General features: G+C 50.1%; 2 protein-coding genes and 1 long non-coding RNA gene across 3 annotated transcripts; 2 read left to right on the forward strand and 1 right to left on the reverse strand.

Moving 5' to 3' along the window:
• The first annotated feature begins 5618 nt into the window (after nucleotides 1–5618).
• LOC119979132 lies at nucleotides 5619–49849 on the forward strand. The gene is made up of 3 exons (XR_005463647.1): nucleotides 5619–5834; nucleotides 48449–48549; nucleotides 49697–49849. It is a non-coding gene; the product is annotated as an uncharacterized LOC119979132 (long non-coding RNA).
• A 5009-nt stretch (nucleotides 49850–54858) lies between these two features.
• On the reverse strand, nucleotides 54859–55356 carry LOC119978571 (40S ribosomal protein S26-like). Its single transcript, XM_038820319.1, has one exon. The coding sequence runs from the start codon at nucleotides 55269–55271 to the stop codon at nucleotides 54921–54923; it is 351 nt and encodes a 116-aa protein (XP_038676247.1). The 5' UTR covers nucleotides 55272–55356; the 3' UTR covers nucleotides 54859–54920.
• Nucleotides 55357–89554: 34198 nt separating this feature from the next.
• Nucleotides 89555–93761, forward strand: actb2 (actin, beta 2). The gene is made up of 6 exons (XM_038821108.1): nucleotides 89555–89663; nucleotides 91257–91392; nucleotides 91484–91723; nucleotides 92225–92663; nucleotides 92780–92961; nucleotides 93130–93761. The coding sequence occupies exons 2-6, from the start codon at nucleotides 91270–91272 to the stop codon at nucleotides 93271–93273; spliced, it is 1128 nt and encodes a 375-aa protein (XP_038677036.1). The 5' UTR covers nucleotides 89555–89663; nucleotides 91257–91269; the 3' UTR covers nucleotides 93274–93761.
• The last annotated feature ends 28426 nt before the right edge of the window (nucleotides 93762–122187 follow it).

Consider the following 122187-nt stretch of genomic DNA (forward strand, 5'->3'; position numbering starts at 1 on the left):
CCCCATGTTTGCGTAGGTTTCACCCCCACAACCCAAAGATGTACAGGGTAGGTGGATTGGTCATGCTAAATTGTCCCTTAATTGGAAAAAAAGTGATTAAAAAAATATGAGGTGATCTAATTGAGACATATAGGGTGGGATTTTCCCACTGCACCGCGCCCGCCCCAAATCGGGCTCCGCACTCCCTTTAGGCTCATTTAAATATTCAGATGCCGCATTCATGCGGTGCCCGTGGTTGGAGTCACACATAGCACAAGGGGCCTCACGGTAGCATGGTGGTTAGCATCAATGCTTCACAGCTCCAGGGTCCCAGGTTCGATTCCCGGCTGGGTCACTGTCTGTGCGGAGTCTGCACGTCCTCCCCGTGTGTGCGTGGGTTTCCTCCGGGTGCTCCGGTTTCCTCCCACAGTCCAAAGATGTGCGGGTTAGGTGGATTGGCCATGCTAAATTGCCCGTAGTGTAAGGTTAATGGGGGGATTGTTGGGTTACGGGTTACGTGGGTTTGAGTAGGGTGATCGTTGCTCGGCACAACATCGAGGGCCGAGGGGCCTGTTCTGTGCTGTACTGTTCTATGTTCTATAGCACAAAGGAAAATGGTTGTGGTGGTTAGAGGACAATCATCTCAGATCCAGGACATCACTCAGGGTCGTGTCCTAGGCCCAACCATCTTCAGCTGCTTGACCAATGACCATCCTTCCATCATAAGTTCAAAAGTGGGGATGTTTGCAGATGACTGCACAGTATTCAGCTCCATTCTCGACTCCTCAGATAATGAAGCAGTCCATGTCCAAATGCAGTAAGAACTGGACAATATCCAGGCTCGGGCTGACAAGTGGCAAGTTACATTCGCACCACACAAGTGCCAGGCAATGTCCATCTCCACAAGAGAGGATCTAACCATTGTCCCTTGACATTCAATGGCATTACCATCACTACATCCCCCACAATCAACAACCAGCGACACCCACATCCCCTAAATTAATTTTAAAATTCAATGGCCGCACCTGCGAGGCCGCAACTAGGTGTCGTTTGGTGCTGGTTTCCAAAATCATGGACCAGTTGTGATTGCACCTCGGAGGTCTTGCAGGCCAATCGGGCCCCCCAGGTGGTCATGGACAGGGCAGGGTAGTACTCTGGCACACCCCTGGCCTCGGAGCACCTTGGCACTGCCAGTCTGGCAATGCCAACCTCGATATCATAGAACATAGAACATAGAACATAGAACAGTACAGCACAGAACAGGCCCTTCGGCCCTCGATGTTGTGCCGAGCAATGATCACCCTACTTAAACCCACGTAACCCGTATACCCGTAACCCAACAATCCCCCCATTAACCTTACACTACGGGCAATTTAGCATGGCCAATCCACCTAACCCGCACATCTTTGGACTGTGGGAGGAAACCGGAGCACCCGGAGGAAACCCACGCACACACGGGGAGAACGTGCAGACTCCACACAGACAGTGACCCAGCTGGGAATCGAACCTGGGACCCTGGAGCTGTGAAGCATTGATGCTAACCACCATGCTACCGTGAGGCCCCATCATGACAGTATGAACCTGGGCACCGCCACAGTGCCAGTGTCAAGTTGCCCAAGTGCCAGGGGCCGAGACCCGGGGGCCATGCCCATGAAAGGGAGGGTGAGGGGAGGTTTGAGGGGGCGAAAGAAAGGTTGTGAGGGGGCAAGGGGCATGTCCTGAAAGTGGCGGGTCTTGAAAGGGGGGATGTAGAGATCAGGCAGCCGCTCAAAATGGCGCCCTGATCTCTGAAGAGCCGGTCCTGCTGATGGGTTCGGCTCCACAGTGCAAGATATCTTCCTAAGTGCGGCCTCGATGAAGAGAAACTCCCTGAAACCCAAGAAAATGCCGTTGAATTGCGGTTTCAATCTCTGCACTGCAGCCACTAAGAAACACCCCGCCAAACGCGCCCAGAACCAGACTTGGACATTTTACGCGTGAATCACGCCCATAGAATTCTCAGGGGGCTTGACAGGGTAGATGCTGAGAGGTTGTTTCCCCTTGTGGGAGAGTATAGGACCAGAGGGAATAATTTCAAAGTAAGGGGCCGTCCATTTGAGACAGAGATGAAGGAGGATTTCTTCTCTCAGAGTAGAGGCGGGGTCGTTAAGTATGTTGAAGGCTGAGATAGGCAGATATTTAATCAGTAAGGGAATCAAGGGTTATGGAGATAAGAACATAAGAACATAAGGACATAAGAACTAGGAGCAGGAGTAGGCCATATGGCCCCTCAAACCTGCTCCGCCATTCAATGAGATCATGGCTGATCTTTTGTGGACTCAGCTCCACTTTCCGGCCTGAACACCATAACCCTTAATCCCTTTATTCTTCAAAAAACTATCTATCTTTACCTTAAAAACATTTAATGAAGGTGCCGCAACTGCTTCACTGGGCAAGGAATTCCATAGATTCACAGCCCTTTGTGTGAAGAAGTTCCTCCTAAACTCAGTCCTAAATCTACTTCCCCTTATTTTGAGGCTATGCCCCCTAGTTCTGCTTTCACCCGCTAGTGGAAACAACCTGCCCGCTTCTATCCTATCTATTCCCTTCATAATTTTATATGTTTCTATACGTCCCCACCTCATCCTTCTAAATCCAACGAGTAAAGTCCCAGTCTACTCAACCTCTCCTCGTAATCCAACCCCTTCAGGTCTGGGATTAACCTAGTGAATCTCCCCTGCACACCCTCCAGCGTCAGTATGTCCTTTCTCAGGTAAGGGGACCAAAACTGAACACAATACTCCAGGTGTGGCCTCACTAACACCGTATACAATTGCAGCATAACCTCCCTAGTCTTAAACTCCATCCCTCTAGCAATGAAGGACAAAATTCCATTCGTTTTCTTAATCTCCCGTTGCACCTGTAAACCAACTTTTTGCGACTCGTGCACGAGCACACCCAGGTCTCTTTGCACAGCAGCATGTTTTAATATTTTATCATTTAAATAAAATAGTGGTGTTGAAGATTATATCAGATCAGCCATGATCTCATTGAATGGCAGAGCAGACACGATGGGCTGAATGGCCTACTTCTGCTCTTATATCTTATTACCAATATTTGAATAAGCCTCTGGCTTTGGATGTTGCTAACACTAACATCCCTGTAAGGTCAGTATAAAAGCAAAATAAATTCTGCGGATGGCATCACTTGTGGAATTCTTTCTTTATTCAAATGTTTATTTGTAATATCTTTCTTCCGAGAAATGTGCTAATTGTGTGCTGTGGAAGTTGGAATACTGCGAACCGCAGATTTGTAGCCAAGAGTAGACAGGAAGATGGCAAACGCTGAAATACTGGGCCATTTGGATGTGATGGAGTTAATTTACACAAGAATGATCAGATTATTCTCATTTCAAAAATAAACAGATTTTTGAAAACTTTCAAAACTATCTGCTAATTATAATACAGTAAACAGGCTGGAGTTCTATGTTCTGGAGCCAAAGTGCTCCCACCAGCAGTGATTCGCTACTGGTCTCCGCTGGCGCTAGGTGGGGCCCGGAATGTGAGTCTCTCTCCTTTATCATGCTAATTTATGTATGGAGAAGATCTCGTCGGATCCAATCGGAAACCTCTTATCAGGCTGTCATTTTGAGCAGGCGGCCTGATACTGAGGTTTGGCAGCAGGCTCCCCTCCCTCCCAAAACAAATCCTGTCCACACGCCCCCCCCCTCCCCCACCCCGTGACAAGTAGGGGCATTCACCCCCACTCCCCGACCACAGAAATAACAGGTCACCCCCCACAGCATGCACGCTTGAGGGTGACCTGACACCCCCCACCACCAACCCGCCCCCCCCCCCATCTCTCCCATCAGAACCCCCAAAAGAGACCAACAACAGAGAGCCCCATCAGAGACCCCTATTAGTCACCCATGCCTGAAAGCTGAAGAGCAGTCCAGGCAGTACAGTGAAAAATAAATACATTTTCACCTACCCTTCCCTAACATCTGCTGCCTCAGATAAAAGAGTTTAAAGCAGCAACTGTTACAATGGTCAGAGGCTTCAAATCGAATCACCCTCATGCGTGCATGCTGTGGGAAGGTGACCCGCTATTCCTGTGGTTGGGGGTGGGAGGTTACCCCTACTTGTCAGCAGGGGGTCAGGATTTGCGTTGTGGGGGGAATGGGGATCTTCAGATGAACTTTGGGGCGCACCTCAATTATGTTCTGACCCCCTTGACCTACCTCCCTCTGGGTCCATCATGTCAGGGACACACTTGGGCTGATTTGCACGAAAGCCTGCACGGTGGGTTTCCCGCTCTGGGTGCTGGATCATAACATGGAGGGGGGTGGGAGTCGATACTCAGGCTTCAAGCCCGTTAATGACATTAACATTTATTTAAATGCCTGCTTTGCATCATCCCGCTGGCACGGAGCGGGTAGCACGCTAAGGCTGCCCGGCGGGGGATCAAAGCACCACAATGGGTTATCTGGGCCGGGATTCTCCGAGCCTCCACGCCGAATTGGCGCTCAGCGTGGGGGTGGAGAATGGGGCCTCAGACCCGCGATCAGGTCCGACAGTGGGACGCGATTCTCTGGCGACCGGAGCATAGGCACCAGTTGCGTGTGCGCGGCCAACACGGCGCCGGTCGGGGGCCGTTGAAAGAGGCCCCCACGCCGATTCTCCGCAGTTGACCGGCCGTTCCTGCCGGCGAGGTTAACGGATGGTTCCACCTGGTGGGAGCTGCGGTGGTCGTCCTGGTGGGGTGGCGGGGGGATCAGTCTCCGGGGGGGTCTCCACGATGGTCAGGCCCGCGATCGGGGGCCACCAATCGGCGGGCACGCGCGATCTAGGGGGGGCCCACCTTCTTCCGCGCCGGCCCACTGTGTGGCTCCGCCATGTTGCGCGGACCCACGGCCGACTGCCGCGCGCATGCGCGGTCCCGCGGCGAGCAGTGCAGAGCCACGTATGGCAGCTGGAGCAATGCAGAGCACTTTGGCGCCGTGCTGGCCCCCCTGTGGGCTACAGAACTGCTGGGCCAAGAAGCCCGTTGACGCAGACATGAAATACTCCTGCGTTTACACCGGCGTCAACACTTAGCCACATTTTTAGAGAATCCCTGCCCTGTTTTCCCTTTGACACTCCATTCTCTGCCCGATCAGGAATCTCCATAGGAGTGGCATTGAATGGAGAATCCCCCCCAGAATGTTTTGCTCATTGTATTCATCCCAAAACATGCAGGACAAGAATAGATAGCGATGTAGCACTGAATGGGTTAAGTTCCTAGAATTGCTCTCTTGCAGCCATCTGCAGGCCATCAGCTGCTATTGCAAAAGGACAGAAACAGGAACAAAGAACTCAGCCAAGGAGCTGTGATTTGAATAGGCATGTATCGTGCAACACTCCACTTGAGCTGAGCGACAGGTATAAGCAAAATCCGGCCCACATTACTTCACACGGGTGATTCAAAAATAAATTATACAAATCACCCAAATATATAATTTTTATTGATGATGTTGTGAAGTCTGTTTTGCCCCATCCTATTCCTGGCTCTCCAATGCTTATTTCACTCAGCACAGTTGATTTTCTTTTCTCTAGCCACACAGACAGACAACTTAGACCGCAGCTGCAGTACTGTGTGCAGTCCTGGTCGGCGGACTATAGGAAGGATGTGATTGCACTGGGGAGAGTGCAGAGGAGATTGACCAGGATGTTGTCTGGGCTGGAATGTTTCAAGAGAGACTGGACAGGCGGGGGTTGTTTTCTTTGGAGCAGAGAAGGCTGAGGGGGGAACCTGACTGAGGTGTACAAAATTATCGGGGCATTGATAGCATGGATCGGAAGATACTTTCCCCCTTAGCGGACGGCCAAAGATTTAAGGTAAGGGGCAGGAGGTTTAGAGGGGATGTCAGGCAAAACCTTTTCACCAAAAGGGTGGTTGGAATCTGAAACTCACTGTCTGAAAGGATGGTAGAGGCGGGAACCCTGACACATTTTAAGAAGTATGTAGATAAGTATTTGGAAATGCCATAGCGTACAAGGCTATGGGCCAAGTGCTGGAAAATAGGATTAGAATAGATAAGTGCTTGATAGCCAGTGAGGATACAATGGGCTGAAGGGCCTCTTTCCATGCTGTAAAGCCTTTATGACTCTGTGGGCGTAATTCAACCAAAATATTTCTCAGGGTTTGATTCAACTAATTAGGAACAAAGTCCGCGAGCGTGTTTGGCCGTGTGTTTCCCGACGCTCACAGCTCGCGTTGTATAAGTGTCCTCAGGGAGAATATGCAGCCGAGGCCGCATATAGCCCCGTTTTGTACACTGGGGATCTCTGCTCGCCGGAACTCCCCAGTGTAGTGAGAGGCCCCGAAGCAGCCCCCGCACCCCTAGCCCGAACACACTGTAGGAGAGTCCCCGGCCTCTCCCACACTCCCCCCCAATACCCACGGAGGGTACCCCAAGGTGCTCAGGTGGCACCGTTCAGCACTGGTCCCCACAAACAGGGACCAGATGGAACAGCACTCATGGGGGCTCCCAGGGGATTGGACGTGGCACCAACAGTGCTAAGGCACCACCGTGCCCAAAGGGCACGCAGCTGGGGGCCTCCAATCCCCTGGGAGACCCCCAACGAGAGCCGCCCCGTCAGGTCCACGTTTGTGGGGATCAATGCTCAACAGCGCCCACCCAAGGGGATAGATCCCAAAGCCTCAGGTACCTCTGGAATCTGCACATTAGAGAGAGACAACCTGTCTCGCTCTAATATGCAGATACGCCAAAAAGTGACCCAGCACACAATGGGCGGGATTTACATCGCAATGTCTCGCGAGATCACATTGCTTCTCACGAGGCGTTGTGAGCCGGGTAGATCCAGGGAGCGGGTTCTCCCGGATTTTATCGGCCACACTACGCCGGAGTGAGCTGCTTTTCGGGCACAGAGGGGCCATTGGATTGCGCCCAAAATGTCATTTTGGGCAAATTTGGCAGGGTTTTCTCGCCCGCTATTTGGGTGAGATCCACATGGTTCTTCAACAACTCTCAGGGCTGGATTCTTCCGCCACGCCCACTGTATGATCGCCACAGGCAAGACGCAGACAATGGAGAAGTCCATTGACCTCTGGTGCGATTCTCCAGTCGCTGGGATGCGAGGCCGGAAAATCCTGCCCTTAGACATTCTTTTGTGCCTTGGGGAGGTTTTCCCCAGTCAAGCCCATTGTTTGAAATTTTGTCAGAGATCGGGCCGCCATTTGGAAAGGGAGACCTGGGGTGTGATTCTCCGACCCCCCGCCGGGTCGGAGAATCGCCGGGGGACGGTGTGAATCCCGCCCCCGCCGTGTCCACCTACCCTGCATATCTTTGGGTTGGAGGCTGGATCTCAGGGAAAGGATCAGTCCCACTCAAGTGAGGTTACAGTGTGCTGGGCCACACTCTTGAAATGGGTTTTGATTTATTAGATTTTATACTATATTTGCGAATACTAAGGAGAATACATTAAGAGTTATATACATAGATTACTGTAGCTGTAGTGTGTTTTTTCTTGTTTGTAATTAGAACATAGAACATAGAACAGTACAGCACAGAACAGGCCCTTCGGCCCTCGATGTTGTGCCGAGCAATGATCACCCTACTTAAACCCACGTAACCCGTATACCCGTAACCCAACAATCCCCCCATTAACCTTACACTACGGGCAATTTAGCATGGCCAATCCACCTAACCCGCACATCTTTTGGACTGTGGGAGGAAACCGGAGCACCCGGAGGAAACCCACGCACACACGGGGAGGACGTGCAGACTCCACACAGACAGTGACCCAGCCGGGAATCGAACCTGGGGCCCTGGAGCTGTGAAGCATTGATGCTAACCACCATGCTACCGTAAGGACAGCAAATTGCCTTCTCTGAAGGACATTAGTGAGCCATTGTTGTTTTTACAACAATTGGCAATGATGCCACGGTCATGATCAGACTTTATATTCCATGATCAGATTTTACATTCACTTTTCATTGAATTCAAATGTCATCATCTGCCATGATGGGATTCAAAAGCAGATCCCAGAGCATTACCCTGGGTCTCTGGATTGCTAGTCCAGTGGCAATACCACTATGCCACCACCTCCCCATGATGGCTTGAGGTTATCCAAAATCCTGTGGGCATATCTTAACTCGCACCAACACCTGTTCATCTATTATTCCTGTGCTCGCTGGCCTACATTGGCTCCCGCGATCAAACAACATCTTCATGGCAGCACGGTGGCGCAGTGGGTTAACCCTGCTGCCTCATGGCGCCGAAGTCCCAGGTTTGATCCCAGCTCTGGGTCACTGTCTGTGTGGAGTTTGCACATTCTCCCTGTGTTTACATGGGTTTCACCCCCACAACCCAAAGATGTGCAGGCTAGGTGGATTGGCAACAGTAAATTGCCCTTTAATTGGGCACTCTAAATTTTTTTAAAAATAACATCTTTATTTTAAAATTCTCATCCTTATTTATAAATCCCTTCAAGGCCTTGTTCCTCCCTTTCGCTGTAATCTTCTCCAGCCTAACAATCCTCCAAGATATCTGCTTTGGTTCCTTGAGCATCGCAATTTGAATTACTCCACCATCGGTGTCGGGCATTTAGTTGATCCTAAGTTCTGGAATATCCTCTCTAAACCTCTCCAGCTCTCTGTCTCGCTTTCCCCATTTAGTTCGCTCCTTAAAGCCTATCTCTTTGATCATGTGTTACTATATCATGTTAAAAGCGTTTTATAAATATTAGCTGTTGCTATTGTTGAGACTGAGACCAATTCCAACAACCCAAGTGCTGTCCTGCACTGATAACAAACATTAGCCCAAGGGGGAGCAAAAGAGGAAACCAGAGGAGTAAAAATCCCATTTCCCTGCCAAGTCTTCCTCAGAGGTGCATTAGATACCCAATTTACAGAGTTCCCCAATCTTTTAAAAATAAATTTAGAGTACCCAATTCCTTTTTTTCCAATTAAGGGGCAATTTAGTGTGGCCAATCCACCTACACTGCACATCTTTGGGTTGTGGGGGTGAAACCCCCAGGAGATGTGCAAACTCCACACGGACAGTGACCTGGGGCCAGGTTCGAACCCGAGTCCTCGGCATCGTGAGGCAGCAGTGCTAACCACTGCGCCACCTTGCCGCCCTCGGGGTTTCCAGTTTACATTAACATTTTTTTTCAGGATAGCTTGGCCAATCTTGTCAGCTTCTTTGGGAGCAAATGAAACTGGGAAGTGGTGGTCACCCACTGTTTCAGCATACATCCAGCTTGCACAAGCTGGCATTTCGACTACCTGTTCATTGACTGTAAGGAAGGTTACGGAAGACACCATTTAAATGAAAATTCTGTCTTATTTCTGGTGGGGCAACTACACAGAAAATGCGATCATAACCAAACACGAAATGGCCCTAACTCTCCAACCTTGGAACAATATGGCGGTTGGGAGAGGACCATTTGTCCAAATAATGATTTTAGAAAATGTACAACAGACATCTCCTCAGTGCCACTCTAAATAAATATTCTTAAAAAAAAATTATTGATGATTCTATTGAAATATAAATAGTGCTTATGAACCCTCAGCATTTTAAAATGAAAGAAAATCTTTCAGGAATTGCGAATGTTGTCAAAACAGGGAGAAATGGAATCCTGCCACCTAATGGTGTCACTTGGCAATTATAAAAATGTTCTAACAAGCTTCATGAATGTTATTTATATTCTGCTTCTTTCCCTGCATCATTGTTTCCCTCCCCTCTTGTACAGCTGGTGGCTCATGCTAAGCTATATATAGTGCTGGGAGCTTTTAGCCACCCAGTTTCTCCACACTGAGGCAATGTGTACCTGTGGGTCTGGTCCCATCTGATATCATTACATGTTTGAAAAACAATGGATGTTTAAGGTTAATTGAAATGGGAGGAATAAGCCTGTGGTGGCTCGAGAAAAACTCTGGAGGCTCCCAGTAATAACAAAGGAGTTTATTAACAAAAGGCAAAGGCTGTTAATTATACAGGTACAGAACACATTAGGATGGGTCCACACTTCCTGGGCCCCTGCTTCCAGAGCCCCACACAAACCCGCCATTGGATTGGCCGGGGTTCGCGATTGTCCCTGAGGTGGTCATGCGATTCACCAGGCCTGCCTCCTTAAAGGGGGCATGCTATCACATTCCCCGCCCACCCCCCTTGCAAATCCCTTATTACATTTCACACAATTACTATGTACAAGTTCCATTTACATGGCAAAAGTCACCCGGGGGAAAAGAGTTCATCAAAGAGTGAATCGGTCCAGGAACCTCCAAGTGCCTCCAGATCTCCGGAGTCTGCCTGCACATTTGACATTGTTCAAAGTAGTCAAATTGCCAATAGCCAATGATAGTACAGGAGGTACCGTATAAAGCTCAGGATCCCTGAAAAGGTAAGTTAAACAGTATTTAATAAACCAACACACAGTAAAGCAGCTTGCAGTCCAAAGGTCCTGACTGGGACTACCGATCACGCCAGTCCCAGTCCGAGTCAACTTTCATAAGGTAAATTTATGAGCCCCAGCTGGATGGGCCTCCACCCACTAGTGGGAGAGCTCATATTCCACAAGTTCACAGAGGGATCAATTGCAATGTTCCCGTGGATCTCATGAGGGTATTACACACCACCTCAATGGTGGAACTACCCACTAGTGGGGGAACTCATATTCCGCATCTCACGGCGAGATCAATTGAGTGGGCCCCATGGGTCTTGTGAGGGTTATTACACACCGCCTTGGTGATAGGAGAACTGACTTCACCACCCTCCAAAGGTATAACTGGCTGGGTTAATTTGGGAGTTGGCCCGCTGCTCAGGAACATTCATTAGAGTGTTGACAATACCAGTGGGACTTGTTTGCTCTGAATTGGGGGGGGTCATCATCGCCCCTCCAACCCCCCCCCCCCCCCCCCCACCCCACTTCTTCAAATGTCAACGTGCTTTTTATAAAATAAATTTAGAGTACCCAATTCTTTTTTTCCAATTAAGGGGCAATTTAGTGTGGCCAATCCACCTACCCTGCACATCTTTTGGGTTGTGGAGGCAAGACCCACACAAGCACTTTTTAAAAATAAATTTAGTGTATCCAATTCAGTTTTTCCAATTAAGGGGCAATTTGTGTGACCAATCTACCTAGCCTGGGTTGTGGGGGTGAAACCCGCATAAACATGGGGAGAATGTGCAAACTCCACACGGACAGTGACCCAGAGCCGGGATCGAATCTGGGACCTCAGCGCCATGAGACAGCAGGGCTAACCCACTGCGCCACCGTGCTGCCATCAATGTGCTTTTTGACAGTCCTTCCATTTACATTCACCACATATGACACAGGCTCTGACTGGGACACAATCCGTCCGGCTATCTATAGCGTCCCCGAAGCGAAGTTACGAACCAAGACTGGGTCCCCCACCCAGAACGATCTATCGCCCCTGTGTAGCCTGTTGACGTCTCTAGGAGGCCTGACATGTCTCGACCCTCCCCGCCAAATTAGGAAAAAGTATATCCAAGTGAATTCTGAAGTGACGGCCCATCAGCATTTCGGCAGGCATGGCCCCCTTGATGGCGTGGTGGGGATTGAATTGTATGACAACAAAAAGAAATCGGCAAACCAGTGGCATGGCAGTTCTTTCCACATGGTGTTCTTAAAGGTCCGAATGGCCCTCTCTGCCAAACCGTTGGACGCAAATGATATGCCATTCTTGGGTGGCATATGCCTTTGGCTTGAACAAAGGCTTGGAACCCATCCCGTGTAAAAGGAGTGCCATTGTTTGATATAATGGACTCCAGCAGCCCATGAATAGTGAACACTGGACTCCGACAGTCCAAGAATAGTGAACACTCTTGGCACAGTAGTTAACATTGCTGCCTCACAGGCAGCACAGTGGCGCAGTGGTAGCACTGCAGTCTCACGGCGCCGAGGTCCCAGGTTCGATCCCGGCTCTGGGTCATTGTCCGTGTGGAGTTTGCACATTCTCCCCATATTTGTGTGGGTTTCGCTCCCACAACCCAAAGATGTGCAAGGTAGGCGAATTGAACATGCAAAATTGCCCCTTAATTAGAAAAAATTATTGGGTACTCTTAATTCATGAGAAAAAAACATTGCTGCCTCACGGCGCTGAGGTCCTGAATTCGATTCTAGGCGCAGGTCACTGTCCGGTGGAGTTTGCAGATTCTCCCCATGTTTGCGTGGGTCTCACCCCCACAACCGAAATGTACGCAGGAAAGGTGGGTTGGCCACACCAAATTGCCCCTTAATTGGAAGAAAAGAATTGGGCATTTTAAACTTTTTAAAAATGAATAGGGAATACTCAGCGCAAGGCGCCCACTGTCACGGCCGAGGTCGTGGTCCCCAGCGTCTGTTTTGGCAACCACTTGGAGTCGGTGTCCACCAAAACTAAAAATATCGCCCAGGATAGGGCCCATGTAGTTAATGTGGATTCGGATCAATGGGCAACCTGGCCAAGGGTAGAGAGAGGAGGCGGGGACTGTTGAATCTGACAGGGTTGACACTTCTGTACCATTTCTTCCATGGCTATGTCAATGCCTGGCCACCATCTATAGCTGCGAGCCAGCATCTTCATCTATGTTTGGCCTAGGTGGGCATTATGCAGCTCCTCTAAGAGAAACCTCCTGGCTGGTGGCAGAACAACTTGCGAGCCCCACAAGATCACACTATCCTCCCAGGTTAATTCACCTTGGTGGGGTAAATAGGGCCTCAAGTGCTCGGATATATTATAGTGCCACCCTGATAGTGCCACCCAGTCTGAATTACCCTCTTTACTTTTGGTAATACGGGATCCCTTTGGGTCCAGTTATGAATGTGGCCAGCCAACACTGGCAAGGTGTCTAAGAAATTCAAGGCCAACACGATCTCTTGGCGTACTGGGAGAGGTGGTGCCCTTTACGGAAGGGGTATTCAGCTCAATGCATCTGCATGAGCAGTCTGCATGCCTGGCGATGCTGGTCGAAGCAATTGTAGGGCACCAGCAATAAGGTCCAACGCTGCCTCCTAGCTGAGGCTATTGGTGGTGTTGGTTTGCCCCCCCTCAAAAGGCCCAGTAGCGGATTATGGTCGGTGACTAGATCAAATTACCATCCATATGCATATTGGTGGAATCTCTTCACACCATGTAAAGACTGCTAAACCCTATTTCTCAATTTGAGCATAGTTCCACTTGGCTTCTAAAAGGATCCTCGAGGAAAAAGTGACGGGGTACGCCAAACCATTTCCCATCTTGTGGAATTTATTTTTTAATTTTAGAGTACCCAATTCTTTTTTCCAATTAAGGGGCAATTTAACGTAGCCAATTCCCCTACGCTGCACATTTTTTTGGGTTGTGGGGTGAGACCCACGCAGACACGGGGAGAATGTGCAAACTCCACACGGACCGTGACCAAGGCCCAGGATGGAACCCGAGTCCTCGGTGCCGTCAGGTAGCAGTGCTAACCACTGTGCCACCGTGCTTCCCCTCCCCATCTTGTGGATTAATACTGCCCTATACCATAAGGGGATGCAACATATGTGAGCACAATCAGTTTTCCAGGGTCGAAGTGAACTCACAGGTTTGAAAATTCCTCCTGAAGCTCCCTCCATTGATGCTTCTTTAGTATCTGGTGTAATGGTTCCAATGTTGTGGCCAAACCTGAAATGAATTTCCCATAATACTTTACCACAGCAAGGAACGATTTGATCTCACTTATATTCTTGGGTACTGGGACTTCATGGATAGCCTTGACCTTCTCTGAGGAGATATTGCATCTACTCAAAAACCCAAATATATCACGTCTGATGCCTAAAATGTACATTTTTCACATTTGAGATGGGCTCCCGCGTTCCTAAACCTTCTTTACACTTTTTTCAGGCTAGACATGTGGGGCGCGATTCTCCCGACTTACGAAAAATCGGAGAATAGCGGGCGGCGTAAATTTTTACGGACACGCTGGTCCGACGCCCTCCCGCTATTCTCCCCCCCCCCCCCCCCCCACGTCCACCTCCCGACACGAATCGCTGCCCGCCGTTTTTTTACGGCGAGCAGCGATTCTCTCCTGGCCGATGGGCCGATTTCCAAGGCCTTTACGGCCGTTTTTACAAGCGTAAAACACACCTGCTCTGACCGTTCGTAAAAACGACTGTAAGGTCCCGTTCTCGGGAACCATGGCACCGATTGGCATGGCCGTACCACGGCCGTGCCAAGGGTGCCATGGGCCCGCGATCGGTGGGCACCGATCGCAGGCAGCGGGTACTTACCCCGCACACTCTTTCTCCCTCCGCCGCCCCGATGGATCCATCCGCGGGGCTTCTGTGGGGCATAACGGCCCGCGCATGCGCGGGTTTCACGCATATGCGTGATGACGTCATCCGCGCATACGCGGGTTGGAGTCGTCCAACCCGCGCATGTGCGGCTGACGTCATCTGACGCGTCAGCCGTCGCTAACTTTGGCTAGCGGGCTTAACAAAATTCGTTAAGCCCGCGATGCCGGAGTTCACGGCCGCGCGATGCTAGCCCCGACCGGGGAGATGAATCGGTTCCCGGTCGGGGGGGCGGAGGCTGGCGTCAAACGCGCCCGTTTTTGACACCAGCTTCCCGCTTTTTCGTAACTCGGGAGAATCGCGCCCGTGCTCTTCAAGGGTGCTGCCGGTGGCTAACACATTGTTGAGATAAACCATCACCTTGGAATTTCCTTGAAGGAGGTTTTCCAACAAACGCTGGGAAATGGCGCAGGCTGGTGCAATACTAAATCGCAACCTCGTGTGCTGAAAGAGGCCTTTGTGCATATTTATTATGGGTATTTATTGTGGCAAACTTCTGGGACTCCTCATCCAACTCTAATTGAAGATTATGATGGTTGAGATCTAATTTAGGTGAGGCCTCTCACTAGCTTGATGTAGAGATCCTCGATCCAGGGGATTGGGGACTGATCCATGTGGGAAGTTTGATTTATGGTTAATTTGTTGTCCACAAGGTTTCCTTTGGGACAATCCAGATTGAGAATTGTGACTGTGCTGGCTGCCCATTTGAGAGAACTGGGACTGGATTCTCTGCCCCGTCGCTCCACTTTTCTTTTTTTAATATAAATTTAGTGAACCCAATTCATTTTTTTCCAATTAAGGGGCAATTTAGTGTGGCCAATCCACCTACCCTGCACATCTTTGGGTTATGGGGACGAAACCCACGCGAACACTGGGAGAATGTGCAAACTCCACACGAACAGTGACCCAGAGCCGGGATTGAACCTGGGACCTCGGCACCATGAGGCAACAGGGCTAACCTACTGCGCCACCCTGCTACCCTTCTCCACTTTTCTGCTTCGACCTGCCGGCGGGATTCACCATTACACCAGACGGTCAATGGGGTTTCCCATTGTGGGGCAGCCCCATGCCGTCAGGAAACCCCCGGGCGCCGGCAAAATGGAGAATCCCGCTGGCGGAGAATCCCACACATGAACCGATCTGATTATGTCCAGTTCTTCTAATCTCTTAAACTCTGCTTCAACCTTTTGATGAAGGGCATAGGGAACTGATCTGGCTGTAAAGAACTTGGTTGTCAAATAGGATTGAGGCAGATTTTGGCTTTGGTACCTTTCATTTGAAAAATGTCCTCAAACCTTCTCAAGATGTCTTAAAGGACACCAGTGACATTTAAAAAAATTTCCAATTCTATTCTTTTTCCAATTAAGGGGCAATTTAGCGTGGCCGATCCACCTACCCTGCACATCTTTGGGTTGTGTGTTGAGACCCACACAAACGTGGGGAGAATGTGAAAACTCCACATGGACAGTGACCCGGAGCCAGGACCGAACCCAGGTCCTAGCCATTGCGTCACCATGCCGCCTTGGCATAACTCAAATTAGTAGTAAAGTGGGAACAATTACCACCATAAGCACCATATAATGATTGAGTCACATATTTTCTAAGTTCTATTTTATTCATTTACAGAATGTGAGTATCGCTGGCTAGACCATCCTTAGTTGCCCTTGGGAAGGTGGTGGTGAGCTGTCTTCTTGATCAGCTGTAGTCCTATCAGGTGTAGATGCACTCACAGTGCTGCTAATGAAGGAATTCCAGGATTTCGACCCACTGACAGTGAAGGAACGACGATATATTTCCAAGTCTGGTAGCCACAGTACTATGGACTATGGCTATTCTAATTCAGCTTCTGGTCAATGGGAACCACCAGGATGTTGATAGTGAAGGATTCGGTCAGTGATGATAATGCCATTGAAGGTCAAGGTGCGATCCTCTCTTGTTGGAATGGTCAATGCCGGGCACTTGTCTGGCGCAAATGTTACTTGCCATTTGTCTGCCCAAGCCTGGGTATTGTCGAGGTTTTGCTGCATTTGGACATGGACTACTTCAGTATCTGAGGAGTCGCCAATGGGGCTGAACATTGTGCAGTCATCAGCGAACAACGTTACCTCAGATCTTATCATGGAAGGAAGGTAATTGATGAAGCAGCTGATGATGGTTGGGCCTATGACACTAATGAGGAACTCCTACAGTGAGATGCTGTAGCTGAAATAATTGGCCTCCAACCACCACAACCATCTTTCTTTGTCTGAGGCATGACTCCAACCATCGGAAGGTTTTCCCCTTTATTCTCATTGACTCCAGTTTTGCTGGGGCTCCTTGATGCTATACTCAGTCAAATGCTCCCTTGATGCCAAGGGCAGTCACTCTTACCTCACTCCTGGAGTTCAGAGGCTGGATTCTCCCAAAATGGGACTATGTCCCCATGCCGACGTAAGAACGCTGGTGTTTTACTCTATTCCTGGGACAAAGTGGAACTGATTCAATGACCTGCAGGGGGCTAGAAGGGACCCAGAGTAATTCACGCAGCTTTAGCTCGGATACAGGCCCCCCGCACTTCCGGTTTTGAGTCCGTGCATGCGCACGACAGCAGCCTCCAGCGGCCGAGCCAACGCCATGACGGACTTGGACAGCGGAGCCACACCGAGAAAAGAGACCCCCCGATCAGCCGCGCGTCCGAAAATCTGACCGCGTGGATCTGTCCCCCGGCTGCCAATAATGTCCACCCCCCCCCCCTTCAGGTGTCCGATCCCCCCCGCCCCCCACCAGGGCGGCCACGGACTGAGTCTGCAGCCGCCACGCGATCATCCCAACCGGCAATAGCAGGTTAGTTCCACACCGTCGGGAACTTGGCCGATCGGGAGCGGAGGATCGCTGGCCTGGCCTCTGATAATGGGCCCTCAGCCGTGTGGCGTATTCCGCGCTCACGCCGATTCTTGGGTCCTGGAGAACCGCTGGACCGGCGCTGGACCCGATTTCGGCGTGAAGTTTGTTCCTGGTTTGAACCAAGGCTGTAATGAGGCCAGGGCTAAGTGACCCTGGCGGTACCCAAACTGAACTTCAGTGAGCAGGTTATTGCTGAGGAAGTTAGAAGTAACTCATCAGTTATCCTCACATAGTAAAGAATGGTAGATTTTCAACATTGCGCAACTTTATCTACAACTTGCTTCTTAATAGTACTTTATGTAGCATATCCACCTGATCTCCCAAAGAACTTCACAGCCAATAAATTACTTTGAAATGAAGTCACTATTGTTTTGTTAGCAAATGTGACTACCAGGAAAGATACAGAGGCATTCCACAATCAGCAGTGAGATGAATGACCAGTTAATCTATCTGTAGTAATGTTGAGGGATCATTGTTACCAAGACCATTATCTGTTCTTCTTTGGAAAAAGAACAATGCGATCTCATACTTCCAGGCAGGCAATTTATCTGCGACAAAGGCATCCCTGGACCTGATCCATTTTCATCTATTCCTTTTCTCCGCCAATGTACAAGTAACATGGTGGTGCTTTTCTGCACTGCTGTATATAGTGTTATCACCCTAGTTGATGTTATAACGGGACAGGAAGATCCCAGAATGGGATTCTGGTTCAAAAGACTCCAACTTTTAGTTTTTCTTATAAAACACAGTGGAACAGCATCAGAGAACTTATAATTGTTTTTTTTAATATAAATTTAGAGCACCCAATTATTTTTTTTCCAATGAAAGGGTAATTTAGCGTGGCCAAACTACCTAGCTTGCACATCTTTTGCGTTGTGGTGGTGAGACCCACGCAAACACAGGGAGAATGTACAAACTCCATATTGGCAGTGACCCAGGACCGGGACCGACCTTGGGTCCCTGGTGCCATGAGGTAGCAGTGCTAACCACTGTGCCCTGCTCCACCGTGCTGCCCTAATAATTAGTTTTAACAACAAGAAAAAAACATTTATTAAACATGAAAGAATTGGATTACAATACAATACTCCTTTACTCCCCCCTTTAGCTTAACAAATACACACAAGGGGCAGCACGGTGGCGCAGTGGGTTAGCCCTGCAGCCTCACGGCGCTGAGGTCCCAGGTTCAATCCCGGCTCTGGGTCACTGTCCGTGTGGAGTTTGCACATTCTCCCCGTGTTTGCATGGGTTTCGCCCCCACAGCCCAAAGATGTGCAGACTAGGTGGATTGGCCACGCTAAATTGCCCCCCAATTGGAAAAAATGAATTGGGTACTCTAAATTTATTTAAAAAAAAAAACAAATACACACAAATTTAAAGGTTTAACATGGTATGGTGGCTCGAGATAATACATTGGAGACTTCCAGTAACAACAAAGGGGGGTTATTAACAGCAGGCAGAGGCAACTATATACAGGCACACAGCAATGATGGGTTAGGTCTTGACTCTCTGGCTCTGAGGTCCACACTGCCTGGGCCCCGGCTCCCAGGGCCCCACGCTTTCTCCCTATTGGTCAGAGTTTGCAGGCTCCTGCGCGATTGGTTCAGAGCCGGTCACCTGGACCACAAGACTCGCTCCTTAAAGAGGCCACGCTACCACATCCTTCCCCCCCCCCTCTAGTGCCTTATTTAATTTTACAAAATAAGCTATATACAATTGTTATGTATGAGTGACAAGGTAAAAAGACATAAGGGAGTCACACACTTAGTCATACCTTTGCGCCCTCGCAGACCTCCCCAGCTGGCTCCGCCGTCCCTATGGTAGTCTTGTTGCCTGCAGAAGACGATAGCTCAGGAGGCTCCACTTTTTCTGTGGGGCTGCTCACCTCACCAGCTTCCACCTGGACTCCAGGTAGGGCTGACTCTGAAATTCCCAGCTCTCTCCACTCTGGAACAGCCACAAGAGCACTAATGGCACTGATTGGAGCCATCTGTTCTGGAATGGGGTTACTTTTCCCTGTCTCCTCATGTGGTCAACATGCTTCTGCACAGTCCTGCCATTGACATTTACCACATACGTTACGGGTCCAGATTGGGACATGATCCGCCCAGCTAACCAGAGTGGGGCCGAGGTGAAATTCCGACCTAGAACCAGGTCACCCACCTGAAATGATCTGTCATCCTTTTGTGAAGTATGTTGACTTCTGTGGGAGGCCTGACGTGCCTCCACCCTCCCTGCCAAATTTGGAAGTACCAAGTCCAAATGAGTACTGAGGTAATGACCCATAAGCAATTTAGCCAGCATGACCCCATGGTGCCATGGGAGTCTTGTTGTAGAACAATAAAAAGTTGGTCAGCCCATTGTGCAATGGCCAGTCTGATTGCTTCCTCATAAGATCTTTTAAAGTCTGTACAGCCCCTTCCGCCAGGGATCCAGGCTGAAATGTGGCCATTCTGGTATGCTAAATTTCATTTGTCAGAACAAAGTGTTGCAAATCGACCCCAGCAAAAGGGGTGCCATTATTGGATACAATGGCTTCTGGAGGGCTGTGTAAGGTGTCCACAGTGGCCACTGATGTCATAGCTCCTATCACTGGGCAGCACGGTAGCATAGTGGTTAGCACACTGCTTCACAACTCTAGGGTCCCAGGTTCGATTCCCGGCTTGGGTCACTGTCTGTGCGGTGTCTGCACGTTCTCCCCGTGTGTGCATGGGTTTCCTCCGGGTGCTCCGATTTCCTCCCACAGTCCAAAGATGTGCAGGTTAGGTGGATTGGCCATGCTAAATTGCCCTTAATGTTCAAAATTGCCCTTAGTGTTGGGTGGGGTTGCTGGGTTGTGGGGTGCGGTGGAGGGGTGGGGTGCTCTTTCCAAGAGCCGGTGCAGAGTCGATGTAAATTCTATGAAACTTGTATGGAAAACCATTTGGAATGAGCATCTAACAGTACGAAAAACATCCTGCTCAAGAAAGGGCCTGCATAGTCAACATGCACTTGGGTCCATGGGCATTCCGACCACTCCCAAGGGAGATTGGCCGAAGGAGGTAACAATTGCTGAGTCTGACAGTGGATGCATTGACATACCACATTTTCGATAGTTTTACTTATACCCGGCCACCAGATTTGTTTTTTAAATTACGGAGCAATTTAGCATGACCAATCCATCTCCCTGCACATCTTTGGGTTGTGGGGGTGAGATCCACGCAAACACGGCCACCAGATATAATTGCGAGCCCGCATCTTAATTTTTGTCTGGCCCAGGTGGGCACTATATAATTCCTGCAAGAGGGGTTCCCTTGCTGGGGCTCGTACGATGGCTTGAGAGCCCCACAGAATTACTCCATCATCGGAGGTGAGTTCATCCCTGCAGGTTCAGCAGAGCCTCAACTGTTCAGGCTTCTCATGATGCCAGCCTGTTTGTATCATCTGTTTCACCTTGGATAATACTGGACCTTACTGGGTCCAATTTTGTATGTGTCCTGATGACACCAAGGAAATTCAATGCCAAGATGATTTCTTGTCAAGGGGAATCAACTCGGCATTCACATTGGAAATTTGAGTGCGTGGCCTGTGTTGGAAAGTATTGCTATCGGCTGCCATCATCAAGAACCCATGTTGCACCCTGGCAGAGGCAATTGGGGGTATCGATTTGTCCTCACTTAAAAGACCCAATAATAGCTTTCCGTCAGTTATTATTATGAAATGCCATCCGTAAACATATTGGTCGAACGTTTTAATATCATAGATGACGGCTAGTCCTTCCTTTTCAATTTGGGCGTAGCTTTGCTGAGCTTGTAAAAAAATGCTTGAGGCCATTCTGATCCGCCTTCCATCTTTTAAAAAAATATATTTTTATTCTCCTTTTTCACATTTTCATCAAATATACACCCCCCCCCCCCCCGATGGGCAGCACGGTGGCGCAGTAGGTTAGCCCTGTTGCCTCACGGCGCCGAGGTCCCAGGTTTGATCCCAGCTCTGGGTCACTGTCCGTGTGGAGTTTGCACATTCTCCCCGTGTCTGCGTGGGTTTCACCCCCACAACCCAAAGATGTGCAAGATAGGTGGATTGGCCACGCTAAATTGCCCCTTAATTGGAAAAAATGAATTTGGTACTCTAAATTTATTTTTAAAAATATACACCCACCGACAGATAATCAACAATAACAAATACAATGGCAATCCCCTGGCTAACAATGCCTTTATCCCATCCACCCACAAACAGCCCCCAACATTTTGAATACAGAACACAAAAGAAAAAGAATTCAAGAATCCACAATCATCCCATACATAATCACCAGTAACCTATATATTCCAACCCCCCCCCCTCACAGCCCACCCCCCCTCACAGCCCACCCCCCCCTAATGTTCGATGTCATCCAATTTTTGAAAATGCATGATAAACGAAGCCCATGAGTTGTACAACCCTTCCATCCATCCCCTCAACTCGAACTTCACTTTCTCGAGCGTGACGTACCAATGCCATGGCCAGATTTAAAATTAACCTGCTAAGGGGCGGCATGGCGGGTAACACTGTTGCCTCACGTCGCCAAGGACCAGGGTCACTCTCTGTGTGGAGTTTGCACATTTTGTTTGTGTGTGTGAGATCTGTGTGTGTGTAAGATATGGATGTGTGTGTGTGTGTGTGTGAGATCTGGGTGTGTGTGTCAGAGATCTGGAGGGTGTGTATGAGTGACATCTTGGGTGTGTGTGTGAAAGATCTGGGTGTGTGTGTGATCTGGGGTGTGTGTGTGTGTGTGAGAGAGAGATCTGTGTGTGTGTGAGAGAGAGATGTGTGTGTGTGTGTGAGAGAGAGATCTGTGTGTGTGTGTGTGAGAGAGATCTGTGTGTGTGTGTGTGTGTGTGAGATCTGGGGTGTGTGTGTGTGGGTGTGTGTGAAAGATATTGGTGTGTGTGTGTGTGAGATCTGGGGTGTGTATGTGTGAGAGAGAGAGATCTGTGTGTGTGTGTGTGAGATCTGTGTGTGTGTGTGAGAGAGAGAGATCTGTGTGCGTGTGTGTGAGAGAGATCTGGGTGTGTGTGTGTATGTGTGTGAGAGATCTGGGGTGCGTGTGTATGTGTGAGAGAGAGATCTGGGTGTGTGCGCGTGTGTGTGTGTTTGACATCTGGTGTGTGTGTGTGTGATCTGGCTCTGTGTGGGTGTGTTTGTGTGCGTGAGAGAGATCTGGGTGTGTTCGCGTGTGTGTGTGTGTGAGATCTGGGGTGTGTGTGTGTGAGATCTGGGGGGGTGTGGGTGTGTGTGTGTGAGAACTGGGTGTGTGTGTGTGAGATCTGGGGGCGTGTGTGTGAGAGAGATCTGGGGGGTGTGGGTGTGTGTGTGTGTGTGAGAGAGATCTGTGTGTGTGTGAAAGAGCTGGGGGTGGGGGTGAGATCTGTGTGTGTGTGTGAGAGAGATCTGTGTGTGTGTTGATGGAACCATCAATTCACCAGACACGTGCTTCCGATGTGAATCTAGGCTTTAATCGATTTACTTCAGAGCCAGCCTGTTACCCGTTGATGAACTCGAAGTGACCCAGGCTGACTCTGGACACGGATACTTATGCAGCTGCACTAGGGGGAGGAGTCGTGGGCGGAACCAAGGGTGGAGCCCACTACAAGTTCCTAAGTGCTCCCAGCGCTACTCCCTCTAGTGGTAGGATGGCGCTACTGCGCTTACAATAACAGTGTGAATTAGTATATATACATTCATATATTACATTCACCACATGTGTGTGTGTGTGTGTGAGATCTAGGGGTGTTTGTGTGAGAGAGATCTGTGTGTGTGTGTGAGATCTGGAGGTGTGGGTGTGGGTGTGTGAGATATGTGTGTGTGTGAGAGTGTGTGCGAGATCTGGGTGTGTATGAGTGTGTGTGCGAGATCTGGTGGTGTGTGTGTGTGTGTTTGTGAGAGAGATCTGGGGGTGTGTGGGTGTGTGAGATCTGGGGGTGTGTGAGAGAGAGATCTGTGTGTGTGTGTGAGATCTGGGTGTGTGTGTTTGTGAGAGAGATCTGGGGGGTGTGGGTGTGTGAGATCTGGGGGTGTGTGTTTGTGAGAGAGATCTGGGGGTGTGTGGGTATGTGAGATATGGGGGTGTGTGAGAGAGAGATCTGTGTGTGCGTGTGTGTGAGATCTGGGTGTGTGTGTGTGTGAGAAAGAGCTGGGGGTGTGTGTGTCTGTGAGATCTGGGTGTGTGTGTGTGTGTGAGAGAGAGCGGGGGTGTGTGTGTCTGTGAGATCTGTGTGTGTGTGTGTGTGAGAGGGAGCGGAGGTGTGTGTGTCTGTGAGATCTGTGTGTGTGTGTGTGATCTGGGGGTGTGGGTGTGAGATCTGGGTGTGTGTGTGTGTGTGTGAGAGAGAGAGCGGGGGGGGGGGTGTGTGTCTGTGAGATCTGGGTGTGTGTGTGTGTGATCTGGGGGTGTGGGTGTGAGATCTGGGTGTGTGTGAGATCTGAGTGTGTGTGTGTTAGATCTGGGTATGGGTGTGTGTGTCTGAGATCTGGGGGTGTGGGTGTGTGTGAGATCTGGGGGTGTGTGAGATCTGTGTGTGTGTATGTGAGATCTGGGTGTGTGTGTGTGTCTGAGATCTGGGGGTGTGGGTGGGTGTGTGTGTGAGATCTGGGGGGGTGCGTGTGTGTGAGAGATCTGGATGTGCGTGTGTGTGAGATCTGGGGGTGTGTGAGAGATCTGTGTGTGTGTGAGAGATCTGGATGTGCGTGTGTGAGATCTGGGTGTGTGTGTGTGCGTGTGTGTGAGAGATCTGGGGGTGGGTGTGTGTCTGAGATCTGGGGGTGTGGGTGTGTGTGTGATCTGGGGGTGTGTGTGTGTGTGTGTGTGTGTGTGACCTGGGGGGGTGTGTGTGTGTGTGTGATCTGGCGGTGTGTGTATACTGTGTGTCTGATCTGGGGGTGTGGGTTTGTGTGTGAGATCTGGGGGTGTGGGTGTGTGTATGTGTATGTGAGATCTGTGTGTGTGTGTGAGAGATCTGGATGTGCGTGTGTGAGATCTGGGTGTTTGTGTGTGCGTGTGCGTGAGAGATCTGGGGGTGGGTGTGTGTCTGAGATCTGGGGCTGTGGGTGTGTGTGTGATCTGGGGGTGTGGGTGTGTGTGTGTGACCTGGGGGTGTGTGTGTGTGTGTGATCTGGGGGTGTGTGTATGTGTGTGTGTCTGATCTGGGGGTGTGGGTGTGTGTGAGAGATCTGGGGGTGTGGGTGTGTGTATGTGTGTGTGAGATCTGGGGGTGTGGGTGTGTGTGAGAGATCTGGGGGTGTGGGGGTGTGTGAGAGATCTGGGGGTGTGGGTGTGTGTGTGTGATCTGGGGGTGTGTGTATGTGTGTGTGTCTGATCTGGGGGTGTGGGTGTGTGTGTGTGATCTGGGGGTGTGGGTGTGTGTGTGTGTGTGTGTGACCTGTGTGTGTGTGTGTGTGTGTGTGAGATCTGGGGGTGTGTGTGTGTGTCTGATCTGGGGGTGTGGGTGTGTGTGAGAGATCTGGGGGTGTGGGTGTGTGTATGTGTGTGTGAGATCTGGGGGTGTGGGTGTGTGTGAGAGATCTGGGGGTGTGGGTGTGTGTATGTGTGTGTGAGATCTGGGGGTGTGGGTGTGTGTGATCTGGGGGTGTGGATGTGTGTGTGAGATCTGGGGGTGTGGGTGCGTGTGTCAGTTTGCACATTCTCCCCCTGTCTGCATGGATGTCACCCCCACACCCTAAAAAGATGTGCAGGGTAGGTGGATTGGCCACGCTAAATTGTCCCTTAATTGGAAATATAAAGAATTGGGTACTCTAAATTATTTTTTTAATGAATGAACCTGCCATTATAGTTCACCATTCCCAGGAGATACTTAAACTCGGCTACATTCCTGGGTGCCGGGAGCTCGCGTATGACTCTGACTTTTTCTTCGAGTGGGTGTTGACCTGTGACATCCACTCGGAGCCCCAAGTACGTCACTCTGTAGTCTGGAAAGTGCATTTCTCACGTTTAAGATGGACTCCCACATCTCTGAATCTCTTCAATACCTCTTCCAAACTTGACATGTGCTCTTCATGTGTGACCCCAGTGACTAAAACATTGTCTAGGTAGACCATCACTTTTGGGATTCCTTGAAGGAGGTTTTACATGGTATGCTGAAAAATAGCGCAGGCCGAGGAAATGCCGAAAGGCCTCGTGTACTGAAATAGGCCCTTATGTGTATTGATTGTGGCGCACCTTTGGGGCTCTTTGCTAATTCCAATTGCAGGTACGCATAGCTAAGGTTCATCTTGAAGCAGGTGAGATGACCCGCCAGCTTAGTGTAGAGGTCCTCGATTTGGGGAATTGGATCCTTATCTACCCTGGACAGCTTGGTTGTCAGCTTGTAAACCCCATATTTTGTTCCTGATTGGCTTTGCTTCAACGTGGGGACTATGGGGGCTGCCTACTCAGAAAATTGCACTTAATTATTCTCAATTCCTCTAATCGTTTTGGCTTAGCTTCTACCTTCTAATGCAGGTTGTGAATGACTGGTCTTTCCCAAAAGAGCTTTGGTGTTAAGTCTGGCTCGATATAAATGTTGGCCCTCACACCCTTGATCCCGCCTCACTCATTGTGAAACACGTCTTCGTATCTCCACAGAAAGTCTTGAAAAATGCTGTTGGAAAGATTTCCAGTCAATTTAGTTCAATTCACTGAAAGCACTGCCTTCCCATCATGCTTAATCTGTGCCCCTCTACGACAATCAAAGACACCTGGGCCTCCTGTTCTTTGCCAGCTACTGGCGTATTGGTGGCCCCAAGAATTCTCAGGTTTCGCCCGTATAGATCAACGACTTGGCCATCATGCTGCACAAATTCAGGGTCTGAGCCCCTTCTCGAGTGTAATCAAACGTCTGCTCCCTCGCATTGGGGTGCTCACACAACGTGCCTAGATATGGCCTCTTCAATCGCACCAAAAACAGACAAACTCCCAACAGTGGCAAACTTCCCGTGGGTGGTCTCCCCCACATCGATAGCAATCCGCATCTGTCTTGGACTGACAACCCATTCTTTTCCCAGTTCTCTGACTTTGATCCAGTCCCAAGGACTGTGTCTGGTTTTCCACTGTGCCTGTTGATCTCACCACACGCCTTGCAGCCATACTGCCCCACAACTGATTCACTTCACCATCTGGCACGCTTTGGAGCTCAGATGTGTTTTTTTTGCCGCACTCTGTCGCCTGAGCTATCTCAATCACTTTGTCTAACGTGATTCTAGTTTCAGCCACGAGTTCTTTCTGGATGCTTATATTGTTGATTATCAAACTAAGCAGTCACACAGCATGTCGCTGAATACAGCACCAAACTCAAAAAGCTTGGCCATTTTAGCATGGCCACTAAAATGGAGATGGGCTCTTCAGGGCCAGCAGACTGCCTGTCTTATCCTGCTATTTCATTCGCTGTGAAGAAACAGCAGAGCCATTTGATGTACTGGCTCCGGTTTTTGGCCCCCTGGTCATAGAAACATAGAAAATAGGAACAGAAGGAGGCCATTCAGCCCTTCGAGCCTGCTCTGTGGTGGTGGTTTGTTTGGAACTGCTTCTTTTATGGACAACCTCGGGCAACTTTTATTTTCCCAGGTGTGGCAACAAATAACAACTTGTATTTATATAGTGCCTGTAAAATAATAAATGCTCCCAAGGGATTTTCCGCTCCCGTTCTTATTGGGCGTGAATGGCGAATGCGGGTAGGGAATCCCGATATTCCCAGTGTTCTATTTTCACTTTTGTGTATTGGGGTAGCCTTTAATATGGCTCCCCGATCTTTAAAATTCTGAGTTGCTGGTGTGGCGGGGGGTGGGGGTGAGGTGTTGGGGGGGGGTGGGGGGGGTGCAGCCTTGAGCACTACTAACCACTGCACCGCGGTGCCGCCCTTGGTTTGTTCTATACGCTAAATTAGCTCACCGTAGCTGAAATGGCAGTTACTAAATTGGCTATAATAACTCTGAATTTGTTAGCCAAAGACTGCTTATGCTCTCTCCTCCTAATTACCGACCAGGAAATCTTTGCTAGAAGTATACTTGTCTGGATGATAACAATATGGAACTCAGCTGTGATGTCCCAGCCTCCCCACTCCTGGCCAAATAGGCTCTGACTGTATAAGGCCCACACATGAATCTCTTTGGTCAGTTACTGGGAAGAAATTAAAGCCACTGGAAGTATATCCTAGCATATTCCTCTTGCTGGAGGAAACAGAATATGGGCAACAAAAAATAATTACTCGATAATAGAATTTCAAGAAATAGAAATTGAATTACGAGCAATCATAAAAGAACTTCAAGAATACAAAATATGGGGCAGCACGGTGGGTTAGCACTGCGGCCTCACGGCGCCAAGGTCCCAGGTTCGATCCCGGCTCTGGGTCACTGTCCGTGTGGAGTTTGCATATTTTCCCCGTCTTTGTGTGTGTTTCGCTCCCACAACCCAAAAATGTGCAGGCTAGGTGGTTTGACCACGCTGAATTGACCCTTAATTGGAAAAAATGAATTGGGTACTCTAAATTTATTTTTTAAAATAAATTAAGAATACAAAATATGCCATTGGACTTCAGGCAAAAGTGTCTCAATGGAGGTACAAGTAGAAACTGTCTAAATGTGTTTGTTTGTAACAATCAGTTGTAAAACTTGATAATATGGATGTGCAGCTTCATTTATTCCAGGGATATTAACGACAAATCTATGCCAATAACTAATAGAAAGCAGTCCTCTGGATTTACAACACGTCTAAAAGCCCTAGAAATGTGACTAATCCTATTTCTCTCATGAAGGCTTATTGACATACTTTTGGCTTCATGTGCACACTGGATGCTGGTTGATTCCAGGAGTTGCCAGTTGAGTAAATCTTATCATCAATTACAAATGGCTTGTTCTCACAATTATTTTTATGTCGACTGGACTGAACCTGACTGACAAACCAATATTCCATCTTCACGTACTTATGGGCGGGATTTTCCGGTCGCCGGACTTCTTCATTGTCTGTGCCTCACCCATGGCGTTCTTGCAGCGGGCATGGCGGAAGAATCCAGCCCTATAGTCTCAACACGTGGAATTGAACATAGGATCCATGGCTATATGAAGTTTGCCATGTGGTTAATTCCACCAGTCGCAGTTGCCTTCTTTCACTCTTACTCACATTTTAAAAAGGACACGGGGAGTCCACAGGAAGTGAAATAAGAAGAAATTTTTATTTTCACAACTATATACACACTACTCAGTAGGCCCCGACCGGGTTTCTCTTCGGTTGGTGCCTTATTGGCTGATCTTATATACACTGGGGTAATTGAGATACCCCACCCCTAGCAGGGGAGCTTGTACTTCACAAGGTGCACGGGGAAAGCAAGCATTCCCAACCTGTAGGTCCCATGCAGGTTATTACATGCATGGTCATTGATGCCTACACCAAAGGGTGGCATGGTGGCACAGTGGTTGGCATTGCTGCCTCACGCCGCAGAGGACCCGGGTTCGACCCTGGCCCAGGGTCACTGTTCGCGTGGAGTTTGCACATTCTCCCCATGTCACCCCCACAACCTAAAAAGATGTGCAGGGTGGGTGGATTGACCATGCTGCACGGTAGCACAGTGGTTAGCACTGTTGCCTCACAACTCTGTGGTCCTGAAAGACGCGCTGTTAGGTAATTTGGACATTCTCCCTCCGTGTATCCGAACAGGTGCCGGAATGTGGTGACTAGGGGCTTTTCACAGTAACTTCATTGCAGTGTTAATGTAAGCCTATTTGTGACAATAAAGATTATTATTATTAAATTGCCCCTTAATTGGGAAAAAATTGGGTACTCTAAATTTAAAAAAAACTTGAAGCCTACACCATTGAAGTGCAACATAACAATGGCACTAATCATTAGTCCTAACTGCCCTGCTTCTTATTCATTTCTTAGGTGCTATTTCCTGAGTTCCAGGAAGAAGAACTACCATAATTCTCATCTACCGCACATTTGAATGATTTCAAACTACTTTAATCCCCTGCTCTTTGAACTTTCCACTCAGTTGATGTAATAAAGTGTCCGTTTTCGAGGTAGCACAATATTTAATAAATATGCTTTACCAGAAAAGCATCAGAATAATATTTGACTACTGTTTTCAATGTAGGCATTCATTCATTTATATCCACGAGCTGACCTTCTAACTGAAGAGGTCATGTGGGAGAGAAAAGAAACCAATCAAACATCACTAATGAACTATTATCCTCGATTAGGGGCCTGGCAGAAATTCAAACTTATGGACAGGAGGACTTTTTGTTTCCTCATTTATTTCAATACCGAGCTGCTCAAAGCCCAGATAAGCAGAGAACTGAAGTTAAACTGTGTGAGCTTTTCGCAATTCTGAGGGATAATTTCCTGGGAGTTCTGCTTTCAACTTCAACAATGACAAACCTTACATTAATAGCACCTTCAATGCTGTCAAACGTCCCATCTGTACGTGTGCAGACTCAGTGTGGTGAATTTAATTCACACTGTATTGTATTGTATAGTATTATGTCCTTGTGGACTCTGTCCGTGAGCCGTTGCGCGGCTCTGCCCATAGGGGGAGATGAGGAGCTTGTACAGGGCTCCACCCTCGGCTCCGCCCATGGCCCCTCCCACTACCAGAAGTATAATGTGCTGCAGCCGTGTGAGCCTGCCCTCAGTTCTTCTGGTCGCAGGCAGGCTCAGTTGTAAGACTATTAAAACCACAGTTTACTTCCAATCGTGTACCGAGTAAATTGATGGTCACATCAATTTAATAGTCTTAGAAAACTTGAAGAAAACTACTATGGAATCAGCCCTCAAACCTGATCGACTAGAACTCGACCCACAGGCTGCAGAGGCGAAGGAAATCATCCTACACTGGCTTCAGTGTTTCAAGGCCTACCTGGCTGAATCGAGCACCTCCGAGACGACAGAGGAGCAGAAACTCAGCCTACTGCACGCAAGGGTGAGCCATCGCATCTCTACGCAACTCAATTGTAGCACCTCCTATACTGAGGCCCTTGCTATGCTCGACCGATTGTACGTGCGGCCGATAAACGAGGTCTACGCACGGCACATTTTCACTACCAGCCGCCAGCGCCCTGCAGTGTCGCTAGAGGACTTCCTGCGCGACTTAAAAGCCCTTGCTCGGGACTGCAACTTTCAGGCTGTAACGGCCTCCCAGCATATGGAACTCGCTGTCCGTGATGTATACGTTGTGGGGCTCCGGTCTAACTATGTGCGCCAGCAACTACTCGAGAAAGGGGCCCAGAACTTGGAGGACACGGTATAGCTAACAACTACTAAGGAGGTCGCGTTCCGCAGTCTAAACTCATTCCCCGCGGACCAAGCGACCCCATCGTGGACCCCCGACCAGCGACTGCCCCAGGCCTGCGCCACGCGGCCACCCACTCACTATGGAGCGCCAGCGTGCTATTCTTGTGGCCAGCCCCAACACCCACGGCAGCACTGCCAGGCCCGCAACGCGACCTGCAGCAGCTGCGGTCGCAAAGGACATTATGCCAGAGTATGCCTGGCAAAATCAAAACCCTCTAACTCCCCCGCAGTCCAGAGCACTCGCCCCCACAACTCACAGGCCCGCAGACCCCGTAATGCTGCCGACTCCGCTTCCGCCCGACATGTGCGACTCATGGGGGCCGCCATCTTGGCAATCCTCCCCCACGCGGCCGGCCATGTGTGAGTCATGGGGTCCGCCATCTTGGACGCCATCTTCCTCGCCGCCCGCCACGTGCGATCAATGGCGGCGGCCATCTTGGGTGCCATCTTCATCACCCGCCACGTGCCATCAACCGAAGTTCACCTCGACGACTACGACCTCCGCGGACAGTCATCACGGGGCCACTCCAGCGCTGCTGATCGAGCCGCCGACTACCCGCAACTCAACGCAGTCACGTTGGACCAGTCGCGTCCGAAGCACCGCCAGAGCTCGATGATGTCCATTCAAATCAACGGGTATAGGACACCGTGCCTCTTCGACTCCGGGAGCACCGAGAGCTTCGTACATGTTGACCTGGTAAGACGCTATTCGCTCCCTATTTTCCCTGCACGGCAAACTATCTCCCTCACCTCGGGCTGACACTCGGTCCACATACAAGGGCGCACCATCGCGACCCTAACGATTCAGGGCGGCAGCTACTCTAATTCCCAGCTGTACGTACTCCCCGACCTCTGCGCCCCACTCTTACTTGGGCTCGATTTCCAATGTAATCTCAAGAGCCTCACACTCAGCTTCGGCGGACCCCTACCTCCACTCACTATCTGCAGTCTAGCGACTCTAAAAATCGACCCCCCTCCACTCTTCGCAAATCTAACGGCTAACTGTAAACCAGTAGCCACTCGCAGCAGGCGGTACAGCCTGCAGGACAGAGTATTCGTCAGAGCCAAAGTCCAGCGGCTCCTACGTGAGGGAGTCATAGAGGCCAGTAACAGCCCCTGGAGAGCTCAGGTGGTGGTCGTCAAGACCGGGGAAAAGTTCCGGATGGTGGTTGATTATAGCCAAACCATTAACCGGTTCACGCACCTTGATGCGTACCCCCTCCCCAGAATTGCAGACATGGTCAACCAGATCGCCCAGTACCGAATATTCTCCACGGTGGATCTGAAGTCTGCTTACCACCAGCTCCCAATCCGCCCGGAGGACCGCCACTACACGGCGTTCGAGGCAGATGCCCGCCTCTTCCATTTTCTCCGGGTCACCTTGAAATGAAAAAATGAAATGAAGTGACAATCGCTTATTGTCACGAGTAGACTTCAACGAAGTTACTGTGAAAATCCCCTAGTCGCCACATTCCGGCGCCTGTCCGGGGAGGCTGGTACGGGAATTGAGCCGTGCTGCTGGCCTGCTTGGTCTGATTTAAAAGCCAGCGATTTAGCCGATTGAGCTAAACCAGCCCCTTTGGCGTCACGAATGGGGTCTCGGTGTTCCAATGAACAATGGACCGAATGGTGGACCAGTACGGGCTACAGGCCACGTTTCCATACTTGGACAATGTCACCATCTGCGGCCATGATCAGCAGGACCACAACGCCAACCTCCACCAATTTCTCCAAACCGCCCAGAAACTCAATCTCACCTACAATAAGAAGAAATGCGTTTTCCCCATACCAGACTAGCCATCCTCGGCTGTCGTGGAAAACGGAGTCCTGGGCCCCAACCCGAACCGTATGCGGTTCTTACAACTCCCTCCCCCTCATTGTCCCAGGGCCCTCAAGAGGTGCCTGGGATTCTTCTCTTATTACGCCCAGTGGGTCCCCCAGTATGCGGACAAAGCCCGCCCACTATTTAAGACCACACTCTTCCCACTGTCAGCTGAGGCCCGCCAGGCCTTCAACTGCATCAAGGAGGACATCGCCAAAGCCGCCATGCGGGCGGTGGATGAATCCATCCCCTTTTAGATGGAGAGCGACGCCTCAGAAGTCGCTCTCGCCGCCACTCTGAATCAGGCAGGGAGTCTAGTAGCCTTCTTCTCCCGAACCCTCTCCGCTTCAGAACTTCGACACTCCTCAGTCGAAAAAGAAGCTCAAGCCATTGTGGAGGCTATCTGTCACTGGAGGCACTACCTCGCAGGTAGGAGGTTCACCCTCATCACCGACCAAAGATCGGTTGCCTTCATGTTCGACAACTCTCAAAGGGGCAAAATAAAAAACGATAAAATCTTGCGGTGGAGGATCGAACTCTCCACCTATAATTATGATATCATATATCGACCGGGGAAGCTCAACGAGCCCCCAGATGCCCTGTCCCGCGGCACATGCACCAGCGCGCAAGACGACCGCCTGAAGGCTATCCACAATGACCTCTGACACCCGGGGGTCACCCGGCTCGCCCACTACGTCAAAGCCCGAAATCTGCCTTTCTCCACCGAGGAGGTAAAAGCCATCACCAGGGATTGTCCGATCTGCGCGGAGTGCAAACCGCACTTCTATAGACCAGACAAGACCCACCTGGTAAAGGCTTCCCGGCCCTTTGAACGCCTGAGCATCGATTTCAAAGGGCCACTCCCCATGACCAATCGAAATATGTACTTCCTCAACGTCATCGACGAATTCTCTCGCTTCCCCTTTGCCATCCCGTGCCCCGATATGACCTCCCACATAGACATCAGAGCCCTGCACAGTGTCTTCACCCTGTTCGGTTTCCCCAGCTACGTACACAGCGACAGGGGTTCATCCTTCATGAGCAACGAGCTGCGTCAGTACCTGCTCGACAAGGGCATCGCCTCGAGCAGGACTACCAGCTACAACCCCAGGAGGAACGGGCAGGTGGAGAGGGAGAACGCGACGGTCTGGAAGACTGTCCTACTGACCTTCCGGTCCTGGAATCTCCCGATCTCCCATTGGCAAGAAGTCCTACCCGACGCACTCCATGCAATTAGGTCCCTCCTATGCACCGCCACCAACCAGACCGGGGGGTGAGATCGGGGGGGGGGGGGGGGGGGGGGGGGGGGGGGGGGCTTCAGAGGCGAGAGGGTTACCAGCAGAGGTACCAATCGCAGAAAGAACTAATGCACTGGGGCTGAAGGGCGCAAGCACCGGGATTGAAGAGGGTCAGGCACAGGGACTGAAGGGGCCAATGGTAAAGGGTGCAGGCACTGGTGTTCAAGAATGCAGGCAGCAGGGTTATAGGGTGCAGGCACTAGTTTTTAAAGATGCAGACACTGGTGTTAAAGGATGTAGGCACCGGGGCTGAAGGGGCCAATTCATTGGGGCTGAAGGGGGAAGACACGGGGGCTGAAGGGGGAAGGCACGGGGGCTGAAGGGGGAAGGTACGGGGGCTGAAGGGGGAAGGCACGGGGGCTGAAGGGGGAAGGCACCGGGACTGAAGGGGGAAGGCACCGGGGCTGGAGGGGGAAGGCACGGGGGCTGAAGGGGGAAGGCATTGGGGCTGAAGGGGGAAGGCACCGGGGGCTGAAGGGGGAAGGCACCGGGGCTGAAGGGGGAAGGCACCGGGGGCTGAAGGGGGAAGACACCGGGGGCTGAAGGGGGAAGGCACGGGGGCTGAAGGGGGAAGGCACCGAGACTGAAGGGGGAAGGCACCGGGGCTGAAGGGGGAAGACACCGGGGGCTGAAGGGGGAAGGCACGGGGGCTGAAGGGGGAAGGCACGGGGGCTGAAGGGGGAAGGCACCGGGGGCTGAAGGGGGAAGGCACCGAGACTGAAGGGGGAAGGCACCGGGGGCTGAAGGGAAAAGGCACCGGGGCTGAAGGGGGAAGGCACGGGGGCTGAAGGGGGAAGGCACGGGGGCTGAAAGGGGGAAGGCACGGGGGCTGAAGGGGGAAGGCACGGGGGCTGAAGGGGGAAGGCACGGGGGCTGAAGGGGGAAGGCACGGGGGCTGAAGGGGGAAGGCACCGGGGCTGAAGGGGGAAGGCACCGGGGCTGAAGGGGGAAGGCACGGGGGCTGAAGGGGGAAGGCACCGGGGGCTGAAGGGGGAAGGCACGGGGGCTGAAGGGGGAAGGCACCGGGGGCTGAAGGGGGAAGGCACCGAGACTGAAGGGGGAAGGCACGGGGGGTTGAAGGGGGAAGGCACCGGGGCTGAAGGGGGAAGGCACCGGGGGCTGAAGGGGGAAGGCACCGAGACTGAAGGGGGAAGGCACGGGGGGTTGAAGGGGGAAGGCACCGGGGCTGAAGGGGGAAGGCACCGAGACTGAAGGGGGAAGGCATGGGGGCTGAAGGGGGAAGGCACCGTGGGCTGAAGGGGGAAGGCACCGGGGCTGAAGGGGGAAGGAATGGGGGCTGAAGCGGGAAGGCACCGGGGGCTGAAGGGGGAAGGCACCAAGACTGAAGGGGGAAGGCACGGGGGCTGAAGGGGGAAGGCACGGGGGCTGAAGGGGGAAGGCACCGAGACTGAAGGGGGAAGGCACGGGGGCTGAAGGGGGAAGGCACGGGGGCTGAAGGGGGAAGGCACGGGGGCTGAAGGGGGAAGGCACCGGGGGCTGAAGGGGGAAGGCACCGTGGGCTGAAGGGGGAAGGCACCGGGGCTGAAGGGGGAAGGCACCGGGGGCTGAAGGGGGATGGCACCGTGGGCTGAAGGGGGAAGGCACCGGGGCTGAAGGGGGATGGCACCGTGGGCTGAAGGGGGGAGGCACCGGGGGCTGAAGGGGGATGGCACCGGGGGCTGAAGGGGGAAGGCACGGGGGCTGAAGGGGGAAGGCACCGGGGGCTGAAGGGGGAAGGCACCGGGGCTGAAGGGGGAAGGCACTGGGGCTGAAGGGGGAAGGCACCGGGGCTGAAGGGGGAAGGCACCGGGGCTGAAGGGGGAAGGCACCGGGGCTGAAGGGGGAAGGCACCGGGGCTGAAGGGGGAAGGCACCGGGGGCTGAAGGGGGAAGACACCGGGGCTGAAGGGGGAAGGCACCGGGGGCTGAAGGGGGAAGACACCGGGGGCTGAAGGGGGAAGGCACCGGGGCTGAAGGGGGAAGGCACCGGGGCTGAAGGGGGAAGGCACCGGGGCTGAAGGGGGAAGGCACGGGGGCTGAAGGGGGAAGACACCGGGGGCTGAAGGGGGAAGGCACGAGGGCTGAAGAGGGAAGGCACGGGGGCTGAAGGGGGAAGGCACCGGGGCTGAAGGGGGAAGGCACCGGGGGCTGAAGGGGGAAGACACCGGGGGCTGAAGGGGGAAGACACCGGGGGCTGAAGGGGGAAGACACCGGGGGCTGAAGGGGGAAGACACCGGGGGCTGAAGGGGGAAGACACCGGGGGCTGAAGGGGGAAGGCACCGGGGCTGAAGGGGGAAGACACCGGGGGCTGAAGGGGGAAGGCACGAGGGCTGAAGAGGGAAGGCACGGGGGCTGAAGGGGGAAGGCACCGGGGGCTGAAAGGGGGAAGGCACCGGGGCTGAAGGGGGAAGGCACCGGGGGCTGAAAGGGGGAAGGCACGGGGGCTGAAGGGGGAAGGCACCGGGGCTGAAGGGGGAAGGCACGGGGGCTGAAGGGGGAAGGCACCGGGGGCTGAAAGGGGGAAGGCACGGGGGCTGAAGGGGGAAGGCACCGGGGCTGAAGGGGGAAGGCACCGGGGCTGAAGGGGGAAGGCACCGGGGCTGAAGGGGGAAGACACCGGGGGCTGAAGGGGGAAGGCACCGGGGCTGAAGGGGGAAGACACCGGGGCTGAAGGGGGAAGGCACCGGGGCTGAAGGGGGAAGGCACCGGGGCTGAAGGGGGAAGGCACCGGGGCTGAAGGGGGAAGGCACCGGGGCTGAAGGGGGAAGACACCGGGGGCTGAAGGGGGAAGGCACCGGGGGCTGAAGGGGGAAGGCACCGAGACTGAAGGGGGAAGGCAACGGGGGCTGAAGGGGGAAGGCACCGGGGCTGAAGGGGGAAGGCACCGGGGCTGAAGGGGGAAGGCACCGGGGCTGAAGGGGGAAGGCACCGAGACTGAAGGGGGAAGGCACCGAGACTGAAGGGGGAAGGCATGGGGGCTGAAGGGGGAAGGCACGGGGGCTGAAAGGGGGAAGGCACCGGGGGCTGAAGGGGGAAGGCACCGAGACTGAAGGGGGAAGGCACGGGGGGTTGAAGGGGGAAGGCACCGGGGCTGAAGGGGGAAGGCACCGGGGGCTGAAGGGGGAAGGCACGGGGGCTGAAGGGGGAAGGCACCGGGGGCTGAAGGGGGAAGGCACCGGGGGCTGAAGGGGGAAGGTACAGGGGCTGAAGGGGGATGGCACAGGGGCTGAAGGGGGAAGGCACCGGGGGCTGGAGGGGGAAGGTACAGGGGCTGAAGGGGGAAGGCACCGGGGGCTGAAGGGGGAAGGTACAGGGGCTGAAGGGGGATGGCACAGGGGCTGAAGGGGGAAGGCACCGGGGGCTGAAGGGGGAAGGCACCGGGGGCTGAAGGGGGAAGGCACCAGGGGCTGAAGGGGGAAGGCACGGGGGCTGAAGGGGGAAGGCACGGGGGCTGAAGGGGGAAGGCACCGGGGCTGAAGGGGGGAAGGCACTGGGGGCTGAAGGGGGAGGGCACCGGGGGCGGAAGGGGGAAGGCACGGGGGCTGAAGGGGGAAGGCACCGGGGGCTGAAGGGGGAAGGCACCGAGACTGAAGGGGGAAGGCACGGGGGCTGAAGGGGGAAGGCACCGAGACTGAAGGGGGAAGGCACGGGGGCTGAAGGGGGAAGGCACCGGGGGCTGAAGGGGGAAGGCACGGGGGCTGAAGGGGGAAGGCACCGGGGCTGAAGGGGGAAGGCACCGGGGGCTGAAGGGGGATGGCATCGGGGGCTGAAGGGGGAAGGCACCGGGGCTGAAGGGGGAAGGCACCGGGGGCTGAAGGGGGAAGGCACCGAGACTGAAGGGGGAAGGCACGGGGGCTGAAGGGGGAAGGCACCGGGGGCTGAAGGGGGAAGGCATTGGGGCTGAAGGGGGAAGGCACCGGGGCTGAAGGGGGAAGGCACCGGGGGCTGAAGGGGAAGGCACGGGGGCTGAAGGGGGAAGGCATCGGGGGCTGAAGGGGGAAGGAATGGGGGCTGAAGGGGGAAGGCACCGGGGGCTGAAGGGGGATGGCACCGGGGGCTGAAGGGGGAAGGCACGGGGGCTGAAGGGGGAAGGCACCGGGGGCTGAAGGGGGAAGGCACCGAGACTGAAGGGGGAAGGCACGGGGGCTGAAGGGGGAAGGCACCGGGGGCTGAAGGGGGAAGGCATTGGGGCTGAAGGGGGAAGGCACCGGGGCTGAAGGGGGAAGGCACCGGGGGCTGACGGGGGAAGGCACGGGGGCTGAAGGGGGAAGGCATCGGGGGCTGAAGGGGGAAGGAATGGGGGCTGAAGGGGGAAGGCACCGGGGGCTGAAGGGGGAAGGCACGGGGGCTGAAGGGGGAAGGCACCGGGGCTGAAGGGGGAAGGCACGGGGGCTGAAGGGGGAAAGCACCGAGACTGAAGGGGGAAGGCACCGGGGGCTGAAGGGGGAAAGCACCGAGACTGAAGGGGGAAGGCACCGGGGGCTGAAGGGGGAAGGCACGGGGGCTGAAGGGGGAAGGCACCGAGACTGAAGGGGGAAGGCACGGGGGCTGAAGGGGGAAAGCACCGAGACTGAAGGGGGAAGGCACCGGGGGCTGAAGGGGGAAGGCACGGGGGCTGAAGGGGGAAGGCACGGGGCTGAAGGGGGAAGGCACCGGGGCTGAAGGGGGAATGCACGGGGGCTGAAGGGGGAAGGCACAGGGGCTGAAGGGGGACGGCACCGGGGGCTGAAGAGGGAAGGCACGGGGGCTGAAGGGGGAAGGCATCGGGGGCTGAAGGGGGAAGGCACCGGGGCTGAAGGGGGAAGGCACCGAGACTGAAGGGGGAAGGCACGGGGGCTGAAAGAGAAGGCACCGGGGGCTGAAGGGGGAATGCATCGGGGGCTGAAGGGGGAAGGCACGGAGGCTGAAGGCGGAAGGCACCGGGGCTGAAGGGGGAAGGAATGGGGGCTGAAGGGGGAAGGCACGGGGGCTGAAGGGGGAAGGCACCGGGGGCTGAAGGGGGAAGGCATGGGGGCTGAAGGGGGAAGGCACGGGGCCTGAAAGGGGGAAGGCACGGGGGCTGAAGGGGGAAGGCATCGGGGGCTGAAGGGGGAAGGCACTGGGGCTGAAGGGGGAAGGCACCGGGGGCTGAAGGGGGAAGGCACCGGGGGATGAAGGGGGAAGGCACCGAGACTGAAGGGGGAAGGCACCGGGGCTGAAGGGGGAAGGCACCGGGGCTGAAGGGAGTCAGAAACCGGGACTGAAGGGAATCTGGCATTGCTACTGAAGATACCAGACACCGGAGCGAAAGGAATGAATGCACCGGGGTAAATGGTGAAGGCACAGGGGTTTGAAGGGGTAGTGGAGCTGGGGAAGAGTTGGTGCGAGAAGGGGGAAGGCTCAACACTAAAGGGGAAGCTTGGAACAATGCCTGTGCCTTAGATTGGAGTTCAGGAAGCAGTAGAATGGTCAAAGCTGTGGCCTCTCAGTCAAGTTGCGTGGGGCAAGGGTGGTGTGGAGTCTTGTCCATTCAGGGAGGAAATGAAGGACTGGCCATCAATATGGTGGCTGTAGCGCATGAGTCACTGGCCATCGAGATGCAGTTACCAACGGGTGACCCTTGCAGACAAAAGTTCACCGTCAACTCTCTCTGTTTGCTTCTGCAGTGATCTGCATGAGGGAGAGATGGAGCCTTTGTAACTAGCAATCATTCTTCTGGCTCATAGAGAGGAAGGAGACGTCAACATAGGGGCCTGGCTCTCCAGAGGGATGGGGAGAACCCTGAGGAGGAAGGGGTGGCAGGACCTTCTCCAATGGAACTAGGGTACCAAGCCTCTGCACATAAGTGCATCCAAGAGGTGACAGATGCACACTGTGCAAGGAGACAAAAATATGTCCATTTCAATTGGGATCAGGCTAGCCAGAATGCAAGCCACACAGGTGTCTGGCTTTCCACAGTTACTGAGTGCCATCAATTGCACTCATATGGCTCTCTGATCCGCATGGCATCAAGGAGTGCAGTTCGTCAATTGCAAGAGCTTCCTCTCCCTAAATATTCAGTTGGTGTCCACATGAAACACATCCTCCAGGGCTGTGCTCTGTTCCCAGTGAGTGTGCATGGCTCATACATTCCGAGCAGCTCTCAGATTCCTGTCATGTTTGAGGGTTCACAACGGCTATGGGCTTGGTTCCTGGGCTCCAAGGGGTACCTACTGAGGACATGGCTGATGATGCCTGTGTGGTGGCCACAGTGTGCAGTAGAGACGAGATACAACGAGGTTCATGCTACTCACAATTTGGTGCTGTAGACCATGGGGATGCTGAAAATGAGGTTCCAGACCTTGGATCGGTCTGGTGGAGCCATGCAAGGTGGGATCCACAGAGAGTGTTGCGGATAGTGGTCACCTGCTGCGTCCTTCACAACCTGCCGCTTCAATGAAGGGGGCAGGAAATGCCCAAGGAGGAGATGGAGGATTGGCAGGTTTCCTCAGATGAGGAGGACATCAAGGCAGACGATGGAGAGGAGGACCTGGAGGGGGAGGATGTTGGCTATGAAGCAGTGGCAATGGCCAGATGATACAGACGGGTTTGGGATACACTCAGATCTGCCCAATTCATGGATGGTGATGAGTCAAACTGCTGAGCATATCCCATCATCCTAACATCCCTTCTATGAGCATTGCTCTCCTGTCTGACTGCTGGCAGTGTACACCCTCGCTGATAAGGCTCCTGTCATGGGGAGGAAACGGTTGCCCAAAGTCCCCATGTTGCAGGAGGATGATGGTGACTTGCAGTGGGAACCGTGTATTAATCCTCAGAGTTACTGCGAATGTCTGACTCCTGTCTGGCTGATGGCAGCTCACTTACTCTCAGTGACCTTGGTCATATCATGGTGCTATCACGCGGAGTCTCACCTCTCTATTTCTAAGGTCTTCCTTAGTGATCTGTGCCCTTGAAGCTCAGTGTCACCATAGGCTGAGGCTAATGGAATATGGGGCAAGAAGCAGGGCACCATGTGCAGAGAGCACATTGATAATGACTGGGATGAGTGACAGCAGCCCTGAATATTGTGGGAGTTGTCCTAATTTCCCACGAGAAACTGACATGACTAATGTGTCTAGTCACTGAGAGGTGTGATTTTCTTTTTTGTAAATTTGGAGTACCCAATTCATTTTTTCCAATTAAGGGACAATTTTGTGTGGCCAATCCACCTACCCATGTCAGGCAGGGAGGAAATGGCCGTGTGAGGGAACCATGGTTCACAAAAGAGGTTCAATGTCTTGTCAAGAGGAAAAAGGAAGTGTATGTAAGGATGAGAAAACAAGGTTCAGTTGGGTCGCTTGAGGGTTACAAGGTAGCAAGGAATGAGCTATAAAAAAAAGGATAGTAGTGGAAACTTGTGCATGGAGTCAGAAGACTCCATGGGGGCTGGTTTAGCACACTGGGCTAAATAGCTGACTTTTATAGCAGACCAAGGCAGGCCAGCAGCACGGTTCAATTCCCGTACCAGCCTCCCGAACAGGCGCCGGAATGTGGCGACTAGGGGCTTTTCACAGTAACTTCATTTGAAGCCTACTTGCGACAATAAGTGATTTTCATTTCATTTCAAAAAATAGGAGAGGCGTTGAATGAATACTTTTCTTCAGTGTTCACCAAGGAGAGGGGCCATGTTTTTGAGGATGAGAGTGTGATACAGGCGGGGAGGTTGGAGGAGGTAAATGTTCTGAGGAAGGATGTATTAGCAACTTTGAAAAACCTTAGGGTCGACAAGTCCCCTGGGCCAGATGGGATATATCCAAGGATTCTTTGGAAGGCAAGGGATGAGATTGCAGAGCCTTTGGCTTTGATCTTTGAGTCCTCACTGTCCACGGGGATAGTGCCAGAGGACTGGAGAGTGGCGAATGTTGTTCCTCTGTTCAAGAAAAGGAATAACCCTGGTAATTATAGGCCGGTTAGCCTTACTTCGGTGGTTGGTAAGTTAATGGAAAAGGTCCTGAAGAATAGGATTTATGACCATTTCGAAAGATGCAGCTTAATCCGGGATGGTCAACACGGATTCGTGAAGGGTAAGTCTTGCCTCACAAATTTGATTGAATTCTTTGAGGAGGTAACTAAGTGTGTAGATGAAGGTAGAGCAGTTGATGCCGTATACATGGATTTTAGTAAGGCGTTTGATAACGTTCCCCATGGTCGGCTTATGAAGAAGGTAGGAGGTGTGGGAAAGAGGGAAATTTGGCCAATTGGATAAGTAACTGGCTATCACATAGAAGACAGAGGGTGGTGGTGGATGGAATATTTTCAGACTGGAGACCAGTTACCAGCGGTGTACCACAGGGATCAGTGCTGGGTCCTCTGCTATTTGTGATTTTTATCAATGACTTGGAGGAGGGGGCTGAAGGGTGGGTCAGTAAATTTGCTGGTGACACCAAGATTGGTGGAGTAGTGGATGAGGTGGAGGGCTGTTGTAGGCTGCAAAGAGATATTGATAGGATGCAGAGCTGGGCCGAAAAATGGCAGATGGAGTTTAACCCTGAAACATGCGAGGTGATTCATTTTGGTTGAAAAAATTTGAATGCGGATTACAGGGTCAACGGCAGGATTCTGAGGAATGTGGAGGAACAGAGAGATCTTGGGGTTCATGTCCACAGATCTCTGAAGGTTTCCACTCAAGTGGATAGAGCCGTGAAGAAGGCCTATAGTGTGTTAGCGTTTATTAAAAGGGGGCTTGAGTTTAAGAGCCGCGGGGTTATGCTGCAACTGTACATGACCCTGGTGAGACCATATTTGGAGTATTGTGTGCGGTTCTGGTCACCTCATTATAGGAAGGATGTGGAAGCATTGGAAAGGGTGCAAAGGAGATTTACCAGGATGCTGCCTGGTTTGCAGGATAGGTCATATGAGGAAAGGAGCAGAGGGGGATCAGAGGTGACTTAATAGAGGTTTATAAGATGATGAGGGGGATAGATAGAGTGGACGTTCAGAGACTATTTCCTCGGGTGGATGTAGCTGTTACAAGGGGGCATAACTATAAGATTCAGGGTGGGAGACATAGGAGGGATGTCCGAGGTAGGTTCTTTACTCAGGGTGTGGAATGGACTGCCTGCTGTGATAGTGGAGTCGGACACGTTAGGAATTTTCAAGCGGTTATTGGATAGGCACATGGAGCACACCAGAAAGACAGGGAGTAAGATAGCTTGATCTTGGTTTCGGACAAGGCTCGGCACAACATCGAGGGCCGAAGGGCCTGTTCTGTGCTGTACTGTTCTATGTTCTATCTTTTGGGTTGTGGGAGCGAAACCCACACAAACACAGGGAGAATGTGCAAACTCCACATGGACAGTGACTCAGAGCCGGGATCGAACCTGGGACCTCGGCGTCGTGAGGCGGCAGTGCAAACAACTGCGCCACCGTGCTGCCTTACTGTGAGGTGTGATTGATTTGACTGTCATGACTGATGCCTAGTAACTGTGAGACGTGACTGATGTGTCTAGTCACTGTGAGGGGACACCACCAATGTGCTGGCAACCATGTACAAAGCACTTGGAGGAAGGTCTGGACTGAGCACCCAGCCTTTCTGTGGATCAGTTTTCTGGCCAGCATCTCAGGAAGACATGTCATCAGAACAAGGAGACATAGAAAGGGTGCAACAAGTGAAGACTTATCTCCAGAGATGAATGCTATCTGCAAGTGCTGAACACCTGTACCCATAATCCTTGACATTCAATGGCATTATCATCGCTAAATCCCCCACTATCAACACCCTGGGGGTTACCATTGATCAGAAACTGAACTGCACTAGCCATATAAATACTGTGGCTACCAGGACAGGTTAAAGGCTAGGTAGCCAGTGGCTAGTAACTCACCCCCTGACCCCCCAAAGTCTGTCCACCACCTACAATGCACAGATCAGGAGTGTAATGGAATACTCTCTACTTGCCTGGATGAGAGCAGCTCCAACAACACTCGAGAAGCTCAGCACCATCCACAACAAAGCAGCCCGCTTGATTACTGCCCCTTCCACAAACATTCAATCCCTCCACTACCAATGAACAATCTCAGCCATGTACCATTCTACACTGCAGAAACTCACCAAGGCTCCTTCGGCGGCACCTTCCAATCCCATGACCCTAACCACCTAGAAGAATAATGGCAGCAGATACCGAGGAACACAACCACCTGGAGGTTCCCCTCCAAATCACTCACCATCCTGACTTGGAAATATATCGCCGTTCCTTCACTGTCGCTGGGTCACAATCCTGGATCCCACCTTAACAGCACTGTGTGTGTATCTACATCACATGGACTGCAGCAGTTCAAGAAGGCAGCTCCCTACCACCTCCTCAAGGACAACTAGCTATGGGCAATAAATGCTGGCCTAGCCAGCGATGCCCACATCCAATAAAATAATTTTTAAAAGCTGTGCAACTAAAGAGCCTTAACCTTTCGGCAGCACAGAGTTAGCACTGCTGCCTCACAGCGCCAGAGACACGGGTTCAATTCCAACCTTGGGTGATTTTTGTGAGTGGAGTTTGCACATTCTACCAGCGTCTATGTGGGTTTCCGCCGGATGCTCCAGTTTCCTCCCACAGTCCAAAAATGTGCAGGTTAGGTGGATTGGCCATGCTAACTTGCCCTTGGTGCCCAGGGATATGTGGGTTAGGTGGAGTTTTGGGATTGCAGGGATAGTGTGGGAGTCTGGCTACGGTGCTCTTTCTTTTTTTTAAATTTAGAGCACCCAATTATAATTTTTTTTCCAATTAAGCGGCAATTTAACATGGTCAATCCACCTAACCTGCACATCTTTGGGTTGTGGGGGTGAAACCCAGGCAGACATGGGGAGAATGTGCAAACTCCACATGGACAGTGGCCCAGGCCCGGGATTCGAACCCTGGTCCTCAGCGCCGTATAGGGTGCTCTTTCAGAGGGTTGGCGCAGACTCAATGGGTAAAATGGCATCCTTCTGCACTGTAGTGGTTCTATGGTCTATGATTCTACTGCTGCTATATTTTGGTGTGTCCCAGCATCCACAGCACAGGTGGTGGGAGTCTGTTCTCTCTCACGCCCCGTTGTCTGTGATTATCCTGGGCGTCGAGACTTGGAGGGCACAGGCTTGCAATTTGGGTCTTGCAGTAGGGCAGTTCCACCCTCCTGCGGAGTTGGAGCTGATGCAGTCACAGGAAGAGGGGAAATGGAATTGTCACCTGGGTGGATGGCTGTGGATCGATTGCTGCGCATCCCGACGGGTACCCGAAGGCCCCTGGCTTCTATTTTGCAATAGAGTGAGCTCGAGAAACCCTCACGTCCTCTGGAGACAGACGTCTTGCACCAAAGTCTCATGGTAGCTGCCAGCTTCGCTGTGTCGACCTGTTTGTGTCGGAGTGCCAGCGCTATCTTGTCGGACAGAAGGCGGTACAACTTCTCAATCCTGCCTTTCAATCCGAGGAGTGTATCCGACATCCCTTGCTGATGTTCCCGACTTTGCCTTTGGAGCTCCAGCAACTGAGGCACAACCCAGTCCAGAGGCATGTCAACTGGTTGGGTCTCAACAGATTCCTGGCATCCAGCAATGCTCTGAGTGCCGGCACTCTTGGATGTCTCTGCCTCCACTAACTGTGGATCAGACAGAGTGATATGCTCACCTGTTTGTGACCCTGAAGGCCTCTCTAAAATTAGGTCCCACAGAGATGTGTGCCTCTCCACTGGCGGAGTGTGTGGGTGAAAGCTATGATGGTTCTTCAATCTCCATATCAGAGAAGTCGGGCATGATTCAGCAGACTTAAAACCAAGTCTGGTTTTGGGCACACTTGGCAGGGTGTTTCTTGGCAGCTGCAGTGCTAGATTCACCCTGCTAGTCACCGGGATTTTGCCATTTTTTTGGGGGACCTCAGGGAGTTCCTTCCCGTTCAGGCCACATTTTAGTCAATTTTCTGCCAGCGAGCTTAGCTCAGCCAGGGTAGTACAGCCAGGGTACCTGAACAGAGGAGTTCATTCATTCTTTTGAAGCACTGGATACCTGTCCTCCTGTGGGGGGGAGGGGGGGGGGGGGGGGGGGTGGAGAGCCTGGGGAGGTAAATATACATTCGGGTGCCGGAGAAACAATTACAGTGGGCAATACCCGAATGGGCTTGGTGTTGTTGTCGCTTGCTTCTCCCAGTTCTCCCAGATGGATCTCGCTGCCGTCTTGCGCTTACCTCCGCTTCTGCCGTTCCTCCCGTCTTTCGTCTTCATTCTCCTCGTTCCCTGCTCCTGGAGATGCCATGTTCGTTATTGTATCCCGTGCCTTCCTTCCGGCTCTCATTTCCCACCCTCCCCCCACCTCCCTGGTTCTCCTCTCTTGTTCCCTGTCTCTTCCCTCTCCCCCCCCACTCCCGTGGTTCGCCTTTCTTTCCTCTTAGGTTTAACTGTCGTCCCCCCCTCCGTCCCGGTCTATCTCTCCCCTTCATGCTTTGGCTACTTTCCCCTGATTCTTGGCTACCTGGCTATTCTTCTTCCTGCTCGTTGGCCACAAACAGGTCCCGGAACAATTGCGTGAATGGCTCCCACATTCTGTGGAAGCCGTCGTCTGACCCTCGGATGGCGAATTTGATTTTCTCCATTTGGAGAGATTCCGAGAGGTCAGACAGCCACCCTGCAGCTTTGGGTGGTGCTGCTGACCGCCAGCCGAATAGGATTCTACGGCGGGCGATCAGGGAGGCAAAGGCAAGGGCATCCGCCCTCCTCCCCAGGAATAGATCTGGCTGGTCCGAAACCCCGAAGACCGCCATTTACGGGCATGGCTCCACCCTCATCCCCACCACTTTGGACATTGCCTCGAAGAAGGCTGTCCAGTACCCTGCAAGTCTGGGGCAAGACCAGAACATGTGGGCATGGTTGTCTGGGCCTCCTTGGCACCGTTCACATCTATCCTCCACCTCCGGGAAGAACCTACTCATACGGTTTCTCGTTAAGTGGGCTCTATGTACCACTTCTAGTTGCGTCAGGCTGAGCCTTGCGCAGGTGGAGGTGGAGTTGACCCTATGCAGTGCTTCGCTCCAGAGTCCCCACCCTATCTCAATCCCCGGGTCCTCCTCCCATTTCTTTCTTGTTGCGTCCAGTACGGTGTCGGCCCTTTCTATCAGTCGGTCAGACATGTCACTACAGTGTCCTTTGTCTAGTATGCTTGCGTCCAGTAGTTCTTCCAGTAGTGAAAGGTTATAGATGGCATTAATGCTTCAAACCTAAGTATAAACAATTTCAGAGCTAGCGTCACCATCACAGTTTGTCATCAATACTCTTACCAGTTTTATAGATGCTGACTAAACCGTTTGCCAATTCAGTTAACAGGGAGAAAATGAATTTAATAAATAGCACCATAGTCAGTTAAGTTTCCTTCTGCAATATCAGGTGGAACTTAATTTGCATTGACAAGATTTATAAACCTATGAACTTAGTTACACAGCACAGGCTTTTTGCCACTACCCGGATTACTGGTGGGTAGGGAGCAAGTTCACAAATTTATGGTTGGCCCAGAACTGCATTACCCTCCATGTTGCAAAGGAAAACAATTGGCGGGATTCTCCAATTGCCGATGCCGAAATCACATTCGCCGATTGGCCGGAGAATCCATTTTTATGATGGAATCAGGGGCAGTGCCGCTTTCCGGATGCTCCACCCCCTCAAAAACGGCATACTCGAGGAGAATGGCGCACGCCGTTGGGACGGCCTCAGGTTGTCACCTGAGACCCTCTCCCCATGCTTCCCCCCCCCCCCCCCCCCCCACCCCCCCCCCCCCCCCCCCCCCCCCCCCCCACATGGACTAACTTCCCGATGGAATCGGTCGCATGTCCTCTCAATTTTTGGGGACCTCGCATGGCAGCTGCGGACTGTGTCTAGTGCCGCCACAGTCGGGGGGGGGGGGGAGCCATTCTGCTGGCAGGGGGGGCTTAGGTGGGGGCTGGGAGGACTGGTTTGGGACGGAGAGGGGGTTACAGGGGGGCACTTTTTGGCAGGCTGGGTCCACACATGGCTGGCGCCATGTTGTATGGCGCGGCCGCAACAGGCCGTCGCCGTACACATGCGCGGCCACGGACCCAGCCATTCTGCATCCGTATCTGCATGGGGCTTTAAGTGGTGCGGCTACTTGCCCCCCACCGGGCGGAGCATGGCCTGATGTTGGTTTAAACCCCCATTACCAAGGCTGTTTTGTCCTGAGGCAGCACGTCCTAGTCTTGGGACCACTTCTTACCAACAAATTTAAAGAATGCAGGCAATTCCTTACCCCAGACTAACTTCTTATAACCCCTTCCAGCCTCCAATCTCCACTTCACCCTCACACCAGTTCCCCGTGACCAGGCTTCTGATCCTTTCCTTTTTGGTTACCACTGCAGGTCCTCAGATCCCTGAGCAGTGGCCCGATTGTTGTTTGATCCTCTTCAATAAATTGTTTGTGTTATACCAGCTCGATGTGAATGAGGCCTACAACCCAATAATGAACACCTTGGGCCTTACCATTCAGGCTCAGGGAATGCAAACACCACCCACCCCCCTGCCCTCAACACCTCCAGGTGCGACTAATTTTTACGCCTGTAAATTAAATCTATCAGGCTGCCATCGTGGTCTACTGAACAAATACATTGGCCAATGTAATTTTAACCATACATACCAAAAAATCCTATCAATTGCTGGTTAGCATTTAGTTAGCTGATCTCATATGAGTTGCAGTTGGACCACTCCATTTGGCCTCAGCAAATGTAGGGTAGAAACACATAACACAGACCACCAATCAATTCATATTGCTCTGCATATTTGGGGATTTCCATAAGTTCCACACTGCCGGTGCTTACAATAGTGGCAGGCTAATTGAGCAGGGGTTTTCCCAACCCTGATGTCATATTTTCCTGTTCCCTTGCTGGCAGAGCACTTGGTTTTGAAGATCAATTGGACAAAGTGGACCTTAGGATTCACCCAGCTCCTCACCTCTAACGAAATGCAGGCAGCAAACATGAAGGCCTCAAAGGTAAGTCTTTCTCCCTTAATATTAGGTGAGACATTGGTGCTGGAGGCCTACTGGCAACTGTGTTTGAACAGACCCCATGCTGCCATTGTTAATATATTTTAGGACTGCACCAATTGCTGATTTTCCTCTCTCCATTTCCCTGTGTGGAGGTATAGACCAGGTCATTTAAGTCACCTGAATCCACAAATCCAGGTGAGTTTATAATTTAAACTGTTGATTGCTTTAAAATATATTGTTCTGATGTCCAATATTTTGGTTTGATAACTGAATTTCTCAGTAGCTAACCAGAGTGAAGAATCTCCATGTCTGTCAGTTGGTGCAATGTCCAAACTAATAAGTTACTTTGATGATTAATTATTCTGTGCAGCACACTTAGGATGCACAGTGTCTAACTCGTACCCAGGAACTGGGATCTCAGTTAAAGTCCCAGTGCATTATTCCTTTTTTTTTAATTTTAGAGTACCCAATTATTTTTTTTTCCAATTAATGGGCAATTTAGTGTGGCCAATCCACCTAACTTGCACATTTTTGGGTTGTGGGGGTGAAACCCACGCAAACACGGGGAGAATGTGCAAACTCCACACGGACAGTGACCCAGAGCCGGGATCGAACCTGGGACCTCGGCGCCGTGAGGCCACAGTGCTAACCCACTGCGCCACCGTGCTGCCCTCCCAGTGCGTCATTCCTTAGATGGCACAGTTAGTCAATGTACTGCCTAATGTTGAACTGAGGCACAAGACTAGAAAGGTCAATTTCAGGCCTGTACTTAGTTAACTCAGCCCTGTACTGGCAGAAATAGTAATACAATAATTAATCAGAGAGCTGCCTGGATGAATTTCTTCAAAGTTTGGTGTGAAAACTCTCAACTATGGTGATGAGTCTCATACTAAACTGGCCAAATAAGTTATTTTGTTTGCAGAATATTCAATTATTTATGCAATGTTCAAAATATAACAACAGGGTATAATTGTGCAGCTTCCTGGCTGATTTGCTTGCATGGTGTCCTCCAGTGCTTCACTCTGTTGCACACATTGTACTCTGGGTTTATTAAAATTAGATTCTCCCCATCCTCAATACCTGATAGGTAGAATGTAGCAATAAAACTAAAGAGCAAAACCTCATTTGATTGCTCATTTTGTTATTGCAGCATCGTCACCACAACAGGAGCTAAGGGACCGAAACAAATGCGTATGACTGTTCTAAGCAGTGGATCTGTGGAAATAGTGACGGTCCCTTGACACCCACAACTGCAACATTGCCTGAAATGAAAACAATAAAAACAAATATAAATTTATTGTAACTTTCCACAGATGTATCTTTGATTTTAAATCAAGCAGTGTTCATCATATTTTCCTGGCCTATTTTCTCCATCACTCGCACAAAAGAAATGGACAGGTTGAATTTTCCGATTCTGCCAGCAGTAGGTTTTGTGGCAGGCAGGAGTGGAAAATTTGGAGTGAGGTCAGATTACCACCAGCGGAAAAATGAGTTGGAGTTTTCCCCTCGCCACTTTCATGGTGGGAGACCGACGGGCCGTCTTTCCCACTGAGCCATGTCGGGAATGTTTTTTGCATGTATTAGCATGTTAATGCGAACTCATTAAAAATGCACTCCATTAGAATCACATTCCCCTCCTAAATTCATGCAACTCCAGTGAGATAAGACTGGTCTAAATTACACCCAGATATAAGTGGCGTGCAGCTGTCCACCCTCACTTCACTTGTGATTTTGAGGTGAATGAAACATTCAAATCCGACCTGCAACAGCGCTGCTCCGGTTCCTCAGCGATACCAATGTTAGCCCATACTGGTGGGGGTGTATGGTAGGGCTGCTCACCATGGCTGCCTTGGGTGTTGTGCTGGACTGCTCAACTTGGCTGTCGGGCTACTCTGGCATTGTGCATTGGTTCTCAGGCAGTACCAAGGGTGAAAGGGGCTAGGTAGGTTTGGCGAAGCGGGAGGATGACAGAGACATTAGGGTGAAGGGGTTTGGTAGGGTTGGAGGGGGTGACAATAGCAAGCACAGGGAAAATTGGGGTGGGAAGCTGGAATTTGACATGCAACAGTGGGCAGAGATGGAGTGATTCCATTTGCGTGAAGAGGACGAGAAACACACAGAGTCTAGAGTACAAAAGGTGTGAGGGGTGTTAATAAAGTACAAGAGTGACAGATTGTACAGAGACCCCTGGAGCAGGGAGCAAAGGGAAACAGCCTTATGTTTACTTAGAAGTTGGAGAGCTGAGTGAGAGATGACCCCTGGGTTGATGCCAAGTGGTCAAGGTGAGAGATTAAAGGCCGTCCGGGGGCTCTGTGGGCCATGCTACAGGGCTATGCATGGCTGGCATGTTGGGTTCCCGTTCCAGGAAGAGCCAAGGCCTGTGTGCTCAATGGGGATCAGGCACAGCTTGGTATGTGGGGTATGGGCTTAGCCTCACTGTTGTTTTAAAACAATTTTAATGAGGTATTTTTGGCATTACAAACAACAACAGTATAAAAACAATGTACAAAGAACAATAAACATAGTGCAAACACCTACTCCCATCCCTCCAAGACCTGCCTATTTAGCCCCCTATTCCACGCTACACTAGACCCCCTCCCGCCCCCCCGCCCCCCCCCTCCCCCTCCACCGCTGACTATTAATTCTCCGCAAAGAAGTCGATAAATGGTTGCTACCTCAGGACGAACCCTAACACTGACCCTCTCAAGGCGAACTTAATCTTCTCTAGGCCGAGAAAGCTAGCCATGTCGGTTAACCAGGTCTCCGACTTCGGGGGCTTTGAGTCCCTCCAAGCTAATAATATCCATCTCCGGGCTACCGGGGAGGCAAAGGCCAGAACATCTGCCACTTTCTCCTCCTGGATACCCTAAAAATCGCCACCTCTGGACTCATTGCCACCCTTGCTTTCAATACTCTGGACATGACGTCTGTAAACTCCTGCCAATATCCTCTAAGTTTTGGAAGCGCACAGAACATGTGGACATGGTTCGCTTGTCCGCCCGCACATTTTACACACCTATCCTCTTCCCCAAAGAATCTACTCATCTAGGGCACTGTCATGTGGGCCGGTGGACCACCTTGAATTGGATCAAGCTGAGCCTTGTGCATGTAGCGGTCAGGTTGACTCTGCTCAATGTGTCCGCCCATAAGCCGTCCTCCATCTCTCCCCCAAGCTCCACCTCCCACTTACGCTTCAGCTCCTCAGTCTGTGTCTCCTCTGCCCCCATTAGTTCTTTGTAGATTTCCAAGTTCTCCCCTCTCCCACCCATCCCATAGACACTATTCTATCCTGGATTCCCCTTCGTGGCAGGAGTGGGAAGGGGGCAGGAAGTCCCGCACCTGTAAATATCTGAATTTGTTCCCTCTTGCCAACCCAAACTTCTCCTCCAGCGCCCTCAAGCTAGGGAAGCGCCCTTCCAGGAACAGGTCCCCCATCCTCTCAATTCCCGCCCTTCGCCATACTTGAAACCCCCCAGGGCAGCACGGTGGCACAGTGGTTAGCATTGCTGCCTCACGGCGCCGAGGTCCCAGGTTCGATCCTGGCTCTGGGTCACTGTCCGTGTGGAGTTTGCACATTCTCACCGTGTCTGCGTGGGTTTCGCCCCCACAACCCAAAGATGTGCAGGTTACGTGAATTGGACATGCTAAATTGCCCCTTAATTGGAAAAAATAATTGGGTACTCTAAATTTATAAAAAAATAAAAGTAAAAAAATACTTGAAACCCCCCCATCCAAGTTCCCTGGGGCAAACCGGCAGTTGTAACATATTGGGGACCACACCGATGCTCCCACTGCTCCAAAGTGCCTCCTCCACTGACCCCAGATCCTCAAGGCCGCCACCACCACGGGGCTGGTGGAATATCTCGCCAGCAGGAACGGCAGAGGTGCCGTTATCAACGCCCCCAAGCTGGTGCCCCTACATGAAGCTGCCTCCATCCGCTCCCAAACCGACCCCTGTCCCCACCACCCACTTCCTTATCATAGCAATGTTGGCTGCCCAGTAATAATTACTGAAATTTAGCAGGGCAAGGCCCCCCTTCCCCCCGATTCCTCTCGAGCATCGCCTTCTCCACCCACGGGGACTTACCCGCCCAGACAAAGCCCAGAATGATTTTGTTAATCCTCTTAAAAAAGGACCGCGGGATGCAAATTGGGAGACATTGGAGTACAAATAAAAATCTCGATAGGACCGTCATCTGGTTAACCATCTGCACCCTCCCAGCCAGCGACAGCGGTCGTGTATCAAATCTCCGAAACTCGCCCCTCATCTGCTCAACCAACCGGGACAAGTTCAACTTGTGTAACTGGCCCCAGTTGCGCGCCACTTGTATCCCTAGATACCTAAAACTGTCCCCCATTAACCTAAACGGTAGCTCCCCCTGCCGACCCTCCTGATCTCTTGCCTAGACTACAAACATCTCGCTCTTTGTCACATTCAGTTTATATCCTGAAAAACGGCCAAATTCCCCCAAAGGCGCCATGATTTCACCCATCCCTGCCCCTTGATCTGCTACATATAAGAGCAGGTCGTCCACGTAGAGCGAGACCCAATATTCCACCCCCCACCCCCGAACCAGCCCCTTGCAGCTCTCAGAGCAATTGCCAGCGGCTCTATAGCTAACGCAAACAGCAGTGGGGAAAGGGGGCATCCAGGTCTTGTCCCCCAGTGCAGTCTAAAATAGTTTGAGGTCATCTTATTCGTCTTTACACTAGCCTCCGGGGTCTGGTACAACAGCCTAACCCAGTCGATAAAGCCCCTACCGAACCCAAATCGCCCCAGCACCTCCCATAGATAGTCCCACTCCACCCGATCGAACTCCCTCTCCGCATCCATGGCCACAATTACCTCAACCTCTCTACTCTCCGGGGGCATCATAATCACATTGAGCAGCCTTCTTATATTGGCCACCAACTCCCTGCCCTTGACAAACCCGTTTTGATCCTCCATAATCACATCTTCAATCCTGGAGGCCAAAGCTTTGGCCAGCAGCTTGGCGTCCACATTAAGCAGTGAAATCGGCCTATATGACCCGCATAGCTCCGGGTTCTTGTACCGCTTCAATATTAACGAAATAGTGGCCTGTGACATTGTTGGGGGCAGCACCCCTCTATCCCTCGCCTCAGTGAAAACCTTGACCAGCAATGGCCCTAATATCCCCGAAAATTTCTTGTAGAATTCCACCGGATACCCATCTAGCCCCGGGGCCTTACCCGACTGCATTGCCTTCAAGCCCTCAGCTATTTCTTCGGCCGTAATTGGGGGCCCCAGCCCATCCACCAGCTCCCTGCCCACCCTTGCGAAGGTCAGTCCGTCCAAAAAGCGTCTCATCCCCTTGGGCCCCGCGGGCGGGTTCCGAGCGATAGATTCTATTGTAAAAGTCCCTGAACGCACTGTTTCGCCCAGCCGAGTCCCCAACCAAGTTCCCATCCCCATCAACCACCTTCTCTATTTCCCCAGCCGCCTTCCTCTTCCAAAGCTGCTGTGCCAGCATTCTGCTGCCTTCTCCCCATGTTCAGAAAAAGCACCCCTCGCCTTTCTAAGCTGCTCCACTGCCTTACCTGTGGACAACACCTCGAACTCAGCCTGCAGCCTCCGACGTTCCCTTAGCAGCTCCATCCCCGGGGTCGCCGCATACCTTCTATCTGTCTGTAGGATCTCCTTAACCAGTCGGTCCGTCTCTGCCCTATCCGTCCTGTCCCTATGAGCCCGGATCGAAATCAGCTCCCCTCTCACCACTGCTTTCAGCGCCTCCCAGACCACCGCTGCTGAGACTTCCTCCGTGTCATTGACCTCCAGGTAGTTCTGCATGCACTTCCTCAGCCTCTTGCACACCGCCTCGTCCGCCAACAAGCCCACGTCCAATCTGCATTGCGGACGCTGGAAGCTCTCCTCACTAACCTGCAGTTCCACCCAGTGTGGGGCATGATCTGAAATAGTGATGGCCGAATACCCCGTGTCCACCAACCCCGCCAGCAAATCCCTGCTCAAAATGAAAAAAATCAATCAGGCTTAGCCTCACTGTTGATGGTGATGGCTCGGTAATGTGCTCTCTGATGGGATTATCATGGTCAGGGAAGGCAAGTACAGCCTGCAAATGGTAAAAATGTAATTGGAGGGGTACTAAAAACTCTTTGGGGCGGGGTGGAAGAGTCATCTCTTAATGTGACTGTGCATACAGCTGGGTGGGTGGGGTGAGGTCAACATAGGTACATCCACAGTGATGGGTTCAGGAAGAGGGCAGAGGTGTCCACTACAATGACAATGGGATCCAGGGTTATTGCGGGAGGCTGGAGAACCACTGTAGGAAATTCTTTTTTTTTAATGGTCTAACATTTTTATTATATTTCAAACCAAATTATTGGATTCCCAATGTTTACATAGGCTTTGGAGGGTGTCCACGTGGGAGGTTGGCGCCTGGCCTGAAACGTGGTGGTGGAGTTCGATCCTTCCTGGCCTCTCGTGAACGATTTCTCACCACTTTGCTATGGATAGCACAGCTGACACAGTAGTGCAATTTCACGTACAGCTTGGGCAACACATAAGCATCAAAGACACTGGCCTCTGAAATATCTCGAACTGCAGCAGCCTCCACAATGTTGCGGATGACAAATTTCTTAATCGCTTTGTCCTTGGGGACGCAGCGGGCACAGTTTGTGCATCGAATGGGCTGGACGTGGCCACGGCCCTTCTTGGCACGTCCGTTATTCCTTCGCTTCTTAGTCATGTTCAGCACGCGTCCCAAAGAGGACGGCCAGGCGGCGCGCGCTCCTTTTATACCTCCGCCTCAACCCCGGGAGCCCGCCAAAAACTCCTGCCATTGCATAATAAAAACTACCAGCGCTCCGACAGCCCCACCACAGCCAATCCTCCCCATGGCATTCCGCTAAAGGTCTTTTCCAAAAGCCATGGGAACGCAGACTAGGCTGTTGGAAATTCCACCTGTACATGGTGAGGCATTGGTGCGTTTGGGGTCCCAATCTCTGGCATTGGGAGGGTTGAAGTGGGTTTCAAAGGGAAAATGTGACATCACCTGCTTAACATAGAAAATAATATGCAAAGGAGTGGGCTGAGGCAATGTGGTAGAACCCATGGCTGGACCCTAGGACCCTAACAGGGGGCACCTCCACAATGCATAGAGTAACAATATGGAAATGGAGTCTGAACTGATAGAACGCAGGAAGAGTTTATTGAAAGGTGCTATTGGAGCCACTAACATTTGGAGCATTTTAACATGAGACTGCAGAGGTCATTGGGTTCACAATGAAGTTGATCAATTGAACATTAGGAGAGAGAAATGTGAGAAAGGAAGGTGCAACCAACCATAAATGGAGCACAACTGCTGGATAACCGGAAGATGAAGAATGAAAGCCTCTAAGGCACTTTCTCCAATTGGAATGGCGAATGGGCCAAAGGGCATCCGGTCATTTCAAAAGTGCAGGTTAGGCATAATACTTTTACCAGATCAGACATAGTGGGAGAGCAACAAGTAAGGTTAAACATTACCTCTGCCAACCTCTCTGGAATTAAGATGAGGTAGCTGGAGTCACCTAGATCTGTAAGGTTGACCTCAGCTGAAATGTTGGATCAGGGAAAGGCTGGTAATACAGATGCAGTTCTAAGGCATGACAATGGCTTTCTGGTCATGATTGGGAGATCTACTGCAGTTCCCCATTACTCTATAATATGTTGGATCTGTCCACAGAAAGGTGGAGGGTTGAATAATAGAGCCTGAGCCCAATACAGCCTTCTTGATGGCAGTGATCCAATTGAGGAGAAGAAGGGCCTGGTGCCACCTAGCTCAGCTTCGAAAAGAGGTCCTGAGAACCATGGTCCAGGGAAGCCCGAGTAAGACCTGGAAGATGAGGACGTCAAACCCATCATACAGAGATGACTTGCACGACCAAGGGTCTCCTGAAGATGCTGTTTCTAACTGGAGATAGGTGAAATTCATTGCCGTGCACCTCTACGCTTGTGAAGCGATGTGGTGATTCATATCTGCCACGTTCCGCAGGAAGAGCTAATGGTGCATAGACTGGGAGGACATCCTTCCCAGTGCTCCTGAAGGTCAGTACTGCACTTCATTTTGCCGGTGAATCATTCCAGGGATCCACAAGGGTCTCCATATGATCACCACATGTGGCATCTCTCAGTCTTCAACACATAAATATATCCAGGAGGTGGCAGATGCCCTCTACAGTAAAGCTCATCATGATGTGATGTACACTGGATGAAGCTAGCCAGACTGCTAGATTCTTAGGTTTTGTAGCAATCTCTGGCTTCCCTGGTGTACAGGATGTGATCGATTGCGCACATGCCACTTTGACATCTCCATGACAACAGCCTCTGATGTTCACTAACAGGGAAGGATTCCATTCCCTAAACAATCAGTTGGTGTGTGACCATCAGAAGCACATTGTGCACATTTGTGCCAGTTCCCCCGGGAGCCCCTGATGTTCGAAGTTTACAGAGCGTGCTGATGAGGGTTGCCTGCTGAAGCAATGTCTTATGACACCCGAGCATCGTCTTCAAAGTTCCTCGGAGAAAATATACAACGTGGCACAAAGTTCAACAAGATCCATGAAAGAGCAGTCCATTGGCATTCAGAAGGTGCATTTTTGCTGCTTGGACTGCACAGGTGAGACTCTGCAGCATTCTCCAGAGGGGGTGTCTTGCATCATTATGGTCTGTTGTGCCCTGAACAACCTGGTGCTTCAAAGGGGAGATCACTTGCTTGAGGGAGGCATGGAGAAGGCTGAGAATTCCTCGGCCAATGAAGAACAGGAAGGGCAGCCAACTTTTCTCTACGTTTTGTTTTATAAATGTAGGTCGGGACAGGCTTATTTTTTTATGCATGTGCACGCTACACGTTGAGTCTCATGGCTGAGCGTGCAGAAAATCAGGCAGCCGCCATCTTGTCCGGCAGCTATATTTAAAAGGCACCCAGACTGGTCTTCACCAACCAGGGCCCTAGAAGGATGAGCAGAAGACAACAAGCCGTGGCTACCCACTTCAGCGAAGGATTCTTGGAGCTCCTCCTTAAGGCATTGCAGGAAAAGTGGAATGTCCTCGTGTCCAGTGATGGCCACAGGAGGCCTACCATGGCGAACTTGGAGGAGGTGACCATGGTGGTCAGCACCCATGGGAATGCAGGGGAGGACCACCCCGCAGTGCAGGAAAGTAGTCATTGATCTAATCTGCACCGCTATGTAAGTGAACTTTCTTCTCTCCCACCTCACATCACCACGCATTTGTGTTTCTGTCAGGTCACGTGTGCATCACTGGCAAGGCCAGCATTTCTCTTGCCGAATTCTAAATGCCCTTGAGAAGGTGGTGGTTGTTGAACCATAAGCTGTGCTGCTAGTGAGGTAACTGCAGGTTTTGACCATCCACAGTGAATGCACAGTCACGGAGTGGAATGCAAGGTAACTTGCAGGTGCTGCCACTCCCGTGCGTGGCTGCCCTTGCCGTTCTAGCTGGTAGTGCTGGTAATGTTGGAGGTTGCTGTCAAAGGAGACTTAGTGACTTGCTGCAATGTATCTTTTTTTTAAATTCCAATTAAGGCGCAATTTAGCGTGGCCAATCCACCTACGCTGCACATCCTTGGGTTGTGGGAGTGAGACCCAAGCAGACACGGGGAGAATGTGTAAACTCCACACAGGTGCTGCAATGTATCTATTGCATGGTACACACCACTGTCACTCTGCCTTGGTGTCAGATGCCATGAAGAACCTGGTATAGCAGAATGCCCAGTTTCTGCTGGGGATGTGCTCAAACCTGCACTCCATCACTCTAGCCATGAGTGAGCTTCTGCAGTGGCCACACGAGAAGGTGGTGTGGCGTCTCAACTTCCCTCCAGGTACCCCTTATCCTCATGCAGTCAGGGAGGGGCCCTCGAGCACCCAAAGGGAGGAGCAGTATTATTAGACACCCTGGGGACATCCACCCAGTGCACTCCAAGTGTGTCCAGGCATTCCCATTCCTGTGACCCATCAGCTCCAGTTGCTCAGCCTGAGAATGCACCTGCCCCTGAGCAGAAAACCCAAAGAGGGCAAGGGCACACCAGGATTTGGGCCTCCAGAGGGTGCCTGCCGAAGTCATCACAGACAACAGACATAATAGTCAGTCTATTGCCTCCACCTCTGCTGCGATGTCAGGGTTGCACGTGGAAATAGCAGTATAGTTAGAAAAATTAAAAAGTATTGAATTAACATGGTGGCATGGGTGTACAATCATTATACATATATTTCTCACTTCTAAATATATGTTAGCCTGCACTGACTGGAGGGCTCCTGGATTAAATCTTGCTGCTAGTTGTTTAAACGGTTGCAAGCACTCCATACCTTCAGTGATGGGATGGGTGACTAAGAATGGGTCTTCCTCCCCTTAATACATGACTGTGCCTGGAGATCGCTCTTTGTCAGAGATGATGACTGCCAGTTGTGTTGCAACTCCCATTCACACTATTTCACGTGCCTCCATTGCCTTTGTCACATTGGAAAGACTAACCATGTCCTTGTCAATTCCCTGTGAGGATGGATGTTTGCAGACATTATTTTGCTGCCATTCACCTACATGCCCATTGTCGGCATCGCCCTCCCTCCCTCCCTCCCTCTTCCCTCACTCTGCCTGGAGCCGATGACAAACGTTTCAAAGTGAACAGCAGCTCTACATCTCACTGGGATCTCATTGTGGTGGGAACACTCTGGGCCAGATCTGCTGCCATGTGGCCTTCACCAGACAGTGGGGATTTGCAAAGCAAAGAAGATCTTTTACAGTCTCCACACAATCACTAGCGTTTCCCTTCAGTTGTCCAGTTGTGCTGGCCTTCAGCTCCACCCACCCGAGAAGACTCTCCCCCTACCTTGATGCTTTGCAGTTGTACATCAGGATCTCGCTTGGTCTTGAGTTGTCTCATCTCAGAATGGTGCTTGTCTCATATCAGTTGTCTTCATCACCTTTATCCTCCCCATGTCACCCATTAATGATTCCCATCACCATTGCCCCCTCCCCCTCCAACATTGTCACCTTCATTCTCACCCCCAATAACCCTGAAGCCTCCTCCATAATCCCGGACCCTATCACATTAAATATGGACATGCCTACCTAGGCAGCTGAGCCACACAGTCACCATTTCAATGCCCACCTTATCCTCCCCATGCCCGTGATCCATGCCCCCATCCTTATCCCCCTTAATGACCCCCCAGTGAAAACTATCTTGCCATACCTGGAACCTGACCGTACCAGTCTACTGCATCCCACTCCCCCCTCTCACAGCTACCTTCCCCACCTATCAAAAGAAACCATAGCACTGACCTGAGGATTCCAACGTTGACTCAATTGACCCCTCCCTTCAGAAACATTCTGACCCACCACTCCAGCCCCCTTCATGCCTTCCTCCCTCCCCCTCACTCCAACCACAACTCCCCTTCCTCTCATTCATACCCCCCTTCTCATCCAGTCCCCCCTTTTCTTCTCGGAACCCCTGGTATGTCTTCCACCCACCAGGACCTGATCTCTCCCAGACCTCCCCACCTTTTGTGTCTTCATGCACACCAGACTATCAGACTATCAGCTCCAGTGGTGCAGCCAGCTTTGACTGTGGGCATTCATGATATAGAACAAAGAACAAGGAAAATTATAGCACAGGAACAGGCCCTTCGGCCCTCCCAGCCTGCGCCGATCCAGATCCTTTATCTAAACCTGTTGCCTATTTTACAAGGATCTACTTCCCTCTGTTCCCGCCCATTCATATATCTGTCCAGATGCATCTTAAATGATGCTATCGTGCCCGCCTCTACCACCTCTGCTGGCAAAGGGTTCCAGGCACCCACCACCCTCTGCGTAAAAAACTTTCCACGCACATCTCCCTTAAACTTTCCCCCTCTCACCTTGAAATTGTGACCCCTTGTAATTGACACCCTCACTCTTGGAAAAGCTATCCACCCTGTCCATACCTCTCATAATTTTGTAGACCTCAACCAGGTCCCCCCTCAACCTCCGTCTTTCCAACGAAAACAATCCTAATCTACTCAACCTTTCTTCATAGCTAGCACCCTTCATACCAGGCAACATCCTGGTGAACCTCCTCTGCACCCTCTCTAAAGCATCCACATCCTTCCGGTAATGTGGCGACCAGAACTGCACGCAGTATTCCAAATGTGGCCTAACCAAAGTCCGATACAACTGAAATGAAATCAAACATGAAACAACTGTAACATGACCTGCCGACTCTTGTACTCAATACCCGTCCGATGAAGGCAAGCATGCTGTATGCCTTCTTTTTTTGATATTTTTTTCAAAATTTAGATTACCCAATTAAATGGCAATTTAGTGTGACCAATCCACCTACTCTGCACATTTTTGGATTGTGGGGGCGAAACCCACGCAGACACAAGGAGAATGTGCAAACTCCACACGGACAGTGACCCAGAGCCGGGATTGAACCTGGGACCTCAGCTCTGTGAGGCTGCTGTGCTAACCACTGGGCCACCGTGCTGACCTCTGTATGCCTTCTTGACCACTCTATCGACCTGTGTTGCCACTTCAGGGTACAATGGACCTGATCTCCCAGATCTCTCTGTACATCAATTTTCCCCAGGACTCTTCCATTGACCATATAGTCTGCTCTTGAATTAGATCTTCCAAAATGCATCACCTCGCATTTGCCTGGATTGAACTGCATCTGCCATTTCTCTGCCCAACTCTCCAATCTATCTATATTTGAGATGCAAAATGGGTTCCCGCTGAGCTTCAATGGGAAACCCAACCTGCCATCAACCCGCTGAACGTCAGGAGGGGAAGATTGTGACTCGATTCCCCAACATCCAGAAACTGATATTTTACATTTTACCAAGTCTTTTGGGTTGCCTACAGCAAATCCCATTGATAACAGGAAGGGAAGATTTCACCTGTCATCCAGGACTTTCCAGCCTCACCATGGCAGGACCCGCCATCAGGGATGCAGCAGCCCAGTGAAAAGTCCTTGGTTTTCTTCTTTTTTTTAGTTATTCATTTTTTAAATTAAATTGAGAGTACCCAATTATTTTTTTTTCTAATTAAGGGGCAATTTAGCATGGCTAATCCACCTACACTGCACACCTTTGGGTTGTGGGGGCGAAACCCACGCAAACACGGGGAGGATGTACAAACTCCACACGGACAGTGATCCAGAGCCAGGATCGAACCTGGGACCTCGACACCGTGAGGCAGCAATGCTAACGCACTGTGCCACCGTGCTGTCCTAGTCCATGGCTTTCAAAGTAACTGGACAGTCCAAGTGGCGGATGGAGCTGGAAAATCCCACCCATCACGTCAGATAGCAGAATGAGGGTGAATTGGGAGTCGAGAAGGGGCCTGAGAATATACTAATGTTGTATGATACAGGCTCTGTAACTGCTGGCCCCTGATGCTGAGAGCCATCTCCTCTGTAAGCCTCAGGGGATGCAGGGATCGTGGTACCATATCAGGTCTACTTTGTTCCCTGCTATTTTGCGACATGTTGTCTTGCAAGAGAGGCCAGAATTCCAGTGATTGTGGAGCACTCCGTTTGAGTGATATTCCTGCCAAAGCTGAATAGGTGGATACATGGAGGCAGCGAGAGGTGGGTTTGAGGTCGATACCATTGGTCGGTGTGTGAGGGTGAATATTGAGATTAGCAATTATATCATTTTTCTAAATAAACACTTCTTAAAGTTGCTGTAATCAATGCCATGTCTTCAGCTTAAAAATTGTAAAACATGGCCAACAGGAAATACATTTTATGGCAAGCAGATCATGACAAATAATTTCCGGTGTTCCTCTCTTTTGGGAGTTCAGCCTTAACCAAGAAGAAAATAAAATTAAATACATCTAGGAAACAGCATAGAAAGAGTACATACATTTCATCTTATTAAGATATCCTTCAATTCTCTTCTCCCCATGTACTTATCCAGCTTCCCCTGAAAAACATATGTTCACCTCAAGAACTCCATGTAGTAACAAGTTCCGCAGTCTCACTGGGTGAAGATGTTTTTCCTAGGGCAGCATGGTGGTGCAGTGGTTAGCGTTGCTGCCTCACGGCGCCGAGGTCCCAGGTTCGAATCCTGGCCCTGTGTCACTGTCTGTGTGGAGTTTGCACATTCTCCCCGTGTTTGCATGGGTTTCACCCCCACAACCCAAAGATAGGTGGATTGGCCACACTAAATTGCCCCCTTAATTGGAAAAAATGAATTTGATACTCTAAATTTCTATTTTAAAAAAGATGTTTTTCCCGAATCCCTTTTGGATTTATTAATGCGTTTCTTAAATTTATTACCCTTAGTTTTGTAATCCTCCAAAAGTGGAATCGTCCTGTTTGCATCTACCCTATTGGATCCCTTCATAATTTTAGTGACTTATGTCAGGTGTCTTCTCAGCCTTCCCTTTTCAAGAGAAAACATCACTGAATATGTTTAGCCCAAACATAAATATATATTTAGCAAATATGCCATTCACCTTCACATTTGAAAGCTTCACAAATGCAAACCTGCATTTTTCCACTTTACTGTATCCGCTGAACACCTCAGGTAGAACTGTAGACAATTACATTGCAAATTTGTACAGGACAGAAGCAGGACTTTGACTTCTGGTCAGTACAGATTAATGGAGCCTGTATCACTCTTTCCCTCCCAGTTAAGGAACCTCCTACATTTGCTGCTGTCTTTTGTAGATCTTTAACTTTGAGACTCAGATGGAAGCGCTACCACTGAGCTAGAGCAGATATTGTGGAAACTTGGGGTGGGAAGCCTTAGATTTCCAAAAGAGTACGAAATGCTTCAGTGATGTTGAAACCCTTTCAAAGGTTGGCCGAACTCAGCACAGACCAAAGATTGAACCTGGCCCCTTCCTACTTTCTGTCACGGGATTGGATACTTTTTGCATAACATCTTGGATTGTACATTTAAGACTTGTGGTTAGCTGGCAATTTTCTTTACATTTTAGATGTTTCTTCATGTCAAAGTAGTGAATCAATTAAAGTGATGAAAATGTATAAGGTAAGCCTTTGGGCAGAATTCTCCCATCTAGGACCAAGTCCTGTGGCGAGAGTGGAAATGTGGATTGCCTCCCGCTGCAGAGGCTGTAGGGAATCACACCATATCTTCCGACCCCAACTTCATTACTTAAGCACCTGGGAGTTTTGTGCCATATTCCAGGGTGGGTAGACATGATGGCACGGTGACATGAGCATGGTGACACAGTGGTTAGCATTGCTGCCTCACAGTGGCAGGGACCTGGGTTCAATCCCAACCTCAGGTGACTGTGTGGAGTTTGCACATTCTTCCCGTGTGTGTGTGGGTTTCCTCTGGATGCTCTGATTTCCTCTCACAGTCCATAAATATGCAGGTTGGGTGGATTGGCTATGCTAAATTGCCCCTAGGTGTGGTTACGGGGATAGGGCGGGGGTTTGGGCCTGGGTGGAGTGCTCTTTCGGAGGCTTGGTGCAGACTCGATGGGCCAAATGGCTTCCTTCTGCACTGTAGTGATTGTATGAAGTCCGTCATCATATCTGGGTGCCATATTGAACAGATGCCAACATCATCGACCCACCATTGAAGAAAGAAGATGAATCTCCAGCAACACTCTGAGGCCGTGGCTTCTGCAAGCGCAAATGTCAACATTGGCGCAAAAGCCCACAAGAGTCGGTGAGGTAGCGTGCCCCTTTGAGGGGGTGGGTTCTGAGGGTCAGGTGGCCCATTCGGCCAATTGAGCCAGAGAATGCGAATATTGGGCCTGAAGACAGGTTTTCTGAGCCAGTCTAGAAACTGGAGTCACAGTCATCAGTAGCATCATTATCATTCTTTATGCATAGTTATATTGTTAATAGCTCCATAGTTACTCTGCTTGATGGTGGCCACTCCTTCCAAGTTATTGCATTTGGCAACAAGGATCAATGGAGCATTTTTTTCATTTGCCAGAGAATGGTAGAGTAGACCTCGTGTGCAAGTCTTTGGAAGCGTATCTATTCAGCAGTCAGCGAGTTGTCCTTGTGCCTCTATTCAGAAAGCTTGAGCCATTCAGCCCTAAAGGACTGGATTCAATACATTGAATGCCTGTGATATTTCTTCAAAGCAAATAAAAAAGGGGGAGAAGAAGCAGAGAAAAATACTGTTAACAGCCTGTGCTGCCCAAACATCTCAGTTGATAGGATAAAAGCAAATTACTGCAGATGTTGGAAGATGTTGGCAGATGTTTCATTTTTTCATCTGAAACAAAAACAGAAAATGCTGGAAACTCTCAGCCGGCCTGGCAGCATCTGTGGGGAGAGAACAGAGCTAACGTTGAGTCTGGATGACAAATTATAGTTAAGGGTCATGGGCCAAGCTCGATAGGATGGGATTGGCTTCAGGAAATAAAAGTGAATTTTCAAAATTAATGAAGTGACACCCTCCGGAGATATCAGGAGGTATTTTGAGACGAACTAGGCAAAATACGTAAGTCGAGAGGCTACACCAAAATTTTACAGAGAGTGGGCAATGAAGTGGCAAATGAAATACAATGTGGAAAAATGTGAGGTCACGCACTTTGGAAGGAGGAATTTAGGCATAGACTATTTTCTAAATGGGGAAATGCTTAGGAAAACAGAAGCACAAAGAGACTTGGGAGTCCTTCTTCACGATTCTCTTTTTTTTTTTATAAATTTAGAGTACCCAATTATTTATTTTTTTTTTTTTTTTCCAATTAAGGGGCAATTTAGTGTGGCCAATCCACCTATCTTGCACATCTTTTTGGGTTGTGGGGGTGAAACCCACGCAGACACGGGGAGAATGTGCAAACTCCTCACGGACAGTGACCCAGAGCCGGGATTCGAACCCGGGTCCTCAGCGCCGTAGGCAGCAATGCTAACCACTGTGCCACCGTGCTGCCCGTTCACGATTCTCTTAAGGTTAACGTGCAGGTTCCGTCGGCAGTTAAGAAGACAAATGCAATGTTATCATTCATGTCAAGAGGGCTAGAATACAAGACCAGGGATGTACTTCTGAGGCTGTATAAGGCTCTGGTCAGACCCTATTTGGAGTATTGTGAGCAATTTTGGGCCTCGTATCTAAGGAAGGATGTGCTGGCCTTGGAAAGGGTCCAGAGGAGGTTCACAAGAATGATCCCTCGAATGAAGAACTTGTCGTATGAGGAACGGTTGAGGACTCTGGGTTTGTACTTGTCTGAGTTTAGAAGGATGAGGAGGGATTTTATAGAAACTTACAGGATACTGCGAGGCCTGGATAGAGTGGACATAGAGAGGATGTTTCCACTTGTAGGAAAAACTAGAACCAGAGGACACCATCTCAGACTAAAGGGACGATCCTTTAAAATAGAGATGAGGAGGAATTTCTTCAGCCAGAGGGTGGTGAATCTGTGGAACTCTTTGCTGCAGAAGGCGTGGAGGCCAAATCACTGAGTGTCTTTAAATCAGGGATAGATAGGTTTTTGATTAATAAGGGGATCAGGGGTTATGGGGAGAAGGCAGGAGAATGGGGATGAGAAAATATCAGCCATGATTGAATGGCGGAGCAGACTCGATGGGCCGAGTGGCCTAATTCTGCTCCTATGTCTTATAGTCTTATAAGATTTGGGCACTATCAACTGCAGTTCACAGAGTGGGCAGCTCCCATTGTGCCAATACATAAGCTAGATAAGACTGTACAAATACGTGGTGACTATAAATTAATGGTCAACCAAGTGGAAAAATTGGACAGGTATGTTATACCTAAAATACCACACGTCCCGAATGCTCCCTAACATCTCCATCAGCTCTGGGATAGCATGTTCCATAGGCTCAGCATCTGGCTGGGACCCAGCTGGGTTGTGGGACCCAGCAGACCTCTGACTGCTGTCTCGCCTGGCGTTACTGCCTCCACCTGATGTACATCAGCAACTGTGTGGTGCTCTGCAGATTGTGTCCCAGAGGCCTGACCACTAACGTTGCCCACCGAGGTGTGTGTCTCTGGGCTGTGACACGTCAATCGTGGCATCCTCGGAGCTCTCCTCCAAGGTGGTCTCATGGGAGGCAGGAGAGGCGGCCACCCCAGATGGACCAGTGCATTTGGCTGGAGGACCTGCGGGAGAATGGACATATGGTCAGTGGCAGGGATGGGCCAATGTATATGACAATAAAAACTCACGTGTTATGTCCATCCGGGTGGCACCTGGTGGACCTTCACCTCTGCGGCGTGCGCCAACTTCCAAGTTGGTGACAACTCTGTTGTTGGCCACTCCTGTCCTCTCCCCGTTCCTCAAAGGTCGAGACCCCTCTGACAGTCTGGGCCCTCTCCCGGCAGGCTAGGTGGATTGGCCACGCTAAATTTTTTTAAAATAAATTTAGAGTACCCAATTACTTATTTCCAATTAAGGGGCAATTTAGCTTGGCCAATCCACCTAACCTGCACATCTTTGGGTTGTGGGGGGTGAAACCCTCGCAGACATGGGGAGAATGTGCAATTCCACACAGACAGCGACCCAGGGCCGGGATTTGAACCCAGGTCCTCAGCGCCATGGCAGCAGTGCTAACCACTGTGCCATCATGTCGCACTTTGGCCACGCTAAATTGCCCCATAAAAACAAAAGAATTGGGTTCTCTAAATTTTACAAAAAGGTCTATCGGCTATTCTTCAAGGACCCTAACTGATGCAGAAAAGGCATACCCACGGATCGAGAAAGCTGGGTTGGCTGTTATCTTCAGGATAAAGAAATTCTACCAATATGTTTGCGGCTGGCATTTCACTGTAATTACTGATCATAAACCCTTGCCAGATCGCTTCGCGGCCTTTTGGCTAAGGTCAAGTGTCAGATCAAGCTCAACATGAGATGCTCCTCAGTGTACAAAACAGGACTATGTGCGACCTCAGCCCGCGTGTTTCCCGCTGAGGCCCATTACACAATGCGAGTTGCGTTGTATAGCCATGTGTTTCTTGCCGCTGCGAGAGCCGGGAAACGAGGACTAAACGCGCTCGCTATGGGACTTTAATTGAACGGAGTAATGCAACCTGTTTTGCCAGTTGGGCCGGAGCATGCAAATCCTGGGGCCGAGCAGGGGCGCGATTCTCCACTGCCCACGACGGGTCGGAGAATAGCGGGAGGGCCTTCCCGACATTTTTCCCGCCCTCCCGCTATTCACTCCCCCCCCCCCCCACGGCCGCCCTACGACACGAATCGCTGCTCGCCGTTTTTTACGGCGAACAGCGATTCTCCCGAGGCCGATGGGCCGAGTTCCCAGGCCTTTATGGCCGTTTTCACGAACGCAATCACACCTGCTCTCACCGTTCATGAAAACGGCCGCAAAGTGCCATCCCGGACAACCATGGCACCGATTGGCACGGCCGTGCCAAGGGTGGCATGGGCCTGCGATCGGTGGGCACCGATCGCGGGCAGCGGGTCCGATACCCGCGCACTATTTGTTCTTCCGCTGCCCCGCAGGATCAGTTCGCGGGGCGGCTGAGGGGCATGACGGCCCGCGCATGCATGGATTTGACGCGTCTGCGTGATGACGTCATCCGCGCATGCGCGGTTGACATCATCGCGCGCGTCAGCCGCCGTGACGCTTGGCGCGCGGACTTAGCGACGGTCGCTAAGCCCGCGCGATGCCGTGCTTCACCGTGCCGCGCTGCTAGCCCCGCTCGGGGGGGGAGAATCAGGTCCTGGGAGGGGGTGCGGAGGCTGCCGTGAAACACGGCCAGTTTCACGGCAGCCTTTACGACTCGCCGCATTCTTCCTAGCCAGTCTAGAAACACGAGTCATCAGTAGCATTTTTATCATTCTCTGTGTATAGTTATATTGTGAATAAATAGTTCTATAGTTACTCTGCTTTGTGCATTGTCACCTCTTCCAAGTTATTAAAGTCGGGAAACAAGATTTTCACCGGCAAGGTCATGTTCCCAATGTTCCCCACGCCTCGTTGGTGACGTAATGTGGTTCCCGCTTAGAAAGGCAGGTACCTCATTTCAATAAATTTTAATACATTAACGTATTACAAAAGGGATTCTCATCCACATGACTCCTCCCCCACCCTCACTAAATATTCATACCTTGCTGACATTGACAACAGCTATTGGGAATGGGACTCAGTGGAGGGGAGCCTGCCCAGGGTGCTATGGTAGCTATAGCCCCAGGGGAGGGGGTCATACCCTGGCACAGGTTGGCACTGCCCCTTGGGGCCCTGGTCCTCCTTACGCGTGGTCGGGTGGAGGGCTGATGGCTGACGGGAAGTTGGGTGATGCCTGTCAAGTGGGGAGAGCACAATGTCTGTGTGTGGGGGAAGGGGGGGCTATGCCTGTGAGGGAGACAGGACAATGCCATTGATGCACAATCAATGGACACAAAACGTAGGTGAAGTCCGAAACGAAAGGCTTTAATTAGCAAGAAGTGAGCCCGGCAGCAGACGTACAGGAAATGGCCTGGCTGCAGGGGAACACGGGTTCTTATACCCCACCTCGTAGGCGGAGCTACCTTCCTCTTAGCCAATAGGGATAAGAAGCACACGATACCTGGGCCAATGGACAGCGAGCCCTCTGCACCAATGACAGCTCACACTCCCAGGTACCGTAATACCCCTAGTCATACTACCACAGCTGTTGGTAGGGGGAGGCTGATGGCTGTGAAAGGGAGTGATGGCTGTGAAGCAGGAGAGTGCCCACGGTATGGGGGGTGGGGAAGAGTGCTCCCTGATACTTGTGTGGTGATGGAGGCTGGGGGAAAGAGTGCCCCTGATACCTCCATGGTGGGGAGAGTCGCCACAATGCTTGTGGGGTGGGGGGGGGGGGGGTGTCCTCTGTGTCTGTGAGGGGATGGGGAAGTATATTTTAAATGCAGATTGAGGTATCCTTTAAGGGTGGCACCTTGATTTCTGTCTCTATCAGGCTCCGCCCCACCAGAATGACAGTCCAAATCACTCCCCCAGATTTCCTATGCACTAAGTGGCGGAAAATCTGGTCAGAAAACTCAGCTGTGTTTCTGGAGAGATACCCGCTCACATTCTGACAAATGATGGTAACATTCCACCCGTGTTCTCAACTGGCATGTTTTCCCACCAGCATCACGGGGAATCAAGAGTGGGAGGTGAAAAACCTTCTAGTCGGGTCTTCATCTGCATCCCACCATCGTGATGCAAATCAGGTTCAAGCCAGCCTCCAGCAGGTTTCCCAATCTGCCATGGTGGGGACCAGCAGAGAATCCCCCAGGGAAATTCATACTGGCGTGCAACTGACTTTTAGACTCCCACCATCGAACCCGCTGGCGAATTCCGTCATCGGAGAATTCCGTCCTTTGTTTTCACATCTGTCCAATGTATGCATGAATAAGTGTGAAAAATAGTGTCATTTCTCACTTGCAGCATTGGTAAAAACAAGGTTACATTTTGAATTATATACAGTCAAAAATGTTTGAAATGTGAACACTTGAGCTGCAGAACATACAGCTTATTAAGGCACTAAAGTGAATGAATCCGTATGTTCCACTCTCCATAACACAGTCACGTGAAAGTAGTAGGTATTTTGTTATAGACTAGCATAACAAATGAGCCAAAGTGAAATTTTAGAAAACTGTAAGTGTATATTTTAAATGCTCCAAAACAAGTTCCGTCATTAGAGGGCCAGAGTTACTTAAGGAATAACTGAATTGAAAATAAAGGCATACTTCATTTGCTATTTATGTTTATTATTTTCAATGCCGTTTACTTGTACCCTGTGCACTCACTGCCCAATGAATAAAATTTGAATACTGGTGTTGGTATAAAACTCCAGTCAACTGAGTCTTGCAAAACTTAAATATTAAAATAAATATAATTGTAAAGATTTCTAATGTTACAACAAAACTAAATAAGGGTAACTTCTGGAAAATAATAATAAAAAAACACAAATTATAAATCGGAAACGCAATAGAATGTTATGGTATGTGCTTTCATAAGGGTTTAACATTTTGACCTGGTCCTCGGTCATGAACGGATATTGTAAGCTTGCCTGCTCTGCAGGATATGAGTTTCTGGTTCAAAGAACTTCCGGTTCTTTGATGGTATTGATTGGCTGATGTACTTCACACCACTGCTTCTTTTTTAAAAACAACTTAAGAAAAGTCCATATAAAGAAAGGTTTTCACGAGCGTCTCTGGTTCATATCCTGTGACCATCTGTTTCCATGTTCGGACTTGAGGACCAATTAGGTAAAATTCCTAAGCAATCTGAAGCCATTTTTGCAGAACTTCAAGACAGTTATATGCATTTTGCTCATTTTATATTATTTTTGCTTCTTTTTAAAGATGCACACAACCCTCTCACTGTTCCCACCACTCCTCCTCCCCCCCCTCTCCCAACCCAGCCCTACTGCATCACTCACTGGACAGATATAGGGTATGTTTGAAACTTTTTCTACTTTTCTGCCAGTGCTGCTGTGTATCTGACAACTGGCAACAATTAATCAAAGTAGTCCAAATCCAGTGCAAGCTCAGTAGATCTATACCAGCAGGATTAACAATATATCACATGTGGTGGAATTTCGGGACGTCAGCGAGAACAGTGACGAGGGTGGAAAATACGGTGAGAATCGTGTTTCCCAATTCTCGCCGGCGAGATTGTTTTCCGATTTTCCAGGCTCCTCGCCAGTGACGTGACGAGAATCCAACGACGGAAGGCTGGAAACCACATTTAAATATATTATATTATCAGCGAGCTCTCCCGGCGAAACATCCCCACCAATGAATATTCACCAGTCGTCGGCGTGATGTCAAGTCGGTGCGATTTTCAACAGCTGTATAAAAATAAGAGCCTGGTGTCCTCAACTCCAAAGGGGATATCGGAGGTGTCTGGTCGGGTCGCCATTACCCTCCAGGGTGCCAGTTGGAGAGGGGGCAGCAGAGGTGACGTGGTGGATCCAGATAAGTTCAACTTGGGGCCAGGGGGCGGTAGATTCAGTATTGACATCTCTGGGATGGGGCCAGAGGGCATGAGATATCAGGCCACTGGTAGTGGAGGCCAGACTGTCAGGGATTAGTGTATGGGTGGTTGCCTATTCAAGTTGGAAAGCTTGTTTAATCCACAACCCTTGAGAATATTTTATTTATTAAATGGTCAACAATAACCAAAGATTTGAAAATCAACTACGCAACATTCCATAACATTCCACTAACCATTTAACAAGAAAGAAACATCAGTGTTCCATATTGCTACCAATACAAAGCTATATCAGCTCATTTTCACAAACAAAAACACATGGTATTACCCCTTGATTACCCCTTGCAGGTTCCTCAACAGGAACAGAGGATAAGCCTGAAAATGTGTTAGCATGTCCAGAACTTTGTCAGAGAAATGATCTGCCTATCAATGTGATACCTGTTCCACGCATCAGTGCCATTCTCCATCCAGGAGCCGCAGCTGTGCGTGCTCTCCCACACGGCCCAATCTCACCAGAACCAAATCCTCATGTCCACATGTTTTACTGCACTCAAGGTGCAGTTGAACATCCTTTTTTTTATAAATTTAGAGTACCCAATTAATTTTTTCCAATTAAGGGGCAATTTAGCATGGCCAATCCACCTACTCTGCATAATCTTTGGGTTGTGGGGCCAAACCCCACGCAGACAGGGGGAGAATGTGCAAACTCCACACGGACAGTGACCTAGAGCTGGGATCGAACCTGGGACCTCGGCGTCGTGAGGCAGCAGGGCTATCCCACTGCGCCACCGTGCTGCCCTGCAGTTGAACATCCTTGACTTCCTGTGTTTTTGACCCATGGTGACGTACCAGTTATATGTGGATCTCACCACAACAGTATCAAAAGCATCAGCAATCTGCGAAAGCATTTCTTCAACGGCATCATCAGGTGGTCCATTTAGAATACTGTCACGCACCGGGAACGAGAGGAATGAGGGTGCCCTCTAAGGATGAAGTTGATGTACTAATTTCAGCCTTCACGCACATCAGGTGTGCCTTGCCTTCCACAAGGTCGCTGACCCTTGACGAGTCAATTGTGCCAATTTAGTCAGCATTGCAATGCTTGAGTGTGCCATTGATAGCCGTCCATTTTTTTAACCCTTATTTGTTTTGTTTACTTGTTTTTTTCTGTTGAACTAAGATAGTTGAATGACTGGCCCTCAAACATTTAACTCCAAGGCTCATACTCACATCTACATAACAGAGGTGACATAGATATGGCCCCAATGCAACGCATTGTGGTGAATTCGCTCATCAGTCACCCCGTTCAAATGAAGTTAGAACACAGATTAATTGAATGCACTCAACTGCCCTGATGCCTCACCCTTTGGGGGGGGGAGCACACACAGACCGCTGAGGCTCTCAGTCAAATCAGTTCATTCATGTGAAGTTCAGAGGGGCAACTGTGGGGAAGTGCCTAGTGTGTCACAGGGGAGGGAGTGAGGCTCAGGAGTAAGGTGCTCACATAAGGGGATGCACATGTGTGAATGTCCCAGATCCTGAGAAGGCTGAGGGTCAGGGCATTGTTATGACTCATCATCGCTCACTTTGATATTCTCTTCGACCAGCAGCAGCGACATTGCCATGCCGCTGCACACCCCTAGGACCAGTGCCCGCAGAGGAAGCAGGGCCCACTGAACTTCCAGGAGCAGGGCAACAGATGGCAGAGCCTCGGAGGAGACACTGCCAACCATAGGTGTTCTGATGTAGAAATACCTACCTCCAGATGTCAGAAGTCCCGTGCTGGAGAAGACTGTGTCTGTTCCGGGTCACGGCTGATGACCTGTGCCAGGTGATGCAAGAGTTAGCACCACATGGCCTGTGGGCCTGAAGGTTACTGCCCCTCTGAACGTCTATGCCAGCAGCTTAAGGGCTGCAGAGATGACTTGTGTGGCATAGCCCAGTCAGCAGCGAGAGTCAATGACGGCGTCCCTAGACCTGCGACCCATGCGAGCCCTGGCCATCACCTGAGCTCCATCCTACTCCTCCTCTGTGGGTTGCCCATCGTCGCCCTCCTCAATATCCTCCATATGCCTCCATTTCCTTCTGGTCCAGATGCTCTGCCTGCTGCAGTGCCAGGTTGTGCAGAGCACAGCTAACCACTATGATGGAGGATATCCTCTGGGGACTGTATTGGAGGCTACCCCCAACAAGTCTAGGCACCAGAACCGCGTCTTGAGTCATCCAATTGCCTGCTTGGCCAGTGTACGCGTTGATGGATGAGCCTCATTGTAACGAGTCTTAGCAGGTGTTTGTGGCCTCCACATTGGCATTATCAGCCACCTCCTGAGGAGCCAGCACTCCAGCCGTTACTCTCCCTCACAAGTGGCTGGAAGAGCGAGCACCCCAAGATGTAACTGTCATTGCTACACACACCTGCATGATGTGCATCGCGGGGTCACAGCCGAGTTGAACATTGAGGGAATGGGATCCTTTGCGGTTCAAAAATTATGCCCCAAAGCAATGCTCATCTTTTTTTTTTTTTTTTCTATAAATTTAGAGTACCCAATTATTTTTCCAATTAAGGGGCAATTTAGCGTGGCCAATCTACCTACCCTGCACATCTTTGGGTTGTGGGGGTGAAACCCACGCAGACACGGGGAGAATGTGCAAACTCCACACGGACAGTGACCCAGGGCCGGGATTCGAACCCGGGTCCTCAGCGCCGTAGGCAGCAATGCTAACCACTGTGCCACCGTGCTGCCCCAGCAATGCTCATCTTAACCTCCACAAAATGTCTGACTCCTGCCTGACAAGAGAGTTGACGCAACTTGCCACTGAACAGGGGGCCCATGGAGACAGATACCGCCTCCTCCGAGGTCAGGGGCCCTGGTGTGCTTCACCACCTCTTGACGAGGTGGACAGATTCTCACATATTTTCAGGGACGGTACAGTGACACAGTGGTTAGCACTACTGCCTCTCCGCTCCATGGACCCGGGTTCAATTCCGTCCTCGGGTATCTGTGTGGAATTTGCACTTCCTCTCAGTGTCTGCGTGGGTTTCCTCCGGGTGCTCTGGTTTCCTCCCATAGTCCAAAGATGTGTAGGTTAGGTGAATTGGCCATGCTAAATTGCCCCTTATTGTCCAAAAGGTTAGGTGGGTTTACTGGGTTACTGGGTTAGGGTGGAGACGTGGGCTTAAGTAGGGTGCTCTTTCCAAGGGCCGGTGCAGACCTGATGGGCCGCATGGCCTCCTTCTGCACTGTAAATTCTATGATTCTATTATGGCATCCTCATAAATTGAGAATCACGGCACACGAGAAGCCTGAGTGTTGCTGTGGGGAGGTGGGAGGTGGCAGTGAAGGGTTGGGCTGGTGGGCCTGTGTCAGGAGTGGTGTGGCATTACTGTGTCGTTAATGTGGGAGGTGGGAGACATAGTGCTACCATTCTCACACTGCACAGGGAGAAAGCACCAGGGTTGCACGGGGCTTTTGGGGGAACATGGCGCCATTACATGCTAGTATGGAGGCTCTTTGTGGGTGATCAAAGTGATTTTTAATGCTAGATAGTTATTCCAATGGTGTATTTTCCTTTATTGTGCCTCGGTTCACCTGTGCCCACAAGGTGGTCTTCCTCACCCTTCCAGTATGTCTTGGTGTAGCCACAGGGCCCGCAGCTAAGGTTGAGTCCGCCTGCTGAGTTCCACGTCCTGTTGCCCGAGATTACCTTGGCTGCCGTGACCTTGAGGGTCCTGGCCTGCTTTGGGCAACACACGCATCGGTATGTGGGACTGGAGGTGTTTCACTCACAGCGAGGGGAATGTCAGATGGGCTCGACATCCCCATGATCTCCTGGGTGGAAGGCCCCGGTCTGTGCTCCTGCCGATCCTTTTCCCTTCAGGTATATGGGTTTCTGGGCTCCTGCTGCCGTGAGATCCAGAAGCTCTGACCTTCTCTGGTGCTGACATTTGTGGAGTCTTACGAGTGCCTGCACCATGGACCTCATGCTCTCAGCCATGGAATTCAAATTCTGTACCAAGGTCTCCGCTACAGACACAATCCTCGCAGTGTTGGCCTTTTCAGACTGATGGCAGCATCTCCTCAAACAGATGGCAGCACGGTAGCACAAGTGATTAGCACTGTGGCTTCACAACGCCAGGGTCCCAGGTTCGATTCCCTGCTGGGTCACTGTCTGTGCGGAGTCTGCACATACTCCCTGTGTCTGAGTGGGTTTCCTCCGGGTGCTCCGGTTTCCTCCCACAGTCTAAAGACGTGCAGGTTAGGTGGATTGGCCATGCTAAATTGCCCTTAGTGACCAAAAAAGGTGAGATGGGGTTATTGGGATAGGGTGGAAGTGAGGTCTTAAGTGGGTAGGTGCAGACTCGATGGGCTAAATGGCCTCCTTCTGTACTGTATGTTCTTGTCGTCTGAATGGGGATGCTGCCCTTCCTGATGCTTGCAACTCTGCCGTTGCAGCTCCAGCAGCTCTAGGACGACTGTACCCAGGGGCGCATCATCAGCCTGGGACTCAGTAGAGAACCCTCCAAGTGCTGGATCCCTGGGTCATCCCTGCCTCCACATGCTGTAGATCATCAAGTGTGAGGTGCTCACCAATGAGAGACCCAGAGGCCTTTCTACCACTTAATCCCACAGAGGTGCGAGTATCTGCACTGGTGAAGGGTACGGGTGACAATGCTGGTCACCGAGATACCTGCCTCAGAGCTGCTCATGCCAGGGGCAATGAGGCTGGTCTGCTTATTGACCTGCAATGGAAGGGAGATTGGATTTGATTTATTGGATATGATTTATTGTCATGCGTACTGAGGTACAGGGTAAAGTATTGTTCTGCGTACAGTCCAGATCGTTCCATACATGAAAAAACATAGGACCTACATAAAAACACAATGTAAATACATAGGTACAGGCATCGAGTGAGCACACGGAGTATAGTACTACTCAGTAGAGAAAATGTGTGAAGAGATCAGTTCAGTCCATAAGAGGACCATTCAGGAGTCTGGTAACATCAGGGAAGAAGCTGTTTTTGAAACTGTTAGTGCATGTTCTCAGACTTTTGTATCACACTAGGCCCGAAGGAAGAAGTTGGAAGAGAGAATAACCTGGATGGGAGGGGTCTTTAATTATGCTGCCTACGTTCCCAAGGCAGTGGGAGGTGCAGACAGAATCGATGGATAGGAGGCGGGTCCGCGTGATGGACTGCGCTGTGTTCACGACTCTCTGTAGTATCTTACGGTCTTGAGCCGAGCAGTTGCCATACCAGACTGTGATGCAGCCAGATAGGATGCTTACTATGGATATGCTGAATTTCCTTTGTTTCCTGAGGAAGTATAGGCGTTATTGTGCTTTCTTGGTCATGGCGTCTACACCTAAGAATTTGAAGCTGTCAACCATCTCCACCTCGGCACCATTGATGCAGACAGGGGTATGTACGATACTTTGCTTCCTGAAGTCAGTGACCAGCTCTTTAGTTTTGCTGCAATTGAGGGAGAGATTGTTGTTACACCACGCAGATGACATGTGTGGGTCAGGGAAACACTGATAGGAGAAATGTCACTCATGTGAGGCTTGCACCATGGCTGGATACGTTGAGGGTTCTCATTTGTGTCTGTGGCCTTGACCTTGCCCTCTGCACAGGAGCAGTTCTGCTCCTCGCCGGCAGGTTCAAAGGCTCGTTCCTCAAATGGGGCTAGGGTCTTGAGTTCTGGCATCATTCTGGCTGACTATGCCTGCTCACGCCAGTTGTGCTCTGGTTTGTCCTGCAATGAGACAGATGGGAAGATTGTAGGCGGTAATCGAGCCAAGTCGGATGGGGCTGTAGTCTGGCTTGCGTGGGAAGTGATGGGAGCGGGGTATTGGAACTACTGGGTGGATTATGGGGGGTGGCACATGACAAGCACTCTGACCCTGTGAGGTGGGTGGGAGTGAGATCACCATGGAGGTGTGAGGGAGACATGAGGAGGCAGAATTACCCTGGCGGCACAAAGGTCATACATCTTCTTACAACATTGCAGCCCCATCTTCCATAAGAGTGAACTGGTGCTGATAATTGTGGCCACAGCTTCCCAAGCGGGCTGGTCACTTTGTTGGCTGGATGTCTGCCCAGTCATGGCTAAAGGGTTTCCTGCTTCTGCTTAATCCCATCGAGAAGTTTACTGAGGGCTCCCTTTCTCAGGGCAAGCACATCAGAGGCAGGATTCTCCCCAGTTTTCTCACTGAAGCCAACACTTTGAAAGAATTTGGTAAGATTTCAGCCTGTTCATGTGATATCCTGGAATGGTTTTTGATCACTAATGGGGAATTTTCCAGAGTAGTTTCTCCTTTGACTTTGGGGTTTTCCCTGATTTCTTTTGCCTCTTCATTACATTGGTGCAGAGGTGGGGGAGGGTTGGTTTAAAGATGTTATTAAGTGTCTAGTCATTAAGCACCAGCCACTATGAATCAGCTGTTTTTCTCACTACCATTGTGAAAATCATATCCCTTGCCCACTGCGAGGCAGATCAGTTTATTTTTTAAATTGTACAAACAGGCATAGGGGCTGGTTTAGCTCACAAGGCTAAATCGCTGGCTTTTAAAGCAGACCAAGCAGGCCAGCAGCACGGTTCGATTCCTGTACCAGCCTCCCTGGACAGGCGCCGGAATGTGGCGACTAGGGGCTTTTCACAGTAACTTCATTGAAGCCTACTCGTGACAATAAGCGATTTTCATTTCATTTCATATGGCCTAATTTTTGCTTTGTTGAGGCTGCTGCCATGTTGGAGGCGCCACAAGTGGGAAGGTGATTTTCAACTGTTGGTCTCTTGTTTTTTGTCTGTAAAACAGAGACTTTGTATACTGATTTGTCTACCTGAATCAGTTTTCAAGCAGTTATATAACGGGCGCCCATCACTCCCACTCACAGCAGGTGACAGACTGTTTAAATATACAAACCGGGGGTCTTATATAATTAGTTTTTTGGGAGAAAAGGCGGTCCCACTTTTTCCAGACAACTAATGATGGTATTTGAAAAATGAAAAAAATGAAAATCGCTTATTGTCACGAGTAGGCTTCAAATGAAGTTACTGTGAAAAGCCCCTAGTCACCACATTCCGGCGCCTGTTCGGGGAGGCTGTTACGGGATTTAAAGGAGCCATGGGTGTCTCCAGAAAGGTATGTATTATTTTTCAATTTTTGGAAGGAGGGGGTGGTGTGCGCCAGGATCCACAAATTCTTCAGGTCTGCTGTTGACCCATTTTGACACCAGTCCCTGGCATTAACACCCCCGCCTGTGCGTCAGCTGCATACAATCGGCCATTTGTTTACTGTCAGAAGAAGGGGGTAAGCTACTGTGACATGTCCATTTGGCTTGGCAGCTGGTCAGGAAAACTCTTAGCGGCGTAAAACTGAAAATGGTTTGGGACCCCTGACAGCTACTTTGGTTCAGCACCTCAGGCACATTATCAACATTGTGTCCAGTTGGCACATGAATGGATTACCTTCCTCTAGATGGCTGGCACCAAACCTGAATTGAAAGTGTTGAAAGTAACGAGGGCTAAGCAATGTAAATCAAAATTAATTAAATAAAACAGAAATTGTTGGAAATACACAGCATCCATAAAGATAGAAGACAATTTATTAACTTTTGGGGTTTGCCCTTCATCAAAGCCCCTAATATACTTTATTCCTAAATTTGTAACTCGTACAGAATCTCCTTTTATTGAAATACTATGACAGTGGAAGAGGTGAAATGGTCTGTTGGTGTTCATTGTTTTATGGAGATAACCATTAATCTGTTTCTCAGCGGTCTTGGGAGGAAGTTTGGGCAGGAATTGGAAGAACCTCTCCTCGGAATTGTGAGATCTTAAACATCCAACAGAATAGGCAGATGGGGTCCTACTTTAATATCTTATCACAATACAGCTGTCCCTTAATACAAGGCTGAGTGTCAGCCGAGATTACATGTTCAAGTGTAGGGCAAACTAGTCAGTCACTTATAATTGTACATCATAATAATAATTTAATTGTTTGTTGTGACTGGAATTCCCTCAACATCCCTGGACAAGGATGACTTTAATGTTGCTTATGTGACAGATTGCAAGAATTACCCAAATGTCTGAATAAGGAAAGTAATAACAGAGATAATGAACACTACAGTAATATCAGGCGTTCTGATCTTTTGTTGGAATTCCCAAAACTACTCTTAAATGGCTGATCCGGTTAAATAGTAAAACAGAACCTGAAAGTACAAATGAACATGCAAGTATAAATACCATGCAATATATACATTTCCGGAATCGTATCATATTACAGAATAACATTGCCACTGTAATAACAAAGGTTGGAATTTAAATGTTTATATTTTCTCTCTTCCTGTTAGCTGTTTGTTTATTTTCCTTCTGTGTGCAAGAATAACCTACTTTCTTGTGTAGTCCGAAATGTGTATAACAGCATAGATGAAAATTCTACTCTGTGTGCATGAATAGGAGAGGCACTTAAGTTAAAAAGTTAGAGAAAATATACAACACACGCGCTGCACATCCTTGCTTTATTAGTAGGTTTCCAGAGCATAGATCACAGTTGTAGTGTGTGTCACTGGCACAGTTCAGGGTAATGCAAGTAATCCATCTTTTTGACGTCACGTACAGAGCTACAACAATGGATATTTATGGCATCCAAGGGATAATGTCATAGAACAATTTGTCTCCAAACATGTGTATGTAAAGTCAAGATTTGCTCTTAGATAGACCAGCAACCTTGCATGATTGACCAAGAGGAAATATGCTCCCAGTACCAGTTTGTTTTTCAACTGAGGTAGCTTGAGATTCAACTTTACAACCATCTGCTTCAAATGAAAATACTTATTTAATAATGCAATAGTTGCTCCAATGCATTTTGTGGTTATAGATTACCACATAACATGCACAAAGGTCAATTATATTCTAAACATAAATATACAAGGGTGGCACAGTAGCACAATGGTTAGCATTGTTGCTTCATAGCACCAGGGTCTCAGGTTTGATTTCTGGCTTGGGTCACTGTCTGTGCAGAATCTACACATTCTCCCCGTGTCTGCGTGGGTTTCCTCCGGATGCTCCGGTTTCCTCCCACGAGTCCCGAAAGACGTACTGTTAGGTGAATTAGACATCCTGAATTCTCCCTCAGTGTACCCGAACAGGCACCAGTATGTGGTGACTAGGGGCTTTTCACAGTAACTTCATTGCAGTTAATGTAAGCCTACTTGTGACAATAAAGATTATAATAAAATATTGGTAATTTAACAAAATTATTATTTTTATTTATTTATTTATTTATTTTTATTTTTTATTTTTATAAATTACTTTATCTTAGTTACACAGCCAGGGCTCAGAGTGTGGACAGAGGCGAACCCCTAATCCAGCTCCTTGCCTGCTCCAAAAAACAATTCAAATTGAATCCAATTCATGGTCCCCATAAAGGAGACATACCGGATCTGAGCCAAAAGGCTCAATCTACGCACAGTCTTAGCCAAAAGGCCGAGACTTGATCTTAGCCAAAAGGCCGAGAAGCGATTAACAAAATTATTTGATGGGATCTGGGTGTCGCTGGCAAAGCCAGCATTTTGTGCCCCACCCTAAATGTCCTTTAAAGTGGCTTGCTCGGCCATTTCAGAGGGCAGTTAAGAATCAACCACAATGCTGTGGGTCTGGAGAAGGTGCAGAAGAGATTCACCTGGATGTTGTCTGTGGGCCAGATCGGGTGTAGGCCAGATTGGGTGAGGATGGCTGATTCCCTTCCCTAGAGAAAATTGACATCTACAGACGCTGGAAGATGCCCTCGTACGAACGGGATATGCCGTTCGAGTCATCAATCGACAGTTCCAACGCTATAGCAAAACACTGCACCGACCTCCTCAGAAGACAAACACGGGACACAACCGACAGAGTACCCTTCGTCGTCCAGTACCTCCCCGGAGCGGAGAAACTACGACATCTTCTTCGCAGCCTTCAACACGTCATCGATGGAGACGAACATCTTGCCAAGGTGATCGCCACACCTCCACTACTTGCCTTCAAACAACCACGCAACCTCTAACAAACCATTGTTTGCAGCAAACTACCCAGCCTTCAGAACAGCGACCACAACACCATACAACCCTGCCATGGCAATCTCTGCAAGACGTGCCAGATCATCGACATGGATACCACCATTACACGTGAGAACACCACCCACCAGGTACCCGGTACATACTCGTGCGACTCAGCCAACGTTGTCTACCTCATACATTGCAGGAAAGGATGTCCCGAAGCGTGGTACATTGGTGAGACCATGCAGACGCTGCGACAACGGATGAATGGACATCGCGCGACAAACACCAGGCAGGAAAGTTCCCTTCCAGTCGGGGAACACTTCAGCAGTCAAAGGCATTCAGCCTCTGGTCTCCGGGTAAGCGTTCTCCAAGGGAGCCTTCAGGATGCGCGACAACGCAGAATCCCCGAGCAGAAACATATAGCCAAGTTCCACACATATGAGTAAGGCCTCAACCGGGACCTTGGATTCATGTCGCATTACATTCACTCCCCACCATCTGGCCTGGGCTTGCGAAATCCTACCAACCATCCTGGTTTGAGACAATTCACACCTCTTTTACCTGGTATTACCCCCAACTCTGGATCTGTAAAGACTTAAATACCTGCAAATGCTCGTATTCAAAGTATCGTCTTGCATCTTTGACTTTGTCTGTATATATGTTTCTGGAACCTAACTCTTCATTCACCTGAGGAAGGAGCAGTGGTCCGAAACAAACCTGTTGGACTTTAACCTGGTGTTGTGAGACTTGTTACTGTAATTGAGAAAATTAGTCAACCTGCTTGGTTTTTATGACAATTGATGGTAGTTTTATGGTCACCATCATGAAGACGAGCTTTCAATTCCTGATTTTATTGATTAAATTTAAATTCCACCATCTGCCATGGTGGGATTTGAACCTCTGTTCTCAGAGCATTAGCCTGGGCCTTTGCATCACTGATCCAGTGACATTACCACAACACCACTATCTCCTCCAGGATCTAAATTGTTCATAGAATCATACAATACAGAAGAGACCTTTTGGCCCACCAATTCTGCACCGACAACAAACGACTCTAATTCCACTTCCCAGCCCTTGGACCAAAGCCTTGAAAGTTATGACATTTCAAGTGCTCATACAAGTAAAGTATATGAGATTTCCTGTCTCAAATAGCAACCAAGGCAATGAATTCCAGATTCCCACCACTCTCTGTGTGAAAACATTTTTCTCAATCCCCTCTAAAACTCCACCGTTCATGGTAAAATTATGCCCCCTTGTTATTGGCCTTTCAACTAAGGGGAACAGCTGCTTTCTATCCACCCTGTCCATGTCCCTCATAATCATATACGTCTCAATCAGGTCCACTCTCAACCTTCTCTCCTCCAAAGAAAACAACACAAGCTTATCCAGTCTCTTTTCATAGCTTTTTAAAAAATATATATTTAGAGTATCCAATTTTTTTTCTCCAATTAAGCGGCAATTTAGCGTGGCCAATTCACCTACCCTGCACATCTTTTTGGGTTGTGGGGGTGAGAGCCACACAGACATGGGGAGAATGTGCAAACTCCACACGGACAGTGACCCGGAGCCAAGATCGAACCTGGGTCTTCAGTGCTGTGAGGCAACAATGCTAACCACTGAGCTACCGTGCTGCCCTCTCTTTTCATAGCTAAAATGCTCCATCCCAGGCAACATCCAGATGAATCTCTTCTGCACCTTCTCTAATGCAGTCACATCCTTCCTATAGTGCTGGGACCAGAGCTGAACATAATACTTCAGCTGTGGCCTAACCAAACTCCTGTACAGCTCCAACAAAGCTTTCCTGCTCTTATAATCTATGCCATGACTGATAAAGCCAGTTGTCTATTCCTTCTTATGTGCCGATGCCAATCCATCTCTCCTGCCATCTTCAGGGATCTGTGGACAAGCACTCCAAGATCCCTCTGAATTTCCTGGTGTCCAGCCATTCTTCAAGTACTCCATTGTCGTGTTACTCCTTCCGACGAGCATCATTGCACACGTTACAGGATTAAATGTATTGTCCCTACCCCTCTGCCTGGTCAGGAGACTTGTTGCATTTCTTATACTGGAGTCAATGACAGTTGTGTTGTACATAACGTTGCTTGGATTTGTGGCCTTGTGTTGCTCACAGCTAATAGGCCATCCACCACATAACAAAAATGGAATATCTCAAGTATCAGCCAGGCAAGTACAACTTCTTAAAGGGATTTATCATTCTTTTCAACTCCATTTCTTCTCATTCTGGATGATGAACCTGGCTGGAAGAGGCAGGAAAGAATTGCTTTTCTCCCCCAAAATAAGAAGATTGCTTCATAACCTTTTCCAAAAAATATGGTTGAAGTGGCAGATGAAATTCATCGCAGAAGCATCCATCACTCCATGGACCTAGATCCAATATGACTGTGTGCAGCAAGACTTTGGGTATATAGTGTTATTAGCTGTGGGCTAATAGAGAACAGCTAGTTTGGTGTGGAAGCCTTTCAAGTTTGTATAATCTGATACTTATTCTTCACTGAAGACTTCAGTTGAACTGTCTTGTTATGCCTGCAATGCAAGAACTTATTGTATTAATAGCTTAACTGGCGCTCTCGCTCCTTGATACTTACCGCCAAATTGAACAATGATGTATTTCTGTTCCTGTAACATCAGACAACATCACATAATTTTTAGTCAGTATTTTTTTAGTGTTTTGCTAGCCTTTGGTTTGAGACAAGGAAGAATCTGTACGGTTACAGGGAGAAGACAGGAGACTGGCACTAAGGGAACTGCTCATTTGAGAGTTGGTGCAGGCATGGTGGGTTGAATGGTCTCCTTCTGCAATGTTACAATTCTGTGATTCAATGGAGGAGAAAGCTCAATGACCTCCCACTCAATGACCTACCTGGATTAGCAAAGATAATACAGCTCCTCCTTTCCACATTTCCTGCACTGTAATTGGTCAGCCCCCTCTCTATCCTTCAGCAATCAGGGCACTAAACATCCCTGCATTACAGTGCTCAGCACCTATCACACGTTAAGACGATGTCATCTCTCAAGATTACTCCTAACACATGCACTTCCTTCCTTGTTACTTCCACTCAAGGCATGTTCTTCTCATCTGCTCTTAATTAGTGAGGGAGGGAAGGAGGAACAAAATCATTATCACTAAACCAATGTGAAAACTAACGGGACAAAAGACTGACTAATCCCCTGGACCCAATAGCCTACATCATCTTCAAATATAGTGAATGCATTGGTTGTAAATTTTCAAAATTCTCTGGAAAAGTCACAGCAGAATGGAAAACTGCAAATATAATACCCATATTCAAGAAAAGAGAAAGACAGAAATCAGGATACTATAAGCCAGTTAGCCTAACATCTGTCATTGGGAAAATGTTGGAATCCATTATTAAGGAAGTAGTATGTCATTAAAAAAATCATAATATAATCAAACAGAATCGATGCGGTTCTATTAAAGATAAATTGTGTTTGACAAATTTATTAGACTTCTTTGAGGGTGTAAGAATTAGTATGGATAAAGAGGGAGTGTATTTGGGTTTCCAAAAGGCATTTGATACAGTGTCCCGAGATAAGAGCTCATGGTGTTGGGGCAATATATTAGCATGATTAGAGTGTGGCTAACTAACACGAAACAGAGAGTTGGGATGTGTCATTTTCAGGTTGGCAGACTGTACCTAGTGGCGTGTGTTATGGGCCAAAGTGTATCGTGGAGTTCACCTGACCCACAACTTTTAATAGATTGTGCTATGGGGAGCACACGGCACTCTACAGGTGTGATACAGCAGAAATGGAAAAGTATTTTTTAAAGCAAAACAATGTTTTTTCTATGAACTCAAGTTAACCTTTTTAAAACATACAGTGAACATCTTAGTAACCATTAATTCAAATTCAACCCTCAAAGAATACAACAATAAGTAATCCTTTAAGCTTTCCTTTTAACACCCATAAGACTTAAAACATCTTTTACCAGAAGCACATCAGGTTAAAGCCACTACTGTTATTAGTTTTAAATCACCAGGATCGATTTACAGTCTTTAGATTACAGAGAGACACTAATAAACCTTCTGGCTGTGACTGCAGCTATCCAGCTCTGAAAACGAAACTAAAACACACCCTGCAGCAAACAGCCTAAAACAAAAGTAAAAAGCTGACAGACAGCCCAGCTCCACCCACTCTCTGACATCACTGCAGTAATAAACACCCATTTCTTAAAGGTACTCTCACTACAGATACTTATATACACACTCATTTATAAACACCCATTTCTTAAAGGTACTCTCACATGGCAGGTGCCACAGTGATAAGGCCTCAACTATTTGGTGTTTTTTATGTGCGGTCCTAAGGGTTTCTTATGCACTGTGTATTTACTGTGATTCTCTGATTTAAAATTATATTAATGACTAGGTGAAGGGGCAGAACTTGCTGGCAATATGGAAACTAAGTGGGAAAGCAAGTTGTGAGGACATAAAGGCCAGTGTCTTGGGCAAAGCAGAAGCTACACCTCTGGCTGCATTATGTTCCTATTGTTTTTGTAGGCTGCAGCACAAACCTGCTTTCCCAGCTACAGCAAGGATCCATTAGGGAAGTGAGCAGGGAAGCCTAATGGAGAGGTACAATTCCAGCGAAGCCATGCCCTCTTGGACATCACAAGCTGAAGACACATATTTTGAGGTCTGTCATCAGTTTAATGACAGATAAGTGCAATGATTGTAATGTTTTCCTTTATTTTTCTTTTAAATCCACCTCGGGGAAGGTGAAGATAGTTGGAGAACAAGGTTTAGGTGAGTGGAGTGCGAGGAGCAAGGGACGATTGTGATGGTGGGCTGGAGCCAGGCATTCCAGGGTTGTCCGAGAGGTGAGGGGGTTGATGTTGGGGAAGCAGACAGGGTTGTGGGGTCAGGGAAGCAGAGGGAGTGACTGAACTGAACTGCGCTACTGACTGCGCTACTATGCCTGCTAAGATCAGCCCCAAATTATTCAGGGCAAATAGCAGTGTAATTCCAGGTGACTCAGCCCAAACTCACACACTGACGGGTCCTGGCGGGATGATCAGCATGGGTCCCAGAGTTCATTTGGGCAAACAGCGACTTCCAGATTTGAATGTCGTGGGCTCCCTGGAAGTTTCAGTGTTTCAGTGTTGTTGTGGCCCTCAATAGTGGCGAATGTCTCAGCAAGGCTGTCCAGCAGCTATCACTACATCTGCAGATAAGGTGGGGTTACGGGTATAGGGCAGAGGAATGGGCCTGGGTGGGGTGCTCTTTCAAAAGGTCGGCGCAGGCTCAAATGGCTGAATGGCCTCCTTTTGCACTCTACGATTTCTAAGGCCAAGACAAGATTTGATAGTTCTGTTCAAATCATGAAAGAGAAACTGCTCCAACTGTGAAAGGTAATCAGAGGACGAAGGTTTAAGGTGACTGGTTAAATACAAACAACTTGAGGAAAAGCTTCTTTAGGTAAAAAATGGTTAGGGTTTGGAATATTCTGTTTAAGGGTGGTACATACAGATTTAATAATAGTTTTCAAAAGGGAATTGAATACTATACATGAAGGAGAAAAAAATTACATGAATACAGGGAAATATCAGGGAGTAAGATGAACTGGATTGCTATTTGTAAGCGGTAGTACAGACTTGGTGGGCTGAATGGCCTCCTTTGTTTGATGATTCTATGATACTTGCATTATAGGATCCCAAACTGCCTGAGAGTCAAGATGCTCCCATCTGCCAGCAGTGAGAGCCTCAGTCGTTGGGAAGTCCACTTGGTTAATGTTGCGCTGGGTGAAAACCAAGGTTCAATAGGATGTTAGGTAAAAATGTCCAACTCTAATCCCTTGCACACTCTGGGGTTTAAAATATGATTCTAATGTGCATTGTGTAATCCAATAACACCTATGACCAATTTGATCGTGTAACGTAGACCAACACCAATACTTTATAAAAGGGCCTTATGGCAGCACGGTGGCACAGTGGTTAGCATTGTTGCCTGCGGCGCTGAGGACCCGGGTTTGAATCCCAGCCCCGGGTCACTGTCTGTGTGGAGTTTGCACATTCTCCCAGTGTCTGCGTGGGTTTGGCCCCCACAATCCAAAAGATGTGCAGGATAGGGGGATTGGCCACCCTAAATTGCCCCTTAATTGGAAAAAATAATTGGGTACTCTAAATTTATAATAAAAAAAATAAAAGGGCCTTAAATTTCAAAGAGGCCGTACAGATTTGAAGATGGGTGACAGGCTTTCAACATTAACCCTGCCTTGCCCTCTCCACAGATGCTGTCTGACCTGCTTTTGCCAAATCAAGTAAGTTATTCTCATTCACAACTGCCTTTGTGACCACTAATACAGTGCTATTTAATTTTACCATTTTAGATACTAAAGTACATGAAATCTGCAGCACGTGCATATGTATTCTTCCCTCTTTCTTTTCCCAATTCTCACACCCATGGTATCCTTTTAAATCCATCTAACACACTTCCTCACTCAGCAAACTGAAGTAAATAGCTATACATTCGGCCCATTGAGTCTGCACCAACGCTCTGAACCTCACCCAAGCTCACTCCCGATCCCATTAACCCCTTAATTAACCTACACATCCTTTTGGACACTAACGTGCAATTTAGCATAGCCAATTCTCGCACATCTTTGGATTGTGGGAGGAAACCGGAGCAACTGAAGGAAACCCATACAGATAAGAGGTGAATGTGCAGACCCAAAGCTGGAATTGAGTCCTGGTCCCTGGTGCTGTGAGGCAGCAGTGCTAATCACTGTGCCGCCCATCAGTGACAAAGTTTGTCTTTTATGCAATATAGCATAAACCAGTCAATTCTGGGACTTGAACTTGTGTCTCGGCTGTGTCTTGTGCTATAACTATTCAAGTGCCCCCACAGTTAAAAATTGCCAGCTTAAATAGACCTGAGGCCATTCTATTTCAGGTGAACAAACAATGCTGATCTTTTTTAGCATACAAGACAAATATTAGTACCCATGTGTTAACAATTGAAGAAAGCTTAAGCATCAGCATGAACCGGGTTGGGCCGACTAACCATCTTCTGTGCTGCATGTTTTCTGTAATTCTATGTGAAAGCATGATAAATGGGAAAATGAATTATGAATATCCTGCCCACTGATGGGTTGAGGCTGTAACAGCTGGCTGTGGACTGTGTTCTCAGACGTTTCTGATTGTTCCTCGGTTGAAAACCCCTGCTGACCTGATAGACGGCTGACTAAGACACCGAGTAACTCTACACAAACAAAAGAAATCTTTATTATGGGCTTTCAACGAACAAGTCACATTTTATTTCCTAACCTGAATCTTGCTTTGCAGCAGGGCAAGGAAAGAGTTGACAAGAATTATCACTGCTCTGAAATCCATAAGGTGTGTTCCTGTGATTGTTTTAACTGGAATTATAACCAACACAACATAAAATGTGTACTGTTCGGGTTAGGCAAGTGGATTAATCTTATCAAATGACATTGACTGCAAGCTGTTGCAAAGTCAGTGGCATTAACAGTGGGAACTATGTATAAAATCTCACCAAGCATTACCGGATTTTCATTTTCAGTCCAGTCATGTTTTACAGTAAGCCCAGTCCGAATGATCAGTTTCGGTTAGTGTGGTGAAATGGCCTGGAGCGACAGAAATTATGTTAAACAATAGAGGTAAAAGGGGACCGTTTGGCCCATCACCCCTGCGTGCGGCACCCGAAAGGAACCACCACCGAACATAGATCAAAACATTGATCCACCTCCCTTTAAAATTTAAATTTTTTCAAAATCAAAATACAGTCAATCCGCACACTAGCTGTCGTCTACTTTTGTTGTGAACGGGATGGGGATGTGGTAGGATGGGGTAGGGAGAAATCCCAGTCATTTCCAGTTGATGAGCAATGGTGGGGGGAGGGTGGCAACTTTGGGACATTGCAGCCCTGGAGGGGAGAGCGAGGGTTCGGCTGGGCCGGGTGGGGTGGGGTGGGGGCGGCGGGGTAGAAGAGGGGGGGGGAGGGCAGTGACGCTCAGCCAATGGGAAAGGCGATTTTGCAAACGTTCCCTTATATGGTTACAGAAGGGTGTGGGCGGGGCCGGCTGCCGGTATAAAAGCCGAGGGAACGCGCCGGCTCGAGACATTCTCAGGCTGTTTGAACTTCTAACGGCTGAGCGCCAGCACCCGGCTTTTGCACCTGCAGAAGGAAACTAACGGTAAGGCATTCCTCTCAAACATTCCCACCACCGCCCCTCCATCCAAACGAACGTTTTATTTTTTTCTTTGATAACCAGAGTCATCTCGACTCGCCTTAAATATCAGAACGGCTTTTTAAAAAAAAAAGAATAACGTGGATGAGGCGGTGGGAGCTTCATTCGAAATTTGTCGGGCGAAAACCGCCTCAACTTTTTGCAGCTTTGCTTTAAAACCCAAATTTTGAATGAACCGTGTTTGGATTCTCAAAAACTGTGATTTATGGTGGGGGCATTGTTGTCCGATTTGATTGCAGCCGTACCACGTTTTTTTAAATAATAAAAGCGTGAATATAGGAAAAGCGATTTACCGGGGGGCGTTGTTTGCAGCAGTACCACGTTTTTTTTCTTATAAAAGCGTCGAAGTAGGGAATGCTGAGGTGCAAGTGACGGGTTTTCCTCCCCCCGGCGGCTTTTCTTGAGGGAGAGTGCTGGGTGTTAACTCTTTTTTCTGTGGCGATGGGAGGCGGTGGCTGAGGGAAGGGAGGGCTGGGAAGATGGATTTTCCAGAAAGAAAATGGCGGGAGGAGGCGGTGGGCTGGTTGTCTGGATGGGAGTGGTGCTGACCGCTGTTGATGCGATGCCGGTTTTGAGGAGCCCTCTCATGTCTTAGTCGATGGCCGGTGTTTGGGGCTCGCCTGCTTTTCTCTTCGCCTTGCCGGCGGTGCGACGGGGTTAGTTTGTCCACTGAACGGTGGCGGGGCTGCCGCCTCCCGGGGCGAAGCCTTGCCAAAGGGGGTGATTTGTAGGGCGTGGTTGGTCTCCTTTGTCCACAGCCCGGCGGCCAGGGTGGTAGGGGGCGGGGTTGACGCCCACTCCCGTCGTAGAATGGGGGGGGGGGGGGTGGGGTTGCGGGTTGTCTCCTTCACCCCGGCGGCTGTCCGACTGAGCGGCTCCGCTCCCGCCTGCCCCGGTGCAGCAACCTCGCATGCGCCCCACCACCGGACTACAAATCCCGGCAGCCACCGCGTCTCAGGATGGTGGGCGAGGGGGCTTCATGTCTGTGCGTTTCAAAACCGCGAAGTGGCTTATCCGCTAATTATGAGACGGTTTGCTAATCGATCACCACAACCGTGCCGTGATTTTGTATTATCCCCGCCCTAGACACCGGTGTCTGGAGGCGTTCATTTTTTTCCTCTTGCGCAGGGAGTTTTTTTCTCGTTCAGGGAGCGGTGTGGCTGCGACCCCCGGAAACCAATCGAGTCTGAAGTTTGGTCGAGTGCCAGGCCTTCTGGCTGCCTGCCTCGAGCCACTCATTGCCTTTTATGGACAATAGATTCGGTCAGGGTTTCTTTGTCTGTGTTCTGCACCACACAGCGCCCTCTGCAGTTAGGGCAGGAAGTGAAAGGAGGGGAGGGAACATGTGGGTCGGGAATAGCCTGTTCTCGGCACAAGTACAGGAAAGGAAACTGGGAGGCATTCAAATCTTCTGAATTGAAAGCACAGGAGTAACAGTTTATGCATTGAAGAATGGCTGTTATTAGGAAGCCATTAATTTAATTGCAGTTGTACCAATTTTCCTATTGTGTAATATTTTAACACTTTAAAACTTTTTAGGTAATCTACAGTCATGGATGATGAAATTGCAGCACTGGTTGTTGACAATGGATCTGGTATGTGCAAGGCTGGTTTTGCTGGCGATGATGCCCCTCGTGCTGTCTTCCCTTCCATTGTTGGTCGCCCAAGACACCAGGTTTGGAATGGCTACTTGCTTCTAGCTCACTGATGACGTTTCCTCTTTTTTTTGCTCAAACTGGATATTTAAAGTACTCTCTGCTTTTCAGGGTGTAATGGTTGGTATGGGACAGAAAGACAGCTACGTTGGTGATGAAGCCCAGAGCAAAAGAGGCATCCTGACCCTAAAGTACCCCATTGAGCATGGTATTGTCACCAACTGGGATGACATGGAGAAAATCTGGCATCACACTTTCTACAATGAACTGAGAGTTGCTCCTGAAGAACACCCAGTCCTGCTCACGGAAGCCCCCCTGAACCCCAAAGCCAACCGAGAAAAAATGACACAGGTACAAAGCTGAACATATCAAATTGCAGCGCATATCCTTTCTATCTGAAAACTGCCTTTCCTTCATTCTTTCCTATCCTCATTCACAGGGATTCTTTCAAAGATGACATTCTGTCCTGGGAATTACAAGGTTTTTTATTTGTTTTCTCTGTTTTTGAGTTCATTAACTTTGATGCATGTATTGTGTGCAGTTCTAATCGATTTTATCTATTTTGTATTGGCTGATATTGGAGGATAGGTTTCAAGGAATCTGGATTTTAATAAGGTATTGGGGTGGGAGAAGATAGTTATTGTGGAGTGGAGATTAGCTAGCAAGAGTGGTCAATTTTGGATCTGGGACAAAGCCACATTGCATGCTTAGCTTGAGTCTGACTTGCCTCTTAAAATTCACAAGTTGTAGCATGTAAGTGCCTCTACAGGTATGTTTCATGTGAAACATTTATATGCCTTATTAGCTGAAACCTTGATTTCAGACTGGATTAATGTTTGTCTCTTTTTACAGATTATGTTCGAGACCTTCAATACCCCTGCCATGTATGTTGCCATCCAGGCTGTGTTGTCCCTCTATGCCTCTGGTAGAACCACTGGTATCGTGATGGACTCTGGTGATGGTGTCACCCACACTGTGCCCATCTACGAAGGTTATGCCCTACCCCATGCTATTCTGCGTCTGGATTTGGCTGGTCGTGATCTGACAGACTACCTCATGAAGATTCTGACAGAAAGAGGCTACTCTTTCACCACCACAGCTGAGAGAGAAATTGTCCGTGACATCAAGGAGAAGCTCTGCTACGTTGCACTGGACTTTGAACAGGAGATGGCCACTGCTGCTTCCTCTTCTTCCCTGGAGAAGAGCTATGAACTGCCTGATGGGCAGGTAATCACCATTGGCAATGAGCGATTCAGATGCCCAGAGGCCCTCTTCCAACCATCCTTTTTGGGTAGGTAAATGGGCTACAGCTTTGCCAATTTTACTCCACCAATACTAAATGTTAGTTGCCATCTGTCACTGCCATAAAAATCAAATAGTGTTGATTAAAATTATTTCTGCTTGCAGGTATGGAATCCTGTGGTATACATGAGACCACTTTCAACTCCATTATGAAGTGTGATGTAGATATCAGGAAGGATCTGTATGCCAACACTGTCCTGTCTGGTGGTACCACTATGTATCCTGGCATTGCAGACCGTATGCAGAAGGAGATCACCGCTCTGGCTCCAAGTACCATGAAAATCAAGGTAATTTGGAAGTTTGACGTTTCAGTCTAAAAGTAGTAAGGGGTTAACTTTCAGCCTGTATGTGGAAAACAAGCTATTTTTTTTGAATCTCTGTAAACTAAACTGCTCAGTATTTTAATGTACTTGTACTTGTTTACAATGTACTAACTGAGTCTCATCCTACTGCAGATCATTGCCCCACCTGAGCGTAAATACTCAGTCTGGATTGGAGGTTCCATCCTGGCTTCCCTGTCCACCTTCCAGCAGATGTGGATTAGCAAACAGGAGTATGATGAATCTGGACCTTCCATTGTCCACCGCAAATGCTTCTAAATGGACTAACTGTCACGATTGCGCGAGATGAATTGGCATGGCTTTAGTGCTTGTCTCAGGAATAAAAACTGGAACAGTGAAGGTGTCGGTGGTATTTTTGGCAACAAGCATCCCAGAAGTTCTGCAATGCGTTCAAGGACTGAATTGTACATTTAGTCATTCCAAATATTGATGTAAAGGATTGCATTGTCTAAGGTTATTAAAGCCTCTGTGAAGGCTGCCCAAAAAAGTGGGAGCAAATACTTAACCTTGTGTAGTATTGCTTATATGTAAATTATGTAACCGAAAATGTCCCGTTTTTGTACTTTTCCGCCTTAAATTTTCGGTCCTCTTTGATTTTGGTATGCAAAAAGCTTTACCTTTATACAAACACACAAGTGAGGTTTACATCCCCCTGGGCACAAGATGAACCGTTTTAAACTTGGTGATGCCAGTTTGTGGGACCTACACTGACGAATACAATAAAGTGCACATGTTTAAATGGAAAATTGAAGTTGCTGTGCTGTTATTTAGTAGAAGTTGAAACAATTCCAGGTGTTCTTGTACCAGTTGGATCTTTGCTCATAGTTACAGGCTCTACCTGCAATTGCAGTATCCAGTTACTTGTTTCTGAGCAAGAATCTAAATTCTTGGCAGCATTCCAATGTAGCTACCAGTGCAATTAGAACTTCCACAGATCCAAATGGATTTTTCTGACATGTGAAAGAATAAAATATATGCCTTTTTAAAAATTGAGTACCCAATTATTTCTTCCAATTAAGGGTAAATTTAACATAGCCAAACTGCCCAACCACCACAGCTTTTGGTTGTTGGGTGATACCCATGCAGGCATGGGGCGTTTGCAAACTCCACATGGGCAGTGACCTGGCTCCAGTGCTGTAGGCAGCAATGCCCTTGTGCTGCCCTCAATATCTGCCTTGTAACTATCCTTTTGCTAATGCATATACAAAATATTCAATGGTGGAAATCTACTAAGTTTTCAGTCGTGTTAAATTCACCATGATGGATCAAGGGAGAAAAAAGTAACACTTTTACAGCTTTTAATTTAAGGTCAGAAGGTCTACACTGCATTGCTTTCTTTGCCCCCTTGCTATATCTGCTGATAATTTGATAAGCTAGCCTAAATAATGGATTTTGAAACTGGGATGGAATCATTAGTTTTCATTTCCTAAATTAAGAGTAAATAGTGTGGTGCTGCATAACTTCACCCTGGTTGAGCTTGTCCTTGCCAAAAGAAGCTTTGATTTGTGGTTAGCATTCTCATTGTTTTAGGGGTTTCATGGGCATCTCCGTACTTTTTTTTTGAGGATGGTTTACTTGTAGGAACAGCAGCAACAAGGTCCAGCTAATGTAAAAATCTTGGTGCTAGTTGAGGGATAAATATTGGCAGGATACAGCAGCTGACAGGATAATTAATTAAAATAGCCAGAGTGCTTCTTCGTGGCTCTGAGGGTCCTAGGTTCAATCCCGGCTCTGGTTCACTGTCCGTGTGGAGTTTGCATATTCTTCCCGTGACGCGAAGGTGTGCAGGCTAGGTGGATTGGCCATGCTGAATTGTCCCTTAATTGGAAAAAATGAATTGGGTACTCCAATCTTTTTGAAAAGGTCACAAAGTTAAATTGATCCTTGCTTACAGCAGACTAGTATGCAATAATTTATGTAATTGGGAGCAATAGGCTATCCATGTAAGAAGTCTTACAACACTCGGTTTGTTTCAAATCACTAGCTTTCAGAGCAAATCGCCACATGCTATCCGTGCTCGGTGACAATGTTCAAATTGGAGGAAGGGTCAAATGTTTCCCCCATGATCACAAGGCCAAAAGTGGTTGACCAATTGTAAACAATAGTCGCGCAACATTAAATCTTCTCATCATCAAAACAAAATTGTTGGTAAGACCAACCTAATAGAACTTGCTCAGTACAGATGTAATTCCTATATGGGGTACATTTAAATGTTCAAATGCACACAATCTCATTACACAATGTTGCTGACAGCCTGAAATGTGTATGATAGCAGTGTTTGTCAATTTTTAAAATTATAAATTTGGAGTACCCAATTAATTTTTTCCAATTAAAGGGTAATTTAGCGTGGTCAGTCCATCGAGCCTGCACATTTTTTAGGGTTGGGGCGAAACCCACGCAAACACGGGAGAATGTAAAAACTCCACACAGACAGTGGCCTGGGGGGTCCTTGAGTCTTGTAGCTGTGGGGAAGAAGCTGTTCCTATGTCTGGATGTGCTGAGTCTTCAGATTTCTGTACCTTCTGCCTGATGGAAGGGTCTGGAAGAAGGCAATGCCTGGGTGGGAGAGGTCTCTGATAATGATGTCTGCCTTCCTGAGGCAGCGAGAGGTGTACACAGAATCAATTTGGGGGTGGCAAGTTTGTGTGATGCATTGGTCTGAGTTCACCACAGTCTGCAGTTTCTTGCGATCTTGGACCAAGCAGTTGCTATACCAGGCTGTGGTGCAGCCGGATGGGATGCTCTCTATCGCACATCTGAAGAAGTTTGTGAGAGTCAATGCAGACATTACTTAAGCTTCCGTAGGAAGTAAAGACGTTGGGCTTTCTTGACTGTTGCATCAACATGAGTGGACCAGGACAGACTTGGTGATGGTGACCCCCAGGAACTTAAAGCTATCGACTGTCTCCACTTCGGAGCCATTGATGCAGGCGGGAGTGTGTGTCGTGCTGTGCTTCCTGAAGTCGATCAGTTCCTTGGTCTTTCCAACATTTAGAGAGGTTGTTTTCGGTACACCATGCAACCAAGTGATTTATCTCCTGTAGTCTGATTCATCATTGTTTGAGATGCGGCCCACCAGTCCTATTATCCACCAATTTACAGATTGAGTTGGAGTTAAATCTTGCCACACAGGGAGTACAGTGGAGGACTGAGCACACATCCTTGCGGGCTCCGGTGTTGAGGATTATTGTGGAGGAGGTGCTGTTGCCTATCCTGACAGATTGCGGTCTGTTGGTGAGGAAGTCGATCCAGCTGTACAGGGAGTGGTCAAGTCCAAAATTGCGGAGTATGGTTGTTAATCTTGTTGGGATAATGGTGTTGAAGGCTTGGCTGTAGTCTTACATAGGTGTCCTTGTTCTCGAGGTGTTCGAGTGTTGATTGCAGAGCCAGTGAGATAGCGTCCGCTGTGGACCGGTTGCGGTGATAGGCAAACTGCAGTGGATCGAGATGGTCTGGAAGTGATCCGTCTCATGACTAGCCGCTCGAAGCATTTCATGATTACAGACGTTAGGGCCACCGGTCAGTAGTCATTGAGACAGGCTACCTTGTTCTTCTTTGGTACTGGTATTATGGTGGTCTTGAAGGAGGTGGGGACCTCAGAGCGGAGGAGTGAGGCGGTGAAGATATCTGCGAATACACTCGCCAGCTGGTCTGCGCAGGCTCTGAGTGCTCGCCCAGGGACTCCGTAAGAGCCTGTCCCTTTCCACGGATTCACTTTCAAGAAGGCAGCTCTTAACTCTGAGGCTGTAACAGTGGGTGTGTCCATGGCTGACTGCTCAAAGCGGGCATAGAACGTGTTCAGATCATCGGGTAGGGATGCCCCAGCCTCAGATATTCCGCCTGGCCTTGCTTTATAGCCTGTGATCTTGTGTAGGCCCTGTCATAGTCGTCGTGGGTTACTGTCGTTGCCCTAACTAATAAAGATTATTATTATTAATACTGGACAAGTCAGATCCCAGAGTGAAACATGGCTTCCTAACTTTCTTTAAAAACCGTGAAGGAAAGCTACTGAACAAATTCCCAGGAGTTTACTTTAAACTTTTAAGAATAAAACATTTATCGGGGCAGCACGGTGGCACAGTGGTTAGCATTGCTGCCTACAGTGCTGAGGACCTGGGTTCGAATCCCGGCCCTGGGTCACTGTCCGTGTGGAGTTTGCACATTCTCCCCGTGTCTGCGTGGGTTTCACCCCCACAATCCAAAAGATGTGCAGGTTAGGTGAATTGGCCACGCTAAATTGCCCCTTAATTGGAAAAAATAATTGGGTACTCTAAATTTAAAAAAAAAGAATAAAACATTTATTAAACAAGAAAAAATGAACTATACAAGACAAAAAAAGGTTGGAACGATCTCAATACAAATGCAAGAAAATTTATTCAAACTCACACCATTCCTTTAATCACAGCAATACAGACACAGTAATACAGGCAAAAAAACCAAGTGAAGATTTAAAAAATAAATTTAGAGTACCCGATTCATTTTTTCCCCAATTAAGTGGCAATTTAGCGTGGCCAATCCACCTATCCTACACATCTTTGGGTTGTGGGGGTGAGACCCATACAGACACGGGGAGAATGCGCATACTCCACACGGACAGTGGCCCGGGGCCGGGATCAAACCCGGGTCCTCGGCACTGTGAGGCAACAGTGCTAACCATTGTGCTGCCCCCCCCCCCTCCTCCCGTGAAGATTTATTACGACCCTAACATAAAGGCTTCTCGTTTGGGCTGGCCCAGTTGCAAATGTTTTTTTTCGAGCCCAACGCTGAACATTCGCTAGATGTTTCTTCCCCAGCTGATATCTCCCTGACATCCTACTCTAAACATCCCACACTCTAAACTCACTATTACTTCACTTGCAGAGCAAAGACATGAGTTCCCTCAATTCAGTCCCCCAGTAGTCTTGCAGTATTGCTTATCGAGCTTAGAAGTCCTGTCTTCACACTTTGACATATACATTCTGAACTTCATTCCTGTGTTTGTGTCCGTTTGTCACTGGCTCCTGTCAGCTGGGCAACAGTTTTTCTCCATTGTGTTATTTTCCAACATCACTAAACTTCCAAATCTTTTTTAACCCATCTCTTAAAAGGTTGTAAAACATCATTTAAAATGCATGTATATAAACAAATCCAGAAAATCTGACTTTTTTGTTCCGAAGACCTGGCACCAAGCTCAAAAAAAAGAATAAAACTAAAACCATGTTCCACATTTTTTAACACACAAACATAAATATTAATTATTTTTTTATTTTATTGTTTATAAATTTAGATTACCCAATTATTTTTTCCAATTAAGGGGCAATTTAGCATGGCCAATCCACATACTATGCACATTTTTGGGCTGTGGGGGCGAAACCCACGCAGACACGGGGAGAATGTGCAAACTCCACACGGACAGTGACCCAGAGCCGGGATTGAACCTGGGACCTCAGCACTGTGAGGCGGTTGTGCTAACCACTAGGCCACCATGCTGCCCATAAATATTAATTAAACTTAAAGTAATATATTGTTCCTAACAGTATGCAATCTCATTCATGAAGAATTACCTTTCTGATTAGTATGGGAGGCTGCGACTGCCCATTGAACCACACCTCAACATAGATGGGGAGAATATGCATATTTTGGAAAGTTCAACTGGTTGCTGTGTATACTGAGGAATAAAAATGATTAGATACAGGCCTATAGTATATGTGATGGATATATTTCTGCAATTCACCACATTACTCAGCACTTTAAGAAGGTTAATATATTAGGGTCACAACAGACTGACAAAAAATGGCCTTTTATAAACACCTGTAAGGGTTAGATCAACCAAAATGGTTTATTAGAAACATAGAAATAAGGGCGGCATGTGGCACAGTGGTTAGCACCGCAGCCTTCTGTGCTGAGGACCCGGGTTCAAATCCTGACCCTGGGTCACCATCTGTGTGGAGTTTGCACATTCTCCCTGTGTCTGTGTGGGTCTCACCCCCTCAACCCAAAAGATGTGCGGGGTAGGTGGATTGGCCATGCTAAATTGCCCCTTAATTGGAAAAAAAATAATTGGGTACTCTAAATTTATTAAAAGAAAAACATAGGTGGAAAATAGAAGCAGAGTCAGCCATTAGGTCCTTCGAGCCTGCTCCACCATTCATTATGATCATGGCTGATCATCCAACTCAGTAACCTGTTCCCGCTTTCCCCCATATGCTGTGATCCCTTTAGCCCCAAGAACTGTATCTAACTTCTTGAAAAATGCAATGTTTTGGCTTCACCTGCTTTCTGTGGTAGAGAATTGCATAGGTTCACCACTCTCTGGGTGAAGAAAGTTCTCCTCATTTTAGTCCTAAATGGTTTACTCGTATCCTCAGGCTGTGACTCCTGGTTCTGGACTCCCCCGCCATCTGGTACATCCTGCATCTACCCTGTCTAATCCTGCTAGAATTTTATAGGTTCCTATGAGATCTCCCCTCATTCTTCTGAACTCCAGCAAATATAATCCTAACTAACTTAATCTCTCCTCATACCCCAGTCCGCCATCCCAGGAATCAGTCTGATAAACCATCACTGCATTCCCACCATAGCAAGGACATTCTTCCCTAGATAGGGTGACCAAAACCGCACACAATATTTCAGATGTTGTCTCGCCAAGGCCTTATGTAACTCCAGCAAGACATTCCTGCTCTTGTTTTTTTTTAAAATAATTTTTATTGAAAAATTTTGTATTTATATAACAACAATGAACCGCAATAAAATACCAACAATAACAATAATGATAGCCGTCATAAACATTCGCCACCCTCAATAAACCACAAAACATATTAACAACAACTTAAATTAACACAATGTTAAGTTACATAACCATAGAAAAAATAGAAACAATAATAAAGAACACCCCCCCCCCCCCCCCCCCCCCCCCCAAATTTTATAAATCCCGCCATGTCACTGATCCAGGTCTCCACACTTGGGGGCCTCGCATCTTTCCACTGCATCAAGATCCTCCGCCGGGCTACTAGGGACGCAAAGGCCAGGACACCGGCCTCTTTCGCCTCCTGCACTCCCGGCTCCGCCGCAACTCCAAAAATCGCGAGTCCCCACCCTGGTTTGACCCCGGATCCAACCACCCTCGACACCGTCCCCGCCACCCCCTTCCAGAATTCTTCCAGTGCCGGGCATGCCCAAAACATATGGGCATGATTCGCTGGACTCCCCGAACACCTGGTGCACCTGTCCTCACCCCCAAAGAACCTACTCATCCTAGTCCCGGACATGTGGGCTCGGTGCAGCACCTTAAATTGGATGAGACTAAGCCTCGCACATGAAGAGGAAGAGTTGACTCTCTCCAAGGCATCCGCCCAAGTCCCATCCTCTATCTGCTCCCCTAGTTCCCCCTCCCATTTAGCCTTCAGCTCCTCCACTGACGACTCCTCCACCTCCTGCATTACCTTATAAATGTCAGACACCTTCCCCTCTCCGACCCACACCCCCAAAAGCACTCTGTCCATCGCCCCCCGCGAGGGCAGCAAAGGAAATTCCTCTACCTGTCGCCTAGCAAACGCCTTTACCTGCAAGTATCTGAACATGTTCCCTTGGGGGAGCCCAAATTTATCTTCCAGGTCCCCCAGGCCCGCAAACCTCCTGCCAATAAACAGGTCCTCCCTCAGTTTACTGATGCCCACCCTATGCCACCCCCTAAATCCCCCATCAGTGTTCCCCAGGATGAACCAATGATTTCCACCTAATGGAGCCTCCATCGAGCCCCCTGTTTCCCCCCTATGCCGTCTCCACTGTCCCCAGATTCTTAGGGTCGCCGCCACCACCGGGCTCGTGGTATACCTCTTAGGAGAGAGCGGCAACGGCGCCGTTACCAAGGCACCCAGGCTCATACCTCTGCAAGACGCCATCTCCATTCTTTTCCCCCCCCCCCTCCATCACCCATTTACGCACCATTGACATATTGGCCGCCCAATAGTACCCCAAAAGGTTGGGCAGCGCCAGCCCACCTCTATCCCTCCCTCGCTCCAGGAAAACTCTCTTCACTCTCGGAGTCACATGTGCCCACACAAAGCTCAAAATACTGCTAGTCACCCTCCTAAAGAAGGCCCTGGGGATGAAGATGGGCAGGCACTGAAAGAGGAACAAGAACCTCGGAAGCACCGTCATTTTGACGGACTGCACCCTCCCCGCCAACGACAATGGCAGCATGTCCAACCTCTTGAACTCCTCCTCCATCTGATCCACAAGCCTGGTGAAATTATGCTTGTGAAGAGTCCCCCAGTCCCTGGCCACCTGCACCCCCAGGTACCTAAAACTCTCCCCTGCCCTCCTAAGCGGGAGCCTACCAATTCCCTCCTCCTGGTCCCCAGGGTGCACCACAAACACCTCACTCTTGCCTAGATTAAGTTTATAGCCTGAAAAGGTCCCAAACTCAGCTAGCAGCTCCATCACCCCCGGCATCCCTCCCACCGGGTCCGCCACATACAGTAGCAGGTCATCGGCATACAACGACACCCTATGTTCCTCCCCACCCCGCACCAAACCCCTCCACCTCCCTGAATCCCTCAACGCCATCGCCAACGGCTCGATTGGCAATGCAAACAACAAGGGGGACAGGGGGCAACCGTGCTTGGTCCCTCGGTAAAGCCGGAAGTACTCCGACCTCCTCCCATTCGTGGCCACACACGCCATCGGGGCCTCATATAGCAGCCTCACCCATCTAATAAACCCTTCACCAAATCCAAACCTCCCCAACACCTCCCATAAGTACCCCCACTCCACTCTATCGAAGGCCTTCTCCGCATCCAGCGCCACCACTATCTCAGCCTCCCCCTCAATCGCCGGCATCATGATGACATTCAACAACCTCCACACATTTGTGTTCAGCTGCCTTCCCTTAACAAAACCTGTCTGGTCCTCGTGTACAACCCCTGGCACACAGTCCTCTATCCTGGTGGCCAGGATCTTTGCCAGCACCTTGGCATCCACATTAAGGAGAGATATGGGCCTGTATGAACCACACTGCTGGGGGTCCTTGTCCCTTTTAAGATTAAAGAAATCAGCGCCTGCGACATCGTCGGGGGCAAAGTCCCCCCTTCCCACGCCTCATTAAGTGTCCGCACCAGCAAGGGGCCCACTAGGTCCACAAACTTTTTATAAAACTCCACCGGGAACCCATCCGGCCCCGGTGCCTTCCCTGACTGCATCTGCCTGATCCCCTTAGCCAGCTCCTCCAGCTCAATCGGTGCCCCCAACCCCTCCACCTGCTCCTCCTGCACCTTCGGGAAAGATAGCCCGTCGAGAAACCTCTCCATTCCCCTCCTCTCCACCGTTGGCTCCGACCGGTACAGTGCCCTGTAAAAGTCCTTGAAGACCTCATTCACCTCTACCCCCTTCCGCACCACATTCCCACTCTTATCTCTCACTCCAGCAATTTCCCTAGCCGCATCCCGCTTGCGGAGCTGATGAGCCAGCATCCTACTCGCCTTTTCACCATGTTCATCCACTGCCCCTTGTGCCTTCCTCCACTGTGCCTCTGCCTTTCTAGTGGTCAGCAAATCAAATTTAGCCTGTAGGCTGCGCCTCTCCCCCAACAGTCCCTCCTCTGGTGCCTCCGCGTACCTCCTATCTACCTCCAGCATCTTCCCCACCAGTCTATCCCTCTCACTCCTCTCGCTCCTCTCCCTGTGTGCACGGATGGATATCAGCTCCCCACGAATCACTGCCTTCAAGGCTTCCCAGACCATCCCCACCCGGACCTCCCCCGTATCATTCACCTCGAGGTACCCCTCAATACCCCTCCTGCACACCTCCTCCTCCGCCAACAACCCCACATCAAACCGCCACAACGGGCGCTGGTCCCGCACCTCCCCCATCTCCAACTCCATCCAATGCGGAGCATGGTCGGAGATTGCAATGGCCGAATATTTGGCCCACCTCCCCTGTCGACTAGCCATAGCCCGTCGACTGCCCGCCCCAGGCCAGCACCCCCCGCCCGACCCAGCCCCCACAGCGACAACACCTCACCTCTGTCCCCCCGGCCCACACCAGCTCCTTCCTGACCCTGCCAGCAGCAACCCGGTATTCCCCTTTCCCCCCCTCCCTCCACCCCCAGGCTAGGAACCCTCCTTCGCCGCGAACCGTCCTCCATTGTAATTCCGTGGGTCAGCTAACTTCTGCTGACCCTGGAAACTCCCGCCAAAAACCCGACCCCTCCCAAAGTGGGATCATCCCCCATCCTGTCACTCCTCAAGGCACCGCTCCAGCGCGGGCAGGAACCAGTTAAGGCCCCCCCCTCGTCATCGTCTCCACCCCCCAGCCCCGCAGCGCGGGAAACCAGAGGAAAGCCCGCGCTTTCGCACTGCCCCACCACAACCTTCTGACACAGCTCCCAAATACTAGCCCCACTCCATATCCCCAACCCTATACAGAATACAACAAACCCCCCCAACCCCCCCCCCCCCCCGCAAGATACAAAACCCAAACAATGCTCCCCAACAAAAAACAGAACAACCCCCAATAAATAACCATATCAAAATTACAAAAGTACAGGAAAAGAAAAACACAGCAACAGCAGAAACCAGCAATAGAGCATTACAACCGACCCTGCAACCCCCAACCCCTAGTTCAAGTCCAGCTTCTCCGTCCGCACGAAGGCCCACGCCTCCTCCGGGGAATCAAAATAATAATGCCGATCCAAATAAGTTACCCACAAGCGCGCAGGCTGCAACATTCCAAACTTTATCTTCTTCTTATAGAGCACCTCCTTCGTCCGATTAAACCCGGACCACCGCTTATCCACCTCCGCACTCCAATCCTGGTAGATCCGTACTACCCCATTCTCCCAATTGCTGCTCTTCACCTTCTTGGCCCAGCGCAGCACACATTCCCGATCACTGAACCGGTGGAACCTCACCAGCACTGCACGCGGGGGTTCGTTCTCCTTAGGCCTCCTGGCCAGTACTCTGTGGGCTCCCTCCAGCTCCAGGGGCAGATGGAAAGATCCTGCCCCCACTAACGAGTTCAGCATCGTGGCCACGTTGGTTGTCAGATCCGACCCCTCCAGCCCCTCCGCAAGGCCCAAAATCCTCAAATTCTTCCGCTTCATGCGGTGATCAAGCTCCTTGAAGTGGTCTTGCCACTTCTTGTGGAGTGCCTCATGCCCCTCCACCTTACTCACGAGGACCACGGCCTCCTCCTCTCATTCAGTGGCCTGCGCCTGCAATGCCTGGATTCAGTGGGCGCGATTCTCCGACCCCACGCCGGGTGGGAGAATCGCGGGAGTGCCGGGCAAATCATGCCACGCCGCTCTGGCACCCACGCGCGATTCTCCCACCCCCCTCAAAACAGCGTGTCGCGTTTTGCGACAGGCCGCTCGGAGCGGCGATTCTTCGGCCCGGATGGGCCGAGCGGCCTGCTGAACCCGACCGGTTCACGCCGGCGCCAACCACACCTGGTCGCTGCCGGCGTGAACGGCCGCGACCGCTGCGTGTGGGGCCTGTGGGGGGCGGAGGGAGAATCGAGCACCAAGGGGATGCTCAGGAGGGGTCTGGCCCGCGATCGGTGTCCACCGATTGTCGGGCCGGCGTCTCTGAAAGACGCACTCTTTTCCCTCCGCCGCCCCGCAAGATCAATCCTCCATGTCTTGCGGGGCAGCGGAGGGGAAGACGGCAACCGCGCATGCGGGGGTTGGTGCCGGCCAACCTGCGCATGCGCGGGTGATGTCATTCAGGCGCCGCCGGGGCGGCGGGGGGGGGGGGGGGGGGGGGGGAATAGGGGCGAGGAGCGGCCTCCGACGCAGGAGTGAAACACTCCGGTTTTCACTCTGGCATCGGCACTTTGTCTCCCTTTGGGAGAATTTCGGCCAGTATTTTTGCACAGAACAATATATGACATATTATGTACAGTTTTATTACTATTGCAGGCTAATATATCTCCCATGACATTGCTCTGGAGTCACTGTTTTATAGACTATAAGATATCACATTTGGGCCACTGGGTTTTATTAAGTGGTATTTTGTGATTTTATCTGGTGCATATATGATAGATATCTGGCATTTAGCAGTGCTGGGCACAGGGAGAGGGCGGGGCAGCGAATGGCCTTTTGGTGAGGTCATTATTTGCATACTATCAGGTGCCTGAAGAAGAATGGTTTAATTTTAATTATTTACAGAATGGTTCCAGGGATAAGAAACTTCAGTTATGAGGACAGTCTCCTTGGAGAGAAGATTTGATAGATATGTATAAAATTATGAGAGGGCTGGACAGAGTAGATGGGGAGAAACTGTACTTGCTCATAAAAGGATCAAGAATGAGGGCACAGATTCAAGCTGATTTGCACAAGGAGCAAATGTGATGCGGGATAAAGCTTTTTCACACAGCGACTGGTTCGGTGTCGTGAATGAACTGCCTGGAAGTGTGATGCAGGCAGGTTCAGTTGAGGCATTGAAGTGGGCATTAGATGATTATTTGAAGAGAAATAATTGCAAGCTACGGGGAAAAGGCAGGGGAATGGTCCCAAGTCGTAATGCCCATTTGGAGAGCCAGTGCAGACACAAATGGGCCGAATGGACTCCTTTCACCATAACAATTCTGTGATTCTGTGAAAACTGAACTTTTCCACTTTTCCACTTTCACTGAGGGCATGGGAATTTATTATGGAAAAAATGTTGTCATTTAAAATGTAAAGTTTTGTGGACAGGATGTTAATGAGAGTGTATTTCTTTTAATCTTGATTAAAATACATAATAAATATTTTTTTAAACTTGTATATAGCATACACTTACAGTCCATAAACTCTCACTTCTTTTGTTACAATTTGACATTGAAAAATGTGATGTAAATACTCCTAATGGGAATCCCGTTGTTAAATGACAACATTGTACTGCAACAGTTGCCTGCCATACTACTAGATTGCAAATGTGTTTTCTCAGTAACTGAGAAACTATGTTAACACCAGTTCAAAGAACTCCAGGATGCTGTGCCAGCACTAACTGTGGTGATATGCATCACTGTAAATACACAAGGGGTTAATGTAAGTACACGTAGACTAGCTAGACACTAGAGGGAGCACCAGAGACATAACACACAGGCATTCACCCAATAGATCAGTTAGATAGGACACGACCAATGGGCATTCACGATACACACAGAGGTGACAATACCACAGGGGGGCATTACACCAATCCATATATAAAAGGACACAGCACAAATGATCTTCCTCTTTCCAGTGGAGACACTCAGTGAGAACAGACACAGGGTTGATTCAATATCACACCCACCATGTGGATTGTAGCAGACTGGTTTGTCAGTCTGAGTAGCTATTAGAGGATTAACAGTAGAGTCGAACCCAAGTAGAAGAATTGTAAATAGTTGAATAAACGTGTTGAAGTTATCTCCACGTCTGAACCTTCCTTTGTCAGAGTGCACATCAAGGAAGCCGCTTATGCTATGCCAAGAGCATAACAAGACACTAACAAAATCATAAACCATTATTTTTAATGAAGTTCCAGACAATCCCACAGTATTACAAAAGACCAAGGCTCTCCTCAGTGTTATTAAAGTGTGCCCCCCCCCCCCCCCCCCCTGATTGCAGATTAATCCCATTTATTTTATCCAATATTGTTGAATACCAAGGCCATGAAATCTTGCAATAGTTCTCCTCCTCTCTGACCCAAGTTATGGGAGACTGGACAACCCTGTGAATTTCAGGACTCAAAGATTCACCTTCAAATAATTATACATCTTGCAAACCGGCTTTCTGGGTTTTCTCAGGTTGATAACTGGTAATGGATACAAAAATACATAGCTAAAGAAACCTTTATTATATGTGTAAAATACTGCTATTGTTTCTTTTATTGTAATAATGTTAGTCTTTATTAAGGGAAGGCAGTGGCGTAGTGGTATTGTTGCTGGACTAGTGATCCAGAGACCCAGGGTAATGCTCTGGGGACCGAGTTTGAATTCTGCCAGGGCAGATGGTGGAATTTTAATTCAATAACAAATCTGGAATTAAAAGTCTAATAATGACCATGAAACCATTGTTGATTGTTGTAAAAACCCCATCTGGTTCAGTAATGTCATTTAGGGAAGGAAATCTGTCATCCTTCCCTGGTCTGGACTACATGTGACTCCAGACCCACAACAATGTGGTTGACTCCTAAATGCCCTCAGTGGGCAATAAATGCTGGCCCAGCCAGCGACGCTCACATCCCATAAACAAATAAAGAAAAAAAGTAGTGAAGTATGGTCAGATTTTAAACTAAGACTGTCTCCACAGGACTGGCTAGATTCTATATGAAGTAATGACACATTAATGAGGGGACTTAATAACTCATGCACCATTGCATACTGGTTTCTAAGATTCAGAGAATGAAAAGACAAAAGTTAGTCTTGCAAAACATTCAGCTACTTAATTGGAGTTTCAGTAGAAGGAGGGAATTAACTGGTGCAAAATGATGTAGAATCCGAGATATAAATGTAATTAAAGTTTTCAGTTGGTGGGATAGCAGTTCTATGTAACAAGAGGGAACCTCTTGATAACAAACTAAGGGAGTTATATTGATTGCTGGTTAACCCAGCAGAAAAATGAATCTTAAAGAAGCCAGCTTTTATCTGAAGTTATTGTACAGGCATAGGCCCAATTAGATTCTGCTTATGCAGTGTGGAAATTACATTTTGGTAATATCGAGTAATGCAAAATATGTGAATTTGTCATGTAGTCGGGAGTAGATATATGTTTGTACTGAAATATGATTTTTTTAAAAATAAATTTAGATTATCCAATTATTTTTTCCAATTAAGGGGCAATTTAGCGTGGCCAATCCACCTACTCTGCACATTTTTGGGTTGTGGGGGCGAAACCCACGCAGACACGGGGAGAATGTGCAAACTCCACGCGGACAGTGACCCAGAGCCGGGATCGAACCTGGGACCTCAGCGCTGTGAGGCAGCTGTGCTAACCACTTGCCCACCGTGCTGCCCAAAATATAAATTTTTTAAGGTTTGACTAGCTTGAAATACAGAGCTCAGAATTGTAACATGTTTAAGGCTCCAACTCCGACTTCTTACTGATTTAAATAGTAGTCCACGACTTGAGTATTGATGAAAAAAGAGACATGCTGTTAAACCTTTTCATCTTGCACTCATCAGGACAGTATCACAAGTCTCAAAAGGAATACCAATTTATACCACATGAGAAGAGTATGCTGATTGGTTGGCATATGGACTCATTGGTAGAGGTGTTGCAATGTGGAAAATACCAGGTTTAGATTCAAACCAGGAGGTCGACTATTATTGTTCAAGGCATTGCAATGGGAATGAACGGCTTTCCCCAAACTTTGTTTAGTTGAGAAAGATGCAATGTTCTTTCAGTTTTTACAGAACAGAGCCCTGTACGTGACTATATGTAACTTCTAGCAAACGTAAGTTAGACACACTGTGAGCCTGACTGATCAACTTAAATTGGTTGCTTCTATAATTCTGAGCACAATCAGGATTGTTTAGCAAGTATATTCCATTTGTGGAATCACACCTAATGTTGGACAGTGTATTCTGAGTTTGGCAAGCATGGGTTGGTTGGGTACGGTCCGTACTCTGTCTATTGCAAACAGCCAAAGTGACATCCTGTTCTATAGGATCCACCAGTCACTGGGATGGATGACCTACATACTTGGCATCACACTGGCATTGAAATTCATAATGTGCATTACTCACTTGTGTGGTAGGCAGAACATCTGTTTGGCTTGACAGCAGCATCCTGTTGGTGGACAATACCACTAATGATGCGACTGCACAGTAGCAGCATGAAAGGGTTGGCTTTTGCCATAAATCAGCCATGATCATATTGAATGGCAGAGCAGATTTGAAGGGCCATTCCACCTGTTCCCAGTTTCTATGTTTCACCTGGTGGACAGATCTTTGCGATACCTTACCCCAGGGTAACCTGGGGTGGAATTCTCTGACCCCCTGCCGGGTCGGAGAATCACCCGGGGCCGGCGTCGATCTCGCCCCCGCCGTGTCCCGGATTCTCCGCCCCCCGCGATTCGGCGGGGGCGGGAATCGCGCCGCGCCGGTCTCAATGTGAGGCAGCTGTGCTAACCACTAGCCTCAATGTGAGGACTTGGCCCCTAAAGGTGCGGAGCATTCCGCACCTTTGGGGCGGCCCGACGCCAGAGTGGTTCACGTCAGGACCCCCCACCCCGCCGGGTAGGAGAGAATCCCGGCCCTGATCTTAGAATACAGATTTCAGGACAGTATCATATTTGAGGAGCATAGGGCAGCACGGTGGCCTAGTGGTTAGCACAACCGCCTCACGGCGCTGAGGTCCCAGGTTCGATCCCGGATCTGGGTCACTGTCTGTGTGGAGTTTGCACATTCTCCCCGTGTCTGCGTGGGTTTCGCCCCCACAACCCAAAAAAATGTGCAGAGTAGGTGGATTGGCCACGCTAAATTGCCCCTTAATTGGAAAAAATAATTGGGTAAACTAAATTTATTAAAAAAATAAATAAAAAAATTTGAGGAGCATTTTTCAGTACTGAATGTGGCCGTCTCAGGCCCTTTCATGGGTTTGCGTTAAATACAGTGAAAAATCATTGGATTGGGGTAGCCATTATCCTGCAGGATGACATTGAAGCACCTATTTCAGCACCAAGCTTGCATGGTGAGCAAATGACTCAGGCCCTACTTATGAAGTTGTTGATAAGGCCAATCTATAAGCATGTGTCGACAGCATGCCTGTTTTTCTTAAGCCATACACATATTTAAATCTGATTGAATGCACATCATTGTGCTTAATAAATCAATGACTGTTTCAAGAACAGGATGGATATGTGAAGAATAGTTAGATCAGCTTGTGATAGAAATCAGTTACGGTAGCACAGTGGTTAGCACTTGCTTCACAGCGGCGGCGTTCCAGGTTCGAGTCCCGGCTTGGGTCACTCTCTGTGCGAAGTCTGCACATTCTCCCCGTGACTGCATGGATTTCCTCTGGCTGCTCTAGATTCCTCCCACAAGTCCCGAAAGATATGCTATTAGGTAATTTGGGCATTCTGGGGCGAAATTCTCCGACCCCCCCACAGGGTCAGAGAATCGCCCAGGAACGGCGAAAATCCTGCTACTGCCGTGGCCGGACTTCTCCGCCACCCGGGAATGGACGGGGGCGGGAATCGCGCCGTGCCAATCGGCGGGCCCCCCGCGCCGATCGGCGTGCCCCCTGCGGCGATTCTCCGGCCCGTGATGGGCCGAAGTCCCGCCGCTGAGAGGCCAATCCTGCCGACGTGGTTTCAACCACCTCTGGTGGCGGCGGGATTGGCGGCATGAGCGGGCCCCCGGAGTCCTGGGGGGGGTTCGGGGCTATCGGACCCCGGGGGGTGCCCCCATCGGGGCACTCTTTTTCTTCCGCCGCCGCCACGGCCTCCACCATGGCAGAGGCGGAAGAGAACCCCCTACCGTGCATGCGCCGGTGGTGACGTCAGTGGCAGCTGACACACTGGCGCATGCGGGAACCGGCGAAGGCCTTTAGGCCAGCCCCGACGCCGGCGGGCGGGCGTCAAAGGCCGTTGGCGCCGGTTTTGGCGGCAGTCGGTGTGGCGCCAATCACTCCGGCGCGGGCCTAGCCCCCAAAGTTGCGGAGAATTCCGCACCTTTGGGGAGGCCCGACGCCGGAGTGGTTGGCGCCACTCCGCTATTCCGGGACCCCCCGCCCCGCCGGGTAGGGGAGAATCCTGGCCCTGAATTCTCCCTCTGTGAACCCGACCTGGCGCCGGAATGCGGCGACTAGGGGATTTTCACAGTAACTTCATTGCAGTGTTAATGTAAGCCTACTTGTGACAATAAAGATTATTTTAAAATCGTATCTTCTAACAATCCTGTTTCAAAAAATGTATTGAAAATTCTTTTGTTGAGCTGATTTCATGGATAACCCCATTGTAAAAGTGTTTCAATTTACTCCAGGTACCTGATATGCCTGTAGATGGTGCTGTGACCAAGCTTTTTTAAAATAAATTTAGAGTACCCAATTCATTTTTTCCAATTAAGGGGCAATTTAGCATGGCCAATCCACCTAGCTGGCACATTTTTGGGTTGTGGGGGCGAAACCCATGCAAACACGGGGAGAATGTGCAAACTCCACACGGACAGTAACCCAGAGCCGGGATCGAACCTGGGACCTCGGCGTCGTGAGGCCACAGTGCTAACCCACTGCGCCACCATGGGGTGGGGTGGGGGGGGGGGGGGGGTGGGGGGGGGGGTGGGGGGGGGGGGTGAATGTAATGTGACATGAATCCAAGGTCCCTGTTGAGGCCATACTCATTTTCGCGGGCCGGAGAAACGCTGGCGGGGGGGGGAGTGGGGGGGGGGGAGGGGGGGTGGGGGGGTGGGGGGGGTGGGGGGGATGGGGGGGAGTGAGGGGGGGAGTGGGGGGGGAGGGGGGGGTGGGGGGGATGGGGGGGAGGGGGGTGTGGGGGGAGGGGGTGGGTGGGGGGAGGGGGCAGGGTGGGGGGAGGGGGAGGGGGGAGGGGGGTGGGGGGAGGGGGGGGTGGGGGGGGTGGGGGGAGGGGGGGTGGGGGGAGGGGGGGTGGGGGGGGGGACTGCCGCCAAAACCCCAGCGCCGCAGAATTCGGCAGCCGGCGGGTTGGGATTCAGGCCGCCCCCCGCCGATTCTCTGGCCCAGGGTGGGAGAATCCCTCCCAGGAAGTTTAAGAAACTCGGCATCACCACTAGCATCAACCAAGCCTACCCCGGTACCACAGTAGAAAACAATACAGTGAAATCTATTGTCAACTTGTCAGACTACACCCTTCAACCAGACAAAATCGAAGTCCTCAGCAGAGGGCTCAATTTCTGTACCACTACGAAAATGGACCCCATCAGTCTCGCGACAGACACGGAGGAATTTATCAGGCGAATGAGGCTCCGGGAGTTCTTCCACAGACCCCAAGAACCAACAGTGAACCCAACGAGACAACCAATGAACCGGAACAGCAGACCGACAGATCTGTGGTGCGGCAACCGAAGAGGAAAGAGTTGAATTGGACCCCTCCGGACTACTCTCCAGAATCTGTTGCATTCTTGGACACACTCACCTCCATCAAGGACGGTCACCTCAGCACTTCGCTTTACCGCAAGCCCACGGATAACCTCACAATGTTCCACTTCTCCAGCGTCCACCCTAAACACATTAAAGAAGCTATCCCTCGCCGGGGCCTGACGCGTTCCCGGTGGAATTGTACAAGAAATTCTCAGATTTGCTGGGCCCTCTGCTTGTGAGGACCCTGAATGAAGCTAGGGGGGGGGGGGGGGGGGGGGGGGGCTCTGCCCCCAACAATGTCCAGGGCAATTATCTCTTTGCTCCTGAAGCGGGACAAGGACCCCCTTCAGTGTGGGTCTTACAGGCCGATCTCGCTCCTTAATGTAGATGTCAAGTTGTTGGCAAAGGTGCTGTCCAGGAGGGTGGAGGATGTGGTCCCGACGGTGATTCATGAGGATCAAACGGGGTTTGTAAAGGGGAGACAACTGAATGCCAACGTGCGGAGGCTCCTTAATGTCATGATGATGGCGCCGGCGGCTGGGGAGTCAGAAATAGTGGCGTCCATGGATGCGGAAAAAGCTTTTGATAGGGTGGAGGGGAGTTACCTGTGGGGAGGTGTTGCGGAGGTTTGGGTTTGGTAAGGGGTTCATCAGCTGGGTGAGGTTGCTGTACAGCTCCCCGGTGGCGAGTGTGGTGACGAATGGGAGGAGGTCGGCGGACTTTCGGCTTTCCAGGGGGGCGAGCCCCTTGTCTCCCCTGCTCTTCACGTTAGCGATTGAACCCCTGGCCATGGCGCTGAGGGACACGCAGATTTGGAGGGGGATTGTGCGGGGGGGGGGGGGGGGGGGGGGGTCACCGGTTGTCGCTGTACGCAGATGATCTGCTGTTGTATGTCGCAGATCCCGCTGAGGGGATGCCAGGGGTGCTGAAGATACTTGAGGAGTTTGGGGACTTTTCGGGCTATAAGCTCAATGTGGGGAAATGTGAGCTGTTTGTCCTGCACCCGGGGATCAGGAGAGGGAGATAGGGGAACTCCCGTTGAAGAGGGCTTAGATGAGCTTTAGGTATCTTGGGGTCCACGTGGCTAGGATCTGGGGGGCCATGCATAGGCTAAAACTTTTCGAGGCTGGTGGGGCAGATGGAGGAGGAGTTTAGGAGGTGGGACGCGCTACCGCTTTCGTTGGCGGGCAGGGTCCAGTCTATTAAGATGACGGTGCTCCCGAGGTTTTTGTTTCTTTTCCAGTGCCTCCCCATATTGATCCCAAAGGCTTTTTTCAGAAGGGTGAATAAGTCGATTCTGGGGTTCGTGTGGGCGCGGAAGGCCCCGAGAGTAAGGAGGGTATTTTTGGAGCGAAGAAGGGAGGTAGGGAGCCTGGCGCTGCCCAACCTGTGTGGATATATTGGGCGGTGAACGTGGCGATGATTCGCAGGTGGGTGACGGAAGGGGAGGGTGACGCATGGAAGAGATTGGAGGTGGCGTCCTGTGCGGGTACGAGTCTGGAGACTTTGGTGACTTCCACTCCCCCCGGCAAAGTACTCTACGAGTCCGGTGGTGGTTGCGTCCCTTAAAATCTGGGGACAGTGGAGGCGTCATAGGGGGGAAGTGAAGGCCTCAGTTTGGGCCCCGATACGGGGCAATCACCGTTTTGCGCCGGGGAGAACGGGTGGGGATTTGGGAGTTGGCACAGGGCAGGCATCAGACAGTTTGGGGACCTCTTCCTGGATGGGAAGTTCGCGACTCTGGAGGAGCTGGTGGGGAAGTGGAACCTCCCCCCTGGGAACGCTTTTTAGGTATATGCAGGTCAGGCAGGTGGAGGAGTTTCCGCGGCTGTCGCCAAGGGGGGTGCAAGATAGGGTGCTTTCGGGGACGTAGGTCGGTGAAGGAAAGATCTCGGCTATTTACCAGCTGATGCAGGAGGTGGAGGAGGCCTCAGTAGAAGAGCTCAAAGCGAAGTGGGAGGAAGAGCTAGGGGAAGAGATTGAAGATGGAACGTGGTTGGACGACCTGGAGAGGGTGAATTCCTCCTCCTCTTGCGCACGGCTTAGCCTAATTCAGCTGAAGGTGCTGCACAGGGCTCACATGACAGGGGCAAGGATGAGCCGGTTCTTCGGAGGGGAAGACAGGTGCGGGAGGTGTTCGGGAAGCCCGGCGAACCATACCCATATGTTCTGGGCTTGTCCGGCATTGGAGAGGTTTTGGAAGGGGGTGGCAGAGACTTTGTCGGAAGTGGTCGGCTCTAGGGTCAGGCCGGGCTGGGGGCTCGCGATCTTTGGGGTAGCCTCGGAGCCGGGAGTGCAGGAGGCGAGGGAGGCCGGCATTCTGGCCTTTGCTTCTCTAGTAGCCCGGCGCAGGATTCTGTTACGGTGGAGGGATACGCGACCCCCGAGTTCGGAGGCCTGGATCAACGACATGGCTGGGTTCATCAAGTTGGAGAGGATGAAGTTTGCCCTGAGGGGGTTCTTTCGGCGGTGGCAGCCCTTTCTCGACTTCCTGGCGAAGGGGTAGAGAGCGGTCGGTCTCAGCAACAACTTGGGGGGGGGGGTTTGGGGATGGTTAGGGGGTTTTTGTTTTGCGGCGTTAGGTTTGCGATGTTGTTATTTACTTCTTTCTTGTATTGCTGTTGGTTTTTTGTTATTATTTATTTGGGGGGGTGAGTTCTTTTCTTGTGTTGGTGTGGAAACACGCCTTGTTTGTTTTAAAATTGTGGGGAGAAAATTTGTTATTGAAAAACTTGAATAAAAATTATTTTAAAAAAAAAAGAAGCTATCCCCTATAGACAAGCCCTCCGTGTACACAGGATCTGCTCAGACGAGGAGGAGAATAACTGACATCTACAGATGCTGAAAGATGCCCTCGTACGAACGGGATATGCCGTTCGACGCATCAATCGACAGTTTCAACGCGCCACAGCAAAAACTGCACCGACCTCCTCAGAAGAAAAACATGGGACACAACCGACAGAGTACCCTTCGTTGTCCATTACTTCCCCGGAGCGGACAAACTACGGCATCTTCTTCGCAGCCTTCAACACATCATTGATGAAGATGAACACCTGGGCAAGGTCATTCCCACACCCCCACTACTTGCCTTCAAACAACCGCGCAACCTCAAACAAACCATTGTTTGCAGCAAACTACCCAGCCTTCAGAACAGCGACCACAACACCACACAACCCTGCCATGGCAATCTCTGCAAGACATGCCAGATCATCGACATGGGTACCACTATTACACCAGGTACCAGGTATGTAGTACATACTCGTGGTACTCGGCCAAAGTTGTCTGCCTCATACACTGCAGGATAGGATGTCCCAAAGCATGGTACATTGGCGAGACCATGCAGGCACTGCGACAATGGATGAATGGACATCGTGGGACAATTGCCAGGCAGGAATGTTCCCTTCCAGTTGGAGAACACTTCAGCAGTCAAGGGCATTTGGCCTCTGATCTTCAGGTAAGTGTTCTCCAAGGCAGCCTTCAGGACGCGCGACAACGTAGAATCGCCGAGCAGAAACTTATAGCCAGGTTCCGCACATGAGTGCGACCTCAACCGGGACCTAGGATTCATGTCGCATTACACTGACCCCCCACCATTTCGCCAAGGCTTGCAAAATCCTACCAACTATCCTGGCTTGAGACAATTCACACCTCTTTAACCTGTGGTTATCACTCTCTCCAGTTGCTCCGTCTGGACCTGTAGACTTAATTACCTGCAAAGACTCGCATTCAAAGTATCGTATTGCATCATTGACTTTGTCTATATATTTGTTTCTGGAACCCACCTCTTCATTCACCGGAGGAAGGAGCAGTGCTCTGAAAGCTAGTGATTCAAAACAAACCTGTTGGACTTTAACCTGGTGTTGTAAGACTTCTTAATGTTTTTTTTAATGTTAAGCTTTGCTGACATTAGGAACATTATTTCGAAACCATAAGAAACTTGCGAGTACAGGTAATCACAAAAAATGAAGCCCATTCAAACATGTCACCAGGAGCAGAAATCCTGTTTGGTTGTCATGAATTCAATGTTCCTGGAAGTGTCCATATTGTCACTGCGTTTTAACTTAGATAACTCATCCCCAGGCCATGGCGCTGAGGGGCACGAAGGGTTGGAGGGGGATTGTGTGGGGGAGGGGAGGAGCACCGGTTGTCGCTGTATGCAGATGATCTGCTGCTGTATGTCACGGACCAGGCTGAGGGGATGCCAGAGGTGCTGAGGATACTTGAGGAGTTTGGGGACTTTTCGGGATATAAGCTGAATGTGGGGAAAAGCGAGCTGTTTGTCCTGCACCTGGGGGGTCAGGAGAGAGAGATAGGGGAACTCCCGTTCAGGAGGGCTGAGGGGAGCTTTAGTTATCTTGGGGTCCACTGGGCTAGGACCTGGGGGGCTATGCATAGGCTTAACTTTTCGAGGCTGGTGGGGCAGATGGAGGAGGAGTTCAGGAGGTGGGATGCACCGCCGCTCTCGTTGGCGGGCAGGGTCCAGTCGGTTAAAATGACGGTGCTCCCGAGGTTTTTGTTTCTTTTCCAGTGCCTCCCCATGTTGATCCCGAAGGCTTTTTTCAGAAGGGTGATAAGTCGATTTTGCGGTTTGTGTGGGCTAGGAAGGCCCCGAGAGTAAGGAGGGTATTTTTGGAGCGAAGAAGGGCATTGTTGGAGCGAAGAAGGGTATTTTTGGAGCGTCTCTCAAAATCTGGGGACAGCGGAGGCGGCATAGGGGGGAAGTGAAGGCCTCAGTTTGGGCCCCGATACGGGGCAATCACCGTTTTGCGCCGGGGAGAACGGGTGGGGGATTTGGGAGTTGGCACAGGGCAGGCATCAGACAGTTTGGGGACCTCTTCCTGGATGGGAAGTTCGCGACTCTGGAGGAACATAGAACATAGAACATAGAACGATACAGCGCAGTACAGGCCCTTCGGCCCACGATGTTGCACCGACATGGGAAGTCAAAAACTAAAGGCCATCTAACCTACACTATGCCATTATCATCCATATGCTTATCCAATAAACTTTTAAATGCCCTCAATGTTGGCGAGTTCACTACTGTTGCAGGTAGGGCATTCCACGGCCTCACCACTCTTTGCATAAAAAACCTACCTCTGACCTCTGTCCTATATCTATTACCCCTCTATTTAAGGCTATGTCCCCTCGTGCTAGCCACCTCCATCCGTGGGAGAAGGGTCTCACTGTCCACCCTATCTAACCCTCTGATCATTTTGTATGCCTCTATTAAGTCACCTCTTAACCTTCTTCTCTCTAACGAAAACAACCTCAAGTCCATCAGCCTTTCCTCATAAGATTTTCCCTCCATACCAGGCAACATCCTGGTAAATCTCCTCTGCACACGTTCCAAAGCTTCCACGTCCTTCCTATAATGAGGCAACCAGAACTGTGCGCAATACTCCAAATGCGGCCGTACTAGAGTTTTGTACAACTGCAACATGACCTCATGGCTCCGGAACTCAATCCCTCTACCAATAAAGGCCAACACACCATCGGCCTTCTTCACAACCCTATCAACCTGGGTGGCAACTTTCAGGGATCTATGTACATGGACACCGAGATCCCTCTGCTCATCCACACTACCAGGAATTTTACCATTAGCCAAATATTCTGCATTCCTGTTATTCTTTCCAAAGTGAATCACCTCACATTTCTCCACATTAAACTCCATTTGCCACCTCTCAGCCCAGCTCTGCAGCTTATCTATGTCCCTCTGTAACCTACAACATCCTTCCGCACTGTCTACTACTCCACCGACTTTAGTGTCATCTGCAAATTTACTCACCCAACCTCCTGCGCCCTCCTCTAGGTCATTTATTAAAATGACAAACAGCAATGGCCCCAGAACAGATCCTTGTGGTACGCCACTCGTAACTGAACTCCATTCTGAACATTTCCCATCAACCACCACCCTCTGTCTTCTTTTAACTAGCCAATTTCTGATCCACATCTCTAAATGACCCTCAATCCCCAGCCTCCGTATTTTCTGCAATAGCCGACCGTGGGGAACCTTATCAAACGCTTTACTGAAATCCATATACACCACATCAACTGCTCTACCCTCGTCTACCTGTTCAGTCACCTTCTCAAAGAACTCGATAAGGTTTGTGAGGCATGACCTACCCTTCACAAAACCATGCTGACTATCCCTAATCATATTATTCCTATCTAGATGATTATAAATCGTATCTCTTATAATCCTCTCCAAGACTTTACCCACAACAGACGTGAGGCTCACCGGCCTATAGTTACCGGGGTTATCTCTACTCCCCTTCTTGAACAAAGGGACCACATTTGCTATCCTCCAGTCCTCTGGCACTATTCCTGTAGCCAATGATGACATAAAAATCAAAGCCAAAGGCTCAGCAATCTCTTCCCTGGCTTCCCAGAGAATCCTAGGATAAATCCCATCAGGCCCCGGGGACTTATCTATTTTCACCTTGTCCAGGATTGCCAACACTTCTTCCCTACGCACCTCAATGCCATCTATCCTAATAGCCTGGGTCTCAGCATTCTCCTCCACAACATTATCTTTTTCCTGAGTGAATACTGACGAAAAGTATTCATTTAGTATCTCGCTTATCTCCTCAGCCTCCACACACAACTTCCCACCACTGTCCTTGACTGGCCCTACTCTTACCCTAATCATTATTTTATTCCTGACATACCTATAGAAAGCTTTTGGGTACTTCCGGTTGCGGCTATGACCAGCTAAGTCGCACGTTTGGCTGCTCCTGTTAGGAAGGTGTTTTCGGGCCGATTGGAGGGCCCCTAACGGCGCTGGAACGGCAATTCCCGGTGGGGGAAGGTTCCCAGAGGAGAACCCCGTCCAATTTATGGTCGTCACCCGAAGTGGGGCAGGAAAAAAAGCGGCAGCAGCTCCCCGAAAAAAGCGGGGGAAGAAATCCAAAATGGCGGCCGGCGGCGCACCCGAGGACTGGAGGACATGGGCGGCGGAGCAGCAGGCCGCTCTCCTGCGCTTCTTCACGGAGCTGAAAGTGGAGCTGCTGGAGTCGATGAACGCGACGACCACCAGGCTGATGGGGGCGCAGGCGACCCAAGAGGCGTCAATTCGGGAGCTGCAGCAGGAGATGACTGTGAGGGAGGAGGAGGCCACGGTCCTCGTGGGAAAGGTGGAGGTGCACGAGGCACTCCACCTGAGATGGCAGAACCGATTGGAGGAGATGGATACCCGCATGAGGCGGAAAAACCTGAGGATCCTGGGCCTGGCAGAAGGGCTGGAGGGGTCGGACCTTCAGGGGTATGTGGCAGAAATGCTGGGCTCACTGATGGGGGCAGGGGCCGTCCCTTCGCCCCTGGAATTGGAGGAGGCCTACAGAGTAATGGCCAGGAAGCCGAGAGCAAACGAACCCCCGAGGGCGGTGCTGGTTCGGTTCCAGCGATTCAGTGACCGGGAGAGGGTGCTGAGGTGGGCCAAGAGAGAGAGGAGCAGCAAATGGGAGAACTCGACGGTGAGGATCTTTCAGGACTGGAGTGCGGAGGTGGCAAAGCGGCGGGCCCGGTTCAACCGGACGAAGGCGGTGCTGCATGCCAAGAGAATTAGATTCGGGATGCTGCAGCCAGCGCGCTTGTGGGTGACCTACAAGGACCAGCACCACTATTTCGAGTCCCCGGAGGAGGCGTGGGCCTTTGTCCAGGAAGAAAGGCTGGACTCGAACTAGAACCAGGGGATACTTGGCGGTCGTTGCCGCTCTGGTACTTTAAGCTGGACACGTGGCTTTCTGTTGGCTGGATTTTCACTTGGCCGTATTTTTGGACCCTTTTTGTTCTCTATACCAGTTTTTTCTCTCTTTTTCCTGTTATTTATAATGTTATGGTGGGAGGGCGGGGTGGGGGGGGGGGAGTGCCGGGGGTATGTGTTTCTTGTGGGGTTTTTGGTTGTTTTGTATTTATCGGGGGGAGATCGGGGACGGGGGTGGAACTGAAGATGGAGGGGCGGGGAGGGACAGGGCGAAAGCGCGGGCTTTCCTCTGGTTTCCCGCGCACGGGGCAGAGGAGGGAGGGGGGTGGGAGTAAGGGGCGTGGTCAGCAATGGCTCCCTTTCCCGCGCTGGAGCGGGGTCAAGGAGGGGTGGTAAGGGGGGGGACGTCCCCCCATGCCGGGAGGAGCCGGAGTGTGGCAGGGGCAGCCGGGTCAGCGTAAATCAGCTGACTCACGGAAGTACTATGGAGGGTGCGTCGCGGCTAGGAAGGGTCCTAGCCTGGGGGGGGAGGGGGGGGGGGGAGGGGGAGGGGGGAAGGGGGGGGCTACCGGGTTGCTGCTGAAAAGGCCAGGGAGGAGAAGTTGAGGACTGGAGGGGTGGGGGGGGGGGGGGGCGCCATCGCCATGGGGAGCGGGTCAGAAAGGGAGGGCTGACTCGGGGCGAGCAGGGGACAGGATATGGCTAGTCGGCGGGGGAAAGGGGCGGGCTGCCCTTCGACCCGGCTGATAACTTGGAATGTGAGGGGGCTGAATGGGCCGGTCAAGAGAACGAGAGTAATCTCGCATTTGAAGGGGCTGAAGGCGGATGTAGCAATGCTACAAGAGACCCATTTGAAGGTGGCGGACCAGGTCCGCCTGAGAAGGGGGTGGGTGGGACAAGTGTTCCACTCAGGACTGGACGTAAAGAACCGAGGGGTGGCGATCCTGGTAGGGAAGAGGGAGTCGTTCGTGGCGGCGGAGGTGGTGGCGGATAAAGAGGGTAGATATGTCATGGTGAAGGGTAGGCTGCAGGGGGAGAAAGTGGTGATGGTTACGTGTATGCCCCGAACTGGGACGACGCTGGCTTCATGAGGCGCCTACTGGGCCTCATTCCGGACCTGGAGGCAGGGGGCCTGATCATGGGGGGGGACTTCAACACAGTGCTGGACCCCGTGTTGGACAGATCGAGTTCAAGGACGAGTAGGAGGCCGGCAGCGGCAGAAGTGTTAAAGGGGTTTATGGAGCAGATGGGAGGGGTGGACCCCTGGAGGTTTGGGAGGCCGAGGGCGAGGGAGTATTCCTTTTTCTCCCATGTCCACAGAGTCTATTCTAGAATTGACTTTTTTGTATTAAGCAGGGGACTGATCCCGAAAGTACGGGAAGTGGAGTACTCGGCCATAGCGGTCTCAGACCACGCGCCACACTGGGTAGATTTGGAAATGGGAGAGGTGCGAGACCAGCGTCCGCTGTGGCGTCTGGATGTGGGGTTGCTGGCGGATGAGGAGGTGTGTAAGAGGGTCCGGAAGAGCATTGAGAGATATCTGGACATTAATGACACGGGGGAGGTGCAGGTGGGGATGGTATGGGAGGCCCTGAAGGCGGTGATCCGGGGGGAGCTGATCTCCATACGGGCACATAGGGAAAGGAGGGAGAGACAGGAGAGGGAGAGGCTGGTGGGGGAGCTTCTGGACGTGGATAGGAAATATGCGGAGGCACCAGAGGAGGGGCTGCTGGGGGAACGGCGTAGTTTGCAGGCTAAGTTTGACCTGTTGACCACCAGAAAGGCGGAGACACAGTGGAGAAGGGCACAGGGCGCGATTTATGAGTATGGGGAGAAGGCGAGTAGGATGCTGGCGCATCAGCTCCGCAAGCGAGATGCGGCTAGAGAAATTGGGGGAGTGAGGGAGAGGGGTGGGAACATAGTGCAGAAGGGGCCAGAAGTAAATGGGGTTTTCAGAGACTTCTATGAGGAGCTGTATCGGTCAGAGCCGCCGACGAGGGGAGGGGGGATGGAGGGCTTCTTGAACAAACTGAGGTTCCCCAAGGTCCAAGAGGAGCTGGTAGAGGGGCTGGGGGCGCAGATAGGGTTAGAGGAGCTAGTCAAGGGGATTGGGCATATGCAGTCGGGGAAGGCGCCGGGGCCAGACGGGTTCCCGGTGGAATTTTACAAAAAATATGCGGATCTGGTGGGCCCCGTGCTGGTGCGAGCCTTCAACGAGGCATGGGAGGGGGGGGCTCTGCCCCCGACAATGTCGCAGGCACTGATCTCTCTGATCTTGAAGCGGGACAAGGACCCCGTGCAGTGTGGGTCATATAGGCCTATCTCGCTCCTGAATGTGGACGCCAAGCTGCTGGCAAAGATCCTGGCTACCAGGATAGAGGATTGTGTGCCAGGGGTGATACACGAGGACCAGACGGGTTTTGTGAAAGGGCGGCAGCTTAATACGAACGTGCGGAGACTGCTAAACGTC

Source organism: Scyliorhinus canicula, chromosome 15 (assembly GCF_902713615.1).
Source record: "Scyliorhinus canicula chromosome 15, sScyCan1.1, whole genome shotgun sequence".
NCBI lineage: Eukaryota > Metazoa > Chordata > Chondrichthyes > Carcharhiniformes > Scyliorhinidae > Scyliorhinus > Scyliorhinus canicula.

What these genes read in the sequence shown, in the direction of transcription:
- LOC119978571 (XM_038820319.1), bottom strand. Translation starts at nt 55,271, where the DNA reads ATGACTAAGAAGCGAAGGAATAACGGACGTGCCAAGAAGGGCCGTGGC.
- actb2 (XM_038821108.1), top strand. Translation starts at nt 91,270, where the DNA reads ATGGATGATGAAATTGCAGCACTGGTTGTTGACAATGGATCTGGTATG. An exon ending in TTGGTCGCCCAAGACACCAG is followed by an intron (nt 91,393 to 91,483) that starts GTTTGGAATGGC and finishes TCTGCTTTTCAG; the next exon opens with GGTGTAATGGTTGGTATGGG. An exon ending in CAAGTACCATGAAAATCAAG is followed by an intron (nt 92,962 to 93,129) that starts GTAATTTGGAAG and finishes ATCCTACTGCAG; the next exon opens with ATCATTGCCCCACCTGAGCG.